At 55.1% G+C, this 141,124-nt stretch overlaps 3 protein-coding genes across 5 annotated transcripts; all 3 read right to left on the bottom strand.

The window, feature by feature from the left end:
- Positions 1-23,320: 23,320 nt before the first annotated feature.
- On the bottom strand, positions 23,321-31,753 carry GATD3A (glutamine amidotransferase like class 1 domain containing 3A). Its single transcript, XM_028504869.2, has 7 exons — positions 31,506-31,753; positions 31,360-31,412; positions 30,066-30,179; positions 29,048-29,167; positions 25,967-26,059; positions 24,766-24,922; positions 23,321-23,892 (listed from the first exon to the last, which is right to left on the bottom strand). The coding sequence occupies exons 1-7, from the start codon at positions 31,662-31,664 to the stop codon at positions 23,764-23,766; spliced, it is 825 nt and encodes a 274-aa protein (XP_028360670.1). The 5' UTR covers positions 31,665-31,753; the 3' UTR covers positions 23,321-23,763.
- A 1,727-nt stretch (positions 31,754-33,480) lies between these two features.
- Positions 33,481-49,926, bottom strand: PWP2 (PWP2 small subunit processome component). The gene is made up of 21 exons (XM_028504438.2): positions 49,737-49,926; positions 47,947-48,059; positions 46,698-46,792; positions 46,212-46,311; positions 45,300-45,443; positions 44,238-44,373; positions 43,730-43,953; positions 43,174-43,317; positions 42,527-42,597; positions 41,926-42,062; positions 41,285-41,433; positions 40,978-41,125; positions 40,678-40,828; positions 39,655-39,835; positions 38,511-38,658; positions 37,952-38,060; positions 37,296-37,361; positions 36,142-36,360; positions 35,877-36,027; positions 35,525-35,599; positions 33,481-34,098 (listed from the first exon to the last, which is right to left on the bottom strand). Exons 1-21 carry the CDS (start codon positions 49,752-49,754, stop codon positions 33,912-33,914), a joined length of 2,766 nt encoding a protein of 921 aa, XP_028360239.1. The 5' UTR covers positions 49,755-49,926; the 3' UTR covers positions 33,481-33,911.
- Positions 49,927-52,305: 2,379 nt separating this feature from the next.
- Positions 52,306-137,415, bottom strand: TRAPPC10 (trafficking protein particle complex 10). 3 transcript variants are annotated; one of them, XM_028505001.2, is made up of 23 exons: positions 137,188-137,415; positions 116,962-117,043; positions 112,418-112,553; positions 102,621-102,817; positions 98,553-98,748; positions 96,150-96,261; positions 93,505-93,752; positions 83,202-83,348; positions 82,486-82,600; positions 81,560-81,636; positions 80,478-80,569; positions 78,302-78,442; positions 77,865-77,977; positions 75,234-75,748; positions 74,370-74,511; positions 72,763-72,921; positions 71,476-71,705; positions 64,297-64,397; positions 62,814-62,940; positions 61,595-61,765; positions 56,593-56,770; positions 54,201-54,395; positions 52,306-53,950 (listed from the first exon to the last, which is right to left on the bottom strand). In XM_028505001.2, the coding sequence occupies exons 1-23, from the start codon at positions 137,252-137,254 to the stop codon at positions 53,712-53,714; spliced, it is 3,780 nt and encodes a 1,259-aa protein (XP_028360802.1). In that variant the 5' UTR covers positions 137,255-137,415; the 3' UTR covers positions 52,306-53,711. The 3 variants fall into 3 exon arrangements, with proteins under 3 accessions (XP_028360802.1, XP_035873379.1, XP_035873380.1); XM_036017486.1 differs by lacking the exons at positions 102,621-102,817; positions 116,962-117,043; positions 137,188-137,415 and having other exon boundaries at positions 112,418-112,552; XM_036017487.1 differs by lacking the exons at positions 93,505-93,752; positions 98,553-98,748; positions 102,621-102,817; ... (1 more) ...; positions 116,962-117,043; positions 137,188-137,415 and having other exon boundaries at positions 96,150-96,248.
- Positions 137,416-141,124: the final 3,709 nt, after the last annotated feature.

Raw genomic sequence — 141,124 nt, 5'->3', positions numbered from 1 at the left:
CCTGATCAGGGAGCAGGGCAGGAGAGGGTCCTGAGGGCTGGGGACAGGTGTGTGGCTAGTGGCTGAGGTTTCCTGGGCCCCGTCCATGGCTGTGTCCCTGGCAGAGGGTAGGGACAGGCTGGGTGGGGGTTCAGCGCCTGGTTTACAGGGCGGTTCCCAACGGAAGTCCCGGTCCTCCCCTTCCTCACCCCGGGGCCCTGCTGCCTAGGGAGCAGCTTCTGACTCCGGATGGACCTTCAGGGCCAGCAGGTGGGTCCATTAGCAAGGACGTCTCCCCAGTCCCCAGGGGCATGTCCCCGCCCTTACCGCCCCTGCAGCAAGAGCAGGAGGGCCCTCCCCCACCCAGCCCCAGGCACACGCAAGGACAGAGACCCATGGACAGTGGTCCCTGGTCAGAATCCTCGGCCTCCCCAGTGTGGGTGCCACGCATCTCTCCATCAGCCTGTCCCCAGGACTGCACCTGCCCCGGGCAGCCCCCGCCCCACACGCCCCCAGCCCCACCTGCAGCCCCAGACCCCCGAATCCGGCCACACCCCCAACTCTTCAGGGGGCAAACCCCTTCACCATTCCACCATTTTTAAACAGCACACAGTACAAACAGGAGTTCGGGTTTTTAAAAAAGGTTTAATCTCTATCTGCATCCTATTACGGATTTATTTAATAACATTTATCCTCCATATGAACAGGACTGAAGTCCGCCTCCACTTATCACAGAAACCCTCCTTCGTTATGCAAGAAAACGTGCATCTGTGAGCAATCACATCCTAAATGCAGCACGACGCGCCTGATTTGGTAACCGGACCTACGCTACAACGCGGATGGGTGTCCAGCGTCACGTTTCGGCCGTGACCACGAGAACATCCCGTTGTCACGAGTGGGACTCGATTCTGAAATCAGCACCCAGGAAGGTCCCCGGCTGAGGACAGGGACGCAACCCGCGCATCCCTCCGCAGACGGGCGAGTGGCGGGGGGCGGTGCGGGCACACGCCGGGGTCGCTCTCGGCCTCAGACCAGTGACAGCTCAGCGCCTGCGGCAACACGGACGGACCTGCACCGTATCGGGCTAAGTGCACTGAGTCAGGCGACGACAGATCACTTCACTTACATGGGAAACCTAGAAAAACGAAACAAATGAACACACACCACAGAATCAGAGCCACAAGTACAGAGAACAGACGGGGAGGTGCCAGAAGGGAGGGGCTGCGAGGCCGGGTGGAGAAGGGGAGGGAGCGAGAAGCACCGACTGGCAGCCCGGAACCGCCCTGGGAACAGGAGGTCGTGCGCAGTCGGTAACACTGCGGCGACTGTGCACACGGCCAGCCGGTGCGGCACTTGCTGGGGGACCGCAGTATACGTTATGTGAATGTCTGGTCACTACATTGTAAACCTGAAACTAAATATTCTCCGTCAACCATAACTGGAATATAAATTTAAATTTTTTTATTTTATTTTAATCATTGTTCAAGTACGGTTTTCTCCCTTTTACTCCCATTCCAGCCCACCCACCCATCCCTCCCCACTTCCCTCCCATTACCACCCTCCCCCTAGTTTTTGTCCACGTGTCCTTTAAATTTGTTCCTGTAAACCCTTCCCATTCTCCCCTGAAATTCCCTCTTCTCTCCCCTCTGGTCACTGTCAGCCTGTCCCCTATTTCAGTGTCTTTGGTTATATTTTGTTTGTTTGTTTTGTTGTTTAGGTTCCTGTTAAAGGTTAGATCATGTGGTATTTGTCTTTCACTGCCTGTAAATTTTTTTAATAAAATTTAAAAGATGTGACCTGACTCGGTGTGGTAATGTTCAAGCTCTGTCTCTAAGGGAAACGGGCGATGGCCCGGGTGGCTCGGGGCAGCTCTCTGCAGGAGGAGGGTGTGTGCACGAGGTGGGGGGGGGGGGGTCTTCACGCAGAGAAAGAGAGAAAGGCAGGCCCGTGAGAGCCACGTCTGGCCCTGGTCCGCCCACCGGTCCGCTCACCGAGAACACACCGCCAGGCTCACACGCTCCGTCGGTGGGTGAGTCAGGTCCCGCACCACCTGTCCTGCGTCCGTGATTTCCATGGAGGGTCTCGGTGACAGTACGTGACTGCTGTCTCAGGAGGGCCCTGCGTCAGTAGGTAACGCTGCATACACGTCCCGGGACAGAGCAGCCAGGGCGCTAACGGCCGGCAGCGCTGTGCGGGACCAGGGCCACACAGGCGGGAACCTGACCTTGAGAACCTGACCTTGAGCGGGCCCCTCTGAGCCACCCTCTGAGTGCACGGGGGCCTCGAGGATTGTCCCAGGTTCACAGGGACGCCGTCTGCCCAGGTTCTTCTCCGTGTTGGTTGTTTCACGGAAATCACGCCGACGTCACCCTAGTCAGGACATGGCCCTTTCCCGGCCCAGCGGGCAGGCTGCCCGGGAGGAGGCTGGCTGACCGGCCCAACAGGGCTCAGGACTGGCAGGCGCAGAGGGTGCCATCCCATCCGAGACTCGAGGCCCATGCCGCTTGGTGCTGGCTGCCCAGCTGCCCGCTGCCCTCTGCCAGGACCCTGTCGCCTGCTTACCCACAAGACCAGAACACTCAGCTCGTCCACTGATTTACCCCCCGCCTTGTCCCAGATGCGGGGGACGCCAGGTGCACCTCGGGCACCCTGCCTGCCGCCGGGCTGAGCAGAGCGGTGGCAGGCGCGGTCCACAGTGGGAGAGGGCCGAGGGCCCCAGGGGCAGGGGCCAGAGTGGCCTTTGTGGACGGAAAACCGCAGATCTGCGGTTCACCTGAAACGTCCCGTCAAAACGAGCCGAAGCTGCAGGTTCCCCTGGGGAAACCGAGGCCTGGCCAGGAGAAGGAGCCGTGTCCCCAAGCCAGGAAGGGGGAGCTCAGGGTGCCAGGCCCAGATTCTGAGCACTTCAGCCCAGGGACGAGCCACCTTCCAACCCCAGTGACCAGCAGGTCAGCGGGTGGCCCCCACGCTGGCCTGGACACCACACTCAGCGCCCTCTGCCCTTGGAGGCCGGGAGCTGAGGACGCCCCCCTCAGGTGCCCCTGCTCCCTGTGCCGGGCGCTCAGCTCAGCTTGGCAGGGACTCCGCCCTCCACCCAGCCGGGTGCCAGCCGGAAGCTTCTGCAAGCAGAGCTCACTTCCTCCCAGCCAGGCCCGCCGCAGGGTCAGGCTCCCGAGTGGAGAAATGAAAGCAGGGCAAGTCCCGGCCGCTTCCCAGGAAAGCCCCTGCAAAGCACCACTGCCTCCAGACGGCCCGCAGGCCGCTTCAGCCCGAGCAGGACGGGGGATTTCTCCCGCCCCGGGGCCCGGCAGGCATCACCTGCCGGCCACACGTCCTGGTCCAGCTCTAGTGCTGGCCATCCCCGGCTTGTCTGACATCTTCTGGTGGGGGGAAGGGGACGCTCCTTGCACCTCGAGGAAGTGAGGGGCCAGTGCCTACCGTACCCCACAATTGGGGGCTACTAACACACGCCCACTCGCATCATGCTTTTCTAGGCCTTTCTTGGGGCGGGGGTGCCTGCACGTTGGAGTCCGCGGTGACTTGGGCAGAGTGGCGGCAAGGCCACACCGAGCGAGGCTGGAGCCCCCTTCCCAGGAACTAGGGACTGCTGCAGAAAGGGGGGCTGGCAGCAGTGACCTGTGGGACGAGAAGCAGGTGACGGAACAGAAGAGTGTCCTGGGCTTCGGCCAGTGTGGGGCCCCAGAGGACCCTGGAGGAGCTGGCCCCACCCTCATGGGGTCTCCAGGGCCTCCCTCAGCTTCCCTGGGGGAGGCCCCCCGGCACCAGCCCCCCACTTCCAGCTGTCCCAGACCCACGGTCGCCCACAGCTCTCTCATCGGGACGTTTCCCTGTGGTCTCTGCTCTCTCTCTGAACACACAGGTCTGTACAGACCACGTCTGCTGACCTCTGCCCAACAAGCCTGCCGTGGACATCCGCCCCGGGCTGGGCCCAGGAGGGAGTGGGAACCACCAGGCATGGGCCCTGGGGGCAGAGGCGCTCGGACAGGGCAGAGCAGTTGAGCTCAGCAGGGTCGAGGGTCAAGGCGGGGCGAGCATGGCCTGGCCGGGCAGGCACTCGGAGGGCGTGGCCCGGGAGAGTGCAATCCGGGTGAGAGAGCGCCCTCCCAGCACCTCTGACATCTCCGGGGAGGGAGGGAGCTGGTCCGGCCTGCACTCTCCCTCGCCACCGGCCGACTCCAGTGACTCCACTTTCACACGGGGTTTCCCCGGGAACCTTCTCTGTGGCAAGGAGCCTGGCCCGGAAAGTCCCGGCTCACAGCCAGGGAGGATAAGTCCGCCCTGGGCCGGGGCCAGCGAGGCCAGCGCCCCTACCTGCCCCCGCCCTACAGAGGCTCCGGGGCCCTGGAGGCCCGACTGCCGTGCTCGGAGCCCTCTGTGGTGCTGCCCAGGGCCTGCAGACCCGTGAGCTGTCCACAAGGTCCTCCCCTGGAGGGGACAGCGGGGCCTCCTCTGCCTCACGCTCCTGTCCCCGCCTCTGCGCTGCCTGGCCCTCAGCCGGGCAGCGACGTCCAGGGAGGTGGGCGTGGTCCGCCGCCCTGCGAGGCTGGGGGAGGGCAGGCTCCGCCTCACCCGGTGGACGGCTGTGTCCACAGAGGGGACACCCAGGAAATGGGGCGCCGTCCCATGGGTGGACCGAGCCAGTGAGGAGCTCTCCATGGAGACAGGGATGGACTGGGTGATAAGGGGTCCACCTACAGGGCAGCCTGTGCAGGGTTAACTAGCCCCTCTTCCCAGGGGTGGCACTGGGGTGCCCCCTGCACCCCACCCACCAGGGCACCTTGCCCTTGCCCCAGAGCTCCCTGCCCTCACTGGCCCCCTTGGTCCTCTATGAAGAAGTCACCTGCCCTGCACCCTCTCTGTGCCATCTGGGCCCCAGGCGCCCCCTCCTCCCTCTCTCCTCCTCAGACCCGGAGCCCACCTCACTCCTGTGGCCCCCACCTGGGCAGGCCCGTCTCACGATGACGAGAACAGGACCACAGGCGGTAAGTGGGGGGCTCTGGGACATGCGTCCCGTGCCTGTGCCCGACCAGCACCCTAGCCGGCCACGCTCCCTGGAGGCCTTGGGGCAATGCCAGGCACAGGGACACGTGCCGTATACGTACTGGACATACCCTGCACCTTTTTACCGACACCCTGGGCGCTGCCACCCAGCCCTGCTCAGTCCATCGGAGCTTCCCCATTCAAGGCCCCAACACAGACTCGGCCCCAGGACAGCCCCATCCCGGGGGCCAGTCTCACCTGTCCCCGCCGTCCGGGCCACAGACACCTGCCACTCAGGGGTGAGCACACTCCGTCCCGTTCTGCAGAGTCCGCTCCCTGACGGCCAGTTCCGTCCTCACCAGCCAGAGCCCACAGCCCTCGCCTGCGGCACTCACCCAACCTACCCGCGTCAGCCTGTGCATCCAGCCAGAAGCTTCTTTTTCTGTTTCACAGGTGAGGAAGCTGAGGCTCAGAGAGGTGGGCAGGTCGCTCCAGGCCACACAGCACAGAGGATGGCGCGTGCAGAACAGCACTGGCCAGCCCCCCGCCCCACTCTGTCCTTCGGGCCTGACCACCTGACCAATGGGGACGTCTCCAGAGGGAAGCACGCAGCGGGGAGGAGAAGGCCCGGGGCACCGTGTGTCCCTGCTGACACAAGGCCAGGAGACCGGGCTGCCCAGACGCAGGCGGCTGGCGCTGGATGGGCAGCTGGGGTCCCTTCAGGACACGCACTGCCGTAGAACGCCAGCCCACAGGGGCGGCAGGGCAGGAGAACACGAGGGAGCCCAGGGGCCCCTGAATGCCCCAGTGCTGCAGGCACCTGGACAGCAGGGGGAGACCCTAGTGGCGGTGGGGTCACTGTTGGTGTGCGACCCTGCACTGGAGCGCCACGGGCGCGCAGGTGCTGGGAGGGCGGACGGGCCAGGCCTGGGGGCACCGGGGAGCCCCTCCCCCCACCCGGGGTGGGGGCCAGGTGTGGCACATTTTCCAAGTATTTCCAAGACCTGAAAGAAAAATGTCTATGTAAAAAAGAACATGCTTGGTGTTTTGAGGAAATGGTTACATTTCGAATGTTCTTGGAACCGGTAACACAGCCACTCGGAGAAGGGGACGCGCATGGAAGGCGGTGTCCGGGGTCCCCCCTCGGCAGCCGGCGGACGCGGGGAAATCTCTGCCTCCAATGGCCGAGGCTCACGCCGAGATTGCGGGCGCAGCTGAGTAATAAGGTGATGTTCTTGGAGACCGAGAGTTTCAGAATAAGTGGCGGGGGTTACGCAGACAAGCAGCAAGCGAGGTTCAAGGTCCTCCTGACGTTCACTTGAAATCGGACGTCCCCACGCGGCTCTGGCACAGCCGTCTCGGGTCACTGCACAGTCTGGTCCCACGGATCAGCCTCAACCCCGTGCGCCGGCGGCGGCGGCCTCCCCGCCTGCCCGGACCTGGGTCCTGCGATCCCTCTCCCCGCTGGCAGGAGCCAAGGGAGGCGGCGAAGCCCAGGCTTTGAGGGCACAGGGGAGGCTGCCCTGCTCCCCCGCACCCCACCCCCCGCCCGGAACAACCAGAAGGAGTTCCAGTGGCTAGGTTTTGGACAATTTGAACTTCAAACTTAATACTGACTGTAACTCATTGAATGAGTGAAACCCACACATCCAGAGAAATATTGCTTAAAAATGTAAAGCAAAAACCTAACAAAAAGGTGAGAGAGACTGGGGAGAAGGGGAAGTAAGCAGGGGCTTTCTTGAAGGAAACAAGCCAGCCCACAGGTGCAGAGGCACCTGGGTGATGAGTGACATGGCGTCACCTGCAGCCACGTGTGACCCCCGATGAGCCCGGGACCTGCAGTGCGGGCAAAAGCTGCCAGGGGAAGGGGTCCTGGGCACCGGGGCACCCAGTGGGGGCCGAGGTGAGGCACCCTGTGTGACCTGGTAGTCACCAGAGTGGGAATACGGCTGCACAGGGGACAGTCACACGCACCCCTTGTACAAGAAGAGGCCAAAGTGGGGCCCGGCATTGGCTCTTGGCTGCTCACGGGCGAGCTCCTGGCGCGCCAGCAAGGGCGTGGCCACGGACACCTGCCCAGGCTCCGCGAGTCGCCCCTCACCACCTCCTGGCCACAGTGTTAGGGGTGAGGCTGCCCATGGGCCTGGGGCCCCTCTATACGTCGGGGCTGTGGAACAGCACCCCTGCCCGCGTGACAGCCACAAATGCCTCCAGGTGCCGATGAACACCTCCTGGGAGGCAGACTTAAGATTAAGGACGGCCACTCTAGCGCCAGCCTCCAGGTCCTAGGAGGCCAGGGAGGTGATGGCAGAGAGCGGCAGGGAGACAGACCCGGGGTGCGCAGCACTGTCCACGGCAAAGGTGTCTGGAAAGACGGAGAGGCTGGGTGTGGACCAAGCAGGGCACCTGGCAGGCGTCAGAACAAGCGGGGACCTACATACAGATGGGGCCTGGGGAGCAGACACTGCAGTGGGGTGTCCTGAGGGCAGTGACGTCCTCGTGTCCTCGCCCCCCTCACCCCGGGGACACGTGCTAGTGCTCAGACACAGACGCCCGCCGCCCCCCTTCCAATGCCACGTAGGGAAGGGTGCGTGGTCACCGCCCGGAGAGGCTTTCTGGGGGCGGGGGCACGGGGTGCGGGCATTCCCTCTCCTGTTCCTTAAACACTTCAAGTACTTTGCAGTTTTCCCAACGCACCCCCATTAGGATGGCCGTTACATCAAAACAAAAACAAAAACAGAAACAAGTGCCGGTGAGAAGGGGAGAAACTAAAACCCGCATTCCCACCGTGGGAGGGAGTGTAAAGTGGCACAGCTGGTGGTGGAAAACGGCATGGTGGTTCCTCAAAAATTTAAAAATAGAGTTACTCTATGAACCAGCCATTCCACTTTTGAGTGTACACGCAAAAGAAGTGAAAGCAGGGTCCCGAGGAGACATTTGCACACCCACATCCACAGCAGCCACAGGCAGGACCATCCCAAGGGTCCGTCCACGCAGGACGGGCAGGCACGTGCGGCCCGTCCACTCCGAGGGAGAGTGCCCGGCCTTGGGAAGGAGCGGCTTCTGACACACGCCGCGACACGGACGACCTCAGGACACGACGCGGAGTGGAGTGAGCCGGCAGACACGGAAAGACAAACGCGGTACGACCCCACTTCCCTGAGGCCCCGGGGGCCGTTGGCATTGGGGAGACAGAGAAAGCAGGAAGGGGGAAGCCAAGGGCCGGGGGACAGAGATGGGGAAGTAGTGTTTGATGGGGACCGGGTTTCAGTTGAGGAGCACGGAAAGTTCTAGAGACGGATGGCAGTTATGGCTGCACAACAATACGAATGTGCTTAACGACACCGAACCGTGCACTTGCAAATGGTTCCCAGGGTGAATTTTATGTTTTGTGTATTTTTACCGCCATTTTTAAAAAGGTAATATTGGTTCAAAAAAAGTTTTCACTTTTGGGGGGTTATTTTATAAAATACCGTCAGACTTTATCAACATGACGTCTTGCTTGACCGAGTGGTTTTCCCAGCCCTCTCCCCTGCAGACTGGCTTCTCGGGTCGTTCAAGTTTGTATTTCCAGCAGCTCCATCTTTAATCGATGTGACGGAAAATACTGTCAGTCAGTCTTGGCAAACACCGGATTGCAAATGGCTTTTGATGAGTTTTCATTTTTAGAAAGGTCTCTCTGATGATGCAATTTGTTCTTGGAACTGCTAATCACTTTCTATAAGCTTTGACAACATTGAAATAAATGTCTGATAAAATATTTCAAAAATTTTTCACAACAAAAACTTTGGGAAAACTGCCAGAGCCTGAACCACAGCTTCTAGCACTCAAGCTGATTTCTCTTTTGAGTCCCAGGGTCCTTTCTGGAGAAAAGCCCCAGTCCCCTCACGCCCCGGCTGCGTGGCCACAGAAGCCGCCTGAGACTGGGAGGTGGGGACAGGGGTCAGGTAAAGGGGAACCGACACCCTGGTGGCTCTGGTCACTGGGCTACCAGGGAGGAGGGGTGGGGAGGGGGGACAGACTTCTGCTCTGCTCTCCTGAGGCTGCCAGCCACCAGCTCATCCCAAACCTGGAGGGGCTTGTGGGGCTGGGCAGGGGGCCACGTGGGACCGGGGCAGCCCGGCTTGAGTCTGCAGCCAGCACTGGGGCACCACCAGGCGGGGGGGGGTGTGACCAGCAGGACAATACTCTTCCGGGCACCCCTGCCCACCCCACAGTCCCTCCGGCACCACCTCCTCTGGGAAGCAAGGTCTCTCTCGGGAGTCCCCCCTGAGGCTAGGGAGGAAGGGCTTCATGGAGGACTTCATGGAGCACCACCCTACTCACTTGCCCCCGGCTGCCTCTGCTGCCCCGGACCTCATCTCCATTCCGGGGGCATGTCCTCTCTTGTCCAGACTGGAGGTGACCAGCCACTCTGGCGGTGGAGGTAGGAGAGGAATCAGGTGTGGCCGGGCGGGCAGCTGGCCAGAGACAAGTGGATGGGGCCAAGGGTGACCGGATGCACGGGGACCCAGGGGCAGCGAAGTTGCTGGGAAGGGGCAACACAGGGACGAACCCTGGGAAGTGGCGGGTCTGACGCTGTGTGCCCTCGGCCTCCCCAGGCTTGTGGGGGCTCTGAGCCAGGCAGCCCCAGCGCAGGACCCCGCCACGGGGTCGGCAGGGGTCCCAGAAGGGGGCAGCCCCGGGCCCTGTGACGCACGGTCATCTGGTCACCAAGTTCCTAGAGAGTCGCTGCACGGTTTTGTGGGCAGGCTGCCCTCGGCCACACCACAGTGTTAGTCAGGACGGCAGGCACTCCCTCCGCGTGTGCCTCTCGCCCAGGGCTCCCTCTGGCCCCCCTCCCACCACCATGGGAAGCGGGAAGCCGGGGCCGCACCACAGGGGCTGCCGCCGTGAGCACAGAGGAACTGGGCGAGGCTGGTGCTGCCCGTCTGGAAATCACACGTCCCCTCCGTTGGTGACATGGGGCTGGGTCTCAGGAGTTCCTGAACCCCACTGAGGGTCAGGGGTCGCGGTGGAAGGACTGCCTTCCAGGTCACTCCCGCTAGAGCCCCACTCCCTGCAGGCACGGGCCCATGGGGGGCTTCGGCGCGCACATCCAGGCAGCAGCAAAGGTCTTCGCGTCCCAACAGAGGAGGACAGCCTGCCGTCTGCGTTCGACACCCAGGGACAGACGGGGGTGCTCACGCTAACGTCACCAGAGAGGCACCATCTGGGACTGCGGTGTGGGGCTCCCGCACCCCTGGGGACTGGACGAGGGGGGACACGAGCACCACAGCAGAGCTGCCGAGGGCTCCAGGCGTGGCTGCCCGCCCTCAGGCCTCTCCGGCCCCGGGCCCCCAGGCCGGAAGCAGGTCAGGGAGCCACAGCTCTGACCTGTGCCTGTGGCATCTGCCTCCTCTATGTGACCTGACTCACGGCTTGCCTTTCTGTGACGGCGGCTGTGCTTCCCTCTCAGACTCCTGTTCCTTTGCCGGGTTCTAGAATGTTCTGGGAGCGCCCTGCATTCTCATGCATCCACGCTGCCTCTCTAGGGACGCTGCGCCCTGAAGCTGACCTGGGAGGTGCAGGTGGGCACCCTTGTCCTTGGCACCTGGGCCGTGGGGCAGGGCCCAGCCTGGTCGCGCCACTCCCGTCCCCGCTGCAGTCACCTTGCGCTCTCTCCCCCCCCCCCCGTCTGTTTCTTACGAGAACACGTGTCCCTGGGCTTGGGGCCAACCCCAGTGGTGACCCAGAGGGACCTCATCGTCAGGCCCGCACCTCGGTCCCACCTGCGAAGGCCCTGCTTCCAGAGTGGACCGCGTGCAGTGGTTCCGGGGACATGTCTTTCGGGGCCAGAGCTCACGCTGCCCCAGGCTCTCCCGAGCATCCCTCCCACAGAGAAGCAGCTGTGCCTGGGAGGTTCTCACCAGGCCCGCGACCTTCAAGACACCTGTTTTGCCCCGTTTAACCTGGCGCTCCCAAGCGCACCTGCTGACACCTGCCCAGGAACAGGAAGGGCACCTCTGGGATAAAGTCCCACAGGAGGAGGCGACGCCGGGGGCTAGGCCCTGTGGCAGCCACCTGGACCCCCAGAGAGGCCACAGGGAGCCCCAAGGCTCCGAGATCTCAAAACCCCCGAGGCCCGTGAATGTTCTCAACTGGGCAGCGAGGGCGGCGGGGACCTGTGCTGCAGCCGTGGGTTGGAGGGTCCAGGGCTGCCCTTGTCTGCACACCTGCCACCTGCCACCTGCCATAGCAGAGCCCAGCCCAGCCTGCCTGCCCTGCCTCTGGCCGGATCTGAGGAGCAGGTGAGCCGCCTTTCCAGAAACAGCCGCCTTAGCTCACTGGCAGGCTGCCTGTCAAGAGGCCATCACGTCAACGTGCCCAGAACTGGCTCCTTTTAGACTATCACTGAGAAAGTGGGGTGGCCTCCACCGCTGAAGGAGTGGACCCCCGGTGCGCCACCCACCCAGCCCTGGGAAGGCGAGGACACGTGCTGCGGGGACTCCCCCACCACGAGCCAGCAGCCGCCACAGCCGCCGCCAGAGAAGCCCGAGAGCAGCATCTCCAGGAGGAGGGCCTCTCTCTGCGGAAGTCTCCTGCGAAGACCCCCGGCTGCCTCCGGGCCCGGCCAGCGGTGCGAGGGTCCCGCAGTTAGGCCCCCGGGGCACCAGCCCATCGCCAGTCCCAGCTTGTCACGGGGAAACACCCGCAGCCAGCTCACGCTGGGAGGACCTTTCCACATGGCACTGTAGCTGCAAAAAATGTTCCCAGCCCCGATCCTGCAGCCTCATTTCTGAGAAAATGATGCCCCGAGGACAAGGACTCCGAGGACAAAATGTTCTTCCCGACATTATGTTAATGAGGACGAACCGCCAACAGCGGGAGGGTGGATGGGAGCGAGGGGGTGGGCTCCATGTAGAAGCCCTGGGAAAGGAGCGCAGGGCCAGGGCCAGGGCCAGGGCCAGGGCCAGGCGGGAGTCACGACCCCGCGGCCAACCGAGGGCTGTGAGGGCGCCGCGGCTTTGCGCCCACGCTCACGCGCACTCCCACAGCGAGTGCGTTAAGTCCCCCGCACGCACGGAAACACCTGGCGTACAGGGCGGGCAGCTCCAGGCTGCGGGGTTCGAGGTGGGGCTGGATTTTTCCTTTCTCAGTCTCCAGCATTTCGGCGCTGCCGTTCCCACAATAACGGCACAGTTACACACCAAAACCGCGGGCCGCCCGGTGCCAGGGCAGCCCCTGGACGTTCCCACCGTCGGCTCTCCCGCACTGGCGCCATCACTGGGCTGTCCTCACTGTCCCAACGGGGAGAAGCCCACGGACCCCAACCTTCCAGCTCGGCCTCTTGAGACCCCCTGAGGGGGCCCTGGGCAGCCTCACGCAGAGGTGGGGCACCAGGCCGGGCCCCTGTGACAGCGGCCCCGAGCCCGACATCCTTGGGCCTGGCCAGTGAGGCAGCCCCCAAAGCCAGGTTGGGGGGGGGGCATTTCAAACCTCCTCACAGACCCACAGGGACACATCTGGGGCTCCCCATGTCCCCAGGTTTGGTGCGTGGCCCCCTGTCCCCTGGCTTTGCTGGGGTTGTCAGGGAAAGAAGGCAGAGAATCACCAAACGGCGGAGTGCTTATCTCATCAGGAAACACCCTCGCACACAGCGGAAGGTCTGCCCTGCGCCCTGGAAGGGGCGGTCACGCAGGCACAGAAAGCAGCCATCAAAGAAGGGGCACCGACAGGAAATACAGGGCTGGGCTCGGGTGGCCCTGGCTTAGTCCACTCCAGGGAGACTGGCACCCCGCCCCTCACACTCCCGGGCACGGGACCGAGACTCCGCGGCAGTCTCCAAGGTGACTCATCTGGTGAGGGCTGACCTTTCAGAGCCATGTAGCGCCAGCAATAAACGCCGATCTCTGGCTGGAAATCCCCCTGAGAACCCCCTGCAGGCCTCCGGGGAACAGCTTCCTCTGCCAGAGAGGACAAGGGCTGTGAGGCCCGTGTCACCTGCAGGAACGGCTGGGCAGGTGAGAGGAGTGCGGGGGATGGGGGGCAGGTCCCACCCAAGGCTGCAGGAGGGCGGCGCTCGACCCCCTCCCAGAACACCCTCCCCCCAGCCCTTTCGTGCCCCACCCCGCCGCTGCAGGCTCTCTGGGCACCGTGGGTCTAGTGTGGGCCTGGAGGCGCCTGCGGACCCGTCTGCATCCCAGGACAGGGAGGGGTAAGGAGCCCCACCCAGCTGCCCGCAGGGAATGCTGAGGCTGGGTCACCCTCAGAGCCCCATGATCCAGAAGCACGCCCTGCTTACCTGCCTATCCCCTGCGTCTCCCACCTGTCGCCCTAACCTGTGTGCCCCTCCTCCATAAATCCTGACCCGTCTCGGGTGGCTTCTGGAGACCCAGGCCAGGCCAGCCAGCTGGGAGCCAGGACTCAGAGGCCGGATGCTTGTGGGCACGGTGGGGTCACGTCCCAGGCCGGGCAGGACGGCCATGAGAGGTAGGTCTGGGGAGAGACAGTGTGGCCATCACCGGCATGTCTGGGGCTCTCCTCAGCCCCCAGGCACTGCTGCATGCTCGTGGGCAGATGGGCACTCAGGCGGGACATGCTTTGGGGGGGCCCAGACCCTGCACTCTCAGGGATATGAGGTCCAGGCAGCCTCAGCTTGGAGCTTTCCTCTGCGGACCAGCTCAGAGTTCCCAGGACCCACAGCCCACAGGCGCCCGGAGTGGGTGAATCTTAGGGGCAGGCAGGGCGCTGCTCGATGCTGCGGCAGCAACTGGGGTGACCAGGGGTCCTGGAACTGGCCTGTGTTGGGGGCTGCAAAGGGGTCCCGGACGGCCCTGCTGCCACTGAGGGACACACCCTAAAACGGCCAAAGTGGCGACTCTTAAGTTACGTGCATTTCACCACAACTAACCACTGTCTGTGTGCCCCTAACACCTCCAGACTCAGGGAGAAGACTTCACGGCTGCACCCCCTGGGCCGTGCCGGGCCAGCTCCGAGTGAGGGTCCTGTGAGGCTGTCAAGGCGGTCCCGGGCACTGCTGCAGTCAGAGCCCCACCCAGGCCACCCAGCGTTGGCTCTGCACCGTCTGTCGCAGCCGCCGCCGCCCTCCAACCCGACGTGCTCAGTGGCTTCGCCGCCAGCCCCCGCACAGACTTAGAGAAAACAAGGCGGTTTTACAGGCTGAACGGCGGCTCCCCAAACCCACACACCGCAGCCCTAACTCCCAAGACTTCACGCCGTGACTGTGTTTGGAGACGGGATCTTCGCAGAGGTGACCGAGGTAAAACAAGGGCGGGACCTGACCCACTGTGGCCGCTGTCCTCCGAGAAGCGACCAGGACACACACACACACACACACACACACACAGAGGGAAGACGTGGGGAAGACGGCCCCTCGCAAACCGAGGGGCGGCCTCAGGGGAGCGCAGCCCTGCCCACTCCCGGGTGGCAGACTCCCGGCCCCCGGGGCTGCAGGAAAGCGAACCCCCGCCCGTCCGAGCTGCGGGTCTCTCGTGCTGTCGGGTCCCCCTAGGGCATCAACACAGCCGGGTTCTTAGTTTCCCCCAAACTACCCTCTGACCCCAGCGAGCGAGCAAACGACGTCCTCACCCAGCCGGGAACTGCCCCCCCACCCTCCTCGGGCTGAGAGTCCCAGGAGTCCCCCCAGGACTCCGGGGCAGGAGCCAGGGGCTCGGGAAGCAGCTCGTGTGCGCAGAGCCCGCGATGGAGGCAGAGACTTCCGGTGACTCGGCTCCCAGGGCTTCCTGTTTCGGGCCCATCAGAAGCACCGTGAGACACGAGTGAGAAGCTCTTCATACTTCTGCTATTTGACCTTGGCCCCAACAGGGAAGTGCGAGGAAGCATGAAAATGGGACAGGAAATAGTAGAGAGAACACTGAGAACGCAGGAGGACTTTGCTGCTTGAAGCCAATTCCATGGATTCCTTCCAAGGGGCCTGCGGTGGCCCCCACGCTCTCCGGCCCTCACAGGGCCGGCCTTCTCTCTCTGAGCCCAGCACGAAGGCCACACTGGGGTCACAGAGGGCCCGAGGGTGCAGGAGCGCAGCACAGAGCAGCGAGGAGGGGTCGGGGGCTGCAGGGAGTGGCGTCTCCGTGCGGGACATAGTCGGCAACGACTGTGGAGCCGCGGGTCCCAGATAGCCGGGCATACGGGCGCCCCACCACACACCTCACGGCCTTACAGACTCTGGCTCTCAGTGGCAGAGGCCTGAGACTGGGCCCGCACCATCGAGCAGCTGCCAGGGGGTTCTGGGAGACTCGAAACAGGACCCAACTCAACATGAGGCAGGAGTTGCCGAGGTCTGTAAGGCTGGCCCTGACCACTGGGTGAACAGACTGGCAGGAAGGTTCATCGGGGCATTCAAGTCCCTTGTTCACTCCAAACACCAGTCCGTGTGTCCTTTACCCCAGGCCCTGAGCTGGGGGCTTGGGCTGGATACGAGCAGGAAGGCGTCCCCTGGCCCCCGAGAGAGCCCCTCGGTGCGAGGTCAGCCAGATGCACTGTCCCTGTGACCCAGGGCAGCCCACTGGGTGGGCTGTATCAGTCACCTCCTGCTGTGCAACCATCCACCCCAAAACTAAGCGGGGTAAAACCACCACCGCTCTGTTTGCTCCCAGTCCCGAATCAGCACCTGCGCTGCTCTCCCCGCCCTCGCACACCTGCAGCCTCTTGGCCGTCGGCACGGCCGTCGGCCCGCAGCCGGAGTGCGTGCGCGCACACACCGGGCCTGCCACCCCTTGTACAACCAGGAGGAGGAGAACCACCAATCTGAAGTCAATGAACAACCAGAAGGGCCAGAAAATCAAACTGTGTGGAACTCCAACAACCACGGAACGGAAACAGTCAACCAGAACCACCAGACCACTGAGGTGGCCGAGGGAGAGAACCGAGGTGAGGTGGCGGGCAGGGCTGGCAGGGCTGGCTGAGTGGGAAAGTGGGGCTCAGAGCTGACCGTGGGTACGGTGGGGTTGCTGAGGTGACAGGAACTCCCAGTCTCACACGAGGTTCACTGGAAAGTGGGCTAGAGCTGAGCAGGCGAGCTGCATGGCTCCCTCTCTGCCCCCCCCCCCCACAGGCAGCACCACAGCGCAGCAAGGAGGGTTGCCCTGCCCAGGTGAATACCGAAGGTCCTGCCCCCTTACAACTTAACAGGTGCCCCAAGACAAAGAAATAGGGCCCAAATGAAAGAACAGAGCAAAACTTCAGAAAGAGAGCTAAGTGATGAGGAGATAGCCAACCTATCTGATGGAGAGTTTAAAGCCCTGGTAATCAAAATGCTCACGGAACTGACTGAGCTTTGTCAAAAAACAACAGAATAAATGAAAGATACCCAAAATGAAATAAAGCAAAATATTCAGGGAACCAACAATGACAGGAAGGAAACCAGGACTTAAAGCAACGATTTGGAACAAAAGGAAAAAATAAACATCCAACTAGAACAGAATAAAGAAACATGAATTCAAAAAATGAAGAGAGACTTAGGAACCTTTGGGACAACTTGAAACATTCCAATATCCTAATCATAGGAGTGCCAGAAGGAGAAGAACAACTTATTTGAACAAACAATGAAGGAGAACTTCCCCAATCTGGCGAAGGAAACAGATTCCCAGGAAGTCCAGGAAGCCCAGAGAGTCCCAAAGAAGATGGACCCAAAAAGGAACACACCAAGGCACATCATCAAGTTACCCAAGATTAAAGACAAAGAGAGAATCTTAAAAGCAGTAAGAGAAAAGGAGAGAGTTACCTACAAAGGACTGCCCATAATGCTATCAGCTGATTTCTCAAAAGAAATCCTACAGGCAAGAAGGGGCTGGAAAGAAGTATTTGAAGTCATGAAAGGTAAGGACCTACACCCCAGATTGCTCTATCCAGCAAAGCTTTCATTCAGAATGGAAGGGCAGATAAAGTGCTTCCCAGATAAGGTCAAGTTAAAAGAGTTCATCATCAACAAGCCCTTATTTTATGAAATGTTAAAGGGGCTTATCTAAGAAAAAGAAGATAAAAAATATGAACAAGAAAATAACAAACAACTATCAACAAATGAACCTAAAAAAAAACACAACAAAAACTAAGCAAACAACTAGAACGGGAACAGAATCACAGAAATGGAGACCACACAGAGGGAGTTCAGTGGGAGGGGTGGGGAGGGGAAAAGGTACAGGGAAGAGGAAGCGTAACTATTAGGCATTAAACAGACGGGGGAAGGTTACGAATGGCACAGGAAACAGAGAACTCTAAGAACTTGTATGCACAACCCATGGACATGAACTAAGGGGGGGGAGGGCTGGAGGGTTGGGGGTGCAGGGTGTAGGGTGGATAAAGGGGGAGAATTGGGAAAACTGTAATAGCATAATCAATAAAATATACTTAAAAACAGAAGAAACAGAGGGGAAGACAGAGGGGGTGACGTGAAAGCCATGGGGGGGCAGGTCAGGGGCGGGCAGGCAGAGGGCGCACAGACACACACACACACACACACGCACACACGCACACACACACACACACACACACGCACGCACGTCTCCACGGGTGGGCGCAGGACTGTGGGCGTGAGCGTGCACAGAGCGGCGGGATGGCCTGTGGGAGAACGCGGTGACAGTGAGCGGGGCAGTGCTCCCGTGCTCTGGGGGAGACTGCGCCCCGAAGGAGCTGGAGTAAGGGGACTGCTCCGACGCCCCGCAGCTGCGCTGTCTCCGACGCACAGAGGCAATCCCCAGTTTCGGTTGAGGGAAAGACTGACCTTTGTCATGGAAGATAACGGCCGAGCAGGTGACTGCCCGCCGTGACTCACTTTCGGTCGGGAAATTTCCCTTCAGGTCGTCCCGTGAGGTCACTTCGGATCTGAGTTCCCAAGTCCACCATGTGGGCCCCCCCTGAGCTTGTCGGGTGTAGCGTGTGGCCCCTTGGAGACGGGGCCCACATCTCCAAGAAGATACAACAAGTCTTAACGCGCACGTGCCTAGAAACACAAAGTCAGACTACAAGGGGAACAAGTGCGAGAGCCGCAGGGAGAAGGCCCCCTTTCCCGGAGCCGGAGACTCCGACCCCGTCTCAGCTGCGGAGCAGCATGAGGGCAGGGCTGACCCCGCCACACCGTCAGGCGGCTGGGTTCGGCCGACACCCACTGACCACTTCACCCAATGATGGCAGGACACGCGTTCTTCTCAAGCTCACGGGAGACATTCACCGAGGCAGGCCATGTGCTGGGCCAAGGACATGCCTGAACGCATGTAAAAGAATGGAAATCACACAATGTCTGCCCTCTACCACGATAGAATTACACTAGAAATCCTAACGGAAGGTTAACTGGGAAGTCCCTGAGCCCTTGCAGATCAAACAACACACTTCTAATGAGCATGTGTGTTAAATATCTCAAGAGGAATTTTAAAATACTTTGAACGAAAGACAAATGCAAATACAGCCATCAAAATTTGTGAGATGCAATAAAAGGGGTGCTTAGAAAGAAACGTAGAGCGTTAAATGCCTAAGTTAGAAAAGAAAAAAGACCTAAAATCAACCATCTACGCCTGCGCCTCAGAAAACTCGAAGGAGCGCACGTTGTGAGTCCTAAGCAAGCAGAAGAAAAGAAAAACGTGAGAGCAGGAATCGATGAAACTGAAAACAGGAAACAGAAAATCCAGAGACGAAGAGCGGGCCCTTCTCTGAAAAGAGAACACTGCGGAGCCCCGGGCCCGGCTGAGGGAAGAGAGAGAAGGCCCGAATGACTAATCTCAGAAATGAAAGAAGAAACAGCACTGCGGATCCCAGAGGCGTTAGAAAGACTGAGAAGAAAACACCCTGACCAACACCCGACGCCCACAGATCAACCTGGATGAAGTGAACCAGCTAATTCCTTGAAAGACACCATCTGCCAACACGCCCAGCGAGACACGGAAGGCCTGGGCTGGGCTGCACCTGTTCGAGAGACTGCGGCAATGATTCCATAACCCCCCCCGAACCCGAGGCACCAGGCTCCGACGGGTGCAGCGGCGGATTCTACCAAGCACTTAAGGAAGAAATCACACCCCTTCTCTGCCGTCTCTGCCAGAGGACAGAAGCGGTGACAATTCTTCACTCCTGCCATGAGGCCGGTGTCACCCTGACACCCCAGTCAAAGGTGTTATGAGAAAACTGCAGACCAGCTCTCTCTCGTGAGCAAACGTGCAAAAAGTCTCAACAAGATGTTAGCAACTCATCTCCACAATGTTTAAAAAGAGAATTAAATACTAGGACCAAGTGGGATTTACTCCAGGCAGGCAAGGCTGGTTCAACATTTCAAAACCAACAGACAGAACGAGAAAAATCAAACCACTTGTTCTTAATTAATAAACACGGAAAAGGCATTTGGCAAATTCTAACACCAGTTTATGGTTTAAAAAAAAAAAAACAACCTCTCAGGAACTCAGACACAGAGGACAACGTCCTCAGCTCAGCAAAATCCACAAAAGCCCTCCGGCTAACAGCACACTCATGAAACGCAAGGCGCTCACACTCAGACGCCCTCCGCCGGGTGAACAGACAAACCACGGCCACCCACCCCAACAACGGAATGTCCTCCCGGGATGAAAAGAAACGAGCTACGAAGCCGCGGGGGGGCCTTCAGTTCTCGTTCCTAAGTGGGAGGCGCCCAGCTGAGAAGGCTGCGCACCGCCTGACTCCAGCGCCCTGACGTTCTGGAAAAGGCAACACTAGACAGTTAAGAATTTGCTTGCCGGGGTCAGGGGTCAGGGCGGGGGGCGGGGGGGGGGGGGTTAATTCCTGTGTTGAGGGCAGTGAAACAACTCTACGTATTGTAATGATGAACGCCTGTCATCATGCGTTTGTCCAAACCCACAGAACACGCAGCACAGAGAGCAAACCGTGGGCTCTGGGTGGTGATGTTGTGGAGGTTCTTCCACTTTAACCGATGTGCCCTCTGGGGGTGGGGGGATGATGATGGTGGGGAGGCTGAGGATGTTGGGGGCTGGGGGGGGTGTATGGGAACTCCACACTGTCCAGTCCATTCTGCTGTCAACCTCAGGCTGCTCTGAAAGATAATGTAAGACAACACCCCCCGCACAAAAGCAGCGCCAGGAAGGGAAGTCAGGCGCTGCGGGAGAAAAGTGGAGAAAGGGCAGGTGCTGCCCGGGGGTGGGGGTGGGCAGAGGGGCCTGGAGTCAGGCTGAGGCCCTGGGACGGGCCGCTGCCCAGGTCCCAGGCCCGGCCAGCGAGCCTCGGGTCCCCACAGAGCCCACCGCCCTGGGGCTGCTACCTGGCCCTGGGGACACTGAGGTTGTTCTCTAAGGAGGCTGGTGCCTTCTCTCCCGGAGCTCTGGGTCTATGTGGGCGACAGATGACAAGCCGGTGACATGTGTGCACACACAGGGACACACTCGCCCACGTGTGTGCAGCCACAGACTGTGAGCTATCAAGAGCAGAATGGGTGTGGGAGGGTCACTTCCTCAGCCAGGAAGCACCGGAAGTCGGCTCCAGAGTGATGCTGATGCAAGGCACTGAGGGGTGAGGGGGGCTGGTGGCAGAGATGGGGTCTGGACTTCCCAGCTGGAAGGGGCAGGAGGGGTGCTGAAGAGGTGCCTGTGAAGGGTTCAGACGGGGGGGACATGGGGTCCAGAAGGGCTCCTGCTCCTACTTGGGGCAGCAGGGGAAGCTCGGGGAGGCCACCCGTCCAGGCTGAGGGAAGCTGGGAGCCTGCAGCCAGACCAGACAGCTCTGTGGCACCCCTGGTGGCAGGGCCTGAACCACAGCACGCTCCACGGCCCGGACTCTGGTCAAGGAGCCTCCAGGGACCCATCACATAGAACACATTGCTCAGGGCCCTGCTGCCCTACGCCCCTGCTACTCTGCAACTTCACGGCCTTGCCCACTGGGCTTCTGCACTGGCTCCTCCTCTGCCTGGAATGTTCTTCACACACAGCCGCCTCCACCTCCACCTCACTCAGATGAAATGGCGCCTCGCCCCTTCCTGGCCCGCTGGCCCCACCGGCCCTTTCCCAGCCCCACCGGCCTCTGCTGCTCCTTGGCTCCTGTCCGGTCGCCCCCACAGCCTGGGCCCCGTGAGTGCTGGGGCCACGTCAGCTGGTTTCCCCCGGCCCTGGGCACGCAGCACTCCGCTGATGTCCAGCAAGGGCTGGACTCAGGCCCGGGCATCGGGTCTCTCCGGGTTCTCCAGCATTTCGGATCCGAGCACCAGCCTTTCTGCCTGACCTGAGTCCCAGCTCGGCCTTGTGACGGGGGTGGTCAGGAACCCTCGCAGGGCTGCCACAGGGGCTGCACAGACAGAGAGGCCGGGGCACCACGGCGGCATCGCACCTGGGCCGCTGGGCACCCCGCAGAAGCAGCGGGGTGGGCCGCAGCCAAGTGCACGGGAGAAGGGCCCGAGCGCCGAGTGACACGCCAACGCTTTCTGGGATTTCCTGGGAAGTCCTCCCTTCCCTCTCTGCCCACCTGCCCTTTGGCCAGGTCACTGCAGAGGTGGAGGAGAAGTGAGAGGGGGTGGAACCCAGCCAGCTGCTGCTCCCCAAGCGTGCACCCCGTTCCTGCGACACGTCTGCCCGCGGCACCTGCGACTGACCGCCAGGCCCTGGGAGGCGGGCCCCAGGTGGATGGACGTGGGGGTGCCGGTGCTGCCCCGGCCCAGGGTTCAGGTCGGAGGGTGCACCGCCGGCATTTTTGGGAGAGACACACCAAACTGCAGAGCAGAGGGGAGTCACGGACTCTGATTCCAGACGAACGGTGACCTCAACAGGACGGTGACACAACAGGCAACAGATGACGACACAGGAAAATGCCGCACGACTGGGGGAGGGCAGGGACATCCTAGAAACAACTGTAGAGGGTGGTAAGGGGGTCATGTAAACATGAGGGCCATCTGCTCACTGGGACACCTCAGAGAATGAGGAAATGGGGAAGGAAACACTGGCGACCCACTCAGCTGACAAAGGACCTGCAGCCAGAACACAGACAGAGCTCCAACGACCAGACAGGCGGACAGCCAGACAGGGAAGCCCCTGGGGAGAACAGGTCCTTCACAGGAGGATCGCCGCAAGGCCGAAAGACACAGGAGGTAGCCAGCCTCGGTGGACGCCAGGGAGATGGCAGAGAAAACCACGAGAGCACCACCCACCCACCGGGGTGCAGGGACGAGACAGACGGCCCAGGTGCACAGGACCACCGCTGACGGCCCCCACCACAGCTGCACGTCCTCCCTGCAGCCCGGCAGCTACACACACACACACACACACACACAGGCCCGGGGAGGTGCCGTGAGCACTATGAGATGTTCTCGGAGGCAGAGCACAGAACGTGGGCAACACCCCAGCGGAGAAGCCCGTCTGGAGATCCTCCCACGAAGGGAAGCCGCACGGCTGGGGCTCCCCAGGGCGAGAGCCAAGACGCACTGTCGCCTGTGGGCTCAGGTCTGGAGGCTGTGTTCTCTGGGTGCACGGTGCACTCGCTTTGTGAGAACTCACCAGGTGCACGCCTGAGAGCTGCACACTCTGCCGTACTCACAGGCACACAGGCACACAGAAGTGCCTCCACGAACAAGTCTGAGGTCGGAGACTACGCTCGGTTGCCCGCCCTCCGACGGGCCCTGCGAGGCTCCCTGCAGCTGCACGGGCAGAGGCAGGCCCAGCCCTCCAGCCCTTGGGGCTGGAGCCAGTGCAGCTGCCAGAGGGCTCTCGCCCGTGGGCCCAGCTTCGGTGGGAGGAAAACTGGCCGCCAGACAGCAGGGTTCCGTGGAGGAGGACTGGTACGTCAAGGGCTGAGACAGGCGAACCGGAGGGCCTGGTGAGCGCAGTGCCGGGCACTACATCCTGAAAGACCAGCGGAGGGGCGGCCATCACTTCCCCTACACAGCGGTGAGGTGGGGGGGGGCAGGGTGGCAGCACCTGCCGCTGCACCCATTCCCAGGCTAGCACCAGCACCCCGCAAAACGATCCAGCTGCCCCCACCAACAGCTTTCTCAAACCCAAAGCACGTGCACCGTGGTGTCCGTGCATCCAGACTGGACGGGGGGGAAGGCGCTCCGCACGCGGGCGTCCACCCCAGGAGGGAAGCCGCGGTCACGAGGGGGGCACAACACAATCTACCGCTTCTCCCGTGGACACCTCGTGTCGGCGGCCGCTTGTGGCCTGGGCCCAACCTGACAGCCCCCCGCCACCCAGCAGGGCCATCACCCAGGCCGGGTGCCTGCGACTTCCCTTTCTTCCCGAAATTTAAGAGAACTGAGACTCGTTTAAGAAGCCTCATTTACATTCCTCATCTGCCGATTTCAGCAGGCCTGACAGACAGCTGCCTGCTGTAAACCCCCGTGACGTTTTAATTAGCACATATTCAGTCCAGATTGCAGAGTCTTTAATTGCCAATAACCGTGGTTTTGGTTTGCCGATTACCAGACTTACAAACTTACATTTTCCCTTCCAAACGCCACCTACTCTGAAGCAGGCCAAACCCGAGACTGCAGGGTAACGTCTCCACCCCGGTCCTCCTCCTGAGGAAGCCGACGCTGGCTGAGACGTCTGGGGTGCGCAGGGGGTCCAGGCGCTACTTCACCCTAAAGGCGCGGGACGACCAGCTGCCCCTCCAGTGCGTGGGCTCTGCCTGCCCCCCTCCTGGGGGGAAGGCCGAGGACCACACTCTCACGCCAGTTTACCCCCGACCCCAAATGAGTCCTACAAGCAGAAACGTGAATTCCCGCCACACGCCCCGTTGCACAGGAGAACGGGTGACCAGCTCCGCCCGGTGGAGGCGGCGGAGCCCACAGCCCCGGCGGCGGCGGCATCACTTCTTGGCGAGTTCCAGCACTTTCGTCACCATGGCCCCAATCCCATCGTGAATGTGGTGGAGCGCCGTCTCGCACATGAACGCTGGGGTGGTGACCACCTTGTTTTTCTGGTCCACGTGTGCTTCGTGCACGGCAGTTAGGGAAAACCACCACCCGGCAAGGACGGGGAGATTCAGGCACAAAGCACGCACCAGCCACTGCTCCCGGATGCCCCCAGAGTAAGTGCCGCCGTCCTTCCCAATGTGACTGGGGGCGGGGCACACTCTCCCCAGAGGAACCTGCTGGCAGCGCCCCGCCTTCCACTGGACGGAACTAAGCAGAGCACGGCCAGCACGTTCCCAGGGGAAACCAAGCAGCTCGCACCTCAGAGAACGGCATCGTGCGTGTGGGACCCACACGGGACCCAAGGCACCCGTGGCCTCTGCTGAGTGTGTGGTGCTGGCCCAGGACCCACCACAACCCTGAAGGCAGTGAGGGCACCGCTGCCTTTCAGATCAAGACAACTGAGAGAGCTCATCCGCATGCTGCTGCGACAGCAGAGCGCAGCTCCCCTGGGGACCGCCCTCCCCGCCCCGGCTTCTGCCCCAGCTCTCACGGACCCTGGGAGGTGACAGAAGTGGCCTTGCCCTCAGCTGCCCTGGAGCCACGCCACACCCCTGGCCAGCCCAGTGCCCACCGACCGACAGCAGGTCTGCGGGCTGCTCTGCACCGGAAGGAGAGGGAACACGAACACCCAGTACAACTGCACACGAGACACCCCAGGGTGACGGAGCCATTCTCAGCAGACACCCGAAGGGACACTGTGACATACTGCTCCTCTGACTCTGGCCCACGCGGGGATCCTCTGGGTCCAGGAGCACCCCGGGGCGTGGTCTGCCTGTGCAGGAGGCTCTCTACGCCTACGGCGCCCTGCGCGGGTCCTGCGTGGAGATGCTGCCTGCCCAGCCACCGAAGGGGACCCCGCGGCACAGGCTGCCGCCCACTGCCAGAAAGGATATGGTCACTCCCTTCACGCAGTGCTTGGCGCCCAGGGCTTTGATGGCTTCCGCGGTCCCGGCGTAGGGCCACTTGCCACCTTCTTCCTGCTCGTGGCCCACGGTGACCTCGACCCCAGGGAGCACTTTGGCCGCAAGGACAGGAGCGATGCAGCACAGGCTGAAAGGCGAAGGATAACGGGGTCAGCTCAGGCCCGTGCGGGTGGACGCCAGGCCAGGGGTGCAGGGAGGCACGGGCACTGTGCACAGACCAACCGCTCCCAGGCCCGGGCTCCAGGCCGGTGCCAGTGGTGCTGAGGGGCTCCCAGGAGGGCAACCGGGCCGGCCTCCGGCAAGTGACTGGAGGCCTGTGAGATGCTGAGCGTGGGCGGGGACTGTCCTCGGCTGCCTCTGCCTCCCCCTTGGATGCAGGTGTCTAATGTAAGCTGGTCTTTTTCGGTTTGCCAGTGAAGCGGTACGGAGCAGCACCTCCGGGAGCAGGGGGGGTGGGCCTCAGGTTTGCATCCTATGAACCTGTCCCCAGTGCATGCACTGCCGTGCTCCCGTCACACCTTCTCCCACGGGACCCACTCCAAGGACGAGCGACGCGCACGCCCTGGCTCGCCGACACGGACGAAGCGTGCACTCTGTTAGAGTAGGACCGAGAGGCAGACACCGAGACACTCGCTCGTGGACTCGGGCGTCCGACGAAGTCAGGTCTGACCACCGGGTCTCCGTCACACGTCCCTGAGCCTCTCCCGCCTGCAGGTGCGGCCGGGCCCGCCCACGGAGGGAGGGCAGCCGAGAGCAGCCGCAGCAGGGATGGTGCCCACAGCAGCAGCCGCGAGTGGAAGATGAGGCGTAACCAGCTGAGTGAGGGCGGGAGGGCGGATAGAGGCCGGGGATGTGATGCTGGGAAAGGATGGGAGTCAGGGAAGGACGGGGGAACATTCTAGAAGATGACAACCATCCCCTCTCCTTCCTGTTAAGTCTTCAGGAGAAATTAAAATAAAACCACATTACTACAGAATTTTCAGAGCTAGAAGTCACCTGTGAAACCCCCTCAATTAAAACGAGGAAAGGGGCCGAGAGTGTTCAGGACTCACAGCGCAGGGAGGCAGCTGCCACCTGTGAGTTACCAGCCGCGGGCGACGGGCTCCAGCCCACTGCCGCCCCCCACTGCCCCCTGCCAGGCGCACTCCTGCGGCCGGCCAGCAGGACCTACCCAATGGGCTTCCCGGCCTTGTGGAAGTCCTTCAGGACGCGCTCCACATCTCTGTTCACTTTGCAGTCCTTCCCGTCCACGGCGAACGTGCTCCTGCAACAAGAGGCTCCTCACAGCTCGGGGCTCCTGCCCGAGACCTGGCGTGTGGTTCCACCGTGGGTTCTCGTGTAACTACACATTTTCCTGTTTTTGTTTTTGTTTTTTTTCAAAGAGAAGGAGGCATGGGAAGTGGAGGAGGGAGTTGGGGCAGCAGAGGTGAGGTGGGAAGGCAGACGCTGGAGCAAACTGGAGCCGCGGGCTCAGACCGTGAGCCAGGCCACGTGGTCCCCGGCGGTCTGCTCGGGAACCGGGAGACAGCAGACCCGACGTTGGCCTAAAACCAGGGACAGGCGCTCCAACTCAACTAACAAGGAAAAGAAATGCAAATTTAACAAGGTGCCACCCTTTCCACCAGAGCAAGAGCCCCAGCCGGAGGGCACGCGCCTGCCTGCACCATCCCACAGAGGGCAACTGGGTGAGACCCGCTGGGTGGGTTCCAGAGTCCGCCCGCCCTCTTTTCCAAGAGCCGCCCTCTGGGCCCCGGCAGTGCCTGTGGGCCCCGCCCCTCCATCCTGGGATGCCTGCAGGGCGCAAAGGACTGACAGGTGGCCGCTCTCCTGACACTGGATGGTTTCTCAGTGTGTAAACACATCGAAATGATTTTTTATGCTTTAAGCACGTGCATGCCAACTACACCTCCAAAAAGCTACTGAGAGAAGAAAGGCCTGGCCATCACAAGCACCCACCAGAGCTGGCTCGTTCACCCGGCGGGACTGTGTGCAGCTGCTCGGACAGTGAACAGACCGACAAGCCACCCTGCTGAGTGAAAAGTACCAAGTGCAGAACAGGGAACTTAAGAGGCCGCCATCTGGTCAGATTTCTAACACAATCGCGCATGTGAATAACTCAGGAAACACACACAGAAGCTAGTCACAGTGCCAGGGAGGGGAGCAAGGTCCATGCAGGAGGAACTGAGTAACTCCTGTCACCCCTGGACTCGCCCGCTGCCACGTGCTGCACCCCAGTGACCACAGCGGCCACTGCGTAGGAGAGACTGATGCAGAAGCTGACCTTTCCTCTGGGACAGTCGGAAAGAATGAGCCTGGTGACCGGGAGTCACATCTTCCCACGGCGCTCTATGAGCTCACAGACGTGCCTCTTGGCCCAGGGCGCCCCACGCCCTTTAACACCAAGACACAGATGCACCAGGGACCCGGCACCCCTCCTGTCTGAGCTCCTCGGTCCACCAGGTATGGCGTCAGCCATGCTGGGGACACACCCCAGCGAGTGCTCACAGCCAGAGGCTGTGAAGCAGGCTCACCCTCCCAAAGGTCCGAGGCGCAAGCCCAGCTGATCCTGACAGTTCCCTGCCACCCCCTGCCTGGAGGCGCATAAGGATAAGGACATGTGGAAATCACCTCAAAGGCTGGTTTTCGGGACAGGGAGTGGGGGCGAGGCCAGGAGCCCCGGCCAGGAACAAAGCCTTCTGGGGACTGGGGAAAAACAGACGGATCTGGAGAAGGGGAGCCCTGAGGCCTCTGGATGCAGAAGGGTTATGAGCAGAGTCAGGTTTTAGGGAACGTGATAACCTCTGCCTGCTACTTCTGGGTACAGGACACCCAGACAGCCAGAGCCAGCCACGGCAGTCAACGTGCCACTGCGGGGGGACAGCAGTGACCAAGTGGTCAACAGTCCCAACAGGATGAAGGGGAGACCGTGAGCACAAGGACCCTGGCCAAGGCCTGCAGCCTTGCCTGCCCCGTGTACCCCCTCCCCACAGGATGGGCTAATGCTGATGACAGGTGAGTGCAGTGAGGGACTCGGCTCTACATGCCAAAAGGAGGTTCCAGCGGACCTCTGGGGCAGGCAGCTGGAAATGCGGGTCAGAAGGGGACTTGTGGTCCAGACGTGGTGCCAGCTGAGGCAACGTGCGGATGAAATTCCTGGGAGAAAGGAAAGGGGGTGCAGGAAGGCAGAGGAGACTCCCCAGAGAAGCATCTGGGAAGGACTGGGCCGGTGGGCAGGCCCGGCAGCATCCTCGAGATGTCACGTAGCGGAGGGAGCGTCTAGGTGAGGCAGGTGCCAGACACCTGCGAAAGGAGGCGTGCACCGCAAGGCGAGGACCCGGAGGATGCGCAGCCCACAGGGTGGTGGGAGAGCAGCACCCGCTCTGCCTGAGAGCGAGAGGACAGCGTGGGGGGGGAGGAAGCGGCAGCTCCTGGAGCGCTGCCCTGGGCGGTGGGCTCCGGCGGCGGCCGGCTCTGGCGGCGGCCGGTTGAGGAAGGAAGCTGCAGAGCCCCAGGAACAGCCTCCTCAGTGGGAAGACAAGCACCAGGGCCTGGCTGCCTGCGGTCACAGGGAAGGGTTTCGTCACCACAGACCCCTGAGCCCAGGCCAGGAAATGTTCCTAAAAGCGACACAGGAAAACGCCTGATCCAGGGCCCGACTCGCCAATCTCCTGCGCCTCCCCCGAACACACGCAGTGCCCGCACCGCCCCCCGCCCCCGCAGCGGCCCGTGCCCGCCGCAGCAGAGAGGTGCAGGGACAGTGAGGCCACTCGGACGATTTCTGTGAAATGCACAGGAAGAGACAAGGAATAGAAGAAAGAGGACCTGAAACCCAAAGGACGTCACAGTGACAGCCTCCCAGGCCATCCAGTTGCTGTGGCAATGACCCAAGGGGCAAAGCAAGAGAGGGCTCCTTCCTCTAGCTAGGACGGTCAGGTGACCGGAAACCAGTTTTCCGGGCCCCACGGCGCACAGGGACACGCAAGCAGAGACTAGTTCTGCCGTGAGTAGACCCACCTACGCTGCGGGAGTCACACCCATGACGGCGGCCAGGTGCTGGGGGCCGAGAAAGGAGCAGGTGAGAGAAACCCTAGTCTTGCCAAAATGCGACCTAAATCCCGCACGACAAGCGTTCCCTGTCAGAGAAGCTACTTCAGCATTCGGGCTGCGAGGCCCGGGCAGTGGCTCGTGTCACTGCCTGGTCCCCGTGACTGCTCCAGGCGAAAAGCACAAGGCCCTGAGCTCAAACACTCACAGGTTTTTGGCGGCTCCAAAGCCCCCAGGGAAGATGGCGGCGTCGTGGTTGGCGGCACGTAGCTGGGCCAGGTCCGTGATCTTGCCACGGGCGATCCTTGCTGACTCAGTCAGAACATTCCTGGGGAAAACACAGAAAGAAGCCAAGGAAAGGTTCAGCGCAGACAGGAGATCAGGCGGGAAGGCTCCCACAAGACACGAGGCCGTGTTTTCCCTGCTTCAGGGAGCAGCGTTCCCACACGAATCCCACGTCCATGCCCAGAAAAGGTGGTAATAGGGCTACAGGGACATAGGCCTGCATGAGAGACGTCTCCCGGAGCCCTTCAGCTCGGCACCTTGGAACCCACATGAATCATCTGGAGCCTCCTGCATCAGGCAGGGGCGCCGGGCAGACAGACCCAGGGGTCCGAGGCAGACAGCACCCGTGCAGGGAACTAATGGACGGCAGGACGGTGGTGGGGAAGTTAGGGAGCTCCTGTGCTGAGTGAGTGCAGCAACCACAGTGGGAGCTACTGCCCCCAAGGCCAGCGTCCCAGGCAGAAAAGAAGCCACAGGGGTCCCGACCAGGACGGCAGCCCCCAGCAGGACAGAGATGCGGTTTCTTCCCGTTGCCCACCTCTCGCTGTCTGATCCCAGCTGCAAGGTGTCTGGGAACCACAGCCTCCATGGGCCACTGCCCTCTGGTCCCGGCAGGACAGGAGGGGACAGGTGGATCTGCGGGGTCTCAGCAACAGAAACGCCGCTCACAGCTACTCAAAGACACGTGGGGGCAGCCAAACTGAGGCGTGCGACTTGGGTCAGAATGAAGTGTGGCACTCACTCGGCATGGATGTTTTGGTACAGAATGGACAGTGACACTCTGAGGCCCGCCTCAGACCTGCCCAGGGACAAGTGCGCTAAAGGACGGGGGTTCACTGGAACGGATGTGGCCCTGGCTGGGATGAAACAGCTGTGCGTGCAGGTTCTAAGGGAGCTTCCGCCCGCCCCTGTTCACAGTCAAGGACAAGAGGACCCCACACCTGGTTTCGTTCTCAGAAGGCTGTCCCTTGGTGTGGTCGATCACGTGCATCTGAGGGACGTCAGGAGCGAAGATCTGGACCTCAGCCCCACCACGGCTCAGGTGCACCAGCACCCTGCAAGGGAGGAAATCGGACCAGGCTTGGAGGCAGGCCCAACCCAGCTTCACCTGTTAACATGTTTTTAAAACCAGGATTTTAGCCGAATGCCTAGTATAAATTCCTTGTATAGTTAATGACCCACTTGCTTTGCAAAAAAGATGTGGTTAGCTTGCTAAAGACGCAAATGTCCACAATTTTAATTCGCTGCCACTGAACTGACCCGCAGAGACCAGCTAGTCTCCATGCTCCCTTTATGAACTGGGGTGCAGGGGGTGGGGCAACTAGACTGGTGCCACGGTCTAGCCATTTGGATTCCCAGGCTGCTGTGGGGTGCCTTCCTCCCACGGGTCCATCGATGGGGGTGCTCAAAGGTTTGAGGAGGGCTCTGGGTCAAGATAGGAAGTTCAATTCCTGGTGTCCCCAACTCTGCTGTCACGGAGGTGGGAGGGAGGTAGACATGCAGACCTCCTGGAGGGCTGCTGACCATAGCCGTGTTTACAGAGGGCAGCTCTGTGCCAGGCGCGCGGTCACTCCCAGACTCTGTGCTGTTGCTGCCCCCTTTTGGAGGAAGTGGAGATGCACCTTGTATTTCAGGGCCAAAAGTGCCTGAACTGCCCTGGTACTCACTTGGGGCTCGGCTCCTCTCCTGACCTCCTAGGCACTCCACCTTCAACTTCCTGACCTCCTGGGAGGTTTTGAGCTGTCGGTGGGTCCTCCTTGCTTTCTCCACGCTGTCATTCCCCCGCCCCCCATGAAGACATTCCTAGCCCTGTGCCACCCACCAGCTCCACAAACTCTCAAGTTCACTCCTTGTCTGGTGGCGAGAGCCAACAACGGACAGGATACGTCAGTGGCAGTCTACAGGCAAGGGTGCTGCGAGTGCCCCGCGTGGATGGAAATTGGGCTGATGCAGGAGGAAAAAAAACAGCGCCAAAACGCAGGCACCTGATCCCAATGTCTGCAAACACCGGGCCGTTCAAAACCGCAGTAGGGAGAAGTGCTCACTCTGGTGAGAGCATTACAGGGGATACCTAAGAGGTTTATTTTGTGTCTCCTTGTATTTTACAGGTGTAACTTGAAAACTTCCCTGTGCCTCCCTGTGTCTTGTCAGCCACTTCTGCCTTTCTAGTCGGAGAAAGCTTTCTCCAGACCGCTGAGGAGGAAGCAGCCCCCTTCCAAAGGCGGCCGTGCTTACGCTGAGGCCTCGTGGAGCTCCGTCCCGTCATAGACTCCGCACCCGGACAGCACCTGCCGGAGGAGCGTGGGTCATCGGAAGTCCACGTGGTGGGGGTGCCCGACCTCCGGGGACCCCGCCCCATGGCCCCGCGGTCCTGCACTCACCAGCGCGACCCTGGGCCCGGGCCGCGGTGCGGAGCGGTAGAAGGCCGCGCGCGGGGAGGGTGCCGGGCCGCTGGACAGCAGCGGCCGGAAGCCGGGGAGCGGCGCAAAGGTACAAGCCGCCGCCATCCGGGGAGCCACCAGAGCCCTAACAGCCGCCATGACCACGGGGGGACTGCGGGGTCGCAGGGTCACAGGGTCACAGGATGGAGGGGCAGGACGCCGAGCAACCCAGCTGCACTTGCGCAGTCGCCCTTTGAACGCCGCAAGAGCGCCACTGGGAGGGGCTACGCCTGCGCACTCGCCGGGCGGTGCTGAGACTCAGCCCGCGTCTAGCGGTGGCTCTTTCCCTCAGTCCGCACCGCTGCTGGGGGGCCAGGCCGCTGCCCGCGGGGGACCCCGCTGGTCTCCCCCAGTCCCGCCCCGCGCTCTGTGCAGTGTCCGGCCGCACGCTTCCAGCGCCGGCGTGTTCGGGACCGCGCAGGGGCCCGGCCACCGTGCCGAAGTAGCCTCTGTGTCCTCTGCCATCCATAAAAGCCATCTCCGAACATTGAAGAACCAACGCTCGGGCGTCCGAGGCTCCCAGGTGTCCGTGCTGTGTTTGCGTCGGGATCCGGATTCAGTCCATGTGGGTCTTTCGCCGTGCGTGTCCCCTGTAAACTGCAGGCCCCGCCCCCGCCCCACAGGGGCTCCACTCCGCTCAGAAAGCCTAGGGGGTGGAAGTGCGGGGCGCGCGCCTTCGTCAGGAGCCCGTGAGGGCAGTCCTCTTGCTGCCCTTGACGCTCAGTGTGCGCCCTTGCACTAATCACTGCAAAATGGGGACATTCTCATTCATGCAGGTACCAGCTGGAACTTTAACGTTAAAAAAAAAACAACACACCGGCCCTGGCTGGCGTAGCTCAGTGGATTGAGCACGGGCTGGGAACCAGTGTCCCAGGTTCGATTCCCAGCCAGGGTACATTCCTGGGTTGCAGGCCATAACCCCCAGCAACCGCACATTGATGTTTCTCTCTCTCCCTCTCTCTCTTTCTCTCTCTCTCCCTTCCCTCCCTAAAAATAAATTTAAAAATCTTAAAAAAAAAAACACACCCTAGTTAGCCAGGAGTCAGTTCACATACAAACACCTGGATAGATGCTTTAGCCTTTCCCTTAACAAGTTTCAAACTAACACGAGTTTTTTAAAAAGTTTCAATGGCCACAGCTGGGGGCCGTGGGCCAACTGGCTGGGACTGCAGACAACCCAGGGCTGCTGCAGCCGGACCCCACCCCGAGCCTCACCTTGCATCCCCATCAAACCAGAGGCTGCTCAGCTGCGCTCACCCTGCACGTGTGAAGCTTACTGAGCAAGCTCAGGGGAGGAGGAGGAGGAAGAACTGCCTCTTGAGCCAGCCAATGTCCTAGGTGGGGATGAGTAGGAACCGACACCCAGTGGCACGGCCGAGCTGCGCCAGCAGGAGCATACCCACTGTGGGTGGACTGGGGGTTCCAGAGCCCAAGAGCAGACAGGCCTGTGGTGGAGGGCTTTCCTGCTGGGTGGTGGTGGCGGCAGCAGCGGCAGATACTGGTGCACCAGGTGTCACACATAGTACCCCCCACCTGGCCTGAGGGCTCACATCAGCCGAGGGAGGTGCGCATGTGTCCACCTTGAGGAGCACGGGAGAGCCAGGCTGTCCAGTGACTCGGCCGCACTCTCACAAGCAGTGGGGTGGGTCCCACGGTCACCATCCCCGCACACGCCCCAGAGAGTGCCACTGTTGCTACCTGGCTGTGGCAAAGCTGGTCCAGGCCACTCTCAGCGACCCCTCCCAAGGGCCACCACAGGGCAGAGCCGGCACAGCAGGTCTGAGGGAGCTCCCCAGGAGGCCCGTCTGGGCTTCTCCGGGGTCAGAGTCAAGCAGACGCCCCCTGCCCCGCCCCGATGGAGAGAAGACGGAGCAGGGGGTCCTAGGCTGGGCAGCAGGGCAGTTCCACTCAGGACACACTACAAACACCGCAGTCCAGAGTTTAGACTTCATCCATAGTTATAGTTTAGGAAACCCCATCTTTTTTTTATCCCTAAATTTGTCATCAAAACTTTATTATGAAAAAATATAAATAACCTGCATACAAAGTTCACGAGTCTATAAATACGAACCCACTGGCCTCTCTAAAAGGCATCTTCATTAGCAAAAGCTCAGCATGTTCGGCCCATGCTGTCGGGCTCTGTGTGCCAAGCTGGTGCTGACCAGGGACCAGGTGGCTGGCGCTCAGATGCGCGGTCCTGTGAAGAGCGAGTCCTGGGCGGCGGCTCCACAGCTCCCGAGACCGCCCTCCACTCTCGGGCCCGGGCCAGGAACCTGGGCCCTGGCGGCCGTGGTTCTCTCCACCAGGGTCAGCACTGACATAAGCTGGCTTGCGAGCCAGCCGGCTCTACACCAACAGTCCCTCCCCGTCATCCCCCTCCCCGAGTCCTCCACCGAGCAGGTGCAGGCTGTCGTCACCGTCGGACCCATCGGCTTCCTCCTCCTCGCTCCCCGGCGGCTCCGACGAGCGTTTCACACCCCGCTGCTGGGACACTGCCAGAGCGTACTGGATGTTATAGCGGTTCCAGTCGCAGCTGTGAAGGTGCACGGGTCACGTTAGTGAAAGCAGCGGTGACTTCGATCCCACCGCCAACCCTGGCTCACCGGGCACCCCCCACCCTCTCAGTAACACCGAGAAAACCAGCCATGGGTTGCAGGAAGCCTCCAGCCCCATCGTTTCCTTCTCTCATCCCTGCCCTGGCTGCCCCCCACCCCCACCCTGCGTCTACCCCTTTCAGCCCTGGGGCGGCGGCCTTCGGGGACCCAACTGTGAGACCCGGTCCTTCTGGTCTGGCCTCACTGCCCCTGCGCCTCCTTGGATCCGACCCACTCAACCGCATCAGCCAGTCCCACCCGACACCTGAGGAAGTACTGGCTTCGAGACCACACGGGGACCCCAATTCCCCACATGACGAGAATAAAGACCGTTTCCACATAGGAAACCACCGGTGAGGACAACTGAAAGGGGAACGGATGAGAGAGAAAAGCGAAGCCTGCGAACTCCAAAACAGACTCGCAGTCTGGCAGCACCGATGGAGCCTCCCCCCAAACCGATACACAACAGCCGGCTGTGCCCCCGCACCGGCAACAAGCCAACGCTGAAGTCCAGGAAAGAACGGATGCCTGCACACCCACCTCAAGCGGCCAGGAGTCGATCCCACGGGAGGCAGCTGGCCTCTCGGACGGAGCTCTGCGGGGTCACAGAACTGTCCACGAGAGGAAGGCTCGCGCCGGTGGTGGCCGAGCCCACGCAGCCCCTCCCTGCCTCGGGGTTCCCAGGGCAGCCAGGATGTTTGGGAGGAAAAGCCTCAGGGAGCAAGGGCTTGTTCGAGGCTCAGAAAGACTGGGAACCACAAGACAGGACTTGGGGTCCCTGGGTCCAGGCGCAAGGCAGAGAGAGACGTTCAGGAATGCAGCTGGGATGCCTGGCCCCTGATCCCAACAACAGCACCTCAGGACCCACCTGTCTCCACTCGCCCAATCAACAGTAGGAAGGGGGTGTCTTCACACCCCCCTCCCCCGCCAGAGGCCAACCTGTGAGGCCCCCAAGGCCAGAGGCCAACTCAGCCTCCAGGGGTACGGAGGGGCCTGAAAGTCCCCGGACCACAAAGGAACCACCTGAGGACAGGAGGATGAAGGCTTCTGACCCCACCACGGCATCCCCCTGCACTGCCCCCAGCTCGCCTAACCGCAGCCCGCCTAACCACAGCAGGTGCTCCTGGTTTCACTGAGCGATTTCCTCATCGTCAGCCCCAAGCCTCACCTGAGGCCGGCCGACCTCGAGCACCACTATGAGGGCAGACCCAGCAGGTGAGTTCCCGGGAGTGGGGGAACAAGCGCCTCCAGCCCCAGCAGCCTTCTGTCCCCACATGACGCGGCACAGGGAGCAGACCCCGCTGTGGGCCAGCTGGGGAGGGTACGAGCCCCGCCCTGCCCACCACCAACACCGGCGAAACGTACAGCTTGGAGACGTCATCCAAGTGTCGCTGGATGCTCTTCTGAAGGAACTGGATGGCCGGCAGCAGCTTCCCTGCTCTGGAAAGGAGACTTCCCTCAGTGCTCAGCAGTTACGGAGTGCCACACCGGCCTCGTGTCTCGGGCTGTGTACGTGTGTAAAGGCCCCCCTTCATGCTGTACTCGTGTAAAGGCCTCACATCACACATGTGCACTCGGAGGCTTTGCTTCATGCTGTGCATGCACGCACAGGCCCCAGTTCACGGCAGGTGTGCACGCCGTTTCCCTTTACACCCACAGAGGCCAGCTGCCCAAGTGCCAGCAGGCACAGATGAACGAGCAGGCGAGCACACCATACCTGGACTTCAGCTTCTGTCCGTGGGCCATGAGCAACTTCTGAGTCCATATAAGGTAGAACTCTAGATGGCGAGACACTTCAAAGGACGAAGCCAAAAACTCAAGCACTTTCTCCACGTACAGCTCGGGGAGGGAGGCACTGATCACATCGACTGTAAGAGAAGAAGTCATCTGTGATGACTCTGTGGAGAGCTCCCATCGGGAGGAGGGCCCCTTTCTGCACCCGCCCACCCCACCCACCCCAGCCAGGCCCGGTGGGCGCTCACTCTCAGCCCAGGGCACCGACTCCAGGGCCTCCTGCACCAGCTTCCTCTCATTGAGCCGGAGAGCCATCAGGATGGCCCTGGTGAAGTCCCGCTGGCGCAGCGCCGCCCGGATGCGCCCAGGGGTGACGCTGGTGTCCAGCTCGAAGGGGTCAAAGAGCATCTGGGTGTCCAAGGAGTAAATGAGGAGCCCCTCGGTGGTGGTAGCCGCCCAGCAGCGCCCTGCGGGATGAAGCAATCGCATGGCTCCTGAAGAGTTCCTCTCACTTCTCTTTTATTTGGGGGACCAGGTATTGACCACGCTCCCGAGGGCCCCAACACAGCAGCACAGAGGGAGTGCAGTCTGTCTTCCTCTCACCCCTGCCCCGGCCCCTCTGGAAGGAGCGCCTGGGTCCTGCGGCAAGCCGTCCTCCCGAGCGCTGTGTGCACTCGGCAGCACACACCCACGGGCCCTCCCGCCTTGCTCGCACCGGCAGGCCTGGCAGCCCTTCCGGTCAAGGGCACGAGCTTCCACCCCTGCAGGCCGTGTGGTCTCTGCTGCAGTGTCTCAACGCCACCACAGGGCCGGGACAGAAGGCACAAGTGAACCGGCGTGGCTGGTCTATAAATTTTTACTTACAAAACCAGGTGGTCCCCAGACCCATACTTTGGCTGTGGTCCACACCCCGGGTTCACACGGCAGCGACACGATGCCACCTGCCGCCCCGCACCTTACTGCCCTCGTCACTCAGTCTGTGCTGGAGAGTCCGCTGCCAACGGCTACAGACAGGCCCTCTACAGCCCTGCCGTGCTTTGGTCAGCAGGCCCCAGGCCTGGAGGTGCTGCCCCGCACCCACGGCCGTCAGAGACCGGGTGGGCAGCAAGGCGCCTGGCGGCGGACAAGGCGGCCCCAGGACGGCCCCAACAGCACACGTGAAGGGTGCTCAGAGCAGGCGCCTGCCTTACAGTTTCCAAACCCAGCCTGTCGGAGGTCACAGCTTTCATAGCCATCCTCCGGAGGACAGAGGTGACCATGTCTTAAGCATGGGGGACAGCGCGGCCCAGAGCTCGCCAGACGCTGAGACCACATGGACCCGGGGAGCCAGTCCTGCACAGTGTGGGGTCCCCACGCCCGACCCCACCCCTCCCAGTACCAACAACGCCCTGCCGCGGCTCACCGGTGGGAGAGAAGCGGAGTGAAGTCACCCTGATTTCGGGTTTGAAGTGACGAGAGCTCATGTCACCTGGAAATCAAAGAAGCCACTTGGTTACAGGGCAGTGTACCTCCTGCCATTCGCCTGCCGAGAGAGAGAACCGCCAGAGTCACCTCGCTGGCCGGGGTGGCCGTGGGCCCAGCAGGAGCGGCAGCCCAGCCCCGGGGCGCTGCAGCCCCGTCCGCAGGGACAGCAGGAGAGCCCTGTGCCCCTGCACGCCCCAGATGCTGCCCCACGGGCGCCTCCGACCTGCACGAACGAGCCGTCGGAGCAGACGGTCCCACGGACGCGCGGCCTGACCAGCACATGGCTCAGTTCCGGGAGGCGACCCCTCCCCCGGCCAGGGCTGCGAGGCGGGGTGGGGGTTCCCGTCCCCGCCTGCCCGTTCAGCCGGGCACCTGGTGCAGTGCACACGCCGCACGACCGCACCAGGCGGCTCTGGAGTGGAGGCTCACCCTCCCCAGCAGGTGTCCCGCAAATCCTCTCTGGCGCTTTATTTCCAGATCCCTTGTGTTACGGATAATACGTCCCCATGGAATGAAACTTGACGACTCAGAGGACCAAGAGCAGGGCAGCCTGCCGTGGCCAAGTCCACAGGGGACACGAGGGACCCTGCTCACCTTTCTTCACGCCTGGCAGCGGTATCGCGACTCCGTTCTCCTCCCCGGCGTCTTGATCAATCAGTGCCAGGTTGCCAAACTCTGTCATTTTCCGTCGGTTCAAAAATTCCTAGAAGAGCAAAACCTCAGACGTGTCACCGTCAGAGGTGGGAGACGGGGGGATGTGTCTCCCCACCTTCGCTCACGCATGTGAACACTGAAGTCCTGCCTGGGACACACACAGGACACAGGGACCCTGAGGAGAGGTGGTGATGAGCCAGTTTCGTGGCAGGACCTCTCCCAGAGCCTGGCACTACGCAGCAGGAGCCGGTGCTGCCACCACGGGGGTCAGGGTCTCTCCCTCAACCCTTGATGGGCTCCCCCTCGGGGGGCCTTTGGGAGGAGTGTGAGGCTGCTCCCTCAGACTGCCGGGCCCGTCCTCAGCAATGCCAAGGACACTTCCCTCCAGAAAGGGGCGAGCCGGCCACCTCACGCGATGGCACCACAGCCCGGCACGGGCCCACACCGGGCCCCGAGACGCCTGCAGCGTTGTGCCCCCGAGCCCCCACCGCTCACCCACCTCCATGGCGTCCAGGGACAGGTTGCACGAGATCTCAAACTTCTTCCTGAGAATCTGCTCCTTGACGTGGTAGATGCACACGAACTTGGACATCCCTCCCGCCAGGATGCTCTGGCCGTCCGCAGAGTAGCACAGAGTGGTGAAGGCCCTGCAGCACAGGGGACCCGCACTCAGTCACCACCCCGGGACCTCTGACGCGTGGTCCTCCTGCCCTGTTCCCCAGCAGCCTCCACAGCTCACGGCCGGGACGCCGGAGGGGCGCTGCACCTGCAGCCCACAACGTCCAGTCCTGCTCCTTCTGCAGCAACAGCGCCCCCAGGTGGGGAGTGGGCTTCAGCCTCCTGGGAGGCACGACCTTGGCACCAAAGGGCCACGGGGCTCAAGTTAGGGCGTGTCCTTGTTGAAATCAGAATACAAAGGAGGCCACCCTTTGAACTGGACGTCTTCGAAATCAAAAACCTTTGTGCTCCAAAGGACACCGTCTGGAAAGTGAAGCCAGCCCACAGAACAGGAGAAAATATTTCCAGGTCCTGGTACCCGATAAGGCTCTTGTATCTTGAATACACGCACTCTTACAACTCAGGGAGAAGGGCAGACACTCCAGTTAAAACGGGCGGATGCTCCGGAGACACGTTTCTCCAAAGCTGACAATCAAACGGCCAACCCGCCCGTGAAAAGGTGCTTGGCACTGTCCGTCCTCAGAGAAATGTGAACCACACCCACGAGACCCCACCTCGCACCCACGGGGACGGCTGCAATTCAGAGTGACACACAGTCACGGGGTGGCGAGGGACCGGAACCCCCCTGAACGGCTAGGGGTGAGGGAAATGGTGCCACATCCTTGGAAAACTGTCCACAGTTCCTCAAAAAGGGTCACCCTAAGTCACCACGCAACTCCACACCTAGGGACAGACCCACGAGAACCAAACACAGGCGTAGGCGTCCCCACAAGCCCGTCCCGCAACGCTCAGGGCAGCGCAGCTCACGCAGCCAGAGTTCGAGGACACTGCAGCCTCTGACCCCCACAAAGACCAGCAAGGCTCAGTGTTCGCTCTGCAGGGGTGGAGCTCCAAGGCCACACCTCTGTGAAAGACCTCCCCCCTCCCACCCACCAAGACGCCCCACTCCTCGCCACGGCACTCACTTCCCCTTGGCCGAGTGCTTGGCGGTGATCTTGTCCAGCTCTTTCCGGCCGGTCTTGAGGTCGTGCCTGCCCTCGATGGAGCCGGTCTGCACAGCGTTCTCGGGGTCCCAGAAGGTGATCTGGGAGTTCAGCGTGGCCACCGCCAGCTCTGCACCGTCGGGGCGGTAGGTCACAGCCAGAGCTGGGGAGAGATGCACAGACTCAGGGCCTGAGCAAGGCCCTGGGCTCCAGCCGACGAGTCACACCGGGCTGTCCTCGTCACCAGCTCCCTGAGGGGGCGGTCCGAGCAGGACGGTGAAGGGGGCACGGGAGCTCTCCCAGATGCCCCACCACAGGAGGAAGGCCATGCCCGCTGTGCGTGCAGACAGGGCCCCAACTGCCTCGGGACAGGGGGCTTCAGGCTCGGCCACAAAAAGGGTCACGAAGGGCTGAGCAAGGGCCCACCCGGTGGGAGGGTGCTGGTGGGAACTAACTGGAGGTGGAGGTCAGTGAGGAGGCCCCAGAGAGGTGCAGGGCGCTGGCTGCTGAGAGACTGAACCAGAGCCAGGTGGGCAGCAGAAAGCAGAGACCCCACAGAGCCCCGGAGTCCCGCGGCCGGCAAATGTGTTCTGCACAGGGCCCAGACGGCTAGCATCCAGCCTTTGCCGTGACGGTCAACTCTGCCACCGCAGCAGAGAGCAGTCACAGATGAGACGTCCACACCGCACCGGCTGTGCACGGCGACAGCTCTGTACACACCCACAGGCGGTGCGGGGGGCTCTGTGGGGCCCGCTGCACCTGCTGCCTCCCACCAGCCAGTGCGGGACGTGTCAGGAAGCTACAGCCTGGGCCCCCGCTTGCTGTCCTGGGGGAGGCCCGACCCAAAGGGACACGACTGCGTCACCAACCCCGACAGCGGTGGAGCCCTTGGGAGACCTGGGTTTACACCCAGACAGACAGCCAAGGTGGGCAGGCCCGACGCCAAGCCCGGCCTTCCTGCCCTGGGCCGCAGCTTCCGCCCGCTGAGCCCACAACGCAGCTCACCGTCGGAGGTCAGCGTCAGTGTCTCTGTGGTCTTCCAGCTGTCCACCATGTCCCATAGTCGCACTGTCCTGTCCCAGGAGGCGCTGGCCAGGACCGACCTCGTCGGGTTGAAACACAAACCACTGATGGGCCCCTCGTGGCCGGACAGGACCTGCGGCAGGTCACAGAGGAGGGCTGAGAGCTGAGAACTGAGAGCATCCGCAGGCAGTCCCGACGGATGGCGCCCTCCCTGCGTGTGGCTCGTCTCCTGGCCCCCCGACCCTCCGGAGCGCAGCAGCTCCCAGGACAGGTGGGCCTCACCTCCAGCAGCCTGCCCGTCTGCATGGACCAGATAAAGATCTCGAAGGAGTCCTGGGCCCCAGCAGAAACGATCTCCCCGCTCGAGTCCACCGCCACGCAGGAGAACTGGGTGGGCCTCGGGGACGTGAAGGTGCGGAAATTCCGGTACCTGCCAGGGAGACAGGAGAGCCGGGGCGGCTCCGCTCGCTGGGGTCCCTAGCGCCTTGCTGCTCCCGGGGCCTGAAGGCTGCAGCTTCGCCCCAAGCCCCTGTCCCCACCCCAACGCGGAGGAGCCTGCTCCGAGCCAGAGCCCGAGCAGAAAGGTCACCTGTGAAGGTCAAAGGCCCGCACAGTCCCGTCCATGGAAGAGGTCACAATGACGTAGCCAGTGGCGGTGAAGGTCACACCGGTGACCCCACTCGAGTGCTCCGTGAAAGTGATGAAGCAGAAGCCACTGAGGGTGTTCCACACCTTGACCTGCGGGGGGTGGGGGGAGTGAGGAACAGGTGGGCCCCCGCTGAGGCCTGCTCCCTCTCTCACACACAAACCCCGTGTGGGCCCTGGGGCCCCAGGAGACCACCTGCCTGCCCCTTGCCTCCTCCCACTGCCCCCACATGAGTGAGGGTTGGGGGACTGTGTGTGTGTGTGGGGGGGGTCCTGTGTCACCCCAGGAGATGCAGAGAGCACTCGCCCGCATCAGAGGGTGCTGTGAGCCCCACAGGGCCCTCAGCTGAGCAGCTACATGTGGGAGCCCGAGCCCAAATCAGGGAGACACCTGGGCCCCCCCAACTCAGATCCTGTGAGTTTGTAGGTGCTTTTTCACCAGCCCAGGGCAGGCGACATGAGCCTGCAAGCTGCAGGCTGAACCCCACAGCTGAGGCCCACGGGACAGGGGCAGGACCCCGCAGCTGCTCCCAGGCCACGCTCCCTCACCGCTGACCAGCCCCCTTCCACGGCGAAACAGCCCACCTTGCCGTCGTCGCCGCCGGTCACAATGTACTGCCCGTCGGGGGAGTAGGCCAGGGACACCATGCTGTTGAAGTGGCCCTGCTGCTTGAGCACGTAGGACTCGCTCTGCCACTCCCACACCAGCAGCTGGCCCAGGCCTGAGGGGCACATGAGGGGCGGGGGCGGCGGTGGGGACCCGCTCCTGACACCCTGCCCCTCGGGCAGACGAAGGCATCAACCGCCCGTGAGATTCTGCGTGGGCTATGTGGCCCGGACTCAAGTCGGCATGGTGACCGCCCACCCCTCCCCCCCGCCCCGAGGCAGAGGCCGCCATCACCCTCCTCCTGGGTGCAGGGCCCCAGCACAGACACACTGGCCTCCTGGTCACCAGCGTGCAGGGCGGCCCACAGCGCAGACACCTGCTGTGGCCCACCAGAGCAGCCTCGTTCTGGAAGTTTCACCGACTGCCCCTTCACACGAGCCGCCGCTGACCTCCCCTGCTCACAGCAGGCCCCTGGAAGCTGTCTCCCAGGGCCCGGAGGGTCCCGGGCCGAGGCGGGACCACCAGCAGACATCCCAGAACAGAAGCTGCTTCTTGTTCTACACAGTCGGGCAGACGCACCTGAGCAGCCCAGGGCGATCCAGTCCCCAGAGCTGTTGATGGTGATGGACTCGATCCTCTGATCTGAGATGCTGAGCAGAAAGCAGGACTCAGTGAGCGCAAGAGCCCCCTGTCCCCACCCTCTGGGTGGCCGGTGACCGAGGACAGGGCTCGCCTCTGGCCCACGCGCTTTCTCCCACCCACTCACTAGAGCAAACAATTCCACTCATGTAAAGCTCCGAAAACCCAGAGCGCTGCGCTGCCTTCGCAGCCTTAAAGCTGCGTGACTTTGTGAAACCAGCACCTGAACCTTCTCTGCGTAACAGTGGTGCTGAACAGAAGGTAAAAAACAAAATGACGTGACCTATACACGGGACCAGCACCCAGGAGAGGGGACGACAATACCTGTGGTGGGACGGTAGGGCCCGAGCCCCCCAGCCCTCCGTGGACCTGGCTGGGACAGAGACGAGGGCCCGAGCCCCCCAGCCCTCCGTGGACCTGGCCGGGACAGAGACCAGGGCAGGCGTCCCGGGAAGCCCTGCGGCGGCCGCTCAGGCCTCCTGGCCGCTCTGGGCCTGAGGTGAGGTCAGGGCAGGCACAGCACGGCTCCCACCCGGTCCCTGGGACCTCCGTCAACCACACCCACCACACAGAGCAGAGGCACCCACCTCAGGGAGTGGATGAGGTTGAACTCCGGGAGCTCGTGAAGGTGGAAGATTCCAGAAGCAAAACCAGTGACCAAGAGGTGGATCTTCTTGTGATAGGCTGCAGCTGTCAGATTATTAAAATCTCCTTCTTTATTGAAAAAATACCTACATGGATGGGGGACGGCAGAGTTGTGGAAGGAGGGCCAGAGAGCCAGGCTGGTCGCACAGGCCCGGCCCGGCCCGGCCCAGCCCTGCCCAGCCCTGCCCAGCCCCGGAGGTCCCAGCCCTGCTCCACGCCGTGCACGTGGGCAGCAGCCCCGACTGTGCTGCCTCAACTCCCCTACTTCTGCACCAGTGGCGGCTCTCTACTCCCTGAGCCTCCCTGACCCCGGCTCGGGACCCAGGCAGGCTCCCAGCTGGTGCCCTGGAGCCACGCCTCCCCAGGATGGGCCCGAGGAGAAACGGCCTGTCCCCTGTGCCCTGGGTCCCTGCCCCAGTGGTGCCCCATCCGTGTCACATCCCAGCCTGAGAAGGCCAAGGCCCTCCACCCTCCGCGGACCGGAGACCTAAGACCTACTTGGCCAGCCGAGAGTACTTCACTTTGCCCTTCTGCTCCTCCGAGGCCGGCGCGGCTTTCCCTCGTATGGTGGTCTCCTGCTCCCCCTCTTCCTCCTCCTCCTCCTCCTCCTCCCTCCGCAGCAGGTCTGCCTTCCAGCCCGTGGGGGCCTTTAGCCGCAGGCCCTCAGGGGGCGTGTCGCACTGCCACACACACAGGGCCCCGTCCTGGCTGACGGTGTAGAGCTGCGATCGGAAGCACACGGGTGGGTGCTCGCCACCCAGGCCCCAAGCCCACACCCCCCGCAGGCGGCCGTGACGGGAACCCCGTTTATGCGTTCTGGCGAAGCTGCGCCCACGCACTGACAGACGACTCCCCGTGGGCCGCCAACAGCCACCGATGACCCCAGCTGACCCAGGAGGGCCTCCGTGGAAGGGGCACCTCCACCTACAGGGAAGGGCCCGGGGCCCCACCCATGGCCGTGACGTGGGGCGCCGTGAGGCTAGGGGTTCTGGGGGCAGGGACGTACGTCTAGGCTGTTGGACTCAAAGAAGCAGGCCACGATGGCGTCCTTGTGCCCCCCCAGGGCGTAGTAGATAAGGTTGTCCCAGCGCTCGGCCCCAAACACCCACGTGGACATGTCTTTGCTCCCGACCGCAAAGCACCTGGACAGAGGGAACACAGTCGTCCTCGGGGCCGCCAGCCGGGCACCGCCCGAGCACGGGGGGCCACCCAGGGTGGTGGGTGGGGACAGGCCAGGGGCGCCGGCTATATCCCTGTGGGCATCTGCCGGGACTGGGAGCTCAGGGCGCAGGTACCACTGTCCTTCCTCGAGAAGCAGTCCCCCACAGGGGCCTCTGGGGGAGCCCCAAGGACTGATGGCACAGCCTATTCAGGGTTGTGTGGGGAACCTGCTCCTCAAGCCTCCCTGACCCCCCGCCCAAGGCCCCTGCAGCAAACTGCTACGGTGACAAGAGCCAGACCCAGGCACCTCATGAGAGAAGGGTTAGTCTCGGGCACCCGCCCTTGCCCCATCCCCCAGAGACGGGAGACCATCGTCTCCCGCCGACACAGCGCCTGGGGGCCATGTCTCCCCATCGTGGCCCAGGACCTATGACACCCGCTGGTCTGACGTACAGAGATTAGCCACTGCCAGCCCCGCCTCTCCCTGCCTGCAGAGCAAAGGGCAGCAGAGAAACAGCCAGCGACACTCGGGTGCCTTTGGGGACGGCTGGGGATGGCGGCTGTGACAGGACGAGCCCGAGCCACCCGCGGCGCCCGTGCGGGGAGATGCCCGCCAACTGGCCCACTGACCGTGGCTCTTGAGACATTCGATGGCATGAGCTCGGCCACACGTACTGGGTTATACTTTCCTCGTCAGGGTCCCCGTCCTGCTCTCTGGTTTCAGTGACCGACACCAGGCTGTGTGGCCCTCCCTCAGCCAGGAGCCCTCCCGGCACCCAGCCCCACACATGGCTCAGGAGAGGCCATTTCAAATGAAACGTCAGGAGGTGACAGTGGACACCCGGTGTGCCCTCTCTAACAAGGGGTCCCCCCACCAGGCTCCCCAGCCACCCCTGCCAAGCCGCACTTGGAGTCATCCGTCCAGTCGATGTGCGTGGTCTCGTCGTATGGCCCGAAGTAGGTCTTGTCCAGGACGAAGGCGTTGAACTCCCGCTTCCTCCCAGGCGCGTGGTACATCTGGGCAATGTTGCCTTTCGTGACGACGAACTTCCTGCGGCAGAAGCAGCAGCTGTCCTAGCGGGAGTCCTGAGGCCAGCGCAGGCCTCGGAGGGGACAGCTCCCCTGCTCTGAGGTCAGTCTCTCCCAAGAGGCAGACCCGGGGCACCTGCCTCTCTCCGGCCCCCGAAGGACGGGTGGGCAGAGTTGGGGAACAGGCAGACACGTCTGTGGGCCATGCCCGCGCCCCCACCCTGGACAGCATTCCCTCCGGCACTCCGTCCGGCCGCCCACTCCCAAAGCCAGGACAAGCTCCGACAGCCCCGGGGGGAGCCAAAACGAAGACACCAGCCCCGCATGTGTGCCGGGCACCAAAGAGTGGCCACCGCCTTGCTGCCGCTCCAAGGGGTTTCTGAATGTGAACCTGCGGCGGGGGGCCCAGCTGAAACCTGAAGCCCCCTCCCCCCCTCCGTAGCACATCCCAGTCGGCCCAGGAACAAACCCGCCCCCTCTGGGGCCTTGGACCTGCCCCCACACAACATCCTCCTCACAGCGGCCTCAGAGCCAGTGGGTGGCTCCTTCCCCACCTCACTATCTGGAGGCCGTAGGACCCTCTGAGGGCCACGCCTGCCCTGGAGACAGCAGCGTGTCCTCCCGCCCTGGAGCAGGGGGAGGAGAAGGGCCACGCACGGGCAGCCCTGCACGGGAGCACAGCTCCCACAATGACGTCCTGCGTGGGAAGAGCCCCCCCAGGTCAGCACCAGCCGGCTCCAGCCCTCAGTAACGCCCGGTCCTGGGCGGAAGGGTGGGGGCGGGCCCTCACCTGCCATCGGGGGAGAAGGAGACGCTGTGCACAGAGCCCTTGAAGTGGAAGTGGTGCAGCACGGACCTGCCGACCAGGCTGACCAGCAGCGCGTTGCCCCCTGGAGAGAGAGAGAGCGGCCACTGTGTCCACCCGACATGCGGCTGAAACTCGGGGAGTTCCGTGTGTTTCCACGGCTGGCAGGCACCAGGGCTCCGGAAGCACGCCCTCCACACAGGAGGCCCCGCCCCGCCTTGTTGCCAAGGGCACATGTCCAGGGAGGATGCCTAGGCACACCCACACTGTGCACATACCCCCTCACCAGGGCCCAGATGTGAAAGCAGCCGGGGGGGTGGGGGGGGGTGGACTACGTGGGCCCATACCCCCAGCAGGCCCCGGACTCAGCTGTGGGTCACCCTGATGCCCACATCCGCCCCCCAACTGGTGCCGTTGGTCACCTCCCTGCACCACCACCTCTTGCCTCTTGTGGTCACTGGTGGTTATTACCTTCATCAACGATGATGGCGAGACGGCCGTCTGGGGAGAGCCCCACACACTTGACATTGTACCGAGTGGCCAGGGGCAGCGTGTTGGACTTGTTGCTGAGAGGGAAAGAGCAGAGCTGTGCAGGTGGTCGCATGTCATCGGAAGGAGAGGCCGGGACCACCAGACCGCCCGCCCCCACAACGTGCCCCTCCCGGCTCCTGGGCCAGAGCCCACTGCCAGTCCTCGCTCCCTGCTGAAGGGACTAGCAGGACTCCCTGCTGAAGGGAGAGGAAGTAGACAAGCCCCTTGAGAAAACCTGGCACGGCATATTAAAAACCTTAAAAATGGGCTTTGGATACATCAATTTTACTTCTAGGACGGCACCCCAAGTTTTTACATCTGTATAAAGTCAGAAAACAGGAAACAAGCTAACGGTCCCACAGGAGGGATTAACCACAAGGGCAGGGCATCATTAAAGCTGTTTTACAGAAAATGCACAAAAACGGGAAAAACAAGTAATGGTAACCACTGGGTTAGATGCCGATTTTGTCTTTTATTTTATTTTCCAATTTTTCTCCAGTGAGGATGTGATAATCACCCTAGAGAACCCCTGTCACGTGTCGCTTACACGGAACAGTGGCAGTAATGACCACGCCAGCAGCCGGCCCTGGGCTCGCCCCGCACAGGCGCTGCTCTCGGGCACTACCGCAAAGGGTCCTCAGAGAACGCTCGCACTGCTGTCCCATTTTACAGACTGGGAAACAGGCCTGCAGAGCAAGAAACCGGGTAGCCTCCGCGCCAGGAGGCTCTCGCTCAGACCACACAGGCCTGGGAAGAGGTGACAGCCCACGCAGGAGTCCGTCCCTTAAGAAAGGAACACAGCAGCCACCCGCCCTGGTGCGGGGACAGAGCGCACACACCCGAGCAAGCAGAACCGAAGTGCAGCGAGCGCCGTGCTGCCTGGGCAGGAGCCCAGGGGGGCTTCCACGCTGCCTTCCCACACGATTTGGCTGAGTGGCACACAGTCGTACCTCGAAGGTAACAATGACCTAGATGCCCAGGGTTTAGCTGAGGAACTAGAGCGAAGAAACTGGATTCCTACGGCCAGTTCCATGACTGGCCCAGCGATTCTGTGGAATCCTGTGGCCCCATCTCGGGCGGCCTTAATAACTAACAGGGGTACTAGGAAGAAAACTGGAGAAAAACACCATCGATTTTTACAAGCAAACCATAATGACTGCTTCCGTCAATACCAGTTTAGCGTACTTACTTTTTAAGGTCAAATACAGTGACTCTATTCCCCACAGGACTAATCACTGAATTTCCGTCACATGTAAAATTTAAGTTTCCACGCCGATAGACTGTCCCCAGCAAATTTGAAAACTGGAAAGAAAACAAACCTCTCTCAATACAAAGAAAATGCAAAGAGTCTCAACCCCGGAAAAAGGGGTGAGTGATGCGTCTGGTCAAGGACATGGCGCAGGGCCTCTGCAGGGTCCCCGGTCATTCCTGGGGTCCCTCCAGTCATCCCCGGGGACACTTGCTGTGGCTTATGAGGCCCAGCCCTGAGCAAGAGGAAGGAGGGAGAAGTGAGCCCAGTCGATCCCCAGGAGCCCCGAGCTCCCTCCAAGGTGGCCGGCGGGTACTGTGAGCACCGGGGAAGCCCCCAGACAGAAGATGTTTGCCAGGTGGAGGGGAGAACAGCAGCAATCAAACGGGGCCCCAAGTGCACCTTGGGTTCAAGGCTTCCTGAATAGAGGAGCCTTGTGCCAGCCAAACCCCAGCAGTGGGAGGGGCAGGGGCATTTCAGAGGGTGGTCAGGGAGGAACCCTTGGAGGGGCCACCTGGGGGGAACGTGAAGGCGGAGCCAGCCAGGCCAGCGTTGGGAGCTGCAGGCCAGCAGAAACCCCGAGGACCTCAGGGAGGCGGGGGTTGGGGTGAGAGCAGAACCTGGTCATCTGAGGAGGTTTTAAACAGACGCATGCATAATCCAATTCCCACTTTTTGAAGGCCACTCCGGTGACCATGGAAGCAAGAAGGGAAGCAGAGAAGCCATTTAGGCTTCTGTGCTATTCCACGTGGAAGGTGAAGGTGTCCCGACCACAGAGGTGACCCCAGGAACGGAGACAGCAGACGAGGTGCGGGCCCTGCCAGCAGGAGCTGGATATGGGGGGAACAAGGGTAGTGACAAAGCCCCTCCAGGTCTGGGTCACAAGGGAGTGTTAAGTATGACAAGGGTCTCAAAGTCTGGGCGGTTCTTACTAAAATGTAGCAAAAGTATTTTGCAAATGAGCTTTACTGGAACCACAACAGGATAAGTTTAGCCAATTGCAAAGAACATTATCAACAAATAATTAACCAGTGTATATAAGCAACAGCTTTGGAAATCACCCCTGCCTCCTCTCCTTGCCACAAGTAAGAACAAAACGTTTCCTTCCAACAAGACTTGTGTTCCTTTGGCGAAGGCACTCCAAGCCACGAACCCACTGTGCTGGGTCACAGGAGCACTCTCTCGGGGGGACACGGGGAGCAGCGCAGGTGGGGGATGCAGCCGCCGGGGGCCTGCACGGAGCAGAGACCGACCGGGGGAATGACCCGCCCTTTGCGAGAAAGAACAGCCGAGGAGGAATGGGACCAGCAGCAGGTCAGCCGCTGAGGCACTGATCCTGAGCCACGGAGCAAGATGAGGACAAAGTGACGTCGGGTGGGCTCGGCGATTCGTCTCCGCCCATCTGCGCCACCACCCTTCCCCGTCACCGCGGCCTCGGGTAACCGGGATGTCAGCTCCGGGCTTGCCTACCCGCTGCCCGCCGCTGCCTAGGGTCCTGCCTGCCTTCCCTCCGGATACAGGACGCTGCTGCCGCTAGCAGCCCTCGCGGCCCGACTACGTCACTTTACCTGGTGAGGACAGTGCTGCCGCACGCCGAGCCCACCCAGGCATGGTTAGTTGGCCCCCAAAGACCAGGTCTCTAGCACCTACACCCCTGCCTCCACGCCCCCCCGTCCCACCCGGACCCGGCCGCCGAGAGACACCGTGTGCCAACTCGTGTTCACACTCACCCGGTAGGCGAACTTCATTGCGGGCCCTGCACGTGTGCGGCCACACACCCTCCGTGCCCCGCTCACCTACCGACCGGCAGCGGGAACTTCCGGGCCGGCCGCAACCGTACGCCACAGCGCCCCCACCGGCCCGGAGGTGAGGCGCCGCCGGAATCGGAGACCCAGCCCCCGCCCCGAGCACGCCACGCCCCACCCCAAGGCGGAGCCTGGGCCTCCGGCTCCGCCCCACCCAGAAAGAGTTCCAGGCCCCGCCCACTCCCTGCCCGGAGGCAGAGCCTGAGCCCGCCGGCCAATCCGGAGCCGCGCGCCTGAGCAGGACCTGGCTCGACCTAGAACGGTTTACGAACTAGGGACCGTGAGGGGATCAAACCCCCGCGCTTCTTTAGTATCTTCGGATTATGAAAGGAGAGTTACAGCACAATGGGACTCAGAATAAGTTGGAAACCACACTCTTCCGAAGAAATTGTTTTATCGATGCTACCAAACAACACAGAAGCAATTTATTACCTTGTCAAACGTTAGGTTGTCAAATGTCTACCAAAAAAAAAAAAAAAAAAAAACCCACAAACCTCTGAAGCAAATGTCTTATCTTAGTTCTTGTGAGTTAGAAGGTAATAAGTTATGAAGCCCCTAATGCTCCCCCAAAATGAATAATCAACGCTTAGAGTCAGAAACAACGATCAGGGAGGGAAAACAAGAAAATTCTTGCCCAGGCGGGAGTGGCTCATGGATTGAGTGCCAGCCTGGGAACCAGAGGTTCCCCAGTTCAATTCCCAGTCAGGGCACATGCCTGAGTTGTGGACCCGGTGAGAAACAACCACACCTTGATGTTTCTCTCCTTTCTCTCTCCCTCCCCTCTTTCTAAAACTAAATAAATTGAAAAAAAAAATTTAACTCAGTAAAAGAACAAAGTTCCAATCAGCGAAGTTTCTTCTTAAAATGTGTATTTTTAGAATTATAATGCTTACATTTTAAACAGTCTTAATACAATGGTTTTAGTCTAACAATATATTACAGAGTAATGTGAAAAATGACTTTCATAGTAAACCATGAAAATGGAATTAATACCTGCAGTGTCAAAGTCACCAACTTGTCACCTTTTCCAGTCACAGAATCCCAGCAAATTCTACTAACAATGCTTTCTGGTCTTACAGCCTAGTGTATAAGATGAATAAATTTAGAGTAAGGGGTATTTTCATGAAAAATCAAATTTTAAAGTCATGTAGGATTGAAAGGTCACAGTTGACAGTGAAACATTTATATCAGCCTAGTTTGTTCTTTTATAAAAAGTACTTAACTTTTCATTTTATATACACACCTGGAGTGTTTAATTTTGTAACAACCTTAAACACTAAAGAAAAAAGGAATATAAGCCTGTGTGTATTTTCTCTACTGGCTCTTTATGGGATATCTATCCTCGTCAACTTACTAATTTAGGAATCCAGCCCACTACAGCCTGTGCTGACAATGAAACTGTAGGTAGAAGTCATTTTCAGATTAAGTACAACAATTTTCACATTAGAATTAGCGGAGTTATAATTTTTCCAATCATAGGAGACCCCATGAAATTCACCAAAATTATAACTTTCTTTTCCTTTGGCTAATATTTACATTTCCACACATTTGCAAAGTAGCTGCATATTCTGGTTTTTTTTTAGATGTACATTCTATATCTGGCTTTGTAATTATTTGACAGCTGCTACATCTTTATCAACAAAACCAGCTTGTCTCAAACCCATAAGACTTATTTTAAACACAACAAAAATCCAATCATAGCCTTTTAGTTAAAAAGAAAATGGTGTTTTAGGTGACATCCTTCTTTTGTGTAAAAAACAAAAAAAAATTTAAGAGGCAGTCATGTAATTCATATTGCAAAAGATCTTTTGGGTAGTTAGAGTAAAAAAACAAACCTGTGATAAGTTTGATTTCATTAAATTTCCAGACAGTAAGAAATCATAAAAATTTTGGATTTCCCATTCATTTTTTCCCCTTTAAATCTATACTGTTTGACAATTTCATCCTGGGATTAGAGCCCAGACACAAAAGTCAAACAGAAATAAGGACACCATTGACCCGCACTGTCCCTTCCAGAGGAAGAAAAGCTCCATGACGCAGGGAGGTGGGCTCAGTCCCTTTAGCGCTGAGGCTGACCACAAGGATCAGAGCTTTTCCGACTGAATCGCATCTCAAGCATCTTCATTCACAGGGCTTGGTAGATATGAAGGGCAATCGTCAATGTTTACAACAAAACAAGCTTATTTTAGAAACCCTAAACCATCATTAGATGCTGAAGTTCTAATTTGCCTAACTAGTTGACCAAGTTTATTAGTTTTAAGCTGCTCATAAGGAAGATCAATTTCTGGGAAGTTTAATGAAACACACCAATATTTCTCTTCTTCACACACTTCTCCGATTTCTGTAAATGAAAAAGACATGAGGGGGAAATCGTACCACCTTTATTTGGGTCGACAGACAACCTACAGAAAAACGATGGCAACTGCTCCGCCGTGTGTGAGTGCGCGCGCGCCGACCTGGCCCCGCGCCCCCACCCCACCGCCTCCCTCCAGCCCTGGCTGGCAGCAGCTGCGGGAGGCTCCTTCTGTAAGGCTCACACATCTGAGGTTATTCACATGAGGCCCCATGCTTTCTTGCACCAATCTGGTCAAGTTCAACCCCGACCTCACTTTCTCAAGTGAATTAAGAGTTCTCTTTTTCATATGTACAAAAATACATCGCTTTGGAAAGCTGGAAAAGGTTTAATACATACAACACTTATTTACAAGCTGTGACTTTCACACCAATAAAAACAAACACATATTTATTCTGTCCTTGATTTTTGGTGCAACTTATACATAAACATTACATCAGTTACTTTGTACTTTTAAAAATAATAAATCAACCATATGTACAATTACATTTACAACCAAAAGCAAATTAATCTGTCGGTATGGGATGACTGCAGTTTAGCGGACCAGCAGAGAATACTCCGGGACTTCCGCCCCTCCTACGACCCGACTAGAACTACACCGAGAGGACCCCTCCAATCGTCACTCAGATGGAAACTCTTAATTTCTAAGATTTAAGGTGCAAAAGAAAAATATTGATTATACAGTTACAATGACATGTAAAGACTCTAAGCTTAAAGGTGAGAGAAAACACAACATATTTACCCTCACATATATAATTAAAATAAATATATATTTAATTTCAAGTGCATATGGTATTCAATCAACATTATGAGGGAAAAAGGGTCCCAGAAACATCTTTTCCTAAGCTGCTCCAATACCGAGCTCTTTGTTCCGTAGGCCCTGCTCTGGTCTCCTTGAAGTACCTTCACAATGGCTCCAGCTGATGGGTGCCCAGGGCGGCCCCGCTCCACATCCCAAGGCACAGAAGGGGTTGTTCCCTCCCCACCCCGCCCCTGAGCCCCACCTACCTGCCCTGAAAGGGGGTTTTTCTAGAAAAGCACAATGAGATGAGCTGAGGTAAAGGACTGCGTTACCCCTTAGGAGACTGACAAACCCACCTGGTCTGGACATCGGACAGCCGTGTGACCAGAAAGGCACACACGTGTCACTACCAAGACCGCAAGGCTGCTGAGCGTCTCCCCGGAAGACACGCGGACCTCACAAAGAACCAGCAAACTGCGGGCTGCCCAGGTGGAAGACCCCTCTGAAGAGCTCACATGAGCGGGGAGTGGGGGGTAAGGGGGTGGGCTCCCGGCCGGCACTGGGGGACGCCCGCGCAGGGACAAGGGGATGAGAAAGCAGTGAGTAACCTGACACCACGGACAGCACAAAGGGAGTTTTGGACTCTGCCGGCCAGCTGCACGTGGGGCCTGTCTCTCCGGTGCTCCGGTGGCCGGGCAGAGTCCCGGGCGTGGTTACAGCGAGAATGTTACAATGGAGAACGACCGAGTCAGGATTCCTTCGAGTGCACTCATGCCAGGGCCGGGGCACGTTCACCGAGGCGTGGTCATGTGACACTGACTTCCAGAACATGGTCGTCTTTGCTGGGGATGACCAGGATCTGCATGCCTGCGCTGGAGTTGAAGACCTGGCCGGGCGGCAGCGCCTGCAGCCGGGGCATAGGCAAGCCTTTGTGCTCGCTGCTGGCGGCCGAGTGCACGCTGCCCCTGCTCTTGATGCTGCTGCTGTCCAGCTGGTCATCCACATGCTTGTCCACCGACAGGCTGTCGTTTTCTATCCAGCTATCTGCAAAACACACAGGAGGTGAGATACAGGCCGCAAAGCCACAGACCCTTGACTCACCCTGGGGAGCAGCAGCAAGCCACCCAAGCTACCCTCAGCACAGCAGCAGGTAGATGAGGCAACCCCTCCCGGGGAACCTAGCCCATGGGCCCTCGAGGGACGGAGCTGCAGAGCAGATGCCCACGGCTTGCAGCCCTGCCTTGGGAACGTGCCGTGACCAGCAGGCCTGCTCCCCGCACCGCGCAGTCCTTACCAGCATCCAGCTGCGAGGAGTGTGCAGAGTGGTGCGGAAGGTACTTAAACAGCCTGATGTCGGGAAGGGGCAGGTAACCCGCGAACAGGGGCATCACCTCCATGTGGACTCTGTGTGTGGCCTGAGGGACCACAGGCATGGAGATGACTCCGGAACTTTTCCCACACACCGCCCAGTTGCTACTGTTGTCAACCACTGAAACCAGGAGGGAGACGCTCTGTTACCCCAGGAAAGGGCACGCACATTCAGACCAAAACAAGACATCAAGAGTCTCACACTCGGTACAAAACCCCAAACTGGGGCACAGGCCTCTGTCTCCACATCTTGTGACCACACGTTCCAGTAAGGCACAGATGGTGGAGCGGCCAGGACACACGACGATGCCCAGGGAAATCACTCTGCTCATCAATAAATGGTCAAGGATTCAATTCTGGCTGAAGTCCCCTGGCAACCTATGTGTGTGATTCTTCCCGCGCATGGCTGCCTGGCTGCTACGTGAGGAATGGGAGTGGGACCGGGGGGCGCATCTTGTGAGTGGTGGCATCTTCTAAGCGATGGCATCTTCTGAGTGGTGACATCAGAGCGGAGGGTCTGAGTCCCAGCTGCCACTCAGAGTCTAAACACACAGTGTTATTAGTAACACTGATTATAACACAGCTGTGTGCAATCCAGTGCAATTCAAACACCTAACTGACCGGTCACTCCCAAGTACACCGGACAGTATCCTTGTCCTCAAGAAGAAGACCTTGCAGAGAGGTCACAGCGACCGGGGCATGGGGACATAAGGCAAGAGCCCAGGGGCACGTGACCACAAGTTCCACGAGCAGCACAGAAGGGGTTGCAGAGGTGGCTTTCCTGCAGGCGGGCAAACCTCTCAGGAGGAGTGGTGACGGACACACACAGGGGTGCAAGGGACAGACAGCATCGGGGAGGGACACGCTGGAGCCACAGTTCCCACAATAGGGTCCTCGGGGTAGACCAAAGCCGTTTTCACGCTCCGGTTTAAGTACACATCTTCTTCTACTTTGGGAAATGATCACAGACTCAGAAGAAGTCGCAAACGGCAGAGAGAGGCCCGTGCACCATCAGCCGCCTCCCCAGCCCCGCCGTCTCCAGCGATGCAGGACCAGGCGTCTGCACAGCGCAGGGCGCTGGACCGCGGAGCTCGCCATGTGTTCGCCGGCTGTGGCTACTCAGTCTTGGGTTTCTGCAGACGTTTTCTTGAAGAACGAGCCTGTGACTTCAAAGAAGTGGCCAATGACACAATCTGAAATTCTCATAAAAAATGAGAACTTTGGAAAATTTGCACTTGCCATTGTGAACTTGACTGTCCCTGTAATCAGACCGTCCTGATGAATTCAGTGTGAGTCTAAAACAAGGTGAGTCTGTGACAGTGCGTGATGACAGACACCAGCACGGAGGACCGGCGCACGGACAGGCGAAGCCTCTGGCAACGCGAGGCAGACAAACGGGCTCTGTGAAGCCCAGTACGAAAGGGCTGCGCACGCGAGCGCTGATTCTGCACAGTGTCTCGCCTGTAAACACTGCCGCTTGTCAAGCTCTGGTGTGGCATAAGAGAAGACCCTCCAGTTACAGGGAGGCTGTTAAAATACCCCTCCCGTTTCCAACTACGTAAGTGCGGGAGCCTGGAGCTTCTTCATGTACGTGGCCGATGCTGTCACATCACTACGCAGCACTGAACACAGCAGGCAGGAAAGCTCGAGTTAACGTCCTTCTCCTCACTGCTTTTTGTTGTTGTTGTTTTGGAAAATAGGGCTGTTATCTTTAAGTAAGTAAACGTTTGGTTTCTCTACCTTTCCCCCTGCCTCAATCATTCCTTAGAGAATAAAGGGTCTTAACCGCCCCGCAAACTGAGACCTGCTACTGAAGGAGCCAGGCCCCGGGGAGGAGGGCTGCCGAGGGGTGTCCAAGTGATCAGTGGCGACGAGGGGCCTGGGCACGTCAGGGTCACTGTGGGGGTCACAGCGGGGATGGGAAGTGTGAAAGGGGACGAAAGGAGGCTGGAGGGAATGGGCAGGAGCCATGACTGGAGGGCACCTGACCGGCTAAGCGGAGCTGGGACCTTGCTTCAGGGGTCGACAGACCCTGAATCGCAGTGGAAAGGGAAGGGCAGCCCCACGCGTCGCCTGGCTCAGCCCTGAGCCCAGCAGCTGCGTGATAAAACCTGTTACAAAAACGACTCCGTAACCACCAAGTTCGACTTCCTGTGAGCCAAGGACCACATTGCAGAATGAAACATTCAACGAGACCTTTTAATCCTAGAGCGTTCTCGCTTTGGACCGGGAATGCTGCACTGTGTGAGAGCGCGGGCACAGTCACCCGGGGCCGTGGGTTGGCGCAATGGCTGGGGCAAACGAGGCCCCACACCTACCTTCATACATGAGCTTGGTGGAAAAATGCTCGTCGGACTCCGTCAGCGCTTCGTCCCTGTCCACCTCCAGGAGGTCCGAGAGGCGCGTGATGGCCACCTCCAGGGCGCACAGCGCGCCTGTCCTGCAGAGCTCCATCCCCGCAGGGGGCAGAATCTCAGCTCTCACGTTGTACAGTGTCTGGGCAGGAACGGGGGAGAAGAGGACACAGGAGATGTTCCCACTGAAGACAGACCTGGAAGCGCGGGCTCTGCGGCAGGCCAGGTGCTGCCCACGGGCTTGGCAGTGGACGGAGGGGACGTCTGCTCAGCCGCCGTGCCCGTGGCCACAGAGCAGCCGTGCGCCTCCTCTGCACGACCGACGTGGCGTTCGGGCGGTCCTGCTTCAGTGAGCGCTAAGCATTTCGGGGCTGAGCATTTCGGGGCAGGCACAGCAGCACAGCACTCTCCGTGCGCCGGGCCCCCAAGTCCAGATCACCACCGCGGCGCTCACTCGCGTCCTCGCCTACCTTCTACACTGACATTCTTACCTGCGTGTTTCTAGGCAGACTCGAGACAGCCTGTCATTCCACCCCTCCCTGTGCACTTCAGTGTGTGCGACTAAAAACATGGCTGCTTTCTTACCAAAACGCAATGCCATTATCGCGACTGGCAAAATTAGTATTTAGGGGTCATCCAATACCAAGACATAATCAACTTCCTCTTCAATGCTTCCTTCTCCACGACACGCTTACCTGATATTCGTGCCTACTCACACCCGCCCCACACCTGCCCGCCGCCCAGGACGAAGACCCGAAGCCTGCACGGGGCTAACGCCCACCTGCCGCTGCCGCTGGTGAAGGAAGCCTCCTTCCTTCTACGATACTGTCGAGAGCACAGCTCAGATGCTCCGTGGTACCGCTGCCTCTCCTTCCATGCTGTTTGGCCCAGTGGCCGGCAGAGACCCGAAATGGACACGGGCCCCTCCCGCCCTGGATCAAGGATTTTCAAGCTTTCCCGTCTCACAGCGCACATACACTCATTACGCTCTTTGGGTGGGAATGGACCGATCCAGCCCTGCCCAGGACCCTCCAAGCCCTCCAGCCACAGACCCGCAGAAGGGAGTGCAGAGCTCCTCCTCCAGGCCCTGATACACTTCTGTGTTCCCATCTCCCTGCGCTCCGCTGTGGAGCCGCAGCTCACCACCCAGCGACCGGCGCTCCACTTACTAACTGTTAATTTACATAGCAGGCACATAAAGTAATTGCAGTATAATTTGATTTCAAGCGTTCTGTTGGTATTATAAGATGTTCAAAGGAAAAAGACTTCAGAAGTGTAGAAAGGCTGCTGCCGAGGCACCCCATTTTCCTGGGAGCCAACGAGGCTGCGCAGTAACCCCGATGGGCCTCAAGCAGTGACCTGCCTGCCCGACACCCGTCACAGCCCTCTGGGGACGGGGCAGGCTTCTACTGATTGGAGGGCGCTCTGACTGGACACAAGAGATGCCTGCACGTGCAGGTGCAAAGGGACAGAGGCCCTCGGGCAGGCCATGAGGTGTCCGTCTGTCCTGGGGGCACGGCAGTGGCCGACACCCGAAGGAACGCTGTACAGAGAGGGACGGCCCCCCTGCAGAGCTGCCCGAGGAGCCCCCTGCTCCCGGGTGGAACACCCAGTCTGGACTGCTGCTGAGCTCAGCGAATTTCGCCCGGAGCCTGGAAGGAAGCGCAGTTACAGGGTGATATGCAGGTGAGTGTGGTCCCAGCCGCGTTTGGGAGCACCTGGTCACCACCTTTCTGGCTGCACGAGGGATGGAGGACACAGCCAAGGGGAAGCACGGGACCCTCGGTTAGCAGTGAGGTGCCTCCCACACCTGACAGCAGCTGCTGAGGCTTTGGGGCAGTGCTAGAGCTTAGTTCTAAATAAGTAAGAGTTTATTTCTAACATTTATGGCCAACTGATTATCAACAAGGGTGCCAAGACCATCCAATGGGGAAAGAACAGTGTTCTCAGTGAATGGTGCGGGGACACCTGATTAACCACGCGGAGAGAAGGAAGTTGGACCCCTGTCTGTCACCGTACACAAAAGTTACCTCAAAGTGGATCGCCAGCCTCCACGTGAGAGCTAAAACTACAAACTCTTAGAAGAGAACTCGAAGGAAATCATTTTGCCCTTGGGATAAGCAACGATTTCTTAGACCCTACACCAAAAGCACAAGAAATAAGAGAGCTCAGTTCGTTGGACTTCATCAGAATTAAAACTTTGTCTTCCAGGAGACCATCAAGAAATCGAAAACACAACCCAGAGTAGAAGGAAATATTTGCAAATCCCATCTCTAATAAGGGACTGATATCTAGAATGCGTCCAGAGCTCTTACAACTCAGTGATAAAAAGACAACCTTATAAAAAAATGGGCAAAGGACCTGAACAGACATCTCTCCGAAGAGCATATGCAAGTGGCCGAGAAGCACAGGAAAGACGCTCAACGCCAGCAGCCGGCAGGGAACCGCCGATCAAAAGCACGAGACACCACTTCACGCCCCCGGGAGGGTCACAGTAAAAAAGGACAACCGCCACCACCAGTGCCAGTGAGGAAGTGGGAAGGGGAACCCTCAGGCGTTGCTGGTGGCAGTGCAAAGTGATGTCCCTGAAGAACAGTTTAGCAAAACTTAAAAAAAAAAAAAGAACAGAGTTACCCGATGACCCTGCAACTCCACCTAGCTATTTACCCAAGAAAACTGACCACGTCGGTGCAGAAAAACTCACACAAGGGTTTTCACGGCATGGTCACTCACAGTCTCCCCAAAGTGGACACAGCCCAGCTATCTGGCCACTAGTAACTGAAAAACAAAACGTGGCCGGCCTGTCTGCACGATGGAGCACTGTCCAGCCACTGAAGGGAACCAAGTTCTGGCCCTGCTCCACGGCGAGCAAACACTGGAAACCGCGCTCCAAGTGGAGAAAGTCAGGCACGGAAAGACCGCACGCAGTACCACCCTGCGTGTATGAACTGCTCGGAGCAGGCAAGTGCAGGCAGAGCTGCCTCCATCGAGGTGGTGACCACCTGCAGCTGAGGGGGACAGAATGGGGAGGACTGTTACTGGGGCACACGGCTTCTTTTTAGGGTGACCAAAGTGTTCTAGAGCAGGATCACGGTAATGGCTGCACCGCAGTCAACCTACCACCATAATCACACTGTGCCCCTTTGATGGGCGAACTTCATGGTGTATCGGTTATGTCCCAACAGGGCTTTTTTAAAAAGTGGTACCCACATATTGAGTCCTCAGAATATCTGCCTGGGAAAGAACCACCCACCAGACAGTTTTCTCTGGCCTTTGACTCAGCCGGTACAGCTCTAAAGGAAGATTTCTCCATACTCTGCATCAGAGGAGGGAGCGAAAAAGACAAAGTAAGTACCAGGGAAAACCTAGCCAATAAGTACCAATAAGTACCAAGTATTGGCCAATAAGTACCTAGCCAATAAGTACCAATAAGTACCAAGTATTGGCCAATAAGTACCTAGCCAATAATCATCTGCAGTAAGCAAAGCAGATGAATTTCCACAGAAATTACCATGTGAACATGTGATGTTCGGTCGCTATTAACGCATCAAAAAGGTGCCTGATTGTACCACACTGCAAAAAGATAACCAGGCTCACGGTCATGTTCAACACTAAAGCTGATAGGGACAGTGAAATAAAACAGAAGGGTCGAAACAAATAGTCTTTTGGTTGAAGGGAGGTACTGGAAAGATGGGTCAACACAAACACCTCTCAAACAAAGCACTGTTTCACCATTTCAGTAGTAAAGAGCAGAAAAGGAAACACCACAAGATTGTGGAAAGCTGACCCTTAAAAAAAATACAGGTTTGAACTATGCAGATCCACTTACACATGGATTTTCTTTCCCATAAACACTGTAAATGTATTTTCTCTTCTTTATGATTTTCTTAATAACATTTCTTTTCTCTAGCTTACTTTATCAGAAGAGTACAATATATTGTATAACACACACATAACATACAAAATTTGTGTGAATAATCTGTGTATGTTGTCAATAAGGCAGTCAGGCAACAGTGGGCTACTGATAGTTAAGTTTTGGGGGAATCAAAAGTTGTATTTTGATACAACTTTTTGACTGCATGGGAGTGGGTGCCCCTACCTTCCCAAGTTGTTCAGGGTCACCTGTATTTTCCCTTCATTTCCCTAACACGAAACCCAACAATCTCACTGAAGAAACAGAAAAGAGCTACCCACTCACCTAGCTCAAGGCTTCTTTCGGCTCCGCACACAGATTATAAGGAAACCTTCCCAATATTAAGTGAACTATAATATTTTTTTCTTTTAGAGAACCAGATACATGTCTTTATAACTCAACCCCCACCCCCACCCCCATGTAACAGTTAAGGATCAAGCTGAAAGAACTCTGAGAAACAGTTCCAGAACATTACTGTCAGCTAAGGGAGAGAAGGGAGGTGCAATCAGAGGTCTTTGGTCTTTTCGTTTAAAAAAAAATTTTTTTAATCCTCACCTGAGGATATGTTTACCAATTTCAGAAAAAGAGAGAAGGCTGGGGAGAGAGAGAGACAGAAAGAGAGAGAGACAGACAGAGAGAGAGAGATGCGAGAAAGAAACATCCATCAGCTGCCCTCCATATATGCTCTGACCAGGGATGGAACCCACAACTCAGGCATGTGCCCTGACTGGGAATCAAACCCCAATCCTTTGGTGTATAGGACGATGCTCCAACCAACTGAGCCACCTGGCAAAGGCAGGAGGAAGTCGTTGGTTTTTATGGTTATGAACACTCATCTTAGAGCTGCCAGAAATAGCATGTCCCCTGAAAACGACCTGGGTTCAAATACCGTCAGTCAGCGATTCAACTACTCCAACTGTTAACTATTTTCCGTGATCTGTTGCTTCATTATTTTGAAAGATGTTGTCGGATTTTTTAGGTTATAAAGAATATGAGGTCGCCTTTCACTTCCCCACCCTGCACTCCCCACCCCCAAAATAAAACAATACATACAAAGAAGTTCTCCACTTGGAATTCGTAAGTATAGGGCTTTAAGGAGACAGTCAGCCGTTCCTGAGAGGCGGGGCGGAATCCCACGGAGAACCGGGCGTGCAGCGGAGGGGGCGGCTCTCGCGTCCACGTCAGCTCCCAGACGAAGAACACCGACTGCCGGCTGCAGATGTGCTGCAAGAGAGCCGGCCGTCACCGCACGGGGCCGAGCCCCACTCCGGCAGAGGGGCGCTTCCTCCCACAGGAGGCGGGTGGGATGGAGAAGCAGCGACCCCACAGGGCCCTGGCCTGACAGTCCTGACAGATGCGCTGCCCTAGGCCCTGCACCCGCCGGGGCCCCGCCCCTCCTGCCTGCCCTTGCCCCTGGAGCAGCCTGCACAAGGTTGGTAAAATAAGCTTTACCTTTTTAAGGTTTCGTGTGCCTCACAGCATGGGAGATTGAAAAGCTTAAAGGACGTTTACAAGCATAGAGTATCCCACACATTTCCAAAATGGGAAACGCATCAGTCAATGAGAAAGGACAGCCACACCCACGCCAGTCACTTCGTCTGGAACACGGAGTTCCGCGAGGAACCGGCACAGCACGTCTCAGCGGTCACCCCTGCAGCACAGCCCCAGACGGGGGTGGGGTCTGAAATGTGCCTAATGTGTTCTGGGAAAATCCTTTGAGAACGCTGAAGATGAGACATCCTTTAAGAAAGCTCTTGCTCTTCTAAACACTCAGTGTTTACTGTCTGAAAACACGTGACGTGCAAACAGGAAAAGCAAGGCGAGGATGCCACCAGGTGGTGTGAACACGAAGATGACGCCTTGACACCAACACCGCCAACCTCTCCCCGGGGCCCGGGCAGGCATCTGATGACAGGCAGAACGGCACGGCCACCACTCCCCGCCCACGGGAGACTGAGAATAAGCTTGTGGCTACATAAATCTGTGTGTGGGGCGGGACGAGTGTAGGGATTCATTCTTCTGATGACATAACATCACGCCAGTTCCTAATCTCTCCCTGCACTGCTCAGCCCACGGAGTGGGAGGCGGACCCGCACGCCGCAGCCCAAAGCTGCGCCTCCAAGCAGTCTCACGTGCCCGCCCTTCCCCTCCGGAAAGGCGGGCACATCCGCATTCTCTAAAGCACAGTATCAACGTCACGGGTGGCTCGGCCATCACGCACCCGCGCTCCTGTGTTCTGCTGAGCACATGCTCAGTTCTAGAAGGTGGTTACCTGCTGGGATTCCAGGTTCAGCGGCCGCAGCTGCAGGTCGGCGCTGCCCCCGACGTCCGCCAGGGCGCTGTCTGACAGGCGGAAGTCAAGGTCCGACAAATTCTGGACACAAACTTGAATGTATTTCCTACAGCAGAGAAACAAAAAATATGACTTTGACACTGAAGAACTTTGTGAAATATAGTTTGGCTTTGTTAAGAAGAACCTTCTGGGGCATCGGAAAAGTCACACAGTAAAATACTGAGACCCAGCTGTTGCACACACTCCTACTTTCTGCTTCACAGGGAAACGAGTCTGCGAGCACCAGTCTTCCCGAGGAGCCGGTTCCGAGGAAAGGGGATCAGGGGCACTCTGCTTCTGACACAGTGGCGTCTGACACAGACTGGGACCGAGTCCTCCGAACGAGGAACCACCGGCGTCGACGAGTGGCGCGGGCACGAGCAGCGGGCACGAGCGGCGGCCACGGGAAGGCTTTCTCACTGAGACTGGGCACCGGGCTCCCCGCAGCTCTGCCACATGAGAGGGGCTGCGGAAGCCGATCTTAGAGCAACTCGGGCTCTGTTCCTCACCTACCGATGTTTTTAACCATTAGTATCTGTAGTTCCCTCACTGTGATTTAAAGGGAGAATGCTGCTAGAATAATGTCCCACTCTAAATAGGGTGCTGACATTTTTTCCAAATTGCCCGAATGACCCATGGGTGAAGCAGAAGGTGCCATCGCAGGGAGAGGCCAGACTCGTCCGGGCCCAGTGGTCGATGAGAGCACCGCCACCTCCGGACAACTGGACCCCGCATCTCTGGACTCGGGGACACACGGAGTGCGGGGCCGCCCCTCCAGGACCCCGGGCTCTCCAGAGGCCGGCTCTGAGCCTCATTGAGCCTCTAGGGCAGTGGCTCTCACTGGCAGCAATTTTCCCCCTGCCCGCGCCAGGGGACGTTGGGAATGTCACACTGAGGGTGGGCAGGATGGGAAGTGCCACGGGCGTGAAGCGGGGGAGCTGCTAACACCCTACTACGCACAGGGCAGCGCCCACAGCAGAGGGCCACCTGACCCACAGCGTCAGCAGTGCTGCGGTTGGAAAGGCCTGCTCCAGAGGTACCCCGTGGTTCACGGGGGGACTAGTTTAACCGACCCGAGAGGATGGCCCAGGGAACATGCAGAACGGCGGACCTCCTAGGGGACAGCTGACCCACAGTTGTCAGTGGGCCACGGGCTTGAAGAACAAGGGCGGGAGGGAGAAAAAGGCATCCGATGATCACATGGGGTAATCACATGGGGCTTGCTTGGGGCCTGCATCCCACAGAGCAACTGGGCAGAGTCACCGCTGAGGCAGCTGGGAGACCTGAGCGCGGACTGGGTGCTGCAGGGGACAACGGCATCATGGTCATGTAAGACAACATGCTCAAGGTCACCAAGGCCAAGCTCTGAACAGCAAGGGGCTCTGCGTCCAAGAGCCTGGAACAGGAGCAGGGCCTCCCTTACCGTGTCCCCGACGACAGCAGGGCATGCGTGGTCCTGAAGGGCATGCTGAAGGTCAGCGCGATGACGGTGGAGTAGATGGACCACGGGCACTCGATGGACACCTGGGGGGAGACAGAGGGACGCCATTCAGACCACTCGCCAGCGGCTCGGCCACCACCACCACCGTCCATCCGCGTCTGCGGTGGCAGCCAGTGTCCCGCACACCTGACGGCTTTCCGGTTCCGTGTTCAGAAGAAAACCCCACCGAACATGCGCACAGACACAGGAGAGACACAGAGCTGCATATACAGTCGGGGAAAATGGATGTGTGTGGAACTGGCAGAAGGTCCAGAAGTTGCCAGAATGGTCCCGGTGGCTGCAGAGCAGAGGCCGCAGGGGGCAGCACAAACCCACCTCACTGTCCTCGCACACGTGGCCGCCATGCCAACCGTCATTCTACAGCACGGGAGGTTCTGACAAAGTGCTTTTAATCACTACGTCCAGATGACACCAGTCAGTCATTACCTGAGCAAAGTCAGTGAATGACCCAAACGTTTAATCCACGTGCTGCTGAATGCCCAGCTGAAAACCAATCAATCAACTTGGGGGTACAGTGTGGATCGAGTTATCAATTCATAGAAGGGCAGAAACCAAGCCTCAAGCTTCAATTTATACAAACACACTGAGTACAGAAAACTCTATCATTCAGCAGGACTCCATGAGCTTACTGAAATAAGTATCATCTTTGTCTCCTGAACTCTAAATCAAGTGAGAGGGGAAATTTCAAGGACTGAAAAATAAAAACATTATTCCGTAGGCACGGACTGCTCTGATATTCTATGCCATAATCTCTGAAATGACAGCATTTCTTAGCCTTTTGGACACACATTTAAAAAATTAGTCATTTAAACTAAAACAAAAAGCAAAAACCAGTTCACCCATTTATCCCACCAGCAACCACCAATCTTCTCTGTATCTTTGAGGCTAGTTTTGTTGTTTTTGATTCCACATTTAAGAGATGACATAGCATTTGTCTTTCTCTCTCTGACTCACTTCCCTTAGCCTAATACCATCAGGGTCCACCCATGTTGCTCAAATAGCAGGGTTTCGCCCCCTTTTTAGGGCTGAACGACATTCCACCGTGCATGCCTGCATGCGTGTGCCTGCACATCACTCCTCTGACCACCCGCCGCAGGCGGACACTTACGTTACTTCCATATCTCGGCTGTTGTATGTAACGCTGCAATGAACGTGGCGGTGGGCACATCTCTTTAAATTAGTGTTTGTTTTCTTTAGATAAACGTTCAGAAGTGGGATTGTTAGATCATACAGTTCTAATTTTAATTCCTTGAGAACTCTATACTGTTTTCCATAGTGGCTGCGCCAATTTACAATCCCACCCGCGGGGCATGCGTGTTCCCTGTTCTCCACATCCACGTCAACACTTGTTGTTTTTGCCTTTTTGGTACCAGCCGTTCTGACAGGTGTTAGATGGGACCTCACTGTGACTGCAGTGTTTTGATTGCATTTCCCTGGTGACGAGTGATGCTGAGCATCTTTCCACGTGTCAGTCAGCCGTCTGTATGTCTTCTTCGGGAAAACATCTATTCGGATCTTCTGCCTCTTCTTTAATTGGATTGTTTAGGGGGTTTTGTTTTGTTTTTGCCATTAATTTCTATGAGATCATTACATATTTTGGATCTTAGCCTCTCATCAGAAATACTGTTTGTAAATATCTTCCTCACTCAAAGGGCTGTTTATTCATTTTGCCGATGGTTTCCTTCGTGCACAGAAGCTTTTCAGTTTGATGCAGCCCCACTTGTTTATTTTTAGTTTTGTTGCTTTTGCTTTTGGCATCAGATTCAAAGCATCATCACCAAGGCCTATGTCAAGGAGCTTACTGCCTATGTTTTCTCCTAGGAGTTTTATGGTTTCAGGTCTTACATTCAAATCTTTAATCCATTTTGAGTTATTTTTTGTGTAAGTTGTAATATGGTGGTCCAGTTTCGTCTCTTCGCGTGTGACTGTCCAGGTTTTCCCAACACCGTTCATTCAAGAGATGTCCTTTCCCATCGTATATCCTTGGATGCTTTATCATAAACTAATCGACCACGTAAGTATGGATTTACTTCTGGGCCTCCTATTCTTTCCCAGTAACCTATGTGTTTGTGTTCATGCCCACACCATGCTGTTCTAATGACTACCGGTTTGTAATGTGGCTGGAAATCAAGCAGCGCGATGCCTCCAGCTCTGTTCTTTCTCAGGTTTGCTTTGGTTATTCAGGGTCGTTTGTGGTTCCACACAAGTTTTAGGATTGTTCTGTTTCTGTGAGAAACGCCACTGGAATTTGATAGGGACTGCACTGAATCTATATGTTGCTTTGGGCAATATGGACATTTTCACAACATTAAATCTATTCCATGAGCATGGACTATCTTCCATTTATTGTGTCTACTTCGTTTTCTTTTATTATTTCTTCTAGTCTTCAATTATAAAGGTCTTTCACCTCCTTCTTCTTTTGGGTACAATTGTAAATGGTATTGTTTTATTAATTTCTCTTTCTCACAGTTCATTATTAGTACATAGAAATGCAACAGTTTTGTGTACTGAACTCGTATCCTGCGACTTCACTGAATTCATTCGTTAGTTCCGGCGGCTCTCCAATGCAGTCTTTAGGGCTTTCTATACGTAAGATCATGTCACCTGCCAATAGTTACAGTCTCCTTTCTCCCTCTTGAATTTATACACATTTAGCTCTCCTTGATTAATCGCTCTGGCTAAGATGTCCGATACCATGTTCACAAAGAGTGGTGACGTGGGCATCCTTGTCTTCCTCCTGATCTTCGAGGAGAAGCCTTCAGCTTTTCACCACTGCGTATGATGTGAGCTGTGGGGCTGGCGTCCCTGGTCCTTCTTATGCTGAGGTCCTCTCCTTCCACACCCATGGTGTCGAGAGGTTTTTTTTTTTTTTTTTTGAGAGTTTTTATCATAAATGAGCACTAAGTTTTGTCAAATGCTTTTTCTCCATCTACTGAGATATAATTTGGTCACTCGTCTTGATAATGTTGTGAGTCACAGTGACTGACTTGCAGGTCGGAACCCACTCTGCACCCCTGGAACAAATCCCTCTTGGTCACGGTGTGTGATTGTTGAGTCTGCTTTGCTAACGGTCTGTAGGGGTTTTGCACCTACGTGCAGCAGGAATATCAGCCTGTAATTTATTTTTTCCTAGGGCATCCTTTTTCTGGTTTTGGTATCTATCAGGGTAATGCTGGCCTCCTAAAATGAGTTTGGAAGTAATTCCTCCTCTTCCACTTTTTGAAATAGTTTGGGAAGGACTGGCATTAATTCTTCTTTGAACATGGGGTAGAATTCACCAGTGATGCCATCGGTCCTGAACTTTTGTTGGGAGGTTTTTGATTACGGATTCAATCCCCTTACCAGTAATCAGTCTGTTCAGATTTTCTCTTGCGTATGATTCAGTCTTGGAGGGTTGTATGTTTCTAGGAATTTATCCATTTCCTTCTAGGCTGTCAAACTTGTTGGCATGTAATTATTCACCATAGTCTCTTATGATCCTTTGTATTTCTGTTGTTTCAGTTGTAACATTTCCTCTTTCATTTCTCATTTTATTGAGTCTTCTCTTTTTTTCTTGGAGAATCTAGCTAAAGGTTTATCGATTTTATGTTTTCAAAGAACCAATTCACTCTTAATTGCATTCATGTTTGCTATGGTCTTTTTAGTCTCATTTATTTCTGCTCTAATCTTTGTTAATTCCTTCCTTCTACTAACTCTGGGCTTCATTTGTCCTTCTTTTCCTGGTTCCGTGAGGCATAGAGGTAGGTTGTTTCTCTGAGACATTCCCTGTTCCTTAAGGTAGGCAGCTACCACTCCGAACTTCCCTCTTGGAACTGCTTATGCTATAGCCCATAAGTTTTGGTATGCTGCATTTCCATTTTCATTTGTCTCAAGGTTTTTTGTTTTTTTTGGGGGGGGGGGTTCTTTTTTTATTTCTTTTTTAATCCACTGGTTGTTCATTAGCATGTTGTTTAATCCGCACATATTTGTGTATTTTCCAGTTTTCTTCATGCACCTAATTTCTAGTTTCATGCCACTGTGGCTAAAAAAAGATGCCTGATATGATTTTAATACTCTTACATTTACTAAGACTTGTGGCCTAACGTGAGTGATCTTGGAAATATTCTGTGTGCACTTGACAAGAACACATGTTCCTTTGCTTTTGGATGGAATATCTGGATATGCGTGTTAAGCTGATCTGCTCTACCATGTTTAAGAACCCTGTTTCCTCGTTGATTTTCTATCTGAATGGCCTGTCTATCGATGTAAGTGGGATACTGACGTTCCCTGCTATACCTGTATGGCTGTCTATCTCTCCCTTGAGGCCTGTTAATACCTGCTTTATATATTTAGTTATGCCTATGTTGGGTGCATAAATGTTTAGAAATGTTGTATCTTCTTGTTGTACTTATCCCTTTTATCATTCTGTAATGCCCATCTTTGATTCTTATTACTGTCTTTGTTTTACAGTCTGTTTGTCTGAAATATGCAGAACTGCTCCAGCTTTCTCCTCGTTTCCGTTTGCAGGGAACTGCCCTCCCATCCCTCACTTTCAGTCTGTGTGTGTCCTTACACCTAGAGTGAGTCTGTTAACAGCCACAGGGATGTAAAGTACAGCACAGGAAATGGAGCGGCCAAAGAACTTACACGCGTGACCCACAGGCACGAACAGTGGCATGGGGACTGCCTGAAGGAGTGGGGGTGCTGGGTGAAGGAGGGCAAAGGGGGAAAAACTGGGACAACTGTAACAGCATAATCAATGCTTAAAAAAAATTTTTTTAAAACAGTCCATTGTAGGCAGCATACAGATGGTCTTGGTTTTATCCATGCAGTGCTGTCTTTTGCTCGGAGAGCTTAGTCAATTTGCATTTAAAGTAATTCCTGATAGGTGTGTTCTTATTGCTATTTTATAGTTTTCGAGCTGTTTTGTTTTTGTTTTTTCAGTTCCTCTCTTTTCCTTTCTTTTTCTTTTTGCCCCCTTCCTTTGTGGTTTGATGGCTTTCTTTACTGGCATCCTTAGGTTCCTTTCTCTTTACCTTTTGCATATTTAGTATAAGTTTTTGCTTTGTGTTTATATATAACAGCCTATTTTAAGTTGATAATTAAATTTGACTACATTCTAAAGTTCAACATTTTTACTGTCTACTCCATCCCATTTCATACTTTTATGTCAAATTTTACATTTTTTTATCCTGTGTATTCCTTGATTACTGTAATCATTGTTATTTTTACTACTTTTGCCTTTTAACTTTCAAAGTAGCTTCCTAATTGATTATCCCACTACCTTTTCTATATGCCTACCTTTCCGGTGAGATTTCTTCTCTCACGTGTTGTTAGCAATCAGCACCCACTCTTCTCATCTTAAGTCCACTGAATTTAACATAGCTTGCAAGGCAGGTGTAGTGGTGAAAAACTTTCAGCTTTTGCTTATAAAACTTCTCTGTCTCTCCTTCAAGTCTGAATAATAGATAAGTTTGTCAGGCAAAGTATTATAATTGGATGTTTGATTTCTTTCAGCCCTTTGAATGTACTATGACACTCCCTCTGGCCTGCAAAGTTTCTGATGAAAAAATGTGACAGTCTGATGGGAGTTCCCTGCACATAACAGGTTGATTTTCTCTTGCTGCTTTTAACACTCTCCCCTGTCGTTAACTTCTGACATTTTAACTAGAATGTGCCTTGACGGAACTCTTTGGACATCCTGGATCTGGATGTCTGTTTTCCAGGCTAGGGAACTTTTCAGCCATTATTTCTCCAAATCAGATTCCCACCCCTTTCTCTCTCTCCTCCTCCTCCTGGGGGCCTCATAATGCAAATGTCAGTCTGTTTGGTGTTGGCCCGTAAGTCCCTTAAGCGGTCTTCAGTCTCTTCCCTTCTTCCTGCTGCTCTGGGTGGATGAGTCCCCCCACGTTGTCCTGAAGCTGCCGGGGTCCTTCCTCCGGCCCTGTCTGGTCCGCCTGGTCCGCCGCTGACCCTCTCCAGTGGGTGTCTCAGTTCGGTTACTGTGTTCTTCGGCTCTGCTAATGCCACTTGGTATTTTCTTATATTTCCCACCTCTCTGTTGAAGGTCTCACTGTGTTCATTTCATCTGTGCTGTCCACTTCAGTGAGTGTCTTTCTAAACACCAGTTCTAACTCTTTAGCAGGTAAATTACTTGCCTTCCTGTCATCGAGGTGATTTTCCCTGAGGTTTTCTCTTGTCCTCTCACTTGGAACACATCCCTGCTGTCTCTTCACCACGCTGGACGCTTTGCTGGTTTCTGTGTGGCAGTGCAACCGCCGCCTCTCCCGTCCTGAAGGGGCGGCCTTTGCAGAAAGCGAGGCTTGTAGCTCAGCTCCGTCTCGGCTCCTGGTGGTCTCTCTGACGTCTGTGCTCGTGCGGCGGCCTGCCTGGTTTCGGACAGCTCCGGCCACTGGTGCCGAGAACCGTCAGTGTCCCGAAGAGCAGTCTCTTCCTACCTGGATTCGGGCTGACTAGAAGCCAGACCCCCAGGCAGCACCTTAAAAAAGCACGCAAAGGCATCCAGTCCCGTGGAGCCCCGAGAACGAACTTCTACACCCGGGCTGGTCGGAAGCCCTCAGAACCGCTCTCAGTGTTACAAGACACGGACACAAGTGGGGCGGGCACAGTGCTAGTGACACGCCCTGTGAGCTCACGGGCTGCGGCCCTGGGAACAAAGCCACAGGTCTCTCAAGCAACTGTCAATAAACACCAGCACCGGAGCAGAGCTTGCTCCTCACTGAGTCTGATGTGGCGTTTCAGTGGACAGAAACCGAGGCACACCCAACACAGAAGTCCCTCCTGTCTAGTCACCAGGACAAATGGGGCGCAGGCCCACAGTCACCTCTCCTAAGCAAACACTCTGTCTCTCATAACACACGGTCCTTCCCTCTTCAGTTGGGATGGAAACGTGAGAGCCTGTTTGTCTGTGTCCCCCACGATGTGCCCCTTACGTAAGAAGGTACGATACACAGACACAAGGGCTAACCCCAGCACGAGCTCCCGGTATCAGGGAGGAAATCTGCCACTGCCACAGAACCATCTTTTAAGTGCTGTCTTTCAGAACAAGCAGGATGAGCGGAGGCCACCGCCACAGGCTGAGCAGTCCCAGCCCCGCCTTACTTTGTGGTCCGTGGTGGCCATGCAGTGGCCGGCTTTCGGTGTGTCCTTATGCTTCCTCTGGGCCTCTGTCACCCCCAGCGCGCTGCTCTCCCCTGCAGTTGCTGGGGCTGAAGGTAAAGACAGGACTTCCAGTTCAAACTCGATCACGTGGTACGCAGGCACAGCAGGCAGACTGATGCTCGTGACCTTGTCGGACGACTGAACCCGGAGTGATGCCTCAGAAGCCTTTTCTAGGAAAGATAGAAAAAGTCATTGTAACACCTTGTGTCCATTTCCTTGATCCTTTTCCTCCTTTTCCCTCCGGCAGGTGACGGGCCCAGCAGTGAGGTCCAAGCCCAGCTGCTGCTGCTCCTGTGAGTGCGAAAGCATGTGGATTGAGGTGGGACCAAAAAGGCAGAAAACCAGGAACTACCCCCTAAGACGGGGGAACACTGCATGAGAGCCGGCCGGCCACAGGCCAGAGAACTGTCACTGTACTTAGCCGGGACACAGAAAAGGGACACTTCCCGTGTGGCCTGCCCAAGTTCTGTGTGTGTCCCTGCACAGCGTGCTCCCGTCCTGTCACACTGCCGGACCAGCTCCCTCCCAGGAGGGGAGCAGCATCCTGCTCTCTATACCTCGTAGCTGGGGGGCAGGGGACATGGGACTTTGTTTGAAATCCTCACCCAAGGACATTTTTTCATTGCTTTCAGAGAGAGAGATGAAGGGAGAGAGGAAGACAGAGAGAAAGAAACATCAATGTGAGAGAAAATCACCGACTGGCTGCACCCAGACCGGGGATCATACCCCACCCCTGGACCAGGGAGCCCACCCGCAACCCATGTACGTGCCCTGACTGGGAATCAGACCCATAACCCTTCAGTTATGGGACAATGCGCTAGCTACTGAGCCATATCGGCCAGGGCAAGAGAGGGGATGTGTTTAGGGCTTCCAATTGGTGCCTAAAAAGGGTGATTTACTTTTGCTTTCTGATTAGGGAACTGGGGAGGGCTGAAGGCCTACAGGGCATCATGATCAAGCACGAGCCCATGCCGCATCAGAAGTCCCAGCAGGCACTGCCTGGCCGCCGAGCGCACGCACGGCCCTCAGTCTATCCTCCCCACAAGGGAGGCCCCATCCAGGGGCAGGGTCCCCGCCCGCCCACAGGCGGGCTGCTGCCATGAAGCCGTCGTAGGTGGGAGCAGGCCTAAGTTACTAACGGAGCATGAAGGGGCTGGCAGCTCCGTACACGCTCACGGTGCGTGGCAGTGCTGAGAGCCCACCTTCGCCAGGTGGCCGCCGCCGTACCTCTCGCGTTGGAGTAGATCACTGCTCTATTCTCTGCGTGGCACAGGACGGGCATGGCTTCCACATTGCTGAGCTGGAGGCTGTCCCCGTTTTTCACTGTATAGTGGCCAGTAGTGACAGTGAACTTGACCTTCTGAGGAATACCAGCCAAAAGACTATCTAAAGGGAAAAAGACGGCAATTAGCATCAGTTGCAACCAAAAATACCAATGGAGGACCTACTATGAGGTTAAACAGCATCATTTCTTCCACCAGAAAAGATCTGTTCACTCCAGATACTCCTCAAATTCCCTGTTTCTTTCCCCCCACCCTCACTTTTCATCTCCATCACTCGCACTGCAGGGGTGAGGGGCCCTTGCTGGAGACACGAGAATCTGTAAGCACGGAGGGTCTTCTCACGCCTCGGTTCAGAAAGTCAGGGGTCACCGCGGCAGCCATGCCTATGCGGGGCTCAAACCCCACCTGCCAGTGAGTCAGTGAGAGAGACTCGGGCAACGGCGGTAAAGAGCAGACCGGTGGGTGAAGCTGCACGCGCTACCGGTACTCAGAATTTTCTTTGGTTGTCTCAAGTTAGGCCTTCGAGATCTTTGGTTTAGAAACAGCTCAGTGAAAGGTATAGCTTCTGGTTTCTCCTATGTGGAAATAAGCTGCGGTTTCTGAGAATCCCACCCCTGGGAAGGGAGAAGGAAGGCGAGAGATAAGACACGAGAAGGAGAAATAGATGAGACCGAGGGAGGGAGGGGAAGGCACGGAGCAGGAGAGGGCGTGTGGGCCTCGGGGAGGAGGCACGAGCGCCACGATGGGTCTCCCGGAGCCCTTCCCAGGCCCTGACGGCCACAAAGTTCTGCCAAAGGTTCTCTAACTGCAGAATCGCTTGGGAGACTATTGTTGTGTTTGGCATATGGAGGCCTCTACTGTGGCCAGTGGAGGAGTTTAAAAGCAGAAAAATAGAGAGTATGGGGAGATTAAATAGAAAAAAATGCTTTCCTTGTTGGTTTTTTTTTCCCAAATGGAAGAAACAAGTCAATAAATCTACTGTTTTGGCCTAAAACAACTGAGACAGCCACTCATTACTATTTAGTTAAGTGATGTGTGGTTTTAATCACTTGTTCATGCCAATTTCTTCTAATTTTAGAACTTAACAAAATAGCAGCTTTGAATTTCTAAAATGTCAAGGCAGGGGACCAAATTTAATTAATGCTTTCAAAGAAAAAGACAGGGATTTTCAAAAGAAAAAGATAAGGATACAGAATGTAACTAAATCTAGCTATTTAGCCTTTGAAATGAAATGCTAAGCAGGAAGTTATATTTACTTATGAAGTTCTCTGCAGTAGACATTAACTGATAGCTAATTTTTCTCATGTTCACATATGCATGTCTTATTAAACCTGAAAGTTAGCAATTGCAGAAAAGCAAGTATTTGATGAACAGAACAATCATAGTCAGCTGGTTCCCAGACAAGAATTTCCATGATGCTACCCCGAAACACCTGTGTACAATGTACTGGAAGTCTGAGGGAGCAGAAAGCCCTTCTCCGTGCGGCTCCTTTGTAAAGGGGTCCAGTGCCCCCCGGAGCACCCGCACCCCCACTGTGCGCGGCCCACTCACCAGCCAGCGGCTCCACGTGCAGCTGCGGCTCCTGGGAGTACACGTCGTACTGCGCCAGCGGGTAGAGGTGCGGGAGGACGAAGCACACGGGGCCCGCCGAGGCACACAGCTGCCGCAGCGTGTACGTGCCGGGCTCCTTGGCCTAGGGTCAAACCGAGCATTCGGGAAGTCACCGCCCGCTCCCCTAACGGTGGGCGCCCTAAGGGCAGGCTGCGCCGTGATCTCTGAAACGCTCGTCTTTCTCACCCTCTGACCCCACTGCTCTGTGCTCACACGTCTGCGTGCAGGCTGTGCAAAGGGCCCCAAGCATCTCGATCGAGGCCTTTCTGAGTAACTGGGGCTTAAACTTGACTTCATGCTTCTAATCACGTATTTTCAGTTTAACCAATTTCATCTGTGCCATTCTCTTCCGAATGGAGGCACTCGGCACGAGGTCTAAGACCTGTTCTCAGACTGGACTAAACCCCTGACAACGGCCCCCCTTCCCACCGGACGCCTGTCCGGCTGTGGACTCATAGGGCACGCCGCAAGGAGAAAGGCGTGTGTCAGAGCGCATCGGAGCAGCTGTTCTGACCTCACGCAACTGCAGAAGGAAAACGAGGTTCAACGTGAAACAGTGCCACCTTCTTTGACCTGTCACTTCAGCAAACGAGGGTGCACTTGAATGCCGTGGGAAGGCAAAAAAATCTAAATCCAGTGAGACTACAAGTAATTATGTTAGGAACTTCGTTCAAAATTTATCAACTGCCTTTAAACTGTGACTGTGTAAGTATAAAACCATGTTTCCTAAGAACAAAAACAAAACCAGGGGTACAAGAGCAGGCCTTGCTGACCCCCTTCAAGCCGGCCCCGCCCCGCACACACCTGCGTCCTGAACGTGACCGTGTTGGCCCCCGGTGCCAGCGTCACGTCGCCACACTGCAGCACGTGGGGCCCGTCCTCCAGGGCCACCCCCGAGGGCGAGTCCAGGGCGGCGCCGCTCTCCTGCCTCCTGAGGAGCATGTGCACATTCTTGCAGATGATGCCCGTGGTGTTCAAGGAGTTGTCGGAGGGGCTTCTCTCGAACATCTCGTACAGCTCCAGCGCCGGGAGGCTGTTCTGGGACGCGGGGAAAGGCAAGGTCTCCGCCGGGAAGCTAATGATCCCGTTGGACGTCTTGTGCTTGGTCAGCCACTCGGCCGTCTTCCGGTAGCTGTTCTTCTCGACGCTGAAGTGCACGCTGATGGTGATCTGCTCCACGCGGACGGGGATGGGCATCTGGCTGCACACGGTTATCTCCACCGACAAAATGCCGCCCACATGGACCACAGCGTTGGCGGGGGTGAAACGGAGATCCCGCAGGTGTGCGAAGGAGTGCATAGGGAGCACGACTTTGTGACCTGCGAATACACATCACCGTGTTTCCTGCCCACGTCACACCTCTGGAGGGTGCAGAGGCTGCAGGGCCTTGGCCGCCACTGGGCTGGCCGGAACACTCTTCACACTCCACAGAGTTCCTTTGTCAGAGCAGAGCATGAACACATGCCCAGACAATGCCTGGAAACCACACCTGCAGAAATGAGGGTTTCTAGCTCCTGTCTGGACACACTGAGGACCACTATAGGTCACCTCCTCAATCTCAAACCATTGTTTTTAAATAGTCCAATTCCTGGAGCTGTTTCAAGGAATTCCACCTACGTAACAAAATCCCCGAATGAAGTGCCCGCCCACCCTCAACCACCCCCGAGTACCTGGGAATAAGCCCAGCTGTTTTCCAGCCCAGGCCGCAGTCTGGGACTCAGGGAGCCCCGCCTCCTGTGCCCGGGTCCGGGGACCGTGAGGCCCAGGCCCCACAGTCACTGAAGGAGAAGAATCCACTGCTCCCTCCGACCTCCTTTCTACAAGCACCGGGCTCATCTAGAAAATCCCCAGGGCTGTCGAACCGGGCAGCAGTGTTTGTTAAACACAAATCAGCTAGAGGACATGCTGACATTGATGCCATCAAATCACAAAAACACGGCAGACAATCACAGAATATCTCATTCGCACAGACATATCGAAGAACGCTGGCAGGGAAGGCGTAACTGCACAGTCTCGCATTCGTCTCACACGGCAGACGCAGCACATGGCGCCGCAGGGACCAGTCGGACACATTAAAGAATCGAAGCCAACCGACCAATCAATGCCCTGCTGCTCCCAAACGCTCCCTGTGAGTGAGCACAGACCAGCGGTCATGGACTGTATCGCCCTGCAGCCAAAACTGGCTTTCGAGTAGTTAGTAACTGCTGCGGACTGAACCGCGTTCCCCCAGAATTCCTAAGTTGAAGCCCCAAGCCCCCCCTTGCCATGTAGGGACAAGCCAGGAGGCCAGGCCTTGTGAGAACCAACCCTGCCGGCGCCTCGGTCTCAGACGTCCAGCCTGCAGAGCCGTGAGACAATAACGTCTGTCATTTAAACGTCCGTCCAGTCTGCGGCATTTCATTACGGCTGCCAGAGCTGACCAAGAACTGTTTTGAACGAGTGAGTGCTCTTCTTGACAAACTAAACCCAAGCAGCAAAACGTTCCAGCACTCTTACCACACGGCGTTCTCCACAAAACACACTCGCCAAAATGTTCAGCTGGAACCTGAGCCGTTCAGACCAGCCTTCCCGTGGCAGGCTCCCGGGAGCAGTGCTGAACGGACTCCAGGGGGTGGGGCAGCCCACGAAACAACTGGCTGGACGTCTGCAACAGGTCAGTGTCTCACAGCCAGCGTCACACCTCCAGCGAAGGAACGCACACCGTGCAGCCCGTCACACAGCGAGATGTCACTCAGCCAGAAAAAAGAATTAAATACTGACACGCAACAACATGCATGAATCTTGAAAACACTATGCTGAACGAAAAGAGCCAGTCGCAATGAAACAAAACATCTTGTGTGACCCCACTCCTGTGGAGCAGCCAGCGCAGGTCTCTGCAGAGACGGAAAGCGGACTGTGGCCACGGCGGCACACGCCTGTGACCGCACGCAAAGCCGGGGGACAGCACTCTGCAAATCCGTGCATCCCACGGCACAGAAATGCTCTCCCAATGCAGCCGCTATGTTAAAGAACTTGGGTGTCTTGGAAAAGAGAAAAAGAGATGGGAAAAACTGGTCTAGGTTAAAGTAAGATATGACCGTTAAATGCACAATCCCTGATTAGACTCTACTAAAACTAAGGGGACCTGCATCTAGGCCACCGAGTACCAGAAAGTTAGAACCTGGCTGGTCTGGCCTGGCTGGGGGACTACTCTTGCTCTCCAAGACGCACGCTACAGCGTTTTGGGGTGAAGTATTACATGTGGGCCGGGCTTGCTCTGAAGTTCAGCAAAAAGACACAAGTAAAAAGAAAGGTATGGACACATGTTTGCCGCACAGCAAAATGTTGCTAGTTGTTGACTCTAGAGGGTCTGTATACATTACACATTGTATAGTCCTTTTCCTTTCCAGTAATATTTGAAAACTGTCATAACAAAGTTTTAACAGGTAGTCTCACCCGGGCTATCCGTGTGTTGGCTGGCGAAGTTGAGAATCTCTTGGCAGAAGTACGTCCGCTCCTCCTCGGTCAGGTGGTGGTCGCCGGCTAAGAGGCTGCTGGTCTGCAGGTAGCTGGAGGGGAGTCAAGGGGCCTGCGGAGAGGGCCTCACACCGGCCAGGTCTGCGCACCTCGGCTCCTTGGGGCCCCAGGGCTCTCTAAGTGTGGTCCCAAGGGCAGGCTTTTTATCTTTTTTTTTTTGTAACTATTAGGAACTCAAAAAGAGACCAAAAATGTGGACTAGGCATTTAGCTTATATTCGATGTGGTACCTATGCACAGGTTGGCTTTTTCTCTCCTAATTATTCGGTGTTTATTAAACATTCAATTGTGGGCATTGCTGCTGTTTAAACACAACACAATTTTCTTTCTCACAAAAATGCTGCACTTAAAGGATACTTCTCAATCTGTCCAAGGTGCTTCTGGCATTCGGCCAGCTGCTTCTGTGTGTGCGTGATGGGGAGCGCCCAGCCCTCAGCCAGGTAGTTCTTCAGTGCCCCTTGGAGGTAGCTCTCCGCCTTTTGTGGCGACTTCTTCCTCCTTGCAAGTCAACAAACAGAAGCTTTCGTCATGGCTCAAGGTGATCCACAAACTCAGTCATAATCTCCACAACGGCCTCCGCCCCCTGTGCCACCCCCGCGGTGACCTGTGTACCCTCGCAGACCGCCCTGCCCTGAGCACTGCAGTCTGAGAGCGGGCACCAGAGCGGGGGTGCCTCTCTGGACCTGAGAAACGGGCTCAGGGCACGACCCCGCACTGCCTGCACAGCGTCCTGTGCTCGTCAAAGAACTTCCACAGCTGAGTCTCACGAGAGGAAAGTGAGGGCACCGTTCCCTGTCTCAACCTGACGTGTAAGAATGCCAAGGGTGAGAAAGGGAAAGCATTTGTCCACAGGCGCACAGCTGGTCAGGGGGAAGCTACGAAATCCGGGCTCGGGGCCCCCTGCCCACTGCAGGCAGGGGAACACGGGAGCAGTCTGTGTTTCCACACGGCCCCGCCAGGAGGGCAGCTTAAGCCAGCAGCACTGAGCAGGTTTCCAAGATTTTCAGAGCGCTATGAAGAATTTAAATAGCAACACTTATCACCCGAGGGAAGATCTTCCCGATTTAAACCTTCAAGATGTTCGGGAGAAAACAAAGCACGACTGAAAGCACAATTAGCGAGAGCTTGCCAAAGCCCCCTCGACAACGTGGGTCCCCCGGTCCCCCCCAAACCCAGGGACAGGCTGACACTTAACAGGCATCCTCGGAAGACATTCCGTTTTTACTGCCCTACTCTGGAAGCAATGACATTTCTCATGATCACACACAAATCAAATAACTTTTAAACCTATCAAACTATATGTTTGTTTTTCTACACTTTGAGGGTCCTCTCCTGCCCTAACTCTTTTTAAAGAGGCCCAAACCTTCCATCCTTCCTCAGTCACTATCTCTAGCCATAGCTTCTCTCATTTCTCACATTCTAGAGCTGGGAGGGAGTCAAGAGACCATTCGTCACCCAGCCCCGGGAGACGGAGGCCAGTGGGTACCCGGCTAGCCTGCGGCCAAGCCGAAACAAGGACCCGGCTCTCTGACTAGCCACCGCAGGTCCTGGCCGGGAGGCACCGCTCACGGCAGCTGCAGACACGGCTGCTTGGCTCCCCAGAGAGCTCACTGCTGAGATACACTGGACAGAGGCTCAAGAGAGCCCAGTGCAGCCCCAACTGCTATCCGTCAGGCGTGTGGCTGAGCAGCTGCCGGAAGTGTAGCTGCAGAACCGGAAGTTCACCTGGATGACCTCTGAGTCCCCTCTGCTGTCACTTCACTCCGTTAAAATAAATCATTCCTCCTTGTCTCAGCTGCTAAAACTACCACAGACTTTAAGATATCATGTCAAACACACATTTCTTTTGGGAAGCCTTAAACATCTTTTCATTTATGATGTGCACTTCTCTCCCACGCTGTCAAAGAGCGGGACACTGCGGGCCCGGGCTTCTCCGCTTCGGCGGGCTCGTTCCACCGAACATGTGGGAACACGCTGTCCGAGCCTGCACTGTGAACCCGGCAGCAGGGCCGGGGTACGGCCGGGAGCGCTCCCGCGCTCGTGCACACTGCCACTCAGCCACCGCCACCTCCTCGCACAACACCACGCGGGCGGTCACTGTGCATCACCACGGACCTCCAGGCTTTCAGACCCGACCCCTGGGGGCATCCGGCATCAGCTAGAGGAAATGCTACAGCACACAGTACTTAGGAGTCCACATCCCAGCTTAGCTGCCATTAGATGTAGACTCTCCCACATTTCCTCGTCTTTCAATACATGTAATCGTAACACTGTATGTTACATGGAAGTTCACTGTGTTCATCTAATTAAATAAAACACAAAGATCAGTAACAGCTATTAAGAGTAACAAGCTGAAAATCTCTCCATTTGGTTTTCAGAAGAAATTTTAAAAAATGATGACAACTGGCTCACCGATCCTATATTTTTCATTCTATAAACTTATGCACGCTTCATATGAACTCCATGCATAATAAATCTTCCCTTAACACATGTGAAATGTTTGAAATTCAAAGAAAAGTCCAAAATCAGTTACATGTAAAACTCTGCCAGATCCTTTCCCACGAACTTGGCCGATCGTATCCTCCCGATGCTTGTGTACATTTCAATGGTGGCGTGGGACAGATCCTGGGGAAGGGTAAAAAAACAAACAAAAACACACAATTGTACTTCAATTTTAACGCTACACATATCTGACATTTATGTACCATTGCTAAAGCAAAAGACTTATCAATATAACGTTAACACTATCTTTTTTACTTTGCATCTACTTTTGTGTTGAGTTTTTATGCACAGTAATCTATACAAAGTCACTAACCTGTACATAAAATTATGAAGCATAATTAAAAAAATACGAGCTCAGCAAGCATAAAACTTTTAACTTGTCACAGTACTTTCTGCATGTAGGTAACATTTCTAGTATTTTTCTCAATTTTTGGATGACAGGGACAAACTATCAGAGGCTACCACCTTATGCTCTCGAGTGAGCCAGGACTCAGGTACGCAGCTGACTCCCCGAGTTCCTACCTAGCCTGCTTCCTAAAGTCCCGCATGTAGATCCTTTAGCCACTGTGGCTAAAATCAAGCACAATCACTCTGCTGCTCAAGTCCAAATTATTCTTTTGTCCGTGGAAAACTATTCATTGTCCTCTGTTACAATTTCTATTCTATTGAATGAGCAGTGCTATTTTGAACAAAACTATAACCATGTGAAGATGAGTTAATGCCTAAGTACGGCCCCATGAGTGATAATAAACATTTAATGAACAACAACTCTTCCAGGTGTTACCCACGACTTCCTAGGGGGCCAAAGAAACAGAAAAGGCAACGAGAAGGAGGTCCCACCCCCGGCTGGTGTGACTCAGTGGACTGAGTGCAGGTCTGTGGACTGAAAGGTCGCTGGTTGGATTCCCGGTCAGGGCACAGGCCTAGGTTGGGGGCCGGGTTTAGGGCGTGAGAGAGGCAACCAATCTATGCTTCCTTCACACACGTTTCTCTCTCTCTCATTCTCCCTCCTTTTCCCAGCTCATTTCCAACTCAAAAGGTCACACAGCAGAAAAACTCTTGTGGAGTGGGGTTTTCTGCTACAGACAGACAAACAGCATACAAAATACTTACTAAGTAGTGTTTTTCAAAAGCTTCTACTGATGACAATGCTTCTTTGAGTTTCTTGTAAGGACTCTGAGCTGTGTTGGCTTAAACAAAAAGAAGTAGGGGTCCTTATGCATCTTCATCATCTCCAGACACAGGAGTTCACCCGCCCCTCGCCTGTCGCAGGCAGACGGCTGCACCGGACACGTGCGGAGACCACACACAGCCACACAGACGGAATGCGTAGTCACCTGTATTCTCGTCCAATTAATAAAGCATGACACAGTCTAGACTCTTCATACAACACTTTATCTTTGACTGAGATTAGAGTTGTTACAAGAATGCACTACAAATCCTCCAACGAATCAAATTCCTGCCAAAGTGACCTGAGGTGGTCTCCGAGCACCACAGTGCGTCACAAACACCAAATGGCCTCCCTCTCAGGTGCACTTAAGTGAGGGGGCGTCCTCGCAGTCCCTCGGGTACGCCCGATTCAGCGACGGTTCTGCTGAGTCATAGGCATCACTCTCTCGCACCCAGAGGAACTAGCCATGTCCCTTTCAAAGCGCCTAGTTACCGAGGAGTAGCTTACGGAGGGAAGGACTTGTCTGGCCACATTGTTAGAGCACTGGGCCACCTGTCAATCCACGGGACACCGGTGCCTTCCAAGGCCACGTGGGCTGTAAAAAGTCATAAGCAGCTCTTGTGAGCCTGTGAGGAACTCAGGCACGGTTTTAAGGAGACTTCCAACGATTTCTTAAATGAGTTCTGACATTTCTGTGTCGCTAGCAGGTAGAATACCCCACGTGTGAGTCTAGCCGGCTAACAGTGACTGCAGTCCCCCAAACAGCGAGTTGCTACACTGTTAGACCCTGCACTCCACGTGCCACGTTACAGCCAACATGTCACGACTTCCCACCGAACTACCTGCGCAGGGACACCTCAGAAAGTACCTGTTTCGGGTCGCTCGGCTCCCAAACCTGCCAAAAGATCGACTGTCCTGTTGAGGTCTTCTGAGTCAGGTCCTTTCTCCGACACCAGTCCACACAGGTAGCCCAGGGCCTTTAGCTGTCGGAACAAATCCACCATTTCAATTAGTTTGCCTGAAGCCTCAGCTGAGAATTTATAAATTTAAATATAAAAATTAAAACCCAACTAAATTCTAGAAGACATTTAGCTTCCCCATCTAAACGACTCTTATCTGGACATAAAACTATACCTTACTGGGACCAGTGCAAACTCCCACCTTCCACACAGGAATTCTCAGCGCGGCTCTGAGGTTGGCAATCCTGGGCTGACGCCATTCACCTGCCCACGCGCTCCCAAGCTTTCCAACTCTCCCGCTCAATCTGCAGCCCCGTCGGCTGCCCGCAGGGGACCACGCTGCATTTCCACCTGCTTCACACCCGTCTTTGTAGACCAGCCCCCCCCCCAACAGCTGGCGGTGGCCACACCATCAGCACAAGCATAGCTAGTGCCTCCTCTGCGCTGAACGGAGCGATACGAGTAGCAGCCACTCGGTCCGAGGCTGTTATCAGACGCGGCCTAAAGCAACGAGAGCTGCCCGTGTGGTCACTAAGCGAACACCGCTCATCCAACAGCTTCCCGCGCGCGGCGCTGAGAGGCACCGCCCACTGCAATGCCCGCGGGTGCACACGGGGGCGGTCACCTTCTCGGTGGCGTAGCTCCACAAGCCCACGGTGTGGGCGATGTTCGAGTCCATCTGCGCGCGGTCGCAGCAGCCCTCTATCCTCTGCAGCACCTCCAGGCAGCTCAGGAACACCCAGCAGTCCAGGGCGCCGGGCGGCACGGAGACCTGGGGGCACAAGGGCGGGCGCGTGAGGGGGGCGCTCGGGGAAGCACCCGCACCCGCACGTTCTAGCCTGCCCCTTCAAGCAGGTGCCCAGCCTCACAGTGCTGTCACCTGCCAAACCACAGAATAGAAAAAGGGGACAATGACAACAATCACACCGGTTCACGTCCAAAGAGAAGGAATGATCTACGCCCAATACATGATTTGGACGATGTGAGGGAGCTGGCAGGACTATAGCTTTCAATAATGGGTTACTTTTAAGCTTGTGAAAAGAAGAAGCCTGTAAGAAAGGCCACTGTCATCACTTGTTAAGTTTGTGCGGCCCGGTCACGTCTCAGTTTGAAGGGCACGTGTAACAAAGAAAGGAAGCTAAGGCCTCCGATGACTGCTGGGTCCCATTTCAGAAAGACCACATTCAATGCCAGAAATCGAAGCACGCAATCGATAGTAGATGACACTTAGAAACGACCGTTAATGTTCTTAGGTGTGATTACGCCTCTGAAGATGAGCTCCTGTTGCTCAGAGACACACGCTGAAACATGTCCACACCAACGAGACGCATTCACCAGGGTGTGCCCGAAATCCAACTGAGGTTTCCCCACAGCGACACAGACGGCGTGAGAGACGGGGCCTGCTGTAGCTGGTCAGGGGCACCCAGAAGTCCACTCACTGTCCTCTCTACTGCTGTACCTGTCGGAGCTGCCCGTTAAAAAATAAGAAAGCAAATGGGATCCTACACAAGAGCATCTACCGTGCATGATCACTTATCGTGTAAACGGCACTTTCTCAGTTCTGCATCTCTGAGGTCAGGATGTGTCTCACTCAACGGCATCGCAACACTCACAGGCGGCAGTGCCGACTGCTTTCCTGGTGGCGCTAACGTTACGGGGTGTCGCACAGCTGGCACCCAGCTCAGGGGGGACGGTCATTGGCACCACTCGAAATGGGGACCTGCGAGGGGACTCCCCGTCAGCGGACGAGTGACGGGCCGCACAACGCAGACGAAGCTGACTGGTGTTAGAGGGACTCGCTCAGCACTCCCTCCCTGAGCACACGTGAAAGGACCAGGAGCCCCACTAAATGTTCCCAGGAAAGCTAAATTGTCTAGACTCTGAAAGATGAGATCAACCACTCAGAGCCTTTGAAAAGGAAAATCAGGATGGGAAACAATTACAGGATCGGAAGCTATACCTTCATAAAACGGTACCACTTTCTCACCCGGACAACGAACCACACCCAAAGGGATGCACAGGCGCGCCAGGCACATCTGGGGACCCCGGACAGAGCGCGCTCCTCCCTCCCCAGTCAAACCAGGGCGGGGTCTGACTGGGCTGGCCGCACCTCACGGGGCCTCCTGGTTCCACGGGGCCAGGCGACCTGGGTACTTTCGCCTCACAGGTACCAATCTGGTGCAGAGGCCGCTGGGCCTCAGGCACAGACTGGTTATTCGCCAGGGAAGATAAAAGACGGGCACTGAGCTGGGCTCTGCACAGCGCTTTAGGCTGAGTCTTGTGGCTCGGGGGACCCTGAGGAAGGAAACCCAGGGGTCGCAGCGGGGCACTCAGAGAGGGGAGCACCAGTCCCGGCAGGTACCCGCAGCCAGGGGCAGGCTGGCGGGTTTCCGGGACCAGGGTGCCCCCACCCCTGAGCCCTGGGTCGGCCTCCAGAGCCTGCAGGCGTGAAAGCAGCAGAGAGAGAGCGACGCGCCCACGGCGCACACATCTGTGCACGCGGGAAGAACCGAGAGTCACAAGCCGTGATGGGAACAGCGGGTCACTCTGTTTTCTGCGAAGAGCAGGTGCCACTCGGTAGGTCTGAAGACTGGCACGCGACAGACAGCACCGTCAGTCAGCAGGGGCGGTGTTTGCAGGGCTGAAAACAGACCTAGTGTCCACGGCCCAAGCTCCGACTTGCAGCCCGGAGGGGGCCAAGGCCAGCAGACGCCACTCGGACACAAACACCCTGACCGAGGTGCTCGGTCCGCTGTCCTGACTCGGGGTTGGCCTCACTCGCTGAAACCTGACGCCTCCCGCCAGTCCTGCCCGGTAGGAGTCACGTGCACCCTGGGGTCCCTGCACCCTGGGGTCCCTGCACCCTGGCACGCGCTGGCTCCTGCCACCAGGTCTGCTCAGTGACTGCAGGGCTCCAACTGCCCCTGTTGTCAGAGACTTTCACAGCTTCTCTCCTTTCCTATCACACCCCAGCTTAAATTTAAGTTTTCACTGAAAGACAAGGGCACACGAACTGGTGCGTCACATGGAGTCTTCCGACACCCGTGATCTATTCCTTCCCGGTGCCATTTCCCTCTTACGCTGCGGCTCACCCATGTGTGTCCCTCTGGGCTCCCAGCCGGACCCCAGCTACACAGCCCAGAGAGGCCAGCGGTCCTGTTTCTTCTCCACTCATTCAAAGGCCTGGCAGAGATGGGCTCCATGGCAGCCATGGTCACACAGGACTTTTGGAAATTTTAGGGAAACTTACTTAAAATGATTGCAGTAACACTTTTTCCATCACTTTGAAAACCAAGTTACAAAATACACAGGGCGAGGTATGTAAAGGGCACGAGCCCTAAGTTTAGAGCTCAGTGGAGACACGCCTGTCACTACCACTCAACTCAAGAACGAGACCACTTCCATTACCCTAGAAGGGTCCCTCGAGCCCCTCCCCAGTCCACAGCCACCCCCGCCCCTGACTCTGTCACCAGCAATGCCTTCGGCCGGACTGCTGACCTTTGTGCAAGGCCGAGCCACTCGGCAGGAGCTCCTGCGCCCGTGGTGTCTGTCACTCAGCGTGACATCTGCACAGCTCAGCCTGGCCGAGCGTGTCAGCGGCTCACTGCGCTTTACCGTGGGGCACCAGGTCCTTCCCCGACATGCCGTGGTTTCTTCGTCCACCCCCTGCTGACAGGCACTTGGGTTGTCTCCAGGGCTCAGCCACGGCAGACACAACCACTGAGACGCTGCCCACCCAGCCGAGCTCAGGCCCTGCTGTCTCATCTGAAACACGGGGGGGATGGGGGGGGGGGGGCTCCTGACAATTCACACCCTGACGGGAAGGATGCTGAGCCCTCTTCCAGACTCAGGGTAACCTCTTTCATGGAAAGCAGACTTGCTAGTTTTTTACTCTGTGTTTTTTAGTGTGTGGAAAGCCCCCGCCTTCCCAACACCGCCAAGGCTGTTTCACCACTCTCAAAGCCTAAAATTAAAAGCGTTCTTCTCTCTGTTCTGTTAAACCTGAACTATATATATATATGTTCATTATATATAATACATATAGTATATTATATATATATCCCAAACACTGAGAAACAGAGTCCTGCGGGAACCCTGACATGCCCCCCACCCCTGCCCCAGAGAATCCCAGCTGCAGCAGCCCCCGGCCGGGCTCCCTGCCAGTCAGCATCCCCTTCACACACCCTCACTGGCCAGATCCTCATGGCAGTTTTGGCTCAGCTTGAACTTCGCACACAAGGAACTAAACACGCATGCTCATGCCTGACTTCCTGAGCTCCACTGTACGTTGGTGGCACCTGCTCACTGCACGTTTGTCCATCTGCACTGCTGGCCGCCTTCCCTGACGGGAACAGACCGCAGCAGCCGTATCCCTGAAGAGGTGAACACTGGGGCTACTTCCAGGTGCCAGCAGTTACGAATAATGCTGCCACGAGCACTCGGCGCGTGCCTTTGGGTACACACACGATGTGTTTCTATCTACACCAGGGTTCTCGTGCTTAGCTCCATCAGAAGGTGCCAAACAATTTTCCAAAGTGACAGCACCAATCCGCTCCTCCTCAGCCAGCCCCGCCCAGTGTCCCCACCCTCTCTCTGCAGCTGTGGGGCCTTCCCCAGCTGTCCTAGGGCGGAGGAGAGGGCTTCACGGTGGCTTCCGTTTGCATTTCACTATGATTAACTGATGCACGTGCTTACTGACCACTTGGACACCTTTTCCTGTTTTCCTGCCCATCCGTCAGTGTTGTATACGTGACTCGAGGGAGTTCTTGTGTGCTGTGGCTAAGAGCCCTCCCTAAGCACACACTCTGCTGACACTCCCCCGCTCTGTGCGTGCCTTTCGCGCACTCGGCGGTCCCTACTGACGAACAGCAGTTCTGATCTCCGTGCAGTCTGGTTTATCACTCCCTTCCCTTACGGTTAGCTCCTTTGGTCCTATTTTAAAAATATTTGCTAACCTCAAGAAGACATTCTCCCCATTATTTTCCAGTTTTCTTGTTCACCTTTCATGGTTAGGTCAAATCTCTGACCTAACCTGTGCAATTAACTGTGTGTGGTGTGAGATCAGGACTCACTTGTACACGGATTCAGACGACTCCCAACCACCTACTCAGGGAACAAATCTTACTTGAATCCACGTATTTGAAACGCACCCCACTGCCGCCGCACTTCAGACCTTCATCCTTTCTTCCTGAGATTATGGCGGAAGTCTCCGAGTCTTCTCCCCGCCTCCTTCTAATCCTCCACTCCCCGCAGCCCTGCACCCCGCCAGGTCCCAGCACCTTTCAGGGCAGCCCCGCCTCAGCCCCCGCAGTGGCTCCCTCCCAGCTCCGGACTGAAGCCCACCTTCCAAAGGGCACGCCAGCACTTCCGGAACCTCCCTGCGGAGCCTGCTCCCAGCACCTCTGTTGCCTTCATTCACCTCCAAGCCCTGCCTCACCTCTTACCTCCTAATGGGACTAAGACCCCTTGTAGCTCCTTAAATACACCACCACCTTCTCCGCCTGAAATGCACTCTTGCACCTGCCGCCACAAGCCAGGTCTGCCTGGCGAATCCTTACTCAGCCTACTCGTCCCATTAAACGACAGCTCTGCAGGGTGGGGTCTGGTCTGTCTTGCTCTCTGCTGAAAACACAGTGCCCAGAACAAATGCTTGCCTGGTACAACACAGGTGCTCAGTGAGTATTTACTACTGAATGAATCTTTTAAAACCCAGCTCACACAAGACCACCTGCAGGACCACCCCCCGCCCCGGCACATGGCAGGCATAAACACTCACCAGGCTAACCTGCAGTGCCCACGCAGAGCCGCCTCTCCGCCCCGGCCCCGCCTGCACCTGAATGTGCTGCTCTCGCCGCCTGGCTCTGACACTGCGCTCTGACGACCCGCGTACGGCTGCTCAAGGCACTCGGGTGTGCGTTTCTTCCTGCTGTGTGTCCCGCACCCCCTGCCCCGTGCATACCACAGAGCCGAGCAGACAGTCACCAGTTTCTCGGAGGGTGCTCGGCAGCCTTTTTCTCCTTTCCTGGAGCCATCGACTCTTACTGGCTCCCCCTGAGCAACGCTCGCCCTTCAAGCTGACTCCTCCTCCTGTCCCCCCACCACTCTTCCAGCTCAACTCCCCAAGGCTCCAGGTTGCAACAGCCTCCATGTATCCACCGAGGAGCCCAGCCGGGTGCCTAGTGCACGGCAAGTTCTCAGAGACCCCGAGAGCCCCAGTCCGCAGCCACACCTCTGCTTCTTCCTCTGCTGGACCCCAACCTCGGGACACCGATCCCAGCCGGCCAGCTGAACGGCCCACCTTATCTGTTTTCTCCAGTTTAACCTGGAAGCTTCTACCACACTCAGCCCCTGCTCACAGTCTGGCCAACAGGCTGCAACGGCCTCTCGCGCACAGCTCTGGCCATCTCTAGACTGGGCGGCTCTTCCGGGACACCGAGGGGTCCTGACCCTTCCTGACGTGCGCTGTCTGTGAACACAACCACAACCCAGGCTGACGGAAGACAGTCAGCGCCAAGGCGGGCACACTAAGAAAAAGTGCTCTGGACGGTCACTGTAACACACACACAACGGCCCTCTAGGAAACACCTTCCTTACGTTGTTCTCACTTACCAGCTGGGTGCAGAGGGACCAACAGGCATTGCTAGTGTGACCGAAAGTGGGGCGATCTTTCCGGAAGGCGGCCTGACAGTTTATAATAAATGCTTTAAGCAAGTGCACCCTTGGACTGGCGTTTCCACTCAGATGACCACGGGGCACCACGAGCACGCACGCGAAGCCACGCGCTCTGCAGAGAGCCCCACGTGGCCCTGCTCAGAGTGGGCCGGCTGAACGGACAGCAGCAGAGGCTCCTCCGTCGACAGAGAGGCAGGGCCAGAAGCGGACCTCCTGCTGCGGGAATCGGCATGACGTTTCTTCTGCATATTTCTCTGTGTCTTCCAAACTTGTATAGAGAACACAATCAGTTTTTGGTGAGAAAATTTTTTAAATGTAGAAAAAAAGAAATACTCCGTAAAGAAGTCAGGTGAACCCACAGAGAGCTGGTGTAACTTTATGGATGTCACTCCTGGGTCCCGAACAGCTGTACAGAATAAGTACCGTTTCCACTTTTCCACGTGTCCAGTCGGGGAGCCGGCCCGAGGCTCTACATCAGCACCCTGGGCGGGGCTCCAGGCCGGACTGCAGAGGTGGGGCGTGTTCCCACGGCAGAGGGCCACCACGCTGCCCGCTTCTCCCACAGAAGGTGCTTTGAATCAGCTGAGAAATCAAAGGGAAGCTGATTTCCACGTATTTAAAACCTACGCCCTGGCCTTGCCGACCACAGAAGCAAACACACAGCATTTCCTCTACAGAGATGTCACAATCGGCAATGCCCAACAGTTGCGCTGCTTCGGCTCTGGGCTGTAAGAGGAATAACAAACAGCAGCCCAACCCCGCCAGCTGGCTGCGTCCCGGCCTCTGTCTCCCCAGCTCCGCCCACGGCCAGCGACGGCACCGTTCTGAGCGCCCCAGCCCCACGGGGCAGGGCCACAGCTCAACCCTGGCCTCTGGCCACTGACATGTGTGAAAAACAGGCCACCAGCAGGCCAGCCCAGACACAGGGAGACAAGTCTGATTTTGGGAGTAGAAGCAAGTGTATAAAATAAGTAAACAATTTTGAGTCTTTTGACCTGACTGTTTCCAGAAAATCTTAAAAGAAACTGTAAGAATAAACTTTTCAAGTTCGCCAACTGCAAAGTACAGGAACCACAACAATCCTCCCACCCTGCAGGAACAACCTTAGATGAGAAAGTCGGGGGCGTAAGCTCGTGCTTGAAGAGTCGCAAAGCCTCCACAGCCTCATGAGAATGCTAACACCTACGTGTGCACGGACCACTCTGCTGTCTGAAAGAACGTTCGAGAAGACACTGGCAAGGATGGCCATGCCAGGACAGAGGAAAGGCTGGCGACAGGCCAGACCCGTGCTGTGCTCCCTGCACACGTGTCACCTCAGGAGTCCTCACAGCCCATGGCAGGTACCGGCCACCCCCCTCTCGTGGCTGGACACGTGGAGCTCCAGGGGGTAGTAAAGGAGTGGGGGCCCAGCGGGAAGGGGTGCGGTGGGATCCAGATGCAGACAGTCTGGCTCTGGAGCGCACCCTTCTGTGTCCCTAAAACCCCCACGAGGGACACCCGACCACACTGCGGTCCCACTGTGGGTACAAGACAGGGGACACTCCTGGGGTGGAAAAGCGGCCCCCTGTGACACTCTGCAGGAGGACAGCATCCGTGTCTATGCGTACACACGGGGGAGGAGCGCCCCCTGAGGGCGGTGCAGGGCATCCCTGGGGCGGGCCGAGTCCCAGGAAATTTCACGGGCACAGCGTCCTCAAGAGGCCCAGGGACCTCGTGCACATGTTGAGTAATGGGGACACTGAGTGACAGCACAGTCATACAACAGCGTCTGGCTGTGTGTGGTGTGACAGCAGGGAACGGGGGTTGGGGCACCAGGGAGGAGAGAGGCTGGGAGAGCGGACAGCAGGTGGTGTGGCCTCACCTCGCACTCAGCACTCAGCTTTGGTCCGCTCTGCAAGAGGCACAGTGCAGAACCAGGGAAGTGCAAAGGGGTGCAATAAAGATGATTAGAAGTGGGGACAGCCCACTCAGAGAAAGATCAAGATGACGATGACCATTTTTTTGCCCAGCAAATAGCCAGCGACAAAACACCACGGTGAGGATGACGGGCAGCGACAACCCGAGGCATTGGGAGAGGCCCTAGGGCACGCGGGCAGCAGGGCGGAAGGGCCCGGAGACCCCAGTCACATCTGCAGACTCACCACCCATGACAGCGCTGCCGGGGACTCAGGGCCCGCACCACCCCCACGACCTGCGTGTTTCTTTCTTCGAGCGAACAGTAACAAGTGGGCTGCTGCCACTCGCGCCAGAGGTGCAGCAGGACCCAGCAGGACCCAGCAGGCGAGCGAGGCGAGCAGGACCCGCTGTGCACTGGGCAGGCTGACGAGGCGAGGGCGCTGCGGTGCAGTGGATGAGGGGGGCACCACGTGTCCCCCCGCAGCCCGCCTGCATGTCTGGACACGCCGCAACAGTAAGGGGTCCGTGGTGGGACAAAGACACAGGCGTGCGACACTCTACCGGATGTCTCGGGCCCCTACAGTCTCGGGTAATGCATCAGTGGGCCCCCTTGCCTTCCAGCTTCTGGAATGCCCGAAGCAGGCGGGAAGGCAGGGGGAGGTGGCAGTGGCTGCAGCGCCGGCTCCTCCCCCGGGGCGGCAGCCCCCACCAGAGCGCCCAGGCCTCGGGGCCGCCTGCCCTGCTGGCTCGGGCTCTGCTTCCTCTCCTCGCTACAGGCTGGCAGCCACACTGTGGCTCTAACTGGTCACCTTTCTAAGGCAAGAAAAAGGATTTAGGGAAGAGTCTTAAATCCTTGAGTGTGTGACAGGCTGGGCACAGCACTCCCGGGGCTGGCTCTGCACCCCCGCTGCGGTGTCCCAGGCCTGCCCCGAGACGCACGCACTGCCTCATTGCCCCCCGGGCTGTCCCCATCTGAAGTGCCGAGTGCGACCGGCCCAGACTCCAGCACGCGCCTCCTCCCCTCACCACCCCGACCCTGGAAACCAACGGGACAAAAATCACTATGTCAGCTCAACTCTCCGGGCCCCCATGAGGACACACAGCCTGCCTGGTTAATGGGTGGGGACCTCACGGCACCCCCAGGTCTGACCAGCAAGGTCGGAGCAGGCGGAGCAGGCGATCTCAATCGGCTTGATTGGAGGAAGCGGAAGAACGATTTCAAGGTGGAAAACGTTGCTTGATTATATGTTCAAGGCAAAAAACATTTCGACAAAATTTTTCAATTCTTGAATTTATGGCAACTGGGCTAGGCATTTCTCTTTAGAAATTAACTAAAATAATTTCTCATTTGGATAAAAACAAGTTTAAATCTCCTGAGATGACTTCAAACTAAGTGGTGAGCTGGGGCGCACAAAGTAAAAGTCTCTGTGTCAGGAAAGCCCACCCCCACAGCCCGGCTCCCACGGGCACACCACACTCCTGGGCCGCCCTAACCGGGCCCACGGGAGTGCCGGGCGGACAGCGGCGGAAGGGCCGCCAGGCTGGCTCAGACCACCTGAGCCCGGGCAGGAACGCTCCCGGGTCCGTCATCTAGCCACCGCAGGCCCGCTCACCCAGCTCTTCGCTGGGGCTGGCAGGCAGGTGGGGAGGGCGTCCGGAAACCCTCTGAAACGATGGAGCACGGCTGTACACGCACGTGTGCGTCTTCCTGGGGGAAGAGGTCTCTGAGTTAAATGGCAGGACCCCCCAACTGGGTTTCCTCACCGCAATGCTCTAAGTCCACAGACAGGAGAGAGTTCAGGGCCCCGTAAATTCATGTTTAAAGGCAGCACTCCACTGCAGATCAACAACGTTCCGCCTCCCCAGGCGGTTTCTTCCACACACATGTGCACGCACATACTCAGAACACACCTTCCCTTCGTCTTTGTGCTACTCATTAACATGGCACAGCTGGCTGAGTGTTGCATTGTCATCTGCATGTCCGTGTGCAACATGAACAGTTCTGAAATAAAGCAAGTATCCACCTGCAAACCCTGACTCTGCACGTCCCGTGGCCATCGGGGGGCAACCTGTGTCAGCAGAGACCCGCCTCCACAGCATGAGCCAAAGGCCCCAGAAGAAATGGGTCTGGGAGGCTTGCTCCGGCCAAACAGGAGCTCCGCCATGTTGAGAGCAGAAATTATTTTATGCTCCAGCAATTAACTAATTAATTAATTAATGTACAGAGTAACTATACAATTACACATAAAAAATCAGGGACGTTCAGAAGAGAGAACTCTTTCCGAAGCACAAACATTCAGTGCCTGGGGTCTGTGCTGGAACGGTCAAGGAAGGGGGAACGGGGAAAACGGACGACTCACTTCCAGGAGCTTCAGCTCCTGCACACAGCTGTGCAGCAGCTCCAGGGCGCGCTGAGCCACCTCCCACGGCCTCTGCAGGAAGAGGAGCAGGGTGCACTGGCGAGCAAACAGGTAACTGCGCAGATCTAACAGGGTAGCTTCTTGCCTCTGTATCAATTCACGCTTCTCCATATCTATGGGCTTTCGGAGGATCAATCCATTCCAGCTCTTCACCGGCTGGCAGAAAAAAGTCAGCCAGTTGGCACCATCTAAACAAACACACAGCATGAGAGGCTGACTACACATCCCTCCACCTCCCTGGGCCTCTCGAGGGGCTGCGGGGCTCCGGCACCGACGGGCAGCTCACCACCCAGGTACTCCCTAGGCGCCGGCCCGCCCCCTTCCGGCTGGCATGGAACCAGTCTTGGGAGGCGGAGACAGGGTCATCACCACAAGCGCCTCACTCCGGATCTGTGGATCTGTCTCGGGACAATGAGCACAGGGTAATGTGACCTCGGCGCAGGCACCGCTGCACCATGCCACAGGGTGGAGGACAGGCGGGGAAGCGGTCGGAGGCCGGCGGGCTGGGGGCCAGGGACCCTGGGACTCTGGGGTCCTCAGCTCCCAGGGAAGGCGTGAGGCCTAGGCTGGGGGTCTTCTGTGGCTGGAGGGCAGCCTGCTCCCGTGGGTCTTTCTGTCTCCACTCCTGACCTCACCCAACTGTCTCCAACTCCGCCATGCCGACTACCTGAGTCCTGCCCCAGAGAAAAGGACGGCGGGCAGAGGAGGGCTGGACAGCAGGAAGCAGAGGGGGAAATTCTTGCTTATCATGAATTTCCAACCATGCTCTCAATTTAAACTTATCACCCCAAGACTCAAATAGGATCTTAAAATGAACATAAGAATCTACAATAACAAGTCATTCAATCTTCATGGAAAAAAATCTTAATCTGTTTTGCTCACTCCAAAACAGAGGTGTTGTGACGACTTCCTGGTACATCCATGTCGGTGGGTGACTGGGCGGTGGCACCTGACGTCCCTGCGTACCTGAAGTGCCAGCCACAGCCCACGGCACCGCTTACCGACTCCGGCCTGCCCTCAGACCCGCCGGAGCGCGCGCGACATGCGGTGGCCTGCCAGGCCCTCGGAGTCCCGCCCTTCCCAGGATTCTCCTGGCTCACGCCCACCTCCCCTTCAGGCTTCTGTGCTAATGCCACCTGCTCGGAGAGCCTCGCCTGACCGTCCTGTCTAAAACTGAACACACTGCCACCACCCCCCTCCCCCTCCCCCTCCCCGTGGTCTTTCCCGCAGCCTGCACTCCTGACCGCCCGACTCCAAGTAAACACGCATCTTTCTGTGCCCGACTTCGGGCCGGCCCCACTGCCCTGAGGGCAGCGCCTGGTGCGTGGTGGGTGCCCAGCCGGCGTCTACAATACGCAGGAGCAAAAATGAACAATCTTATCGGTCGGCTGCAAAACTTGGACCAGGCTTACTTTTGGATTTCAAATGGTCCCAGGTTCATTTTAAAACTGGGAGAACCAAGAAATTATATAAAATATAATGTAAGAAATTTAAAAGATATATACATGTAGAATATATGTAAAACGTAAGAAATGTACTACCTCCTAATTTTTTTTTATTTCATTAGTGAAAACTTGGCTTTGGTCGTGTGTTTAAATCTGTGTCTGGCAAAGAGGGATCCACACTGGAACTTGGCAACAACTGGCTTGGAGCGGGGACCACGGTGGCATCTCATGAGCACGTCCGGGGCAGGGGCGGCACCGTGGCCCGAGCAGACTCTCCCGGGACTCCCTTCCCGAGGGCCTTCTGGCAGACACGATGGCTCCCTAAAACCACTCTGCTCCCTGAACACCGTGACAAGGGTTCCCTCAAAAAAACAAGCGAACAAAACCCCCCGACAAAGCCGTCTCTTACAGCCCTGCCTGTGGTGGCAGCAGCGGAAACAACCCACGCGCCCAGCGCCGGGGGCGGCCGAACGAACTGACGAGCGCGCCCCGGGGAACGAGCGCACCCCGGGGCGCGCCGCGCGGCTGAGAGCAAAAATGACCCAGAGCTCCGGCTGCTGACCCGGAGAGACGCCTGCGGTGGGCTGCTGACGAGGACCACCAGCCACAGACAAATAGATGTATGTGTGTGATGCCACTTCTGTCCAAGCCAGTTATCCACTACAGTGAGGACAATTATAAACCTTGCCTACGGTTTCACTGTGCTGTGTACTTCTAAGAGAATTTAAGGCATTATCTGAAAGTTTAAAAGGTGAACACCCATCACAGGGGTGTCCCATAAAACTCACTGCCAGGGGCCCTCGAAGATCACGGAGACGACCTCCAAGAGAAGGAAGTGAGACCCCCACCCCACACTGGCGAGGAGGCACGGAATCGGGAGCTTCACTCGTCAGCTGTAAGTTGTAAACGTGACACTTCACCCTGGAAAAACAGCTTCTTAAATGCTTTCTAATACTTAGGATTCTTCCAAAACTGAAAGGGACTAAATCTTAATTCTCATTTCATTCCCACTGGAGCCGTATCATTCATTTTAAAACAATAACTCGGGATGGTGTAATCGTTCTGTGAATAAATGTCCGCTCCAGACCACCGGAAAGCGGGGAAGCAGGCAAGACGCGCGTCCGAAGCGTCAGTACTCACCGCCAGCGCCGAAGTTGACCACGTACTGGGAGAACAGGGCGTCCAGCTCGTCGTACTGCACCAGGGCGTCTTCGAACTGCTGCAGCATCTCAAACACAAAGGCAAGCTCCTCCTGTTCACCCAAACAAAGTTTTAAAAAAGCGAAAACATAAATCAGTACTGTGAAACATTATACAGCTGTTACAGACTGCAACGGAGAGAAGCAGGCAGCAGTATAAACGACGTCTGTACTACGCTGAGTAGACACCAGCTTCACGGCGTGCCAGCGTTTATGCAGGCACCGAGAGGGGACTGGGACGAAACAGGGGAGGGCCATGGTGAGCCCTGACCCTCCGTGACGCAGCAGCAGCACAGGACGCCACAGTCACCTCTCGTCCTAGGCACTGCCCTTACCGGCCCAGATACGAGTTTTTAACTGGGTTCTCCCACGTGGAAGAGCTGGGCGCTATCCTCCGCCTACTCATTTAACCAGCTCTATGTTTACACCCATTCAGGCTTAATAGGTATTCACTTCATTCATGGGCTAAAATCCAATTCCGTCATCACTTATTTGGCCATGGCGAGGCTCCTGTTGGTGGTGCTCATGTTATTCTGAAGGACCTCTGCCTTCCTGTGCACGTTCTTACTTGCTGGGTCCACAGACATCCCAGGTCCCTCTTGTACTTTCCCTGCCTCAAGCCTGGAGTCAACCACTTCTGCAAGGAGCTCCACACCTCTTAGTGGAACATGGAGTTTAGAAACCAAGCTCTGAGCCCTGGCTGGCATGGCTCAGTGGATTGAGCGCAGGCTGCGAACCAAAGTGTCGCAGGTTCGATTCCCAGTAAGGGCACATGCTTGGGTTGCAGGCCACAGCCCCCAGCAACCAACCACACATTGATGTTTCTCTCTCTCTCTCTTTCTCCCTCCCTTCCCTCTCTAAAAATTAATAAATAAAATCTTAAAAAAATTACAGATCTCTATTTTTAAAAAATTAGTGTTTAAAAACAAACAAAAAAAGAAACCAAGCTCTGGCACTAGGTGTGCTCACTGCTACTAAGGTGTCATTCTTCCTCAGCCCTGTCAGATGACAGAGTGTGCACGTGTGTGTACTCACACACACACACACACACACACACCCTCTATTTCCGAATCAACTCACCCACCCACACACTGTGGGTTCACACTGACACCTCAGATTCCAACCCAACACCACTGGGTTCATTTAGAATCCCCCTTCCTTGTCTGTAACTCTTCGAAACTAAGCTCAACCCACTTGAAGGGTGAAGAGACAGGGCGATCGGCAAGACCTGCTGCAGGCCAGCCACACAGGAGATTACAAAGTCCCTTCCGGACACCCCAACATCCAAGTGCCACTGCGACAAAAGCATCGGAGGAAGAGACAAACAACGAAATTTCTAATCAGAATTGTCACTTATTTGCTCAAAGTGTATTATTTCTTCAGTAATTAATACACAAGTGGTATTTAAATGTAAAAAATAAGCTTTGTGAAGCCTCAGCTGGCGTAGCTCAGTAGATTGAGCGTGGGCTGCAAACCAAAGTGTCATAGGTTCGATTCCCAGTCAGGGTACATGCCTGGGTTGCAGGCCATGATCCCCAGCAACCGCACATTGATGTGCGTCTCTCTCTCTCCCTCTCTATCTCCCTCCCTTCCCTCTCCAAAAATAAATAAATAAAATATTTTTAAAAAAATAAGCTTTGTGAATACAAACAAGGAACCCTAAAAGCAACAGTCTGTCCCCCTTTGCAGTGTCAGGAAGGCCCCCTCCCCCCAAACTATATCATTACCATCCTTTTGTTCACTGAGACTTTTCTCCTTAAACAGAAAAGGAGCTATTCTAGACTAGCTTTTAAAATCTAAACTTTTTAAAAACTGTTGTAAAGAAAGCAGCCTAAGGCTATCTTTTACTAGGACCCCAGACTGATTACAACACACAACTAGAGAGCACTGTGCCCAGGACGTCACAGCACAGTCGGTCACAGTGGCGGGCAGGTGGTGGGCATCTCCCCCACCGCGACCCTCGCCACCGCTGGGGCTCCTCTGCCTCGGCCTCCCCAGGCACGCCCACGGCACGCACCCCGGAAGGCCCGCACGCCGGTGTCAGTCTGAGAGCAAGGCCCTTTCATAAAAGGCTAATGCTGAGTGCTGGAGCTCCAGGGAGCAGACAATACAGCCACTCAGGAGTGGGAACCTCTGGTCTCCTGCTTGATTAGCCAAGAGACAGAAACATCTGTTAGCTACCGTACAGTCTCTTGGTTTGAAGAACTAGGCCGATAAGACTTACGACAAGACATTGGTTTGAAAAATTACGCCAATAAGACTTACCACAAGAGAGCGGCCTTATTTAGAAAGAAGGAGGGAGGGAGAGAGGGAGGGGCTGACCAGTTCTACCATCGGTCAAGTACCTGAACCATGAAATATTCACAAAAGCTCCAGCCTGGCTCAGTCCTCTTCTCCCTCAAGGTTCTCATGTCATCCTCAAACTTGCCTAGGTTTTTGGTAAAAGACATAAGAAGCAATGTCCTGAGTTTGGTTAGGAAGGTGTTCCAGGATTCCTGAGTTCGAGAAGAGTCCTTCAAGGGGTCGGTGAGCACAACACACCTGCGGAGACACAGACAGACTATCTGGGGAATACTCTCCAGCGTCAGGCCCCGTTTTCCCTCCCGATGATTTCCGTCCTCCCCCTCCTTCCTCCCTCCCCTCCCTCCGTCCTTTCTCCCTTCGTCAGCTGGGGGAGACGTTAGGCAGGCAGTGAGAACCCAGGCTAGGAAAAGGTTCAATGCCACGCGAGCAGCAGGTGCTGCCCCAAGGAGGATCGCTGCAGAGCGGACCGGAGAGGAGGACAAGGGTTTAGGATGAACCCCGAGTCCCAGACCCTGCCTCCAGCTTCTCTGTAAAACAAAGTGGTGGCGTCACACTCCGTTCCCAAACCTCACTTCCCCCGCCTCCTTCAAAAACCTCTTTTGGTTCCTTGTAACCGACAAGCTCAAATTTACTTAACACGGCGTGTGAGGACCATCCCGACTGGACCAGCCGAGGTGTCTGCTGTACTTCTTACCGTTTCTGGTTGGGGCCACTGACCTTCCCGTGCTCACCCCTCTTTTTGTCAAGGGTGCTCCTCCTGTTCCCCCTTCAAACCCCAGCTCAGCTGACACAGCCTCACTAAAGTCCCCCCACCCCCCGCTGCTGTGCCCGCTCTGCCCTCTCAGCCCCTCCCGCACTGAGTGTCCACTGTGAACACTTTCTCCCTGTGTAGGTCCGTCTCCTCCCAGACCGTGAGCTCCTCAAGAGCAAGGAGAATAAACGAATAATAAATAAAAGCTTAGAGGAACAGTGGCCTAACACGTAGGTATGACACAGCTTCACTGTGAGAGGACCTTATATCCATGCACAAGTATCAGAGGCACAACCTTACAAGAGTGTCCAGTGGATCTGGAAATGGCTACATATCCATCCAAAAGGTTAGAAAAGGTCACTTTCTTTACCCTTCCTTGATGATCATTAGAAAAGAGATGGACAAGTCTGAACTCAGAAATAGTTTTAAAATACTGATGTTACGAGTTTCGACTCCGAGTTTCACTTGTCTGCGCCCTCCGCACCCTCCGGAGGGAGGGCTCACTCCCTGGAGCGCTCGGCCGCCCGACGAGGGCCGGGGCGAAGTCCCTGGTGAATGGGCAGCACCGAAAAGGAAACCGGGAAGCCGGCAGCAGGCTTTACTTCCGGCCGCTCCGCCGCCCTCCCACCCCGTCCCGGACTCGGTTTCTTCCCCGAGAGACAGAGGGTCCAGCCAGCTCACCCCGAAGCCCTCCCCCCAGAGGACTAGTGTGCTTGTTCACCACAGGAGCGGCCAGAGTTTGCCGGTCCCGCGGTTCACCCTCAGGGCCTCCCAAGGGCGGTAACCATCAGTGTTATCCCCGAGCAGACACAGCGGGAGACACACAGACCCCGCACCTACAGGAGCAGGTGGGAAAGAAAACCGACACGGACGCCAGCCCCCGAAACAGCACTGGTCTCAGCGTCCCGGTGCCTACCGGGCAGTGCACTCGTTATTTTCTCCACCCGTGACAAAGCCTTCCAACTTTCCATGTTACTAGATCTTTTTGCAATAAAAAAGCACTACGCTCAGGAAATTCACATTAAGCCTAGACACTCAGAAAGGGAGAACCCAAGACAGTTCAAGTCAGGGGAGGTGGGCGCCAGCTGGGGAAGAACCACATCCTCCGAGCCCCGGGCTGTCCCAGGCAGCTGCTCAGAGGCGCAGGGCAACGAGGAGCTCCAGGCCGGGCCCCAGGACAGCCGGGCGGCACGGACAGTCCACGAGTGATACTTACCAAATGCCCGACAAAGCACAAAACCCTTTCCAAGCAAGTTTCCTTTCCGGGGTTTATTCTAAGGAACTAATAAGGATATACACAACACTGGAGCTAGAATATTATTTATAATATTGTTGTTTATAATAAATAAGCAACAACTTATAAGCCCAGCAGAGGGTGGTACAAATAACTTACAGTACGTTAATACTACAGAACACCCATAACCATAACGGTGTGGAAATACGCTTACTGTCAAAGGAAAAACTATCACAACGTACAGTGGAATTCAATGAGAAAGGCAAGTGCAAACCACACACCTGTAGCATGTCACATGCGCACACGCGCACACAGATAAAGAGAGAGAAGCATCTGAAAGATACGTGCCGAATAGTAAGAGTTAACATCTGTTTTCTTCCTGAGCTCTGCCCTTTCTAACAATTCTACAACAACCCTGTAAACAGCTGTAATCAGAAATTTAAAAAATTGTAAGCTACTCAGGACCAGGTGTTCCAATATTTCCAAAGGCAGAAATTATATTGTCTAATAAAATAATTGTCCATAAAGATGTTACTAAATCAAATTTATGAAAATCTGACCCAGTTTTTACATGAAAAAATATAGATCTGTCGAAGATAGCTTTGCAAATTAATGAAAATGAAAGTGTTAAAAGACATGTTTAAATACTGGAGATAAAATGTTAAAAATTTCAGTAAGTTAAATTTTATGCATAACGAATAGTCATTAAATGCAAGTTCATTTTAAGTGGGCTCAGCGAAAACATACTTTTGGCAATTAGATAAAAATTGTATTAAAAATAATCAACAGGCACTTCAAAAACGTTATCACACAAATCTGAATATTTCACAAGTTTAGACTAATACGCTCCATTGATACCCACTTATTTGCCTAATAAAACCCACACAGACATTTCTCTCGCTCTGCTAAACCGCTTCCGGCCCCTGCGTTCGAGTGTCCTTACTCCACAGCAGCCATGCCTCCCCCTCGCCCGCCGGGCTCCCAGCTCCCTGCTCTCCCTTCTTCGAGAACAAAAGCACCAGTGTCCCTGAGTCACAGAGAGGGACAGGCCACTCAGTTATGGAGCATCTCGCTAAGCTCTTAAACTGACTCCTTCGGGATAACTAGTTTGTGAAGAGACGACCCTAAGGAAGAACTCCCACAAGTCCAGGTTGCATAAAGATAAACCGTAAGCTCAACCACCTAACATTGTATCCAAGCTATAAATAAAGCAAGTTTGAACATTACTGAAAAGGAAGCCACATATGGCTCCTTCCCCTAAAGGACTGCCAATTCACTGGGTGACCCTGACACAGGTCACAGTCAGAGAATGAATCCGCCACGTGGCAGTCTGGTTGGTACTCCCAGCCAATCTCCGGGTACTCTTCCTTCTCGTCCTTGCCTCCTGAGCCCCCGCTGCCAGCCCCAGAGCAGGCCGGCGCCTCCCCCAGGCTCTTGCCGCACCCCGACCCCTTGGTCTCACGCTTGCGATGGCGGTGACTGCGCTGCGGCGACCTCGGCGTGAGGTGATGCCGTCTCTGCCGCTACCCCACACCGTGAAAGAGCGGGGACCACGCTTCCCACTCACCCGCAGGACCTGGGTGAACTGAGGCACCAAACTACGCGACACAGACCCGAATCTACAGCATGGAGAAACACCCTGGCCCGCACGGCTGGGAACAGCATCCCTGACAAGGAAGAAGTGCGCCGCCCCCAGGAGAGAGACCAGAACCTGGGCAGGAGGGGGCGAGTAAGAGGGGGCAAGCCCATGTGACAGTTTCCACCAAGGCCACAGCGCCCCGCTGGCGGACTCTGAAGGGGGGAGGCAAGCACCATGTATCGCCAGCTTCCAAGGGGCCCTGCGGCACCAAGAACGCCAAGGCTCCTGGGAGCCCTGTTACGCTGACACCCATCACTGTCGCACTTCAGAGAGGGGACCCACTGTGTGAGGGAACCCCCTCCACGGGGGTTCTGTGTGCAGGTTCCGGCTGCCAGACCAGGCTCTCCAGCAGGAGAGGCACCCCATCACCCGCCCCAGCGTCAGGCACGCCACAGCCGCTCGGAAGGCGCACACATCAGCGCCCGAGCCAGCGATCTGCATCACCCAGGAACCAGCCCAATGAGGTGAAATTAAAGATCACTTACCTGTCACTCTGTTTATTACAAAAATCATTTCTTATTTTGTCCACAATGGAAGTTCGGGGAAGGATGTTGGTTTTGTTTTTTTTCTTGGCATCATTTTCAACTACCACTATTAACCAGTCCACAGAGCTATGGGCTTTCAGAACATTCTGCCACTTGGTAAGGTCGTCTTTTACTGTAGCTTTATACACTTCAGTATCCTAAAAATAAATAAGTCACTGTGAAGGCAAGTTAATCAATCCCTTTCATTTATATGGCAAGTGTGTCTCGGAACAGAGAGCACAGCAGCCAGAGCGCTTTACAGTCCCGGGCCGGGGACACTCCAGGAGAGCCCCAGCACGGAGCCACCCTGCAGGTCTCTGGGCACCGCCTGTCTGTTGTCCCCAAATACTCGGGACACTGCGGGGAGACCTTCCCATGTCGCAGAGGGAGAGAGTGAGAGTCAGACAGCTCGGGAAGTTGCCCACAGTGACACAGTCAGCTAGGCAGGCTGGGACTTCAAAACCCAGGTCAGCACGGCCACAGGCCCTGTGCCCAAGCAAGCACTGCCGTGGGCTCCGCCTGGATGGGGGGGTGGGGGGGGGAGGCAAGCGGGTCCTCCACCGCAGGCTGCCTGTCACCACAGTGGGCTGCCTGTCAGGGCCGGGCAGGGCCAGCCTCCCAGCAGTTCCCTCCACAGCCCCTCAGCTCTCCGCCAACCCCCAGAACCCCTTCGAACCCCGTGTCACTCGCAGGCCACACTTGGGGCGAGGCAGCCCAATGAAAGAGGACTACCTGAGGCGTCTCGAAAGCTATTCTGACTCTCATGGATAGACAGGACAGCTGTGCTGGTCCTAACAATCAATGCTACTTCCAGCCCTCAGCTCTACACATCAGCCCGCCGAAGAGAGTGCCCGGCCTGCACCAGAGCCAGCGAGCCCAGCCTCAGTCCCTTCCAGACAGAAGCAGGGAGACAGAGACTGTCCTTGCTATTTGCATCTCCATTTATAATTGCCCGCAAGCTCCATAAATGCACTTAGAAGATCCAGAGTAAAAATCTAAAAACCAAGATACCTAATTCATTTCAAAATTAGGCATTTAAAAACCTTTAAAAACCATACTTCGTAGCTGCTTCCCCCTCACTATCCTGCCCGTACTGCCACAAAGTTCTCCGTCTTTCCTGAAGAACAACTCCTGCAGATCTGTACCAATGTGACTGATTCGTGAGCAAGTTCAATTTCAAATTCCGTATCCAGTCCCACTTTTGGTTTCATTAATAAGTGAAAAGTTCCAAAAGGCAGTACTTACAATTTTTAGCCTGATTATAAAACTAGGTTCTTGGTTTAAATTAGAAGCAAATGTAATCTGAAAAAAATATTTTACTTAAAATTTAAGAAAAAAACATCTTGCAAAAATCAATTTCCTGTGAATTACTGTACTCATGCTCATATGCTGTGTATTCTCCAGAGAATGGCGGTGTTAGGACTTGAAATCAGATTTCAGAACGCTGGTGTTCCGTGGGAACTCTGAGGGCCCAAAGGCATCATCCCGCCTGGAGGGGGAAACCAAAATGCCGCAGACCCCAGCACCTCCGATCAAAGAGTGGACACAAGTCACAAAGCCCCATGGGCCACGGAGCAGCCAAGAACTGAGAACCACAGGGCCTGGTTCCGGGTGCCCTGCGCCCCCTCCAGGTGGGCCCCGCCCCCAGCCCCGCCCCCACCCCCCACCCTAGGAGGCGCTGCCGCACCTGGGGCAGACACCTGCACACCCTCGGAGACACTCGGCAGGACAGGCAGTGTGCAGAGATTCGGGAAGGGACCTCAATAAGCAGCAGACGGGACAGGGTCCCCCAAAGCCCTGGGGAAACCGGGAGTGTAGGTCCGGCCTATCACTCACGACAGGGAATGATGCTAAGAAGACTCAAGCATCTTTCCAGAAGAGGAGCACAGGCGAGCCCAGAGGTTAAGGGTCTCTCGGGAAAACATGGCTAATGGCGGAAGAACCCATTAGCAGGGAGGAAGGGAAAGGTGTCCACGGTGGGGGCAACAAAGGGGCCTAAGTGAGGAGCAGCCCTGCCCAGGCCTCAGAGCCGAGCAGAACAAGGAGGGTGTCACAGCACGAGATGGGAGACCCCGCGTGGGATGATGAAGGACTCGGGCACTGGCACGATGTGTCTGAGGCCGAGCAGGACAGAGGCCCGCCCCGGGGGTGCCATGGGCCAGGGGAAGTGAGGAGCGCATGGTCCAGCACCGAGAGTCTGCTCCGACCAGAGGGGCACCGTGTTGTGGGGGGCAGGATGCAGTGGCAGGAGAGTGCCCTGTGCGAGCAAGCATCCGAGTACGCGGACATCTGGAGGGTGAGAAGAGCCCGACTCCCGGTCTCAGAGAAGGGAGCGACAGATGTGGAAAGGAAGGAACTGTGATCAGCCCGGTGGGGCAGGGCTGGAAGTGGACTGCGCGTGTACATGCATGTGTCTGTGCGTGCACACAGAGCTGCATGCAGAAACACAGGTGTAGATGGATATGCAGGTGACACACATGTACAGACATGCATGCCTCCTCCAGCTGTATCCCTGAGATGGCTCAACGGCCAGCAGCACACCTGGCCCCAGATCTTGGTTTCTAAGGACAGTTTTCCACTTAGAACCCAGGGTCCCTGGAGAACAGCTGGCCCAGGGCTCAGGCAGGGAAACACCGGGAAAGGACCCAGGATGCCCCGTGTGAGGGAGCACTCAGACAATGAGGGCATTTCCAAAGGTCACAAAGGCAGAATCCAGGACAGCCTGAGCATTAAAATAGATAATGGTATTAAGGAATTACATTCCAAAAACTAGAAATTAATGAGTGTGTACTGACACCAATCAGTGAACGGGACGGGAGATCGCTTCCAGACAAGATAAAGTGACAGGGACCAGAAACTGACACAACCACCTGAAACAACCTCCCCGCTCCTCCCCCCAAAAGAACACGAATAAGGGGTTCCAAGACCCTGGACGTCAGGCAACGGAGGACAGTTCCTGAAGGAGGCCACAGGGAGGCGCCCCCTGACAGCAGCGCAGCTGAGGCCCGGGGCTGCCCGCCCTCGCGCAGGGAGGGGCTGAACAGTCCTCGGAGAGGGAGGCAGCTGCTTCCCGGAGGCCAGAGGCCCAGGGCAGAGAGCAGCGTGAGGGGACCCTGAAGGCCTGCGACGCGCCCTCGAGTGTTCGAAAGGGAACTGGGGAGCACGTGCACGCAGGCGGCACCCAGAGCCGGGAAGAGGCCGGCCACACGGGACAAGACACACGGGGCCGGAACAGCACCTGTGCTCACAGGCCAGAGCGGAAACCTCCCCACGCACAGGGCATCAGGCGGAGAACTCAGAAAGGGAGGAATGTTAGTCCTAGACTGCTCACTGCTCCGGTCCCTCCAACACATACAGGCAATTCCCAAGAGGCTCAGACTTAACTTAGTTAAAGCTCAGGAAAAATTCTAGGCTTACACAAAGACCAGGACCAAACAAAATAAAATCTTATAATGTCTGGCATCCAATAAAAAATTGCCAGGCCAGGTAAGAAAGTAGAACATACGGTCCATAATACGCAGAAAAACCAGTCAGTAGAAGTAAATTCAGTAATGATGCAGATAATAAAATTAGCAGACAAAGCCATTGAAATAGTCTTGGAAACCACATTGCGTATGTTCAAGATGTTAAGCAGAGCCATGAAAGATATTTTTAACAGGAGGAAGGAAAACCCCCCATGGAATTTCTGAAGACGAAAACCACAGAGCTAAACTGGAAAATACACTGGGGAGTATTAAGAGCAGATCAGACAACATGAAGGCACAGGAACAAAAGTCATCCAAATGAAACACAGAGAGGGAAACACTCATGAAGCACCAGCGCAGCAGCAACGAGCTGGGCGACTTCAAGTGGCCTAACACATACTAACTGGGGTCCCCAAAGGGAAGAAGAGGAAAAAGGAGATACAGAAAATAATTTTGAAGAAAAAATGAGTGAAAATGTTCCAAATTTGACCAAAATTATAATCCCCAAAGCCCAAAAAACTCAAGAAACGTGGAAACGACACCAACACATACCACCATCGAACTGCCTAAGACCATGGATAAAGAAAAAAACTTTAAACCACCACAAGAAAAAAGACACTTATGTACAAAGTAACCAAAAAAAAAAAAAAAAGATCTCTCATGGGTAATCCTGGAAAACAAAAGACAATGGAGCAATGTCTTTTAAGTGTTAAAAGAAAAAAAAAATTTCAAACTAGAATTCTATGGCCAGTGAAACTTTTCCAAAAACAAAGGCAAACTCCTTTCTCAGAAACACGAAAGCTGAGGTAACGCATCACCAACAGACGGGCCTGCCGTGCAGAAGGGCGAGGCGAGTCCTGCCGGCAGAGGGGTGGACACCGCCTGACCACCGGGACAGACAGACAGATGCAAAGGAAGGGCAGCCCTGGAAAGGGCAACCCTGCGGACAGAGGTGGAGACGCGGCTGCCTGTCAGAGTGCAGCTCAGGGCCCGTGCACTGTAGGGCCCGTCCACGACACCACGACACAGAGGCGGGGGGACGCGGCGGCACACTGCTGTGCGGTTCTCCTGCCACGTGTCAGGTATGATGACCAGGAGGGAGGCGGCGCTGGGGCACAGGTGAGCGCGGACACTGCGGCAGCCACAGCGAGTCCCCCAGCACCGCCGTTCCGTTCAACGCTGCCCCACAGGGCGCTGTAGGGGCATCAGCCCCGTCTGTACCGCCTAGCCTACGCCAGCCTGGCTTCCTGACACGCCACCACTCTGCTGCCGTCCCCAGAACCCACTGACGCCAGGAAGAGAGGGCTTGCTGAACTGAAATAAAGCAACAAAGAGTTTTACTTTTAAATTTAAAATCCTCATGATTATCAGCTTGCTCCGGGAAACTCTGAATAGATAGTAAAACTAAACAAACAAAACCCCTAAAACAACAACGAGATATACAGGCTCCCTATGAGAAAATGCAATTTAAGAAAAAAAACCCCACCTCATTCATAATGCCCACAAAACCTATTCCGAAAATAAAAATGCAAGACTTTTGTGAAAACCACTGCGGCACGTTATTAAAGGATGCACAAAAGGTAGAAGAAAGGCAGAAACAAGCCGTGTTCCTGGACAAGAGGATGCACGATTACCAATTCCTCTCTCACTGATCTGTAACTTATCCAAGGCAGTCACAACCAAAACCCTCCAGTCCTTCCCTCTTTCTTTTACACTCTGTTCCAGTTGCCTGCTGCCTGGTAACAGCACCCAGCGTGTGACGGTCCAGAACATTTACTCTGCTCACCAGCCCACAACCTAGAGACTCGGCAGACAGCTCGTCGGCGCCCCCTGGTGTCAGCTGTGGGGTTTGAAGGCATCGCCTGTCTGCTGGTGGATGTTAGCGTGGGGACCTGGACCCCCGGGACTGGGACTGCACCTCCAGATGGCCTTCCTGTGGGGGAGCTTGGCTTCCTCACAGAATGGTGGCTGGGCTCTAAGAGCAAGCATCCTTAGAGGACCCGGCAGAAGATAAGTACCTTTTATGACCGAGTCTCAAAAGTTACAGCGTCCCTTCTGCCCGCCAGAGGCCCGTGGACTCCACCAGAGGACACGCAGGCCGGGCCTGTCCATGGAGGGTTGTCCCTGCCACGGACGGAAGAGCCGTGGATGGGATGAACTGGTACAGGTGCTTTTGGAAAATAGAATTCGTACACCTAACAATCTGATTTCAAAGTTTACATAGAAGAGAAAATGCACACCAATGAAGGGATTTATTTTAAAGGAACAGATATCCATACACATTCTAAAAATGTAGTAGTCAGAAGTCCAATCCCGGCACAGATTAGACAATGGTCAATAAAGCTGACGTGTCCAGAATGTTGCACGTGTAGGCTTCTGGCTTAAAATGAAGGAGGTATTTTTCAATTCATGTAAAAGAGACAAACAAACATGAAGTGATGGTAGGCCAATGTGCTACATACTTAGACTGCAAGGCCCCCAGTCCTTATAGCTCCTGCCATACACAAAAATCACCTGAAGTTACACGGATCAAATTATAGCGCAAATTACAAAACCATTAAAAGAAAATACAGGAGAAAATCAGTTATCTTCGGACAGACAAGGCCTTTCTAAAACAAGATATGCTACTCAGAAACCATTTTCTAAATGACGTATTTCATTCCATAACAATTATACTGGTTACAAATACCCGTGCACCAAACAATACACCGACCTCCTTTACAAATCAGCAGCTGCAGAAGGTGCGAGAGAAGAGAAACACTTCGGTGGGGAAGACTTTCACATAGCGCCGTCAGGTAAAGACAGGCCAAGCGGACAAAACATTAAAATGTAAATGATCTAAACAACACAATCAGCAAGATATTTCTATGAACACATATTTAACATAAATACCTGAAAACAGAGAAAATGCATTCTCAAACAAGCATGGACCATCCACAAAGACTGATCATTTATTAGGTCACAGAGAAAAAATAAGTTTCATAAAGCAAACAATGCAATAAAATTAGAAATTTAAAAAAAAACTTTAAACTTTCTTTTTGGAAATTAAAAAGCTTTCTGTTAAACTACTAGCTGAAAGAGGCAACACAAACAGAAAATAGAGAATACGCCCAAAGTAATTATAGAACACTGGAGTGTATTTAAGTCCTTATCTATACAGACCCATAGCAATAAAAACTTAAGAGTAAAAATAAATGCATTCCCAACTTGAAAAAACTAGAACAAAGTAACACATAACGAAAGAAAGAAACTAAGAAAAGCGGAGGAAGACAGTAATGGAGATGCAGACAAACAGCACAGCGGACTGACAGAGAAACCCCGGGGCTCTGGGAGGAAGAACCGGCCGCTGCCGCCGTCGTGGGGGAAGAGCAGGGGAAAGCGCGCACACACACACGGAATAAGGGGCCATGCTGGAACCAGCTGTGGACACAGCATATTTTAGAAGTCAAAAAAGACCACAGACCTCAATAGAAGTAAATTTTAAAGCTTAACTAAAATATAATTTCTAAGAAAAATATAGTTTATCAAAATGGACAAATGGCTAAAACAGACTGATGTCCACGGAAGAGGTTCAGGAAGTGGTCAAGGACCCACCCCACAAAGGGCACCGGGCCCGGAGGGGTTCACGGGACAAAGTCACCACACCTCAGAGACCACCGAGTCCCGGTGTTATATACATTGTTCCAGAAGCAGAAGGGAAAAAACTTCAAAATTCTTTTGGTGAATCAAGTGTAACACAGGTCCCTCAACCTGAGAAACAGAACACAAAAAAAGCGGAGACCAATCACTCGTGGACACAGATGCAAAAACCCTAAACAAAGCGAACGAACACCCAACCCGCATTAAGAAAATAATACCTGACCAAGGGGGATTTCTACCAGGAACGCGAGTGTGGGGCAATAACAAGAAACCCATGAATGTAATTCAACGTATTAATAGATCTAAGTGGAAAAAATCATATGACTATCTCCACTGTGTCTAAAAAAGCCTTTAACAGAATTCAACAATGTATTTCTAATTTTAAAAAGCCCTGAAAAAGCAGGAATGGATGGAACTGCTTTGACACGCTCCTACAAACTCCCCTCTGCCCCTGCAGCCCACACCGTACTGAACAGGCATCCACGGCAGGCACTCCCGCTGAGGCCGGAAACAAGGCTCGGTGCCCGTCTCCACGGCCACTTAGCAACGTCTTGGAGCCGAGAAAACACGCGAGGCACAGAACTGCACACGGAGAGGTCAGACCACCTCTGTCTGCAGACGACATGACAGGGTACCTGGAAAGCCCTACTGGGGCCTAGAGAATCAGCGATAACACCAATTCAAACAACAGAGGAATCCAGCAAGGTGAACATGAGAAAATCAAGATCCTTCAGATGCAGCAAAAACAGCCAGCCAGACTACAGCATGGAGAGAAAACCCCGCGTGAAAACACACGGGCAAGAGCGCCTGGGCGAACGCTAACAGGACGCAGGCCGAGGGGGGCTGGCCCACGCGGACCGGAGTGAGCGTCCCTGTCTGTCCAGGGCAGTGCAAACTGCAAACCACTGCCGGACTCCTCTTGGGAGCCCGCGTCCAGCTGCAGCCCAGGTGCAGCAGCTGTGAGGCTGTGCCGTGCTCCTGGCAGGACTGGGCCCGCAGCAGATGTGTCGGCGGGGTCGGGAGCGGGGCCAGGCTGGACTCCGCGGCACCGTATCCGCTCTGGTCTCTGGAGATGCGATACCCTGCACTAGCTCTGTCCACAGAGAGCGCAGGAAGCAGGGGCGCTCTGCGGCGGCAAAGGACACCGTGCTCCGGGAAGACGTGTCTGGTTCCGGGACCAGGGCAGCAAGCTACAGGAACCCAGAACACCTTTACTGTCCCAGAAAGTTAGAAAATGCTCAAGGGGACACACGGGCCAGTCTGAAGTGACCCTCACTGGCCACATCCGAGAAATCTGGACATCAAATAAGAAAGACTAACTGATGGCAAAGCACTGAATTACACAAAAGCCCATGCGGGCTCTTCCCTAGAATAGGGCATGGGCTGGCCGCCTCGGGGGAGCGGCGCTGGCAGCCCCGGGTGAAGACTGCTCAGGAAGGGCCCCCCGGGGGCGGGTCCCGGTGCTCACACCGACCGGATGAGAAGGGTGCTCACACTGTCCTGCAGTGGCTCCCAGAGGTGGCCTGCTCGTAGCAAGGGGAAACCAGACAACCCCCGACCACGAATCGAACCTGACTTTACCACTGAGGGACCGGGGAGGGAAGAGGTGCCAGGCCTGGGGCAGCCATCGCCAGGCCTGCTCACGAGGCTGGCCCTGGGCCAGCGCCGGGGAACGGGGACTTCGGGGGGCTCTCAGCACGTGTGAAGGGAGTGCCGCACTGGCCCACACCGTCTGCGCAGACCTGGTGGCCGTGCTGACACCTGCTCTCCCTCTGGGGGTCTGGAGTTTGGGGCACGTGCTGGGCAGAGCTGCCAGGTGACCAGCCCCGGTAAGAGCCCCGGGGGCTGGGTCTATGATGAATCCCCCTGGTGGACAACGTCTCACACGTGTCACTGAGCAAAAGCAAAAGATGCGTGGGGTCAAGTCCAAGGAAACCGCATGAGCTTTGAGTTCCTTCTCATCAAAATTACAAAAACTGCCTCTGCCTCCTCAGATTCAGGTTAAAATGCCCTGCGATGATTTATGTATTTTGTATATTGCTAAATGTTTGTTTTAGCAGAGTCAAAAAAAGACAGGAAGAAATGACCCACATAAAGTTTCTTCCCGGATTCAGGAACACACAACGGCCAAGTACAAGGAAAGGCCGCCGGCAGCGGCGCTCACTCTCCCGACGGGCAGTTGGGGGGGGCTCCGAGACAGGCACAGGTCAGGAGGGAGGACATGGCGCCCTGGCCTCAGAAAGTCTACGAACCGGCAAGGTCCACAGGAAGACAGGGCGGTGAAGGAGGACACAGCCATGAGGGAGGACACGGCCGTGAGGGAGGACACAGCCATGAGGGCGAACACGGGAGACTGAGGAAACGAGGCCGAGAGCAAACAGTAGAAACACCCAGTGGTCACTGGGGCACAGGATGGCTCACAGGGCCCGAGCACGGGAAGTAAGACTGCACTGGCCGATGACCCCAAGGGCAATGCACCGGACCGGAGTGGACAGATGCAACGAAGCCACGCTCGAGGCCGAGGATGGGACAAGAGGACGCCAGGGTGAAGGGCACGCCAGCGAGAACACATGAAAATCATGGCTGTCACAGAAACACCCAGACCCGCGAGGGCTGAACCAGACTCCCAGACAGGTCCCCACGGCGGACACTTACGCAGCACTCCGTCCAGTAGATGTGCAGGAAGGGGAAGGTGAGCAGGGCCTTGTTCCCTTCTTTGGGCAGCAGCTCCTCCTTGAACTGCACGAAGTTGGACTCCAGGTGGATCATCTTGGGAGCCCGGCCGTAGGACCTGCAAACAATTTTGACAGCCAATGAGAAAGGCAACCGACGGACGTGCAGCAGAAAGAAAAAATGCAACAAGAATATAATCACTTCCACGAGTTCAGAAGTACATATAGACTACTAATCCTGTATGCGTCTTCCCAAAAATCCTGTAAGTTATTTTAAACACGGGTCACAGCTGCACATCAAAGCTGCCGATCCGTAACACCTGTCAGCTACTCAGTGACGCTCGCCTGCAGAGGAGCATGCTGTCTAACCGGGCTGTTCGCAACAACGCAGGCTCTGGGGAAAACGGACCTTACTTGGAGTTTAACTTCATCTTTATGTCACTGGAAAAGAAGAAAAGTCTCCCAGATGTCAAATGTGCAATTTGAAACTACAAAAGCTTTACACTGCACCAGGAGTTCTGTCTCCTGTGTCGCCCAGAAGAGAGAATCATCTGGTGAAAGAGAACAGGTTCTGTCTGCAGGACACAAGGAAAGACGTGGTGGCCGCCCTCCGCCCTTTCCCACTCCGAGAGGCAAGAACACGGACACCCCACCAGACACCCCACCAGCTACAAACATCTAACCTGAGGCTATCAGAGGACATGGGTGCTATCTAGCTACACTTCTGAAAATAAATTATGTCACCTGTGTCTTTTTCTGAGACTTATTTCCACCTCTAGAGAGAGGCTGTGTCTCCAATCTCAGCAGCATCCGCGTTTAACAAGCCAACACCAGCCATGCTGAAAGTGACCAGGCTCACCCATGAACTCGTCTATATCCTATTTGCAAGCTATTTTCTTTCTGTGCTGTGTGAGATTAATCAAATTTTCTTTTCCCCTCTTAACCATCTATCCCTACTGTGCTGTTGTTTACATTTTTATTTTAATATACATAAATGTACATTTTTCTTTCAAAAATTAATATAAACATGTAGCCCTGGCTAGTGTGGCTCAGCGGGTTGAGCGCCAGCCTGTGAACCAAAGGGTCATCGGTTCGATTCCCAGTCAGGTCAGGGCACGTGCCTGGGTCACAGACCAGGTCCCTACTGGGGGGCACACGATAGGCAACCACACATCGATGTCTCTCTCCTTCTGTTTCTCCCTCCCTTCCTCTGTCTCTAAAAATAAAATCCTGAAGGAAAAAAACGTATCCTCCTTGAATGAGACAAGAAAGACAGTATACCTTCTCTCTGCTTTCTTCCACACGTCTGGAATTTTAGATTTTTTCATTTTTAAAAGGGTCGATACCTTAACTTCAGCAAAATATTTTGACGTGTTTGTTGGCAGCTGCTTCTTTCATGTTGTGAATCCTGAGTTCGTGCTTCGCCTCGCTGAGATGCCTCTCAGCGCCCCCTCCCCGGGGCCCACGGAGGAAGCACCGGTGCGGCTCTCCCTCGGGCACCAGCGCTGGGCTCAGAGGTGTTTTCCCTCGGTCTCTGGGAAGACGGTCCTAATGTCCTATCTTATGCTGCATTTTGCATGTTGAGAGAGATGCAAATTCGGTTTCCCTTTTCTCTGTTCCCTTGGCACGGCTTTCGTTTGCTTTCTTGCTGCTTGGCTTTCTGCGGGCTCCTGAGATCCCTGATGGCTTCTGGGGAAACCCTGGAGTCAGTGCTTCAAAGACTGCCTGTCCTCCATCCTCTGTTCTCTCCCCTGAAACACCTACTGGAAGGGCACTGAAACCCCTGGACCGACCCTCCTCGTCCCGGCTTTCCTTCCACACTTTCCATCTCAGCGCCGGCAATCAGACCCGGCATTTCTAAGCTTGATCTCTCGACTCACTCACTTGCCCTTCCACTGTGCAGCTGTGCAGTGAATCTAGCAAAGTTTGTGCTCCAAGCTTTTCTCTCTCCAAGATCTACTCAGTTAATGTTGAATTTTTATCAAAGCAATAAAACATGTCAGACACTCTAACATGTCAGATATTATAAGTTAGCTTTCCTCACACACACACAAGCACAGGTGCCTACCCCGTCCTCTCTGCCTCACCTACGTGTTAGTCTCCTGGAGCTCCCATTAAAACCGCACCGCAAACCTGGAGGTTTAAAACAACATTGATCTTCTCACAGCTGAGGAGGCAAGGAATTCGAAATCAAGGTGCTGGGGGGGCTGGTGCCCTCTGGGAGCTCTGAGGGAAAACCCGCTCCTTGCCTCCCTCCTGCCTTCCGTCCAGCCTTGGCCTGCAGATGCATCACTCCAACCTCTGCCTCCATCTCCACGTGTCTTTCCCTGTTCTGTGTCTTCTAACGACATCTGTCATTGGCCTGAAGGCCCAACCAAGTCCAGGATGAGCTCACTGTGAGATCCTTAACTTGACTGTATCTGCAAAAACTCCTATTCCAAGTAGGGTCCGCCTCCACTGGTCCCACCACCTCACCTTCTGGGGGCCACAAGTCCACCCGCCGCCTCGCCCCAGGCACTCTACTTTCAGAGCCGATCTGCCACCCCGGGTGACGGGAGCTGCAGACCCAGCTGTCCGTCTGCTCCCCTCCCCCTCCCTCCCCATTCCCAGCAGCTCTGTCACAGTGCTGCCCACATTATTAAAAGCAGAAGCACTATCCACTAATAGGCCAAGTGACACCTGTTCTTACAGTAGCTTTAGAACCTAACTTTTCTTCTTCTTGGCACTTTCACTTTCTTAGCTCCCAGTGTCACCATTCTGAAACCTTCCAAAGCTCTCCGACGGAACTGACGACTCTCTGAGCACACCCACACAGTCAGACATCAGGTTGCCTACCAGTTCCTTTCCCTGGTGACATCCCTGGAGCCCACAGCCCCGCTGCCCCAATCAGGAGCACATCCAGGTCCCAGACTGGGTGCAGCGCCTCCTCCCAATGTTTTCTGAGACAGGGCGTGTGGCGGGTCCTGCCCCTGGGGTCTCAGCTGCGCCCTGCTCAGACTCAGGCCTGCAGGTTCCAGATGGCCCTTCTCCCGCCTGCCACACACAGTGCCTCGTGCCCAGGGTCCAGCGCTTCTCGGTCCACGGAGAGACAGCCCCGCCCCCCAGGGTCTGGCAGGGGCGGACCACTGCCACTGCTTCAGCGGACACACGACGGGGGCCCTGCATCTCCCTCTGCCACCTCCCTTTCCAGCCTGGTCTTGCCCTCACCTACTGAGGTCCTGGGTGGGCCCTGTCACCTGTCGGGGACATCCTGCTCTTCAGGGAGCCACTGCAGCAGACACACGGGGCTCAGCTGTCTCTCCCAACTCCTCCATCTCTCTTCCTTCCACCAAGAAGGTGTCCAGGCCCCGCTGCTGCCATCATCCCCACCCCCTCCTCTGTCCTTGTGCACTTACGCTTTTCCAGTCCTTTTGCTCCGTTACTGAAGTTTCGGGGAGGCGAAGGCGAGTACACACATCAAATCTATGTAGTCCCTCCGCTTCGCTCCCCCCCCCCCCGTAACTCCCTTTATTGCTGCTCGGATACACTTTTTCCTTTTATCTTTCTATTATAAATGTTTACACAGTATATTCTTATGTGAAATCCTCTTCTGATTACTCTATTTCTTCAGACAGTAAATTCCTCCCCTTGCTGAATGAGCTGTTTTCTCTCATTCACAGCACTGGGCCTCCTCAGAGGTCGAGCCGTTTTTTCGAAATTCTCCCACCTTTCGCACACTGTTTATACTGAGTGTTTGTTAGTCATTAAACACATTCCTGCAGCACAACAGTCGGGCACAGAAATTAGACCCGACTCAGCGGAGGCCCTGGGTGAGTCATCCCCAGAAGCCTCTCGAATTCCTCTCAGCCTGGGTACAAAGGGACAATGTAGCAAGAATCAGAACAGTGTGAACACGAACAACAACAGAAAATTATGTATCCACCCTGTTACAATCAGATTACTCGTATTAACAAGTAAATAGCCACTTTCTAAAAATAATACCTTACCAGAAATCAGTTTTCCAACAAGATAATTCAGAGTCAACCATCCCCTTTGAACACGTCACTCATGAGCAACCACACACAGCGGAGGGAGCAGGGCGGGGCGGGGCGGGGCAGCCGGGCGGCCCCTCTGCACACTTTCTCCCCGTAAGGAAGAGCCTGGGGAGGGGTAGGGGGGAGGGGGCAGGGCTGCTCAGGAGAGCGCAGATAAAGCCCATCTTCTGCTTAATGTGCAGCCTGAGTGAGTGCGTGCCTCCTTTCCCAAAGGCCTGTGCCTTTGAGACGTTTTGATGGCCCTTAAAGGGTCAGAAATCATTCCTGTAAAAGTGGGCCTGTAACTCAGAAGAATCGTCTGCTTTCTGCCACCCGATGTCTCGCTAGGAAAATCAGCACACTCCTCGAGGAAGAAGGCCCAGGGCTGTGATGCCGCCCGGTTCCTCCACGGCTCACTTCAGGACTCAGGCTTCAAGGCTGACTCCCTCCTGCGCTCACAGGGATGTCTAGAAAGTGAAGAGGGAGATGCGGCCCGAAAACACACACGCCGTACCTTCTCCATTCCATCGGCTCTCTCGGCAGCTGCTGGGACAGCGTCGGGTAAATGGAGGTGAATAAATTCTGATCTCCGGCACCTACAACAGGAATGAAGAGAAATCCAGTTAGGACATTTTTAGGTAAATGTAGGCAGAATGGGCTCTAAAATTTATTAAACTGACAATTTTAGACTATTTCACATTTAGTAAAATGACATCACAAAACGAGACTGTCTCATATCTTTAAATAATCGATCTCTAGGAAACCCAGCACCTGACATTAATGGTCTGACTTAACCCTCACGACACCTCCATGAAGTGGGTCTGATTTCCCCCCGAGAGGGAGGAGGGTCAGAAAAGTTGCCCAAAGCCACGGAGCTCGGGGGAGAGGAGCCCCGCCACTTCCACCCAGTTCCACCCGAGCCTGCTCTGCAGCCACCGCCTTCTTCGGCTTCAAGGCAACAGCCAGAACATTCCAGGCAGAGAAGGAGACCCAGAGAGGCGCACATGAACTTCTTCATCAAAATAAACTCCACAGGCATCAGAATGACACCAGGATCGAACACGTCCAGGACACGTTCCCCGCGCACACACCATGGGAAACTCTGGCGCTCAGTCTCTCTCGGTCCCCGCGCTGTCCCCAGCAGGCGAGGGCACACTGCAGCCGGCCTCACGGGGAAGGGACGGGAGGTCTGAGAGCCGAGGCGTTCAGAGCACCCGGCCACACTGGCAGACGCGGTCAGCCCCCCACCCCCACACCCCGTGTGTCTGACGTCATGCTGCACACACACTCGGCTGTTCGCTCAGCCCCTCCACAGCAGCCGTACTGAACGGAGAAGCCCACCGAGCACTCATAAAATATAGTGTGACACACTGTTATGGGTAAGCCAGAAGAGGACCTCTTTACTGTAGGTTACTCAAATTCTTACACTCAGAGGATTCTCCAACATTGAGCAAAACCATTTTCCAAATTGCTTTTTTGTTGACCTTAAAGAAATCATGGGGAATTGATGGGGGCCATTAATACATTTGCTTGTTTTGCTGTCATGAACCTCCAAGACAAAAACAAAAACAACCCTTCCTAAACCACCGAACAACGCCAAGTCACTGCCGAGAGGGAGGAACGGCGCTCTGGGCAGCTGCGCCGCGAGCACCCAAGGACGAGGGCGGGGGGGGGGGGGGGGGGGTGCAGTGACAGCAGCAGCCTGACCTCCTGGATCCCGTCTCAGCTTCACCCCCACCAGCTGAACAGCCTGCGGAGACCCTTCACCCACCCCCCACCTCCCCACCCCCCGCCCCCCCAGCCCTCAAGGGACCCTCTGTGAAATGGAGGAGGAAGACACCACTTCCCCCCCCCCCCCCCCCGGGGCTGAGGTGGGACTACATGAGTCAACCCCAATAAATAACCTTGAACAAGGCCTGATACCCAATAAATACTCGTAAGGGTTACTATTACTCCAGTTTTTGTAAAAATAAAGACAATTTTTGTTTTAATCATGTTCCTTTATTTGGTGGTCATCCTAGGAATCATTAAAGTAAAAAAATCAGCCCTGGCTGGCATAGCTCAGTGGATTGAATGCAGGTGGCGAACCAAAGTGTTGCAGGTTTGATTCCCAGTGAGGGCACATGCCTGGGTTGCAGGCCATGACCCCCAGCAACCGCACATTGATGTTTCTCTCTCTCTCTCTCTCTTTCTCCCTCCCTTCCCTCTCTAAAAATAAATAAATAAAATCTTTAAAAAAAAAAAGAAAGAAAATCTTCAGTTAGATCTCTTGTCTTTGCCAATTTCTGTTGTTTCTTTTAAAGGTTCCAAGATTAAGGTTCAAAAACCACTGTTCTTTCTTATGCAGAAGTTAGGGCGACTGCATGGAAGCTTTCTCCTCTCTCACTCGGTCTGCTGTGGAGTCTCACGCGAACGCCTAGTTAACGTGAGTGCACAGAGCACACACGTGAAGTGCCTCCTGGTCCCGCCCTCCCCCCTGAAAGCTTCCCCCCACAGGAAACTCTACCATACAATAAAACTTGTACAAATGGGCACAATACAGTAACAACTTTTCTTACATTCTGTTGTGGAATAAAAATGTAATTTGTGTCCACATTTTAATTTTTAAATATTACAGGCTAATGAGCACATCTGTCAAGGGCAAAGATGTCCTCTGACAGTAACTGGGGACTTCACGTGTGACTATTTGATCCCAGTGATTGTTATGAACTGTGTCCGCCCACCGCCAAACTCATACACTGAAACTATCTGAGATGAGGTCTTGAAAGGGGAGATTAAGTTAAATGAGACCCATCTGACTGGGTCTTTACAAGAAGAGAAAACGTGGCACACAGAGACCCAGGGGTGCAAACCGGCCACGTGCGGATGCAGCCAGTGAGCGGCCACCTACAAGCCACAGAGAGAGGCTGCAGACACCTACCCTGCTGACGCCCTGAGCGTGGACTTCCAGCCACCAGAAAACTGTGAGAAAATGAGTTTCTGTTGTTCAAGCCACCCCGTGGGGAGCGTTTTGTTATGACAGCCCTGGCAGACTGACACAGTGCCCTAATTTAAATGTGAAGGTCAAATCCTTCTAACACATCAGAGCCCTACATTGAACAAAAATGAAGAAAAGCCACCATGATTTCCTCTGAATATGCAGCTACTGTTAATTACAATACTCTTAACTCTATATTATCATGAAAATCAGAGAGGCCTCGGAAGACGAGCTACAGAGAACCGGAGCTTGAAACAGCAAGGCAGGGACGGGCTTAGGCGGAAAACCCCAAAAGAATGAGATCTCAGCTTGTGTGATGGGTAGTTAAAGTAACAGTGTGTACGCTGCAGCTTCCCGAAACAGCCCAACCACTGAGTAGAAAGAAGGTCATGACAGCCTAGAGGTCTGAGCTGTAAGTGCAACAACTTCCAGGCTGAGTTTTTGCTTTAATCCCATGGGCAAGAGAGAAAAACCAAGGATTCGGTTATTAGAAAACAGCTACTAAAAGCAAATACGAGGCTTAAGATTGAGGTGCCCATGTTCGGAGAACGCTGTTCAGAAACTTGCCGTGCTCACTCTTCTGACCCCAGAGGCCTATTAAAAGAGTCAATTCAGACTCCTTAACAACTAAGCTTCTTTTTTTTTTTTTTTTGGTGAGGGGGGAGACATCAAAATAATTAACAAGTAATTCAAAGCACAGTCCCATGAACACAAATGTGTGTGTGTGTCTCCACACACGCTGCCAGTCCTCCCCACTCACCGGGGGACAGACACGTGGGGAGATCTGGGCACTCAGTGACCCCTGCACCGAGGGCGGTTCCGGGGCGGGCACACACCAGCACGGCTGTCCTCTGCCCCTTGTCGTCTCAGTGCCGGGCGGCACCCCGGCAGGGAGGTGACGGGGGAGCAGGTGCAGGGGACACTCCACTGTGAAGGGGAATGCCAGGGGACAGTCACCTTGCTCTGAAGTGACCAACATAAGCTCTCGGTCTCCGTGCTGCCCCGACCAGCTGGGCACCTGTCCCCGGCTGAGGGGGAGCCCGCAAGCTGGGGAAGCCCCGTTCAGACACTCCCCAAGGAACGCAGGCACGGCCCCGGGCCTCTCACTATATGGGCTATTTTCTTATCACTTATGCCCGTTGTAACTGGATTTTCTGTTACGTTTAGTCAGATGGCTGATACGGACCTGCACTATTTCCTGCACTATTTCTGCACGCGCTGAGATTTTCACCAGCAAATATTCCTTATCAATCATGTAATTAAAATTTTTTCATGTCACGAGCAGATAAGAATTAATCAAACATGGGGAGAAGAATTCAAAAAGATTATTTCAGTGACTTAAGCATAAATGTATTTCAACAAACTCTATTTAATATTTTCTTAAAATCTTTAAAACAGAAGCACTTGGGGTCTAAATTACAGAGTAAATAATTAGTATCTTAGATCAGCATTAAAAAGACACTAACTAACACGAGTCCAATTTACACAACGTAAGTCACTACAGATACAGATGCAGCATTTAGATATTAGATCACCAACAAGGAGACAATGAGAAAAACAGCCATTTTTAAAGCAACTCTCCTCTTCAAAGAAGCCCATTATAACTAAAAATAGAATCCTGCAGGCCAGTCTTTTTAGACCCAAGACGCTACCCCTAAAATGAGAGTCTCACCCAAGCCTAGGAACAGGCCCAGACAGACCCGACAGTGACGCTGCCGCGAACCGGCCGCGTGGTCGGCCCAGGCACAAGCTGTCGTCACGGCCGCAGGTCATTAGTTTTACCTTCAGTCAGTGTCAAGGGCAATGGAACTGCTCACTGACAATCATCTTATGCACAGAACCTTGACTTTGGGTCCGCCAGAACTGCGAAGTCACAAAGCATTTCACATTAAAGCATTTCAAAATTCAAATTTGGAATTCCTACCAGTCCGCTGCCACCAGAACAGAACCAGCACTAAGTGCACACGGAATGAGCGAGGACTCTAGGAGTCCTGCCTTGGTGACAGGGCCTCAGACAGGACACACAGCCGGTGCTTCACCCTGGATCCACGTCCAAACCGAGCCGCCCCGAGCGGCGCTCTTTGGGGATGAGATTACGGTGTTCGCACTCCGCTTTCCAGGAACACAGGCTGTCTAAAATAAAGGTACACATTCTCTTTAAACTAAGACAAAATGTTTGCATCTATGATCAAAAGCTATAGATTTATTTTGTTAATATTCCTATGCTCATGCAATAATTCAAAAATATTCTAGGACTCAATTATGACATAAGGTTGAATTTGGCACTAAACCATCTATATGGAAAAGTAGCATAAATGACCAAATGTGGGTTGAATGCTCGACAGAGAGCTGTAAGTTATACCCCACAGGACCACAAGGTTAAACTGAAAAGGCACCTCTCGCTCGGGAAGGACACGGGGTTTTCAGGCTGGTCCAGTCATTACTCCCTACGGTTTCTCCCCCAGGCATGCCAAGGGCATTCACTCACAACTCTCCTCCGGTGCCGGAACCTGTAAGTAGGTTACATTCCCGACAAGGACGCAAGACAGGTGCAGGTGGGTGACGGTTGCTGCTAACCAGCGGGCCTTAAACAAACAGATTACTCTGGGTTATCCAGATCGGCCCCGGTCCTCACAAGGGTCCCAGAAAGGGGAAGAGGGAGGCAGGAAAACCAGGCCCAAGACTGAACCGGTCACACTGCCCACTGTGAACACGGGGGGAGGGAGCGAGCATGGAGGAAAGTGGGGGCCAATAGAGGCTGGGAAAGGCCAGGGAACAGGTACTTTCCTCCAGAACCTCCATGGAACACCAGCCCAGCCGACACCTAGATCTCAGCCCAAGAAGACGACTTTTCTTAGAGGTACTAAATCTATGTAATTTGTTCAGCAGCCACAGGAAACTAATACAACTGTAAAAAGTATGTGAAAGACTTAAAGGGGAAAAAAAACCCAAAAGCATTTAATTGGCAAAAAAAAAAAAAAAAAAATCCCACGGGGAAACTCAGTTTGAAGGCCTGCCTCCTGCCCACCACTGCGCTTCTGCAGGTTTCCCACACATACAGGGCGGAGTCACATTGGCCAGACTGAAACAAACCGGCCCCTACACTGTGTAATACGTTTGCCCTGGTGACAGAGGAGGGCGGACTAAGCTACAGGGGGTCTGGCGCCAGGAGAGAGCCAGCGAACAGAAGTCAGGAGGGGCCATCTGTTTCTGGCCCACACACACAGCATGGCGGCCGGCACACCCTCAGCCCCTTGCACTCGGCCACCCTGCACCCTGACCCCAGCCCGGGGAGAGAGTGCCACTCCAGAGAAGGACACCCAGGCCCCGAGAACTTCCCCAACTGGCCCGAGCTCAAGCCGCCACCAGGAGCATCAAGGCTGGGACTCACTCAGCCAGGCAGCCTGGCCCTTGACCCAATGTTCTCTACGGCTCTGTGCTGCTCTGTTTCTCCGTTTTCTTGCAGCTCCACACAAAAACAGGCCTGGCGCGAGATGAAGGAGTAGCCTGGGGAGGGGTAAGCGCCCCACATCCAAGCACTTCCCACGGGGACTCGGGAGACCACACAGCAGCCCAGTGGCTGCCTGCGCGGGGCCGAGATGACCCACTTCATGGCCCTCGCAGGGGAGAGATTCTGTAACTCGACTTCTGAACAAAAGAGTCTAAGACATACAATCTTTCCAATATCTGCTTTATGGAAAATTTTACAGAAACAGCCATTCCTTCAGCTAACATGCTGCTAACAAAAGAGGGCAAGGATTCATGATTCAGCAGTTCACTCCCACTTGAAAACGTGTCAGGAGACCACTGCCTTTAACCCTAGGAACGCACGTGCCTGCCCACGCACCAAACGTGAATTTCTCAACAGCCTTTGGCAGAAGAGACTTTCAAACGGACGATAAAAATGTCCAAGGTCACAAGCTGGGAAGTCATTTTTAGCCTGTTCAATAATGTGTAAAGCCAATTTGCTAAAATTTATGTATAATGTAAATGCAGTAATAAAAATTAATTAATGCCTCCCATCGGCAGCTCTCTCCTGGGGAAAGCCATTACCCACCGCACACTCCCGGACTCCGGAACCCTCCCCAGCTCCCTCCCCGAGTGCCTGCGCACAAGAGGCTCGTGCGCTGGGTTTCCACGCACCGGGAACTGCACAAAAGGCTCGCACGCTGAGTGGGAACAAGGGGTGAAGCTTCATGAGAAAAAAACGAGATCCAGGTGTCAACCAGATTCTACAGGTAGAAAGCCAGGCCAGTCTGTCCCGTAAAGTGACGAGGCAACTGACGCCCATTCTACACATAAACACTGCCCTTTTGGCCCTGGCTGGGTATCATCCCGATAGGCCAAGGTCACAGGTAAGATCCCTGGTCAGGGCACATACAAGAATGACCAATGAATGCACAAATAAGTGGAACACAAATCAATATCCATCTCTCTCCCCCCCACATCAATTAATAAAATTAAAATAATATCTTTCTTGTTTTATTTTTTTTTCACCCTCACCTGAGGAGAAGAGCATCGATGTGAGAGAAACATCAATTGATTGCTTCCCGTACGTACCCGGCCCCGGGTCATACCCACCCAGACAGGGGAGCAAGCCTGCAGCCCGGGCATGTGCCCTAACCAGGAATCAAACCTTTTAGTCACCTTTTAGTCACAGGGTGACACTCCAACCAATCAGCCACACCAGCCAGGGCTAAAACAACACCTTAAAAAAACTGCCCTCCCTATATCGGAAAGCACATATTGGAGAAGAGCGCCATGAGCCCTCCCGCAGGCCTGCAACAGAGGCGAGCCGAGTCTAAAGAAAAGCAGTCCCTGCTGTGGCATGATGGGGGTCACCTGCCCTTGGCTGTCACTTGCTACATGGTGGCTTGCCAAAACGAGGGTGATTCTAAATCACGGCTCAGGCTGCCATTTCATCACTGGCTTTCACGGTGTGTCCACTCCACCTAGCCCTCCCCCAACCCTCCCTGTGACACACACACACACAGGCGCACGCACGCACACAAGCTCTTCCACTCTGCTCCGCCCACTTCCCCAGTGCTAAGTCCCCCCCCCCCACCAGAGGTGCAATCAGAGGGAAAAAAGCACAAAGTATACTAGTGTTCCTCAAGGTTTATGCTGCGGAAATCTGCAGAAAAGGGACTACAACCGATACCCAGACACTAGTCACAAAATATAAAGTCCCAAAGTCCTTTTCTTTTCCGACAGGAAAGATAATTAGCTTGCGTGCCAAGCGCTGACAAGGTCTGAGTGACACCTGTAACGGGGGTGGGGGGGACACACACAACAGCCACCTCTAGCACTCAGACCCCGGGCTGGCCTTAACACTGGAGAGTGGAAACAGAGACGGAAAGACTGGACACATGCATGCAAACATAAGAATACAGAAGAGTCCGTCTTCAACAGTTCATGTGTTTTAAAATTTTAAAAATAAGATGACTAAGCCCTGGCTGGCGTAGCTCAGTGGATTGAGCGCTGACTGGGAACCAAAGTGTCACAGGTTCAATTCCCAGTCAGGGCACATGCCTGGGTTGCAGGCCATGACCCCCAGCAACCGCACATTGATGTTTCTCTCTCTCTCTTTCTCCCTCCCTTCCCTCTCTAAAAAATAAATAAGTAAAATTAAAAAAAAAATAAGATGACTGTAGCAGTTTGAATCACAGCACTTGCAAATTCAAGAAGAGATCATGTGGCTCCAGACGGCCTCCGCCCTGGGGACTTGGATAAAAGGGACTTTCTCCAGCTTCCCTAACACTTCCCTAAAGACTTAGTTCAAAATCACTTTCTCAATGGAGCCAACTGCAGCTTTCAGAAGGTACACCATTATGGAGGGTAATTTGGCGACATGTAGCAAAATTACACTGAATTTCCCACAGCCCTGGCAATCCCCTACAGATACAACAAGCAAAACTGGAAGACGGACACAATAAGCCTATTATTCCAGGCAGGACTATCTGAAACAGGGAAAGAGGAAACCGTTCAAATTCTACTGTGGGGGCTCGTAGAATGAACCGGGGAACCGCTCCTTAACTGACCAAGTCCCACAGGCCGCAGGCAGGCCTGGGAAGGACCTCCAGATGCCAGGGCCGGTGCGCCCCAGGTGATGCTGCGGAGAGGAGCAAGATGGGAGAAGCGTGCCCAGCCTGCAATCTCTAGTCTAAGAGAAACCCGAGCACGTGTGCGCTTGTTTATGCAAGGAGGCCACTCGGGTAAGGAATGGGACGGGTAGAAAGGGCGGGGGTATGTGCCGGAGACCCTTTACATACGCCTTGTTTGACAGACTTGATTTTGAGAGACTGTAAATACTTTACATCGTTATCAAACAAAACATTTTTAAAACCCTTTCCCTAAAAATATCAGGGAAAAACAAAACAGAGGAAGTTAATGCACACACAGTTGGCAGTATAACCGCGGAGAGAGGGACCATGACAAGGGACCTCACACTTTTAAACCTGCAGTCACCTGTTTGTTCCTGCAGCACACACCCAAAGGCCACAGAGAACCACTGGAAAAGCCTGAAATCTGTGCTCACCGGCCCTTTCGCTGAGGACGAGGGAAAGCTGCTACGCAGAGATCACAGCGGACCTGCGGCACGTGGCATCACGTGGGGATGTCCTAGAAAGATGGGCGCCAGGCCCACCCAGACCCGCTGAATCAGAAGCTCGGCATAGCCTGCGGTTCCCGCACGGCCTCGGAGGACTGGGACGCAGCTCCTCCCAGAACCTGGGACGCAGCTCCTCCCAGAACCTCACCTAACTCCGCCATCCCCAGTACCCACGAAAACAGGAAGAAAACACAGAAGACAGAGCACTTCATCACGACCCTGACGTCCTGACTTTGATCCGTGCGAGCTTAGGCTGTGCTGTGATGCTGAGCTTCTAGCTCCGTCCCCTGAGATGGCCCAGCGGCAGCCAGTCCCCACCGCAGGGAATCAGGGCCCCCTGGAGAAGCAGCGGCCGACCCCACACCCAGGGCAGGAGCTGTCCAGAATGAGTCTGGGCCACCGTGTCATCCCGGACAGCGGAGAAACGGACAGAGGTTCCCACATCTCAGAAGCCAGTGGTTAAAGACGGAATGACCGCTCATCAAAAAGGCTGACAGCTGAAGTGGGCAGAAACAAATCAAGGGTGTTGAACTCCTTAAGTTCTTAATAATACTTAAAAAAAATGTAAATTGATCATCACTGAAGGAAGTAACGAACCAGCCTATTTTGAAAACAGTTATGTGAAGGAAATGAATCAAGTACTTAGTCTGACTTTCCTTCCACACTCTACCACTGGGAAACCAATAATGTAAACACATGTATGTATGTGTGTATATATGTATGTATGTATAGGGGTGTGTGCAGGGGTGTGTGTGTGTGTAGGGGTGTGTGTAGGAGTGTATGTATGTGTAGGGGTATGTGTATAGGGGTGTGTATGTGTAGGGGGTGTGTACAGGGGTGTGTGTAGGGGTATGTGTGTAAGGGTGTATGTGTGTGTGGGGTGTGTGTAGGGGTGTGTACAGGAGTGTATTTAGGGGCGTGTGTGTGTAGGAGTGTATGTATGGGGTGTGTGTGTAGGGGTGTATGTGTAGGGGTGTGTACAGGGGTGTGTGTAGGAGTGTGTGTGTGTAGGGGTATGTGTGTAGAGGTAGGTGTGTGTGTGTATGTGTGTGCAGGGATGTATATGTACACATACATACACCCCTGTACAGAAATATTTCAGCTAATGAAAAGGAAGTGGTGAAACGAGACTATCACCGTTTTGCAACCCTTCAGGGATGAATGACACGGGCGGAAATGGCTGCCACATCACGCAAGAGAGGCCGACAGCCACTACGCGCCACCTGATGGAAGAACACACCACCACCCATAAAAGGGTCTCACCAAAAATGGTCCAGCCCGAATCCGACCCTGCCTCGCACCCCAAATACCACTTCACAGGAAACACAGAGGGCAGAGGGTGGGATTCAAGGACAGACACGGCTGGCAAAGTCCAGGAGCGCGGCGGACACCACCACGGAGCTAACAACTTGGGCTCTCCAACAACCTGCGAGGAACGAAAGGGAAACAGAGGGGGAACCAAGAGTTTAAGAGAAACTGAAAACACTTATCTAAAAACTTTACTTGGACACTAATTAATTAAAAGAGTTAAAAAATATTCAAGACACACTGTAAATGTAAACACTGAAATAGTCGAAATTAGATGTTTTACGTGTCACAAAGGTTTTGTAGTTGCCTTTTCTCAAGTTCCCACTTTTGGAGACACGCACTGTCTCAGCTCGGCTGCCCTGACAGAGGGAGCAGCTGCAGCAGCACGTACTCACCTTCTCTCCCAGCCACCTGGCTGCTGGTGAGGTCTTTCTCCCCGGCTCGGGGCAGCCCCTGCCTCTCTCTAGGTGCTCATCCGCCCTCTCCTGGTGCGCACGAGGTGCTTCAGGCCACTGACTCTGTCATGAGGGCCCCGCCCTCCGGACCTAACCTGATTCTGATCACCTCCAAACGGCTCCACCTCAAACGTCCTCACACTGGGGGAGTTAGGGCTTTGACGTGCAAGTGGGGGGTGGGGACATTCAGCCCATCACACGTACATTTATGGATAAATGACACGATACCTGATATTTTCTTCAAAATAATAAAGGATTGGAGGGAACCGGGAATATAGAAAAGCAAGACTGGCAAACTCACCCCACTGCTGAAGCTGGGTGATAGGTTTGTAAGGTTTCTTCATACTATTGTCTATTTTTATACATAGTTGCAAGTTTCCATAATAAAAAGTTTAAAATGATACAATTCTCCCATTTCCCTTACCCTTCTCCTTCTTTGTTCCATAGCACTTACCACATATTGTATAACTTACCGTTTATGTATACTGTGTATTTCCTCTTGCTGGAATAGAATGCAAGCTCTAAGAGGGCTGGGGTCTTTGTTCTCAATGTAACCCAAGCAACTCCAACAGTGCCCGCGGGTACCAGACGCTGCGCACATGTTCCGCGGACTGGTGAACCTAGCCGGACTCCCTCATACTCTACGTCAGACAACCCAGGGCCCCCAAAGTACGGCATACCCTGCAGCAGAAGCAGCGATGGCACTGGGTGTCAGAATACAAACTTCACTTTAGATCACACTAAAGATTTCTAGTGTGGCTACTTAGTGCTTAGGCTGCTAAACTAAAGGAAGTGATACTTTTATTTTCCTTAACTCCATAGGAAATGCATGTCTCTGAGGGCTAATTTTAGGGGAAACGCCCTTTGCATGTGAGCGAGGCTGTCTGACACCGCAAGCACTCGGTGGAGCTGTGGACGAGGAGGACCAGCCGCCTTGATGCAGCAGCTCACTGCGCTGCCCGGCACTCAGGGCCCTGGTCGGCGCGGTCTTCACCTTCAAAATGACCTCTGAGAGCCCTTCCTGTTGCTCGGCTGGGTGCTCAGAAACTTTCTAATGCCTCCGACCAAAATAAAAGTGCCATAAGTGGTGAGCTACAGATTTAGTAAAAATTACTACCCAGAGGGGTAACTCAGTTAGTTCCGAGGTTCCACCTAAAATTTTAGCTCTGGGATTGATGGCATGACTTCTAAATACTAAACACATCTGCCAGAAATAGGAAAAACGTCCACAGTCCACATATGTAGATCTGGTGAAGCCAAGATCTAATCCTGCTGTCAGTTTCTCTGCAGTTTCTCCCCTCACTTTTCTAAAAATGTAATAAACAAGGGCCTAAAACAATATTGAGAAAGGAATCACCATGTAACAATGTGCAGGAAGCCGAAGGAAGGCATTTATTTCCGTGGGGAGAAAACAGAGAGGTTGCAGAAAAGGCTTGTCTCTTTCTAAGGGATCATCTCACCTTGCATCAACTTCTGCAGCCCAACTTCCGGATGCCAAGGGAGAATTCCCTTGGTCGGGAGGAGAGGGAGGGCAAGCCTCCAGAGACAGAAGAAGTGAGAGAAAAACCCAAGATGCTCACTGGGTGCTGGCTGATATGCACTTGGCTGCCAGTGCAGACACTGTGCTTTGGGGAGAAAGGGGCCCCCAAATCACCACGGGTGCGCTTCCTGACACCTAGAACCTGTGAACGGGACTTGGGAAAAGAGCTTTGGTAGATGTAATTAAGTTCAGGATCTCAAATGAGATCATTGCAGATCAGCTGGATGGGCTCTGAATGCCTAATAAAAGACAGAAGAGAAAACACAGGGAAAGGGGAAGGCCTTGAGAAGATGCGGCAGAAGTCAGAGTGGCGGGGCTCAGGGCCCAGGAACGCCAAGGATTTCTGGGTGGATTTCTGGGCCCCGGAAGAGCCAGGAAAGATTCCCCCTAGGGTCCTGGGAGAGAACACGGCCCTGATGACACCTTGGTTTTCAGCTTCTGGTCTCCAGAACCATGAGAAAACATATTTCTGTTGCTTTAAGCCATCCAGTTTCTGGTCATTTGTTATAGCAGCCCTCAAAAACAAACAAACAAACTAATACATATGGTATAAAATAGAAAAATGGAATGTACATTTTTTTCCTAGTGCTATTCCAATTCATCTTCTAGACATGGTTTCTGGCTCTCTCTCTTAAGTGTCAAAGTAAACACAGATGGACAGGTAACTCTGAAGAGGCCGGATCACCAGCAAACACAAAAAGAATCTCACTAATCATCAGTACATGCACGCTGAAACAATTATGATGACCTTCAGCTAGGAAAAGAGTTCTAAGATATGATATCAAAAGCACAATCCATAAGAGAAAAAAATTATAATTAGACTTCATAAAAATTAAAAATGTTTTAAAGATACCATTAAGGAAATTTTAAAACCAAAGATTAAAAGAAAATATTTGCAAATCATCTATCTGGATAAAGGAACCGTACCCAGAAAATATAATGAACTCTTTACAACTCAATGATAATCTAATTTAAAAACAGGCAAAAAAAACTGAATAAACATTTCACTAAAGAAGATATACAAATGGCTAATAAGAACACGCAAAGATGTTCAACATCACTAATCATTAGGGAAATGCAGATTAAAACCAAAATCAGACACCTCTTCATGCCCACCAGGATGACAATAAAAAAGACAGACAAATTCAGCAAGGATCTGGATAAATCAGAACCTTCACACACTGCTGATGGAAGTGTTACGCAGTACACCCACTTTGGAAAACAGTTTGACAGTTTCTTAAGAAGTTGGCTAATCACACAACATAGCGATTCTGCTCCGAAGAATCTTTCCATGAAAACTGAAAACCCAAGTCCACAGAAAGACACACATGCAAATATCCATTGGCCAAAAACTGGAAACAATTAAAATGTCCATCAACTGGTGAATGGATAAACAAGATGTGGCTCATCCGTGCAATGAAATGCTACTCAGCAATAAAAAAGGAACAAATAACATTAAATGCTGCAGCATGGATGAACCTCAAAAACGGTGCTGTGTGAAAGCAGCCAGACACCACGAGTGCGCATTACGTGATTCTAGTTCTACGAGATGTCTAGAAAGCACAAGTGTATGGGCACAGAAAGCCGACTGGTGGCTGCCGGGGCCTGGAGGTGGGAGCGGGGATTAACTTCTCGGGGTGACGCAAGTGTTGTAAAGCTGACTTACGGGGAGGGCTGTTCAACTCTGAAACTAAACTGATAGTCAAAGGGCTGTACATTTAGAATGGATACATTTTACAGTATAAAGATGAAAGCTTGATAAACCTGTTTTTAAAAACTGATAGTTTTTTTCCCATCCATCAGACTGGAAAAAAACTTTTCAACGACTCCGACCCGGTGCAGTAAACGTAACTTGGAGTACTGCTTTCTCCAGGGGTGATGTGGAAGCGGTTTTCAAAAGTTAAACTGCTCTCAGTTTCTGACCCAGCAATTGCATTCCTAGATCCCATTCTTTATCACAAAAAAAAAAAAAAATGTGTCCCTGTTTTACTGATGCATTTGTTAAGGTTTAGAATTGAGTTTAGAAAAGTTACAGATATATTTTCAACAAGGCTTCATCCCCATGCCAGGGTTGACGGCGCTCCAACCTCAGGGGCTGAATCAGTGACCCAAGAATGTCCTGGTGTGGTCACAGTTAAGTTTCTACTGACCTGTAGTAAAGAAAGTGCACCTGAACACAACTCAGAGGCCCATTTCAAAGAATAGAGTCACTAGTACACTAGTTAACTTTATTTCTTTTACTGCATTCACATATATTTCTTCAGGCAAAAACTCTAATCAGAAAATGCTCCAGTATCACAAACAGAACAAAACTAAGCATATAGCAGTTTGCCTAAAAGCAGGTCCGAGTCATAAGAATTCACACTCCCCAAGCATTTTCTACAAGGCTGTCTTATCTTGAATAAAAGTGTGTATTTAAAGAACTGTGTGCCATCCAAAGCTTCGAACCCACAGAAGCATCAGACGACACACAGCACCGCTGACCGACGGAGCAGCCCCCTGTGCAGGCGCAGCTCCTGGTGCGGGAGACACAGCAGCGAGCAGACCAAAGTTCCTGAGGTTCTGAACCCCACACTCCACTCTGCAGGCCTCCTAGGGGTAGAAAAACAATACACCAAGAGAAAACAAGTATTTATGACAGGAGGTGCTGAGCCAAGAAGACTGAAAAAGTCAAAGCGAGGCTGAACAGTACGTGGAGTGAAGGGGCGGCATCTGAGCAGCCACCAGAGGAGGGAGGGACCCACTGAGGCCCGGCGGAGCCAGGCCGGCCCTGTCCGCAGACACGGGAGCAGGCTGCAGCCAGGAAGCCAGTACCAGGGGGACAGGGGGCTGCACACCAGGGAGGGTCTTGCAGCCCATGAAAGGTCATGCTGGGAAGGTGGTTAGTCCCTGGAGGGGTCTGATCAGAGGACCAACGTGCTGTGGCTTCTCTTCCAGAGGGATCACCCGGACCCCACAGAGAATTAGCTTCAAGGGGCTAAAACAGAAGCAGGGAGGCTGGCCGGCTGGACACGGGAGTGGTCCCGGGAGAGATGAGAAGTGGCCTGCGTCTGGAGGAGCAGCAGAGAAGGTGGGGCGAAGTGGCGAATTCTAAGTAAATGTCAGAGATAAAAGAGTATTTGCTGATAGACTGAGTGTCGGCTGTGAGAGAAATAGAGGATCGGGAATGACTCCAAGCTCATCAATTTTTAATTTAAAAACCAAATATTCTCTAAGCCTAAAATACTGCGAATACACTGAAAATTTAAGTTAGGAGTAGTTACAGAAGAAAGACCTGATTAGGAAAGAAGAGAGAAAAGATAGCCGGGAAGGTGAGATAAGGAGGAGGGGAGCCACGGAGCCTCCGGGCTCACACACCGAGAGACTGTCGGGAAAGAGGTGTGTCTGTAATTTCAGGGGTTCAAAGCTGGCCTCCCCAACACGTGCCATCTTGGCTTGTGGATTACTTTGACGTGAAGGCAACAGAGGCCCTGTGGATTCAAAGGAAACTTTTACCTCTCCCTTAATTTAAATGAGGGGCCTTGCCCATAATAAGACTTATCACCAGAAACCACTTTTTTCGACCCATTTATAGAGCAGGCCAAACTTCTAATTAACAGACATCTGCTCTTCTTATCACCCTGCAGTGACCCTCTCCCCTCTGCAGCCTCAGGGGCCTCACCTCCGCTCCAGCTCGGAATGTCACACAGCCCGCATTCCCCAGGGCTGTCCCGGACCCTCTGCTGCTGTGTGGGGTCCACGGCTCTCTTCTGCACGTGGGGTTCCCGTACACATGGACATATGGATGTGGGGTTCCCATCCACATGTATAATTAAATTCAGTTATTTTCTCTGGTTATTCTGGCTCACGTCTGTTGATTTTCAGACCAGCCACAGGGACCTAGAAGGGTAGAGAAGGAGTTCCCCTACCCCGAGAGTACGTAAAGCCACGCAGCCTTTCCCTCCAGCCCGGTCTGCCATCGGGATCTAAAGTCACCGGGCGAGAGCAGAGGGACCGGAACATCTGCGAGCGATCCCTTGTGAGGCCACACACACAAAACTGTGCAGTTCACGTGAAGAGACACTCTATCAACTGGCAAAAGCATTTTTAGACCAAAAAAATTCTTCAGCAAGTCACCTGCATTTCCAGTAAAAGATGGCGACTCGGCCTTCCCCGTCTCACGGGCAGACCACACCATCAGCCGGGTCCTTCCTGGGAAAGGTCGGCCCGGCGGACCTTTCAGATAGCGACTGTTAGTACATAATACTTAATAAAATTACGCGGACCTAACTACTTAGTAAATGAAATTATCAGGTATCCTTCTTGGCCGAGAAGTGCCAGGGCAAAATCGCAGAGACACTACAGCCATCGCGAACAGGGAAGTTTAGGCTTTCTCCGTAGCTGCGACCAGTTTCTGCACGTTGATCCCTCTTCTGAGTGCTTCACCAATACTGGTACTTTCCAACCCATACCCCCCTATCGGATCGGTACTGCCACGGTGCCAAGTTCACACATGAGAACGAGAATATGGAAGTCTCCAGGTCACACACGGGAGACCTAACTGGTTTGAACCAGACACAGGTAGAAATGACATACAAAGCAAGGCAAGCACATTTGGGGGTGCCTTCAGCCCCTGCCCTCCACGTCCGCTCCACGGACAACTGAGGTTTCCTACCGAGAGCTGCTTCTCCCACTTCTCAACTGCTGGTCTGCGATGGACTTACAAATCCAATATGGACCCAGACATGCATTGATGTGCATTGATTTTTTTAAAAGATATTATAAGTTACTTTTCTGGTAATGAAACTGAGACAGTGGTTAAATCGCAAGCACCGCACTGTCAGGACTGGTGCAAAACTGCAATATGCAAATTTGAAAACTTTAACCTACAAGGAGGAAAAAAAACATAAAACTCTAACCAAGTACAAAGCATTACAGACCTGCTGGTTTCTGTTGCCTTTTTTCTCCCTTTCAAAATTTATATCAGATCTGGAACCCCAAAAACGGAGATTCAGAAAAATGAGCTAGGCAACATAAAATGTGGCAGGGGAAACAGACCCTTTGGACACAGCGCTGTTATTTTTCAGAAACTATACAATCCCGTACCCACAGAACGTGCTATTCTAGGCACGGTGCCAGCACTGAACAGAGAAAACTCACAAATCAGGAACGACGATCACTCTGCCCATGAATGAGATTGCTGGAAAAGAAATGCATCTTTCCTAATATAACCTTGGATCAGAAACCTAAGACTTTATTCTCAAGCAGAAAATTGACCCAGTGGTTGAAAAACAAATCTAAGCTACAACTTAAATGTGGATCAAATGGATCTGCTGGATTTGTTTCAGTTTCACCGTGCATTTTTCATGATTAGTAAATCATACTGTAGGTGTTCACACTGCTATGAGTAGGTAATCCATCGCCCAGTGTCCTCGGGTTATCGGGACCACCACTGATCACCCAGCACCCCTGGCAGACACCTTCCAGATGCCGACTCCTGCAGCGACAAGCTCAGCCGTTCTCGGGTCTACGCGGAGCCCCTGCGGGGGCAGTCACCACAGCGGGGACAGGCAGGCGGCAGGGTCTGAAACTTTTCACTATGGACTGAAGGCCATCAAAACTTTTAGGGAGCATCAGAATATTAAAATAATTCAGCAAGGTTTTCAAGCACTAATGAATTCTATGTACCCCTAATCTCATGGGACTTTCCGTGCTTCTCCCAGCCACACGTAAACAGTTCCGAAATCTGCCTGAACCGGGTACATTCCACATTCTTCTCGGAAAGGTCTACACACAATTCATTTCCACTTAGGTAAAATGTTCTAAATTCTTTTGAAAAACATTAAAAACAAGCATAAACTGCTTTCATTTTAAAATGAACGAGCACAGCCTCATCAGGGCTAACTGCTAGATAAGTATTCAAGGAGATGGAAAAGGACTTTTGAAAACAAAAAATGTCGCACGCTAAGAGAACTGTGTACATAATACCAAAAAATGCGAAGCCTCTGGAGGGATTTTTTAAAGCAACCTTCCTGCTATCCTCGCACGGCTTGGACTGGCTCCGCCCCCACCCCCCCAGCGCCTGCAGCTGGAGAATGGAGCAAGGTGAAGTGCCAAGTGAAAGCAGGGCAAGTGCCACGAGAGCTTCAGCACCAGAGACACTCAAGTGTCATTTCAAGGCTGACCTGTGCAGGCAGCCTTTCGAAAAGTTAAAGACTTCTTTAACTTTTAAAGAATTGGGATCTTTCTCACTTTTCACTAACTTCCCGAGAGTTTCCTGAAGCCACTTTCCCTTCCGAACACAGACACCGTCAGTGCAGACAGAGCTGAGGGGGAACCTCCTGGCAGGAGGAAACAGTCCCTCGGCCACCTGTCACGCACGTGTGCACGGCACCGAACATCAGCACAGCTCTCAGACACTGGCTACTGGTCACGGAGAACACGGCAGAGCTTCAGGAACATCTCCCAACGTACTGACAGGGCACGTATTGAAACACACTGCTGGTCAAAGGCAGGCTCAGGGGCGTGAGGTGTCATCAGGGGCGTGGGTGCCCCTGCGCACAGGGCTTCTGCAGCACCCACAGCGCGCACACCCTCTGGAGAGGAGTTTCAGGGAACCTCCCGTGGAGCCCGCACTGAGCAGGCACCGGCAGCGGTGCCCTGGGGACTCAGAAAGTGCCTGGGAATTGGAGGGCCTGAAGGTCGGTGCCACACACCTGTCCCCTCAGACTCAAGGTGCAGTCCTGAGTAAGACTTCCGGTTACAAGTATTCCGGGGGTGGGGCAGAGAAGAAAACAGCAGTTGCTGAACCATGCCAGTCCCCACGTTTAGATGAAACCGTCCATTTCCGTAAGAAAGTTTACCAACTAAAGAAGAAGTAGCCAACAAACTTGAAATACATAATTTCTCAGGGATCTGACAAGAGGGAGCATACAAGGAGTGTGTCCATTAATCAGAAAAAAAATTAAATTAAAAAAAAGGAAAAAAAAGATACATAGTCTTCTGCTGCCAGGCCTCCCAGATTTTGCTGCGACAATGCTTCCTTTCAGAGCATGAAAGGCCAACTGAAATACCTCTCTGCAAATCGCCTAAATGCCAGCCAACATTTCAACCCATTAGCGTTGTTTAAAGTATTTCATTCTAAAGTTAGAGCTGTAAAGGCGCCAGTCTGGTTGTCTGGAGTGTGCATTCAGGAGCCGGGGCTCGCCTAACCTCTGCGGTCGCATCTGTGAAATGGGTTTCACCCCTGTAGCAGCAAAAAGGCAGGAGTGGGCCTGGCGGCCCAGGTGAGGGACAGAAGGAAAGGATGCATGTGGCACAGTCCTGGCCCGCCATCCGGGCTGGGTCCGGGGAGCGGTCCCGCCCGTGCACAGCTCCAGCTCTGACCGACTACCTGCGCCGTTCACATTTAACACTTTACTGAAGTACAAACTCGCGTCTTCTAACAACATACACGCACACAAACTTCGCCCACGCTCCCCAGTCTGCAAGCCACGAGGGCCCTCCCCAGGGTCGGGGAGCGGTGTGACCCGGAGGACAACACGACCCCCAACCGGGAGGACGGTCCCCTCGGGTCGCTCAGCCAGCAACCGAGCCCGGGAGCTGGATGGGGGCACAGCAGGGCCCCCATCCCCGCCCTCCATTCGGAGCACGCCCTGCCCCGAGCGCTGTCAGAGTGCAAGGAAACGCCCGAGACGACGTCTCCCGCAGGGTCGGAGGTCGTCTGCGGGGACCCCGCCGCAGCCGCCGCCCTGGCCACACCTCCATCCAGGAAGCGGCCAGGGCCTTAGAACGGGGGTCAAGGGGCCGGTGAACTTGAGCCGGGCTGCCTGCAACGGCCGCCGCCCCCTCCCGCGCCGACAGGCACTCACAGGTGACGATGGGCTTGTTCTCCATGGTGTAGATCACCGGCGGCAGCGGCTCCTCAGGGGCGTCCATGGGCGTCCGGCGTCACCGGCCCGGCCCTCCGCGCCCCATGGGCAGCCCCGAGGCCGCACCCGGCCAGCCCGAGCCTGAGCGGCACCCCCCGCCGCAACAGCGACGCCTGCCCGGCCGCGGGAGGAAGCTCCCTTGCCGGCCGCCTGCAGCTGCCGGCCTCATTCACTTCCGGTACCGGCTCCGCTGCGGTACCGCTTCCGGGACGCGCGTCTTAAAGGGGAGGGCTTCCCGCCCGAGTGAGCGCTGTCCTCCGACAGAAAGGCGGCCAGGCGGGGCGGTGTACTGAGTAGGAAGGCGGCCGCGGATGAAAGTGGGCGGGGGGCGGCTGCTGGCAACTGTGCGGAGCTGTAGTGGCGGCACTGCTGGGAGCCGTCCCGGGGACGGGCGTCTCCCTTGGGCGGACCGGGCACCTGCCCTCCGGGAGCGAAGGGGACACCGCGGGGCTCCCACAACATCTTACCTTCTGGAGTGTACGGCGCCCAGGGTGGGTGCACGTGGCCGCGAGGGCCCCCTCCACCTCCCCGCCCCTCCCCACACCTGGTGACGCCGGCGGGGCCCCACTGAGCCTTCCCAGCCCACCACGCAGACTCCCTGGCAGCTATGGGAAGTGGGGGTCGCTGATAGCAGGTGGACAGGGACATGACCCCAGGGGGCAATGACAAGGACGTGTGGACTCGGGGATGACCCTGGCTGGGGGTGAAGGGAAGGTGTCACTGGCAATGACATGTAGACACAGGCAATTTCTCATCGTGTGGGCCTGCGGATAGGCCGGCCTTGTTATTTTTACCCTGCGCTGGAGGCCTCGGGCGGAATCCGTTGAGACACGGGATTAATTCCCTCCACTGAGCTGAATGGCAGTTAGCCCTTGCAAAACTCCCTGTCTTGTGTTTTCTTGTTGCACTGGTCTTATGAAGTAACATTGCCATAAAGTAGAACAAGATTACTATCTTCTCACTACAGCCACAAACCCTACAGCACCCCAGTGCTCCCTCCAGCCTCACTTCCAAGGCCAACTTGCCACAGATCCTTCCAGATCCGCCTCTCTGAATTTTCACAGCATATTGACTCCACTCCTGTTAGCCCTCCTTTCCCTGTGTCCCTGACACTGGAAACGTTTTGACTTTTTAGTGATGTGCCTTTTACTTGTGTCTCCAGCCTGCACCCTTCCCAACCCAGCGACACAGCGCCTTCATGGAGTAGGCAATGGTACACATTTTGGGATTGCCACAAAATGGAACCTTACTTTCAACTGCATTTAAGTTTCTTGTGTAAGGAAAGTATGCCTAGAGTAACTTTTGCAAATGTAATAAAGTAAATGGATACGTGAAATGGGCTGAGTGTGAACACAGCTGCCAAGTGTGTGGGGGTAGTGCAGCACGGTGCACCAGAACTGGGTGGGGGGCCTAAGATCAGAGCTGGGGTGGCTGGAAGCCGAGAGGCAGGCAGAGCACCGGGAAGAAGGGGCTAGGTGGGGGTGGAGAGCCAGCGTCTGTGCGAGGGTCCCTGTAAGTCCTTGGCTTTTGCTGGGCTCAGAATGTAGGGTGAGCCTCCATGTGGCTTACCAGGAAGAGGCTGTTACAAAGTTGAGAATGGCGGGAACGGGAGAGGTCACACGGGGCCACAGAGAAGACGGCACTAATGCCTCATGAACACCCAGTTCAACAGGGGCCCTCCACCGAGGGCCACGTGCCTGGGTCAGCAACTTTGTCTGGGATGGCCCAGATAAAGTATTTTGGGCTTTAAGGCCATACACAATTTCTATTACACGTTTTTTTCTTGGGTTTTTTAAAAAATAATCATTTAAAAATATAAAAACTGCCCTAGCCAGCTGGCCCAGTTGGTTGAAGTGTTGTCCTGTACACCAAACGTTTGCAGGTTCAGTTCCGCATCAGGGCACATACTCAGGTTATGGGTTCAATCCCCAGGCCGGGCACATATGGGAGGCCATCAGTTGATGTTTTTCTCTCACACGGATGTCTCTCTCTCGCCCCGCTTCCTTACTCCCTGTCTAAAAATCAATAAAAACATTCTTGGGTGAAGATTAAATATATTTTATGTAAACTATTCTTAGCTCAAAGGCCATATGAAAACAGGCCATGGCCAAGGGTGGCCTGTGAACCCTCTCTAACCCCTGCCCTAAAATCAGGCCTACGCTACACCTACCTTAAGAAAACGTGCAGCAAAGCCTTGACAAGATCGGCGAGAGAGATGTGCACACGGAATCCCGCCAAGTAGGGTAACCTAGGACATTTCTCACATCCAGCCCAACAAAGAGTAAAGCCAAGCCTATACAAGGTCAAGGTGATAAAGACAATAATTGACCTGCCAACTACCACAAATGTCAGGACTCTTCTGGGGAAGATGAACCAGAGTCGCTACAACTTATAATTTACCAATGTCTGATATATACCAAAAGATGTACTAGATGTGCAAAATCCAGAAAGTAGAAACCACAGTCAAGAAAAAAAGTAGTCAGCTGTGGCTGGCATAGCTCAGTGGATTAGGCGTGGGCCTGTGAACCAAAGCATTGCTGGTTCAATTCCCAGTCAGGGCACATGCCTGGGTTGCAGGCCAGGACCCCAGTAGGGGGTGCAAGAGAGGCAACCACACACTAATGTTTCTCTCCCTCTCTTTCTCCCTCCCCCTCTCTCTAAAAATAAATAAGATCTTAAAAAAAAAAAACTAGTCAATAGAAACCACCTCCCAGATAGTTCAGATATTGTATTTACAGATAAAGACTATAAAGCAGCTATAATATATATATATATATATATATATATATATATATCTCCAAAGAATTACATGAAAATATGGTTTTAATCAGAAAGGAGAAAGGGGCTCACCACAAAGCTGATAGCAAGTATAAAAAAGGTTGGAAATTCTAGAACTGAAAAATACGACTGAAATGAAAATTTTACTGCATTGGCTTAATAGCCTATTGGAAATAGAAGAAATGGACGATCCTAAAGACAGATTGATACAAATCATTCCACCTGAAAAAGAGAAAAAGGATTGAAGAAAAATGAGCAGAGCCTTAGAGATCTCTGGGACAATATAAAGGGCCCTAATACCATGTCATAAGTGTGTCAGAAGGCGAAAAGACTTAAAATAGGGCAGATACTTTATTTGAAAAAAATAATGGCCAATATCTACAAATTCATGAAAAAGATCGATACATAGGTCAAGAAACCCAGCAAAACCAGAATTCACACAAAGGAAAACAAAGCACATCCCAGGCAAACTGTCGGAAACCGTGAAGAGGAAAACCTTGACAGCAGCCCACCAGAAAGACACGGTACATTCTGGGGGAACGATGGTAAGAATTTCCATCGTCTCCTCATCAGACACAATGAAACCAGAAAACCATGGTATAAACCAGCCAAGCGCTGAGGGTTAAAAACTCACCCACAACTCTGTGTCCAGAAAAAATACCCTGAAAACTAAGGGCAAATAAAGGTACATTCAGGTAAAGCTGGGAGAATCTGTGGCCAGCAGGCAGGTACGAGGAAACATGCTAAAGGATGTTCTTCAGGACAGAAGGACACGTGGTGGACGTATAGGAGGGAAGGTCAGCCTCGCAAGCCATCAGCAAGGCGGTAAATGTCGTCGTTATGCTTTTTTCTTCCCAAAATGCCCCCCGGGGACACACACACCTAGTAAGTCCGTGTGATGGTTTAACAATGCCTGTATAAGACACGGCAGCGACGGCACCAAGGACGGGGTGCACGGAGGACTCGCACGTTTACAGTCTGCTGTGCCCGCGGAGTAGGGGCTTTCAGGTGAGGAGTGAGGAGTGGGGGCTGGGAGGGCTCTCACGCACGTGGAGAGAAGACCGGAGTAATACAGTAGCGGCTGGAAATAGAATTTGAT

Source organism: Phyllostomus discolor, chromosome 2 (assembly GCF_004126475.2).
Source record: "Phyllostomus discolor isolate MPI-MPIP mPhyDis1 chromosome 2, mPhyDis1.pri.v3, whole genome shotgun sequence".
Lineage (NCBI taxonomy): Eukaryota > Metazoa > Chordata > Mammalia > Chiroptera > Phyllostomidae > Phyllostomus > Phyllostomus discolor.
This window is presented reverse-complemented; position numbering and strand designations above follow the sequence as displayed.

Excerpts from the sequence above, each read along its gene's own strand:
- GATD3A (XM_028504869.2), bottom strand. The coding sequence starts at position 31,664 with ATGGCGGCTGTTAGGGCTCTGGTGGCTCCCCGGATGGCGGCGGCTTGT. Across the intron at positions 31,413-31,505 it reads CCGGGCCCAGGGTCGCGCTG|GTGCTGTCCGGGTGCGGAGT; the intron begins GTGAGTGCAGGA and ends CTCCTCCGGCAG. Across the intron at positions 30,180-31,359 it reads GAGCTCCACGAGGCCTCAGC|GGTGCTGGTGCACCTGAGCC; the intron begins GTAAGCACGGCC and ends CCTCCCTTGCAG.
- PWP2 (XM_028504438.2), bottom strand. Across the intron at positions 45,444-46,211 it reads TCCTTCTCCCCCGATGGCAG|GAAGTTCGTCGTCACGAAAG; the intron begins GTGAGGGCCCGC and ends CTTCTGCCGCAG. Across the intron at positions 42,063-42,526 it reads GATCGCCCTGGGCTGCTCAG|GCCTGGGCCAGCTGCTGGTG; the intron begins GTGCGTCTGCCC and ends TGTGCCCCTCAG.
- TRAPPC10 (XM_028505001.2), bottom strand. The coding sequence starts at position 137,254 with ATGGACGCCCCTGAGGAGCCGCTGCCGCCGGTGATCTACACCATGGAG. Across the intron at positions 112,554-116,961 it reads GAGCCGATGGAATGGAGAAG|GTCCTACGGCCGGGCTCCCA; the intron begins GTACGGCGTGTG and ends AATTGTTTGCAG. Across the intron at positions 53,951-54,200 it reads CTCCTCGCAGCTGGATGCTG|ATAGCTGGATAGAAAACGAC; the intron begins GTAAGGACTGCG and ends TGTGTTTTGCAG.